At 44.1% G+C, this 118938-nt stretch overlaps 1 protein-coding gene across 15 annotated transcripts; it reads right to left on the bottom strand.

The window, feature by feature from the left end:
- Positions 1-7256: 7256 nt before the first annotated feature.
- MYOCD (myocardin) lies at positions 7257-108254 on the bottom strand. Of its 15 annotated transcripts, XM_025428350.3 has the most exons (16): positions 107871-108253; positions 105229-105382; positions 70624-70689; positions 66363-66389; positions 61327-61382; positions 59815-59890; positions 56745-56906; positions 42883-43058; positions 40105-40230; positions 34289-34536; positions 32576-32729; positions 22261-23205; positions 19289-19432; positions 18154-18285; positions 15576-15633; positions 7257-13096 (listed from the first exon to the last, which is right to left on the bottom strand). In XM_025428350.3, the coding sequence occupies exons 6-16, from the start codon at positions 59828-59830 to the stop codon at positions 12543-12545; spliced, it is 2715 nt and encodes a 904-aa protein (XP_025284135.1). In that variant the 5' UTR covers positions 59831-59890; positions 61327-61382; positions 66363-66389; positions 70624-70689; positions 105229-105382; positions 107871-108253; the 3' UTR covers positions 7257-12542. The 15 variants fall into 15 exon arrangements, with proteins under 15 accessions (XP_025284135.1, XP_025284132.1, XP_025284134.1 ...); XM_025428347.3 differs by lacking the exon at positions 66363-66389; XM_025428349.3 differs by lacking the exon at positions 105229-105382.
- Between the last annotated feature and the right edge of the window lie 10684 nt (positions 108255-118938).

Below are 118938 nucleotides of genomic sequence, written 5' to 3'. Positions count from 1 at the left end.
TCAAAATAAAGAGCAAGACAGAACGTTTTCTACATGACCTCGAAGGAGACAATGATTCTTGAATATTACCCTAAAAACTCGCACCTTAAAGGAAATATTGGTAAGTGGGACTATTTCACAAATAAGGACTTTGGTTTATCAGATGATACCATTAGGAGAATGAAAATTTAAAAATCATCCTCGGAGTGCGAGAAGTTATTTGTAACATACAAAACAGTCAAAGGACTCAACTCCAGAATTTATAAAGGATCTTACAGTCCAATAGGAAAAAGGCAGAAAACCTAAAAGAAAAAATGGAGAAGACTTGAACAGCCGCTTTACTGCAAAGACAAATCCCAAATGGCTAAAGAATATATGAAAAGTTGCTCGGTGTCATTAGTCATCCAGTATATGCCAACTAATATTACAATGAAACACCACAACATGAATAGCTATGATTGAAAAATACTTGTAGAATGACATATGGTTGAGGATGCAGAGCAATTGGAATTCATATATTTTGGGCAGAGGAAAATTAGTACAAGCACTTCCGAAACCATTTTGCATTATCCATTAAGACTTAGCAGTATGCACACCCCCCACATCCCAATAACTTCACATGCTCTACAGAAATGGGTACATATTGGCAACAAAAGGCATGCTCTAGAATATCTGTATCAGCAAAATTTCTAATAGTCAAAAATTGGAAACAATTAAAATGTCCATCACCAATAGAGCAGATGGGGCACCTGGCTGGCTCAGCAGTGTGTGGCTCTTGATCTTAGGGTGGTGAGGTCGAGCCCCACTTTGGGTACAGTGATTACTTAAATAAATAAACTTTAAAAAACAAAACAAAAAGGATGCCTGGATGGCTCAATCCGTTAAACACCTGTCTTTGGGCTCAGGTCATAATCCCAGGTCTCCCTCTCCCTTTGCCCCTCCCACCTGCTCATGCTCTCTAGTAGATAAATAAAATCTTTAAAAACTAATATATTAAACAGCAAAACAGAAAGAACCAGTAAAGCAGATAAATAAAAGGTGGGGGATCCCTGGGTGGCGCAGCGGTTTAGCGCCTGCCTTTGGCCCAGGGCGCGATCCTGGAGACCCAGGATCGAATCCCACGTCGGGCTCCCGGTGCATGGAGCCTGCTTCTCCCTCTGCCTGTGTCTCTGCCTCTCTCTCTCTCTTTCTGTGTGTGTGTGTGTGTGTGTGTATGTGACTATCATAAATAAATTTAAAAAATAATAAAAGGTGATACATTCATACATTCATACAGTGGAATACTTTATGACTATGACAAGGAAAAAGGATACATTCACCCAACAGTGTGCAAAAACAGGCATGAACCTCACCCAAAAGGCTGAGCAGAAAAAGGCAGCTTCAGAAGAGTACTTTTTATTTGATTCCACTTTCAAAAACAGGCAAAAACAAATTGATGGTAATAGAAGTCAGGATAGTAGGTACCTCTGCAGGGGGAAAAAGTTATGCTAGAAAGATGTGAGACTGGCAGCCTGGTCCCTGCATCCTGTCAGGTGAACAATTGGGGATAAGTGAAAGTGAATGGGGGTTCTAGGTCTTTCAGGTGGCTAGGTTTAAGGTGACCATAGTCTTGATTTGCCGGGGACAATCTTCGATATGCCTGTTGTCTTGGCCTTCATTTGGATAGAGCACTTGTCCTGAACAGAAGTGTTCTGATCTAGATGATAAATTCCATGGTCACCCCCATGGGACCCTGTCTGCATGAGCTCTCAGCAATTTGACATGGAACAGAAACACAGAGGATTCAAATCCTGCCCTGGGCTTGGAAGAATCACAAGAATGTGGGATTTCAGCATGCCAACCTAGAGGGTCTTGTTACTCAAAGAACACCAGTTCTCCACCCTGGTGAAGACCAAGCCGGCTGTGGCCTGGAGGGCCCTTGGCTGAGCATGATAGCAAGAAAGTGAGACCACACTTTCTGAAGAGTCCCTCAGGCTGATAGCAGTATTAAGTGGAAAGTCCCTAGACTTCCCTCTCAGCAGCTGTGGCTCCAGTTCCTTGACCTGGAGGCTGGGAAGTGCATAGGCCCATCTCAAAACAACCCATCTTAGTTGATATAGGATCCTCCGGTCTCATAGAATATAGGTTTGTATTCCATTTTACAACAAATTCAGGAACGGTAGGTGCTTCTTTCCGTTATTGCATCAAGGGCATTTCTTGACTTTTGGAGGTGATATGGGCTTTAGAATGATGAAGCCCTATAATCTATGCATGTGGGGAATCAAGATTTCCACTTTCAGCCAGAACGGAAGATGATTATTCATCTCCCCTTAATGATAAATGTGGATATTCATTTATGATGCTGGTGATGACGACAACAATGTGATTTTATTATTATTAGTAGTATTTGGGATGGTTACTCTAATGTGCCAGTTTGGCTGGATGAAGGGATGCCCACATAGCTGGTGAAACATTATTTCTGGGTGTGTCTATGAGAGCGTGTCTGGAAAAGATTGCCTTTGAATCAGTAGACTGAGTAAAGGAGAGCCATATTCACCAATATGGTTGGGTGTCATCCAATTTGTTGAGGGCACAAACAGAACAAAAACGGGAGGAAAGGAAGGACATATTCTCTCTCTCTTCTTGAGCTGGGACATCCATCTTCTCGAGCCTTGGACTCTGGGATTTATACCACTGGCTACCCGGGTTCTCAGGCTTTCAGACCTAGTCTGAATTACATTATTGGCTTTCCAGACAGCAAATCATGGTATATCTCAACCTTCAAAATTGTGTGATTCCCAAAATAAATCTAGATAGATGCCATACATTTGTGTATGAATATCTATATAGGTTTCTATATAGAATATTTATAGATGTGTCTTTATAGTTTTATCTGTATTTTTATGGAGATACACATATCTAAAGATCTTTTAAAAAGTATTTTTTTTATTTAAATTCAGTTTGCCAACATATAGTAATACCCGGTGCTCATCACCTCATGTACCCCCCCTTAATGCCCATCACCCAGTTACCCCATCCCATCACCCACCTTCCCTTCTGCAACCCTTTGTTTCCCAGAGTTAGGAATCTCTTATGGTTTGTCTTCCTCTCTAATTTTTCTCCACTCACTCAGTTCCCCCCACTTCCCTTACAGTCCCTTTATTCCTCTATCTCTATCTCTATCTATCTCTATCTGCACGTATCCTATCAGTTCTCTTTCTCTGGAAAATCATGACTAATGCAGTATTGAAGCAATATTGTATTAGTCAACATCAATGGCCTGGGTCCACTTGTAGTTTCTGACCCACCTCTTTCTGCCTCTAATCTGTCAACCATACAGCTCACCATTTTACCTCTGTTTTAATCATACCCTCAATTACTCAGTTCTGTTTTCTTTCTTCCACGTCTATTCCTGCAGCATCCTTAACTTGGCTCAAGGCACCTCTCTGCCTTCTCTGCTTCTGCTGCTGGGCTGCCGATGTTGTTAATGGAAAGTCCCACCATTGTGCAGAGAAGGATCTCTGGCCTCTGGCTAAGTTTTCCAATTGTGCCCTACCCATCCTTCTAGATATCCTGATCACTTCTTGCTCTTTCTGCTGCTCTTACATCAGCTTCCTCCATTTTTATTAAAACTTGTACCCCACTTTTCTTCTCCCCAATCAATGCACGCTGTCTCTTCCTCTTGTTTTAAGTATGAAATAGAAGCCACCATATGACAACTCCCTTGGTGTCTTACCACCACACCTGTCAACACACCCACATCTCCACCCACCCTCTTTTTTCTTTCCTGCCACGATAGACATTTCTCCCCTCTTCAAAAGGCAACTCAACCTCAATACCATTCTCTACCACCTTCTCTCTTGGGTATACTACATATTTCATAATAGCTTTTAAGTTAGCTCAAAATCTCTCCTCTTGAAAATCAGTCCTTTAGGGATGCCTGGGTGGCTTAGTTGGTTAGATAGCTGCCTTTGGCTCAGGTCATGATCTCAGGGTCCTAGGATCGAGCCCTCTGTTGGGCTCTCCACTCAGTGGGGAGTCTCCCTCCCCCTCTCCCTCTGCCATTCTTCCTGCCTGTACTCTCTTGCTTTCTCTCAAATAACTAAATAAAATCTTTTTAAAAAATCAGTCCTTTGACTGATTTTGACTCTGCTATGGCCATCTTCTTCCCCACATCACCATACTTCTTGAAAGGCATGCCTGGATTCCTTGTGTCTACTTTCTTACCTCTATTTAATTCTTCAGTCTATGCCACCTCTCTTCACCACAGCCCCCAAGATGCTCTCAACTTGATTAACAATCACCTCCTTATCACTTTATCATGCAACAGCCTTCTACCCTTATCTACAGAACATGGCAGCATTCGATATGATTAAAGATTCCTTCTTCCTTGAAATTTTCTCCCACCTCAGTGTCTGGGGTATTGTCAGCTCCTGGTTTTTCTCCTGGTTTTTTTTTTTTTTTTTTTTTTTTTTTTTTTTTCTCCTGGTTTTATAGCAACTCTCTTTCCTCTTTCCTTTGCCAATATCTTACACATTGGGCTTCCTTGGCACTGCTTTTTTCTTCTCACTGCACACATTGTGTAGGTCAGAGCCATTCCCATGACTTCCACCATCTCCTGAATATGGGCTACTCCCATATCTAAATTTCAATGGAATGGCACTCTGAGGTCCAGACCTCTCTAGTGAAGACTTTTGACATGCGCATGTGCCCCAGACACTAGAAACTCAGAAATCAAATGCACAATTTTTCCTATCAAGTAGCTATTCCTCGCGCTGGCCTTTTGTCTATGTGAATGGAATTAATATACACTCAACATCCAACTATCCCTCCCATTCCAAATCCTCTTCACTATCCACATCTGATGATCCATCCCATACTTCCATTTCATTAACAAGTTTCAAACAACCTTCATGTCTCTATTCTCACTACCATTTTCTGAGTAGAGTTACTATCTACCTGTTGGCTAGTTTATCACAACAGATTCTTAAGTTGCCACTTTCACTCATACCCCACCCTCACCCCATCATTATTCTAAATCCAATATATTGGGTTACTCATCATTTCACTTTAAGTTCTCAGGGCACCAATGATTTATCAGACTTAATTCACACGATGACTGGGCTGCCTTTCCCTTATCCTACCATTCCAATTCATTTCCATGCTGTAGAATTCTCTTTCTAAAGTGTGTAAGGATTATTATAGCAATTCCTTGCTTAAAACTATTCATTGAGGCCCTATGGGTTTAAAATTCATTCATTCATTCATTCATTTATTTATTTTAAATATTTTCATTGATTTATTTGAGAGAGAGAGTACGAGTGGGGGGAGGGGGAGGGACAGAGGGAGAGAGAGAAGCAGACTCGATCCCAGGACTTCATGACCTGAGGCAAAGGCAACCACTTCACAGACTGAGGCAACCAGACTTCCCTAAAGTTCATACTTTTAAAGCTTGTAAGTTCATGTTCTTCAACATTTGTTATCAGGCCCTTCATGGTTTGGCCCCTGTTGAATTGCACCAATCCCCTCTCCAAACTCATATGTTGAAGTCCTAATCCCTGCTACCTCAGAATGTGACCTTATCTGAAGAGAGGGTCTTTACAGAGGTGATCAAGTTAAAAATGAGGTCTTTAGGGTGGGGCCTAATCCAACATGACCAATGTCCTTATAAAAAGGGGAAATTTGCTTACAGAGACGCAGTATAACAGAAAGGAAAACAATGTGAAGATTCAGGGAGAATGCGATGTGAACACAAAGACAGCCATCTGTAAGCCAAGGTGGGAGGCATATAATGAATCCTTCCTTTGCAGCTCTCAGAAGAAACCAACCCTGCCAACACTTTGACTTTGGACTTCTAGTTTGAGATGATAAATTTTTGCCACTCAATTTGTGGCATTTTGTTTTGCAGTCCCAGCAAACGAATAGAGCTCCTCCCACATCTCCACCCTGAAACCTGCCTTCCCCACCTTCTTGCTTCAATAGCTAGCCAATCTGAACTTCTTATAGCCCCTGAATATGGTAAATTCTCATTTATTTTCAAGCCTTTGTATAGCCTGTTCCCTCTGCCTGGAATGCATGTAATGCTTTTGCTATGTCATTAGTGGTCTCCTCTGGAGAGTCCTCGACCATCCTGTCTACCTAAGATTTTACGAAATGCCTATAACACATTCTATATGGGAGTAGTATGCACTTACTCCCATGTAAGCACTTACCAAACTATGTTGTCATTCTTTATCACCTCCGCCAGATAACAAAATTCTTGAAGGTAGGGATTGTGTGTTGGAAATCTACAGTTTGTGCCTCTTCAGCACCTGTTCCTCCTTTTGCTAATAGCAACTCAATTTTCCCTTAGAAAAATCTCACTTTCTCTACTGCCAGCCCATGAGATTCAAATGATCCCACCCTACAGCTCAGGGATGAGTGGGAGATCCAGACCCTGTGAGTGAATGTGTACCTCATTCTCAGGGCCACAGAGATGGATTCCAGGATGGGCCCACTGAGAGAGAGCTGTGAGATTTCTGCTGTGACTCTTAGGAAAGAGAGAATCTTTTTACTAGAATTGCTAATCTGAAGGATGGACATCTAGGACTTCTGACAATCTGTGTGTCCTTCTTGCTTCTACATGGGGAGAACCCACCAGAAAGTAAGAGCAGAAAAAAAAGTAAGAGCGGAGCAGGGAAGCATGATCAAAGCATGGCATGAAGCAAGATCAAATACTCTAAATTAGGGCTTAGTATCCCCATTCCAGGGCTCTTTTCACAATATATCAGTTCCTGCACACAGTTTACATATTCACTGATGGGAAAAAAAAAAAAAAACAGGAATAAATTGAGGAAGGTAAATCAAATAAAAACTGAGCCTTACTTGGGGAGGGGGGTGGTCTATGTGTATCTTTGATGCCCCATTCATTATGCATTTGCTACACTGATGAAAACATCGAGTTGGCTAAGTTGTGTGTGCTCATGTATTTTTACAGCATGTTTGTGACAGGAGAGTCTCCTCCTTTCCACGAAAGTCTTCATCGTATTAGTGTCAGTAGTAAATACAAGTGAGACGTGTACTGTTTGAGATCAGGGGTTTTGGAGAGAAAAACATTTGGCTGCTGGCTCTATATTTCAAGTATAGAACCTTAAACAATTGGCTGAGCCACTCAGAGCCTCAGTTTCTTCATAGGTAAAATGGAAATAATAGTAGTTTCATGGTGCCATTGCACACACACACGATATAGGACCCGTGAAGGGTGTGGCATAGTGCCTGGTGTATCATACAGTCAGGGGGAGAAAAAAGAATCTCATGTCTTTTTTCAAAATAAACATTTTATTTAAAAATATATTTATATATTTTTTAAAAGAACACATGCCAACTTTGATATCTTAGCCGTTGCTTCTTTTCCTGGCAATCCACATTTCTTTCTGGTATTGTATAGTTCGGTAAAGGAGACCAATGTGAGCACAATACAGAGGTCCCCACAGAGAATAAATGCTGGCTTTTTTTTTTTTTTTCCTTTTCTTTGCAAAGCACCTCTTTGGGTTTCTCCAAGGGAGAGTTTCAAGCACCCTTTTTCCTCACTGCAGGACCACTGGAGGGGAACTCTAGGAGGCAGTGTGGGTTCCCTTCCTTTGGAAAACGCTAGAATAACATCCAGGATCCCCATCATTATACTTTCCTCTTCCGTAAACACTCTGGAGATGTTAAACCATTTATAAAGGAAACTCATGTGATCAGTGTCCATGATGGGAGGTGATGAAAGAAGCTCAAGAGATGTTCAGGAGTTTGTTGGTCCTAATCCATTGGGGGGAAATCACCAAATCCTAGAATCAGAAGGAAGCTTACTTGTATGTTATCAGCTCTAGTGATCTTATTCCAATTTCCCTGGTAAACAGAGGAGAGCGAAATTCCTCCCAGATCTCTCCCTATCTTGAAATCATCTTCTAGTGCCTAGTCTCAGCCTAGCCAGGGGTCCTCTGAAAATGTGGATTCTAGAATCAAAGCCAGCTCCTTAACACAACCGGAGCAGCTCTTGGAACCATAGGACCATCTTGTTCCAGAACCATCTAAGAAAGAACTAGAATTTCAGCAGCTGAACCACCCTGCTGGTTTAGACTGGATTTAAAGGAAAACAAAGACCCCAGACTCTTTTCACTTTGAGTTCTCTCATCCCTGACAGCAAACTGGGTGCCAGCCCTTGTGGGCTTCCCCAGTGGCAAATGAAGGCCTGGGTGGGGGGCAGGGCAGCAAGTGCTTTCCTCCTAATGGCTCATGTGGGAACTCTTTCCCCCCCAAATGTCCCTTTTGCATAGAGACCTAGTTATAAAAGTCAAAGACAGGGGCTGGGAGCAATAATAATAATAATATCAAAAAAAAAATAATAATAATAATAAAAGCTTCCTTCATCTTTCCCTGATTTTCAAGGTGTTCCTGTATCTGGCAATGAGAACAAACCCTAAAGCTCTCACAGATGGTTTAAGTGGTGGGGGAAATGGAGAGAACTCCCAAGTGCTATGCTGCTGTTTGACCCCAGAGACAAGCAAAAAAAAAAAAAAAAAAAAAAAGTTACTGTGGGTGATAACTTGTGGCAGAAAAAGGGCCTTCTACTCTCACTTCTGGAAAAATGAAGGATTTCACACACACACACACACACACACCCTTTTGTTTTGTTTTGTTTTGTTTTGTTTTAATTAGAGCTAAAGGTTTCTGGTTTGAGGACTGGGAGATTCCCAGTGTTCTTGCTTGTAGGAAGCACAGCTCCCCCATCACTGAATTTGAACCATGTGTATTTTGTCAGGTTAGTAGTGGATGTCTGGTGTGCCTGGCACAGGTCAGACATCAGGTTAGTTGTCCATTGGATGAGGAAACTGGATGCCGGAGCTTTCAGTGGGCCAGCATTTGTTTCTGGAAGAGCTAATGGAGTTTAAATATATTTTGAAAAGGACTGTCTTGAATGCTTGGGATAAGTTTTTTGAGTGTTTTTCCAGATTAGAAATAAATGTCTTTTAATCGTGAAAGCCACCAGTGCACAGACCCTTGACTATTCAGGTGGAAAGTCTCTTGGCTTCCCTCTCTTTCTTTCCTCCTTCCCTCCCTCTCTCCATCCCTTCCTTCTTTCCTTTCTCCCCTCCTTCCTTCCCTTCTTCCATCCTTCGCTTCCTTCCTTCCTCCTTCTCTCCCTCTCCTCATAACAGAATGAGTGTTGTCTTAATAATATTGTTAGAAGCAGGGCTACTGCTAATGAGCACCAGCTTAATGAGAGCATTTACACAAAGGCATTTTCTGACTCTGTTGGGTAAGTTTGAACCCATGGGGCTGCAGCCACATTGGGATTGGTACAAACTCTGTGTAGGTCTGCTTCACCACGGTGTGTGTGTGTGTGTGTGTGTGTGTGTGTGTGTGTGTGCATGCACACACGCATGTGCACTAGGAGCCTAGAGAAAACAATGTGTGGTTATCTCCAGGCTCTGAGAGCATTAAGAAACTTGAACGTGGCCATCTTCAGAAGTCTCTGTGCATCTCCCAGTCATGCCCAAATGATCTCCAGAAAAGAGGATGCACTTAAGAGTTTAAAAGTACTTAAAATAAAAACGCCCAATAGGAGACAGATGAATTAGCATGGTCTAGCTGGTCCACTGGGTGCAGCCAACTTCTTCAATTTTCTCCCAGGTATCCCTGGTTTGATACAGTAAATCTCCCATCTGATCTATGGAGAGACAGAGTGAATATCATACGTGGAGCCTGTGGGTGGGTGGGGGCTGAGACCAAGAATCCAGGGGTCCGCTCTGTGCTAAGTGTGTCAGATGGCAGTAGCAATATCCTTTGTTGGCTGTGATGTGTGTGTGTCGGTGCTGGTAATTCCTACAAAGGTCTTAATGAAAATGCACAGTCTTAAAGTACAGCATCCTCCCTACCAAGTCTAGTCCTTCTGCTAGAAATACCTCAGGTAGGGACACTACAAGTTTGTTTTCCGAAGGCAGCAAGGTGAGGGGCGGGGGGAAGAGCATAAAAATTGCACAATGTGGCACATGAAAAATGTACTGACCAGCAAGCTTCATCAAGATCCAAGTAAAGCTTCAACATCAGAGGGACAAATGTGAGGAAAGCGTTAATAAGATTTTCTTCCCCGTAGCCTCACCTCCATGGAAAAGACTGGTAATTCTTCCCTCTTGATTTTTGGTTCTGATGAATGACATAAAGGCAAAATGAAAAATGTACCATGTGAATGTCTGAAAGCACAACGCAGGTCAAGGAGTGTAAAACCGGGTTTCGTGTCTCTTTGATGCTTTTCTACGAGAGACTGTATTTACCATTCCCAGCAACTCATGGTGAAGCTGTTCAGTCATTCCACATCCATATCCCTTGTCAAGATGAGCGTGTTCATGGGAAGCAAGTGGCTGTGAGTCATCAGGCTAGAGTCGTTAGTCATACACAGAGAGGCAACATGCAGTCTGTTGATGAATCAGGAACTCATAGTGAGAAAGGCCGAGTATCATTTCACAGCAAATTGGGGCTTGAGGGCTTTTGGTATAGAACTCTCCATAACACTGCATTTCAAGACACGTACAAATATACACACGTGTGCAGACCTACACATATGCACATATATATGCACACATATATACACACATACATATGCATATGTATATCTCTATACACACACGCATACCTGCCCCCACAAAAGACTGGGCAGCTTTCAGAGCAGCAGTCCCCCCCCAAAACACTCTGTGTTCACACATGTTTACAAGCTAACAACGGAATGACTTCTGAATCTTTGGTTTATCAAAAAGAGAACTTCTAAAATCACAACATTTTTGGTTATCTTCTCCATAAGTGCACAGTGAATATTATTATTATTTTTTTTACAAAAGAAGAAAACAGTGCCTTAGTGATTTAAATTAAAAAAAACCAACAACAACAACAAACCAACCAACCAGCAATAGCTACTTTCTACAGCATGCAACACTATGAGACGGTGAGTTGGAGCCACAGTGAGCTTGAGAGAGACCGTCCTGCCATTTGAGTTTTTCAACTCCCAGCAAAAGCACGAGGTAATGAGGAATGCACACAAGACCATCGTCTTCCTTCTTTCCTTCGTGTTCCATGCGCAACCGTGTTTTCTTTTACTGACTCAGACCTGAAACACTCTCTCCTTGTAAATATAATTCAGATCTATCTTTACAATGTAATGGTTTCCAATTTCCCCAAAACCACCCAAATCAATGATTGCTATGAATCAAAATGGGAGCAGAATGAGCTTTGAGACTGATGGGCCACGTCACCAGTTTTTTTCCCCCAAGGACATTCTTTCGGCCTTTTTCTTTCTTTCTTTCTTTTTTTTTTTTCCAGCAAATGATGCATACGGAGAATGAGTTCTCTGGGAGAACCTGGTGTTTTAGCCTTTTAAAATATGGCTTTATTAGGGGTATGGCAGCTTGTTAGATCTGAGGAGTCCCTCTTGATATTGGGGCAGAAAGAGTTTCAAAAGAAGAGCAAGAAGAGATTGGTATCTTGAAAGAAAAGTGGGAGAAAGATAAACTGAAGTAGACCACCAACCCCCTCCCCCCCAAAAAAAAGTTGGATCTCCCTAAATAGTTATCCTGTTGTACTAATCAATGGTACTTATTCTCATGACACATGAAACAGTGATTTTTAGGCCTGTCTGAACGATTCCTGGTATGGCTTCCTGAAGCTAGAGATAGTCTTCTCTTCTGCTTATGGGGTCACTTCCAGTCTTTGAAACTAAAGGGGGTTGTGTTGGGGAACCTTCAATGGCAGGAGGCTTTGAGTTTTGTTGGAGTTTTGGTTCTTGACTGTTTCATGGTACTTATCACCACAGAGACAGTTGGAAGTGATCTAGCTACTGGCTGGCAAAGAAGGGAAATTCTGGGTAGGGTTCTTTGGACCAGATATAGGTTAGTTGTTATCTGGGATCACACAGAGTCCTGGGTTAAGGCCTGGAACCACCCCAAGGGGGCAGCTTTGCGGCCAGGGGACACTGAGTTGACTTCCTTTCCCTGGGAACGGACTGGTTCTGTCTCTCTACTTTACCTCAAAAACCTAACTGAAGTTGAGCCTGACTTCTGTTTTGAGAGACAAGGAGGGAAGTGATAGGAAGCAGCCTCCACCACGAGTATATCTTCCAGAAACAGTGATGGTCATGCTATAACCCCTAGACATCTTTCCATAGTATGTCTCATAAATTCACGAGAGAGGCTTACCATGTGAGATCTTGCCCGAACCATGCCCGCGAAAAATTATGGGCCACGAGAATATTGGTGTTTGAAAAGGCAGTGAAAGAATTTCTTTTTGGGGGTGGGGTGGGGGTGGGGGCATTCTTGATCTGAGAAAGCACATTCTGGAATGCATTGCTGAAATCATTAGCAGTCACTGACTGTTGGTGAATATTACATTATATATATAAAGACTCCTATTTGTTCTCGCTGATGGTCACAGAAGTCTCCACGGTTTCTTTGCAATTCCCTTGTCCTCTTCCTCTCCTCCTCCTGCTTTTGGATGGTATGAGTGTCTTTGGTTGTGTGCTGTCCCCCGCGGGACTCCCAGCGGTCTTCCTCAGCGCCCCGGCCTCGGGCGCCCTACCATTGCTGTAAGTGCAGGTCCATGGGGGAATTCAGGTTGAGATCCGTGACATCCAGGAAATCAATGTTAAAGATGCTGGGGCCGCCCGTGCCGAGGGAGCTAAAGCTCGGGGTGGAGCTGGGCGGAGTGAGGTCCAGCCACTCCATGGTCTCCCACGGGGATTCGGTAAAGCTGAGCTGCAGCCCGCTGCTGTCCACAGACGAGGGCGAGAATTGAGTCTGCATTGGGGACAGGGGGCCCGGCAAGATCTCGTGTGCGCTGAACAGCTCCTCTGCAGCCTTCCCGGACAATCCATCCACGATCCCATCGAAAGGAGGCTCCTCGCTCCCAATTTTGAGAAGGGCGACATCGCTCACCTTTCCTAAGGGGCTCTGGGAATTTAATAAGACTTCAAGGTGCTCGTCGCTGTCGGCGCCGTAGGGGTCGAAGGAGAGCTGGGCCCCCGAGGACGAGGGCTTGGCGAGGGCAGCAGTGGGGCTCCGGGAGGACCCGGCTATCTTGGGGACTTTCTGAAGACACGAATGATCCTCTCTAGCGTCGGCTGGCATTTCTGGTGGCAAAACACAACGGGAACTGTTAAATGGCTTCAAGTGGAACAGGCTACATAGGATGGATCTTGGTTGTGTGTGTGTGTGTTTTTTAAGATTGTATGTATTTATTCATGAGAGACCCAGAGAGAGAGGCAGAGACACAGGCAGAGGGAGAAGCAGGGTCCGTGCAGGGAGCCCAATGTGAGACTTGATCCCAGGACCCCAGGATCACACCCTGAGCCAAAGGCAGACGCTTAACCACTGAGCCACCCAGGCGTCCCTACATAGGATGGATCTTTGGAACAAAGGAGTCACATTTAGACATGAGAGATGGCCTTTCTGGTCACTGCTTCTTCACCCAGTCTCATCCTCGAAAGTGCTCCTTCTGTGCCCAGTTCTTCTCTCCCGTCCCTCCCCAAACACTTTCTATGTGGCAGTTCCGCTCTCATCAGCCACCTCTCCAAGAAGGTCCCTTGACCTGCTCCTTCACTGACACCTGGCTGTCCCCAAGGACTCTGCATCCTCCTTACAGTCTCAGTGGGGGAGCCAGAGGTGAGTCATCAGGCGCCACACCACTGCCACCTTCTGATTGTCACCCTCGGCATCCTCCTGCCAGCTCCTCGGTGGTTTCGGTGGTTTTGAGGGTTGCGCCGCCATCCCCGCTGGTCATCTCCGGGTCCCCCTCCCACAGGCACTGAAAACCCCATTCCCCAGTTCACTGCCCTTCCCACTTCAGCTCTTGTCCTTCTCTGTGACTTCGGCATCCTGGGAAGGGGCTGAGTGTCCAGTGGCCTCCCAGTGCCTTGACACCCTACCGCCTCCACTCCAGTGCTCCCTCCATTCCCACTCTGTTGGACACCCTAGAGCCCCAAATACTGCATCCCCTGGAAGCTCAATCTCAAGCAAAATCTCCCCTCTCCACCCATCCCCTCCCATTCCTCTAGTTCATTTATTAAGCACCCTGTGATGACAGTTTCTCAGCCACTTGGGGTCACTGCAGTCTAGACTCTAGTACTTTCTCCATCCAGCAACCCCCTTGGCTCTCGCTTCTTTTCCTGCCTAGCCAGAATGCTCTGCTCCACCATCATAGCTCCATCTTATAAATATTCTCAATCCCTTTGCTCCTTTCTCCTTGCATCATATTCCTGTGGCAAAACCCCACACCTAGGGGCACCCGGGTGGCTCAGTCGGTTAAGCGTCTGCCTTCAGCTCAGGTCATGATCTCCGGGTCCTGGAATCAAGCCCTGCATGGGGCTCCCCACTCCATGGGGAGTCTGCCTCTTCTTCTCCACCTCTCCACCGCGCTCATGCTTGCTCAAATAAATAAAATCTTTAAAAAAAAAAAAAAGCCACACCTGGATGAATCTTGGTTGCAAGAGAAAAATGACACAATGGAGCTGACTGGTCTCACTTTAGATTCATGATCACAATCCTATCAGTGGCACTTAATACAGCCTAGAACTCTACTGTGCTTCCCCAGAGAATTCATTCATGAGGGATTTATAACTGTCCTTGAATGGTTCTTCGGTCCTCCAATCTCCCATGCTCTCCTCCTGCACCCTTACCTTTGCTGATCTGGCCATAGATTTTATTAAAAATATAGGGTGTCTGACATCACCCTCTCCTCTGTCTGCTACAAAAACTTACAAAGATACACACACCCATGCCCATCTTTTTCTTCTTCCTCTTGTTACGATGTAGGAATTACCTGTTCACTTGCCTGTTGTCCATCTGCCTTCCCAGACTGCAAGCTCCACAAAGGTGGGGACTTGGTCTGGTGCGGCCCTGAACCTAGTACCATGTCTGGCCACTCCTTCCCCAAACCTTAAAGTTCTTATCGAAAGGCTTGGCCCTGCGGTGTGTTTGTTTGGTTTTTCCTATCTACATGTTCTCCTTATATGATTTTAATGCATCTGTGTGGTTTCAAATTCTGGGCATATGCCATGTAATTCTTTTAAAAATAAAGGAATGACCAAAAAGGAGGCAAAATGAACATGCTGATCTATCTATCTTTCTTTCTTTCTTTCTTTCTTTCTTTCTTTCTTTCTTTCTTTCTTTCTTTCAAGCCTGGAATGACATCTGAGCATGAATGGACCATCCAGCAGGAGATTACTAATTGAATTTCATTTTGGGTAGGTAGCACAAAACTTGCTTTGTCTGCTCTCTTCTTCTTCTTAACAGGTTAGGGAGATTGGGATTGGAAAGGCAGAGAGAAATGGGAAGAACAAGAGGAAGCGCTCAGGGAAATAGTGATTGGGTTGGGAATGCAAACTGGCACAATGATTGGTGAGCAAGCTCCTAGAACAGAGGGACAAAAGTCGCTGAGGGAGTCAGCCGCTGTGCCTGAACGGCGAGCTCATGTGAAGTGACACCGTACCTGTTCACGGCTTTTGGCTCTGACCTCCAGTGCGCACCTGACCTTGGTCCCAAGGGTTTATGTGCCCCCAGAGCACATGCAGGTGCAAAGGATCCCAGGGGGCAACACATAGGCAGTCTTACCTCCACTTTCAATGAGGACATCGAGGAGCTCATCCATCTGCTGACTCCGAGTCATTTGCTGTTGCAAAGTAAGCAGAGGAGAACAGAGAAGTGAGAAGGTGGCCTACCTCTTCCGTGGGAGATCTTGAAGCAGGGCTACAGAATTTCGAACTAGGTTTGGTTAAGGAGGGTTTTCTTCTTAATTGTGGTAAAATACACACAGCATTAACATTTATCATCACAATCATTTTTAAGCATCCAGACATTCACATTATCCTGTGACCATCCCCATCATCTGTCTTCCAGAACTTTATCATCTTCCCAAGCTGGAACTCTGTCCCCATCAAACATGAACTCCCCATCCTCCTCCCGCCAACCCCCGACGACTACCATTCTGCTTCCTGTTCCCACGAATCTGACAAATCTGATACCTCCTAGAAGTGGATTCATACAGTGTATTTCCTTTGATTACTGGTTTGCTTCACTCAGTATAATATCCTCCAGCTTCCTCCATGTTGAGACATGTGTTAGAATCTCTTTTCTTGTTAAGACTGACTAGCATTGGGACACCTCAGTGGCTCAGTTGTTGAGTGGTGGCTCAGTGGTTAAGCATCTACCTTTGGCTCAGGGTGTGACCCCGGGGTCCTGGGATCGAGTCCCACATCGGGCTCTCCGCAGGGATCCTGCTTCTCCCTCTGCCTGTGTCTCTGCCTCTCTCTCTCTGTGTCTCTCATGGATAAATAAATAAAATCTCAAAAAAAAAAAAAAAAGACTGACAGACTGACTAGTATTAATTCTGTATTTTTTTTAAAGAATTTATTTATTTATTTGACACACACACACAGAGCAAGCACAAGTAGAGGAAGCCGCAGGCAGAGGGAGAGGGAGAAGCAGATTCCCCACTGAGCAGGGTCCCCCCAATTCGGGGGTCCATCCCAGGACCTTGAGATCATGACCTGAGCCAAAGGCAGACGCTTAACCGACGGAGCCACCAGGCACCCCTTAAATCTATGTATTCACCCCATTTTGGTTAATCATTCATCCATCGATGGCCACTTGGGTTGCTTCTCCCCGTTTGTGAATGATGCTGCTGTGAACATGACGATAATTGGCTGATCACACGAATAAAGCTCAGTGTTCATTTCAGACAGGAAAGCTCCTGAAACAACCTATAGCAAGAGAAGGGGAGAAGGACGCAGAGTGCTCCCCACAAGAGTCCTTCAGAGTGAGTTCGGCTGAGAGGCTTCTATCCCAGGAGCAGGGCTTCTTAATACACAGAGAGTATAGACGTCTTTCTCACTTTGAAGTGACAGATCTGCTTCCTGTTGGGGGGCTGTGACTCATGCTTTCCTGGTTCCTCGCTGCAAGGGCCTATGGAACCTGTAGACACTTGTAAGGTATATGCTCCTTCCCTCTGGCTCATCTGAGTTGTATGGTAGAGTCTTATTTATGGAAGTCCACTTTGCTTGATCTTTTCCTTTTCTTTTGAAACCATAAAGGATCTGTGGATGCTTCACAGATACCAGAGGCAGAAAATGGGGAGAAGAGGGGCACATACCGATCTCTTGCCCCTGAGAGCCCACTCCCGGTACACAAAGGCAACAATAATCGATACCACGGGAGCGCTGCTCAGAGAATGAGTCACCTGCCAGTCCAGAAGGCATTAGATGTCTACAGGGTCTGGCAGGTAATGGAAATGAGCCAAATATAGAACAGGATAGAGGGATAGAATGCACAACCAGTGCTGTGGTTCAAGGAGGCAGTGGATACTTTGTCCTCCCATAGAAATGTGGCTCTGCTGTTGCTAGATCCTCTCATTTTTTTCAGAAATGAGAAAGCCTACTTTTCGCCTAAAATCTCCTGACATTTAAAAATACTCTTTAAGCCAAGTGAAACCTAACTGCAAGCTGAATTTGATCTGTGGGACACCAGCATGCAGCAGCTGACGTAATCCTTCCTTGCGAGGTCAGGCGCATACAAAGGGCCATCTGATTTTTTTTTTCCAAGCCCAGACCATTTGAAACAGAAGATCATTAACTGCTTTCCTTTTTTTTTTTTTTTTTTTACCTTTTATTTGGAAAATTTCCCAACATAAATGACAGTAGAGTCATGATGATGACGGTCATCAATACTTTGCCAGGATCACAGAATTCTGAAACTAAGAACGAACCTAACAAAAGTATCACACTGACACAACTGCTCCCCTCTACCTGAGTACCTACTTCCTGCCTGGACAATGGGGTAAAAGTGCTACACTCTCTAGAATCCTTACAAAGTAGATAGGGACCCTATTTTATATCACAGAAGTTGAGGACTTGTCCAACCTTATTGACAGTGGCAGCTGGTACAGCTGACGCCGAGTCCAGGGGCCTGGATGCCCAGCGGGACCTCTTCTCGGCCTGCCTTGCACACCTTCTGTGCACTGTGCACCCGCAACATCTTCCTGCAATTAGCCTTCCAGGCCCTTTGCCCATTTTCATCGAGGGATTCCTGACTCACTCAATGTCACCATCTACAAACTGCATGAAGCTCAATGATGAAAAACAATGTCTATTTAGGCCACCTGCTTCTCGACAGAGGACACATCTTGCAAAGTTACCTGCTTTACGGCATCTTCATAGGATGGAGGCTGGGTTATCTCTGGAACTGCTGAAGTTGACTTGGAAAAAGTTGGGGATGGAATTGAAAACTTTGGCCCTGTCTTATCGGAAGAAGAGTGTAAACCAGCCATCTGTGGGGGTACAAGGCAGAGAGAGAGTCAACTCATGTGTTGGAAATGGCACGGCTTCTGTTTTTATAAACTCCAGGCTCGATTTTTGGAAAAATTGATATGAGGGGAAAACAAAAGAGTTAGGGGTTAGAAAACAGCCCTGATATATTGACAGTAGTTCACATCATGGGCATATCATAGGTGGATCATAGTCCATATCTGAGGGCACGTTAGGATGGCAGATTCATTTCTCCCTCTAGGATGAACCCTCTTTGCCTAGGAGAAAAGGATATAAAGTAAGAGTCCAGTTCAACGCGAAGAAGCCCATAACCCCAGGAATTCCCAGAGTACTTTACTGCCTAGGGCATTTCATTCCTAACGGGGTGCATGCATCTGCAGAGAGGGGGAGGCATTGCTGGGGTATCTCTTTAGGAACCAGCCTTGTGTATTATGAGTGTTCTACGGTGTGCCTGGGGCATCTCAGGGTCTCTGTTCCCAAAGGACGCCTTGTGGCAGGTAGCGCTTCTGCATCATGGCCATCTTGCTTGTCTTCTTCTTATCACCTCCGCATTAGTCTGTGGAACTCCCATACCCTGGTTCTCTCCCATCCCTAATTTTCACCTGCTGGTATGTATCACCTTGTCTTTTTCCCCACTGAGACACAGCACTGTGACTCAAACTCTCTGCACTGTTCTAGACCTTTCCACAGATCCACATACCTTCTGCTTTCTCAGGCATTATTTTCCCATGTGCCGCTATCCCAATCTTCAACACCACAGAAACTGGTTGGTTTGCCGTGTTCTTTCACAAACAAACCACGCTAATTTTAGTGCTCGTGATTTCTAGGACAACCCCGGGAGATGGCTCCTTGGAACACCCTATCTGTACATCCATGTCAGCCTGTTCAAGTAGATTTGTTTTTTATCTAACATGTACTTGTTTCTGCTTTTGAACCTCCTCATTTGGAGGACAAAGCCGCAGAAGAGGGAAGAGGCAACATTTACATCTTTTCCCAGGTGCCTACCTTTGGCTGGACACCTGGGCTTTTGGGACGAGAGCTGCCACCAGCACCATGACTGCTGTCTGCCTGGGCTCCAGAGAAAGGCGGGTGGAGGCTGGAAGGCTGGGGAGAGAAGCTTGCAGGATGGCTCTCATGTGCCCCTGAGTTCTGAAAGGAAGAAACAACCAATGAAGTGGCCTCCAGCTGCATATTTGAGGGCTTTTGCTGAGAATCCTGTCCCTACCCTGGGTCTTATCTTTGCAAATCTCCCTAAATCTCATTATCAAAGTCTCAAATCTGGCTTTATACACACCCACCTATTGCTCAAAAACCTTCCATGGCTCTAGTCAGCCACAGCATTGGGTCTCCCCCTGTAACCACTGTTCAACATGCTTCAGGTCAGGTCCCACTCCCTTCAAAAGCTTATGTTCTACTAATTCCTCCCCAAACTTCCCTCAGCATGCCTTGCACATCATACTTCCCTGTCTTTCCCCACACAGAATGCTCTTTTACCAGGACACCTGGGTGGCTCAGTGCTTGAGTGTCTTTTTTCAACTTAGGGTATGATCCTGGGGTCCTGGGATCGAGTCCCACATCGGGCTCCCTGCATGGAGCCTGCTTCTCCCTCTGCCTGTGTCTCTGCCTCTCTCTGTGTGTCTCTCATGGATAAATAAATAAAGTTTAAAAAAAAGCTCTTTTCCCTACTCTTCCTTTCTTTCTTTTTTCTTTCTTTCTTTTTTTATTTTTTAGCTCTACCCTTCTCATTGAGTCCAACCCTTTTGTAAAACCTTCCTGAACAAACAAAAACCAAAAAACCAAAAAAAAAAAAAAAAAAAATCAAAACCCTCCTGGACCTTTCTAGTCCTTCATGACCAATCCACTTCCCCCACCCTCCCCAACACTTCATGCAGCGTTTGATGCCAGAAGCACACATCAGGCATGTTCTTCTGTATTGCTCTTTATCTTTTTACCATGTAACTTGTCCACGTTCTCAGAGAGTGCTTTGTAAACTATGAATCACTGCACAAATGTTAGTTCTTCTTGAGAGCATCCATAGCGTTAGAATGGTCTTAGGGTCCGGAGCTGTGTTTCCAGAACTATTTTTACCTTTGTTGCCTAGGACACTGTGCTCTCCGTAAACGTTGTCAACAGTGATGCTAATCCAGGCGAGGTCCCCACCCCTCCCAGAGTGCCCACTCAGGAGTGGACATAGTTTGCTTGAATGTGTTCCTCTGGCCAGTGCATAAAAGCATATTCCCATTATCTATGGCCACACCCCATATTACCAGAGTCCATAACATCCAGTGTGTGAAAGGCATGTCCTTTAGAATCAGCTAACCCTGGGTCCCTGTGATCCTGGACACCTGGTTTAACCTCCTTGAGCCTCATCTTCCTCAGTGGCAAATAAAGAATAAGGAATTGGAGCTCAGAAAGCTGTGACAATTAACGGGATCACTCAGAGGCATACCTCTTAACACTGGTCATGTGGCAGGATCCAGTGATGGGGGGTATGTTCCTATTTCCTTTCCCATAATGTAGATTTCAGAATTTCTGATGATATCACTTTTTAAAAAAGATTTATTTATTCATGAGAGACACAGAGAGAGAGACACAGGCAGAGGGAGAAGCAGGCTCCCTGCGGGGAGCCCAACACGGGACACGATCCCAGGACCCCAGGATCACGACCTGAGCTGAAGGTAGATGCTCAACCGCTGAGTCACCCAGGCGTCCCTGATGATGTCATTTTCTTTCTCAGAGAGGCTTAAGTAGACTTTCCTAATGACTCCTGAGCTACGTGGATAAGGAAAGTGTCTCATGATCGCCTTGGTTGAGTCTTTGAACTAGTTACTCCCGTAAGCCGTCTCTACAACTGCCTCCCATTCTGCTCCAGCCACATAGGCCTTCCTTCTTCTTCTTTTCTTCTTCTTCTTCTTCTTCTTCTTCTTCTTCTTCTTCTTCTTCTTCTTCTTCAAGATTTTATGTATTTATTCATGAGACAGAGACAGAGAGAGAGAGAGAGAGAGAGAGGCAGAGACACAGGCAGAGGGAGAAGCAGGCTCCATGCAAGGATCCCAATGCAGGACTCGATCCCGGGTCTCCAGGATCACGCCCTGGGCCAAAGGCAGTGCTAAACCGCTGAGCCACCTGGGCTGCCCGGACCTTCCTTCTGATCTCTGAATATTCCACACACAACTCCCACCCTGGGGCCCCTGTGCTTAGGATTCTTCCTTTACCCCAAATATTCACCAGGCTCTCTCCCTTACCTCCTCAAATGGCCCTGGATTTAAAGTTTTTGATTTAAAGTTGCAAATCTGAAAATGTCCTGCCACCAGCCCTCTCTGCTTTCTCTCCATAAGATCTATCATCTCCTAATACATCATATATTTCACCTGTTTATTTTATTTGCTGTCTGTCTTCCCATGAGAATAGGGATTTCTGTTTGGCTAGTACAGCACTCATCCCCAGAGACGAGAGCAGGGCCTGGCACACAGGAGGTGCTCAGTAACTCTCTGCACTGTGCAGACCAATAGATGGAGAGAACAGGAGGGGCTGGTAACTTCCCCTTTGGCTCTCTTGAGGAACTGGTTTGGCCTGTGGTAAGGCTTTATACCAACGAGTCCTGAAAAGGGGGGTTGGCAATCTGGTCCACCACCTGTTTGGATAAATGAAGTTTTACTGGAGCACAGCCATTTGCATTCCTTTACAAGTTGTGCACATCTCTGTTCATGACACAAGAGTCCTGCTGAGTGGTTGTGACACAGGCCCACACGGCCCACGAAGGCACAATAGTCATCATGAGCCCTTTACAAGACAGTCTTGCCAACCTCAACCTCAGAGAGGGGAGTCTGGTCTACCACCAAGACCGGAAGTTGCTTTTGGGCTTCTGGTAAACCCTTTCCGTTAAAACTTCCAGTGTGGGCTCTGGAGGCCTCAGCAAGCCACGCCCCACATCCAGAAAGCAGGGGTGCATGGGGGGCATGGGCAGGAGTTCCTACCTGTGCAGTACACACCTGGCCGCTGACAGGTGAGGAGATCCTGTGCCCTTCTCCTTGGGCGCCTGAAGAGGAGGGCAGGAAGTAATGGTTGTTGGGTGATGGGGGCAAACTGATGTGCTGCGGGCTTTTGACAGCCCCCAGGGGCGAGTGCTGAGGGGAGCACTGGGGGCTGAGAAACGTGGAAGGCAGCGCGTCGCTGGGCCCCGAGGAGGCCTCGGCGCAGGGAGCAGGCCCCAGGGGCCGGCGCCCAGCCGCTTCGCAGGCCTGCGCTTGGCCCTCTGAGCCGTGGCCTTGTCTCTTCCCAGATCTCTGCTGGGGCGCGAAGGGACAGCTGGAGACGGCGTCCTCCTGCTTGATGGGGACGGCCAGGAAGGGCGGCGGTGGCGGCTTCTCGGGGCAGTGGCTCCTTTTCTGCTTCTGCAGCTGCAACCTCAGCTCCTCCACGTGGCGCTGCTCCTGCTGCAGCTTCCAGGTGAGCTCGTTGATCACCTTCTGCTTCTCCACGAGCATCTTGTCCTTCTCCGAGTCCAGCCCGTCCAGCTCGGGGGCGAGGGGGCCCCCGTTCAGGCTGCTCAGGAGGCTTTCCTCGGTGCACGCGTGGACCGGGGACGGGTGCAGGCAGAGGGACGGGGACGCGTCGTTGAAGGTGTCGGGCAGGGACCCGGCCCCCGACAGGTCGGACGAGGCGGGCGAGATCGGGGGGCTGGAGCTGGTGCTGCCAAAGTGGTAGAAGCCGTTGGATAAGGCGCTGGTGGTCGGGGAGGACTGGTAGCCGGGCAGCGAGCTGCTGGGCGTCACGGGGAAAGTGACCGTGGTTATGTCACCGAAGTTGGCCACGGGGTTCCCAGAACAGTCCTGGAAAGGCCGCAGCCGGTCCATGAGGGCCGTCTTGGTGCCGGACACCGGCAGCCCCCGGATTCGAAGCTGCTGTCTTAACTCAGAGACCTGCAGAAACCGGGAGTGGTGAGTGCACCGTTTTTAAGGACTGTCTTTAAAAACACAAAAAGTATTACATCAGCTTTAAAACATCACAGTGGGCTTTTACAACATCCGCTTTCCTATTACTTGGTGACCCCCATCCCTGCCCTGCCCTTGATAGCAATAGGTTTTGCACCGTGCTTTTTTTTTTTTTTTTCCCCGACGATCCCAGAATCCTAGAAATGTATAGCCCACCTGAACCACAGAGGTCACCTACTCTACTACTTTCCCACCCCCATCCTGGTCCTCGCCCCATCTTATGGCTGGGGAGACTGATCTCTGCTTGGGTTTAGCCATCAGCAGGTCAGGCTGAGACTCCAGGTCTTCTGCTCCTAGGTCACCCCTTTCCCTGGCAGGTTCTTTCTGTCCTGAGTTCTCCAACTTGAACAGGTGAGGGAACCTCAAGCCCCCGAAATATAGCACAGACAACCCAGCCCAGCCCTGAATTTCTGCTTCAGTGAGGCTGGGGTGGAGACTGAGAGTGTACATTTTTAATGGGTTCCCAAGAGATCCTGATGCCACTGGTCCTAGGATCAGTTTTTGAGAACTATGGTTCTCCATTAACACCTATATCTTGTTTTTTTTTTTTCTTTTTTAAGATTTTACTTATTTATTCATGAGGGACAGAGAGAGAGAGAGAGAGAGAGAGAGAGAGGCAGAGACACAGGCAGAGGGAGAAGCAGGCTCCCTGCAGGGAGCCTTGCAGGACTCGGTCCCGGGACTCTGGGATCATGACCTGAGCCAAAGGGAGATGCTCAACCACGGAGCCACCCAGGAGGCCCTGTTTTTGTTTTTTAAGGATTTATTTATTTATCTTGAGCGAGAGAGCCTGATGCAGGGCTTGATCCCACCACCCGAGATCATGACCTGAGCTGAAATCAAGAGTTGGAGGTTCAACCAACTAAGTCATCCAGACACCCCACTTATGTCCTAATTTTTTCCCTTTTTAAAAATTTAAATTCAATTTGCCAACAGATAGTATGACACTCAGCTTACATCCATATTTTAATAACTGGTTAGATAATAGTCACATACTGAGAGAGAGCATGCCAAGATAAGACCATCGGTTCAAATCCTGACCTTGCCTCTTACTAGCTCAGTGATCACTGTGTGTCCATTTCCCTTCTGCAAAACAGAGACAATCATATTGACCTTATATGTTTTTGTGAGGATTAAAATGGCTTAACAATTGTAAAGTGCTCGGAATAGAGTCTCACAAATGGTTAGTGTGGTATAAGCGTTTGCCATGATTATGTTGATTCACATGGAATAATTTCATCCCTGCATTTTTTATAATTTTCATCAATGATAAGCTACAGATATCTAAAAGTATGGGAACTAAATTAATCATACCGTCTATGAATGATGGAATACTTAAATCCATTAAAACTGATGCTAAATACATTTATATATTTATTTATTTGTTGACATACCATAATGAATAACTGTTTATGGTATATTTTTAAGTGAAAAGTAGTTTGAATGGTTGATTCTATTTTTCTAAGAATTATATAAATTTGTGTGTATGTATATAGGTATTTAAACCTATGCTTGCAGATGAAAATATGTGGATAAACATAGGCTAAAGTGTTAACAATGCTTCTCTCTATCTCTGCATCCTAAACATTTCACATATTACTTTTGTAATTAAAACAGGAAACATTAAATATCTAAGAGTCAGTAATTCCATAAAACACCTAGAAGAGCATATAGGGAAATATTCTTCTGATATTCTGCAGGGAAAGTTCTTTTGAGCCTAAAAGCAAAGAAGGTGATCCTAAAAATACTGACGACAAAAATCAAAAACCCCTATAAGTCAAAAACACCAAAGGAAAATGCAAATGCTGATAGCAGCCTCAGACAAAAATAATTGCAGGACAAATAATAAAGTGTTAGTAAGCTCGATGTACCAAGTGTGCCTAACAAACCCCTGAAATAAATCAACACAAATGGGAAATGGGCGTGGTCACAGATGAAAGATACATTTTTTTTTAAAACGGCCAATAATGTACATGTACCAGCAGTAGTAATCCAAATAAATAAGTATAGACATATTTCTGCACTCATCAGATTGACAAAGGAATTAATTACACTTTGCATTATTGAAACAGCAGCAAAAATGAGCAAATAAAAATTTGTTTTTTAAAAAAGTTTCTTAATACCTTGTTATTCCAGTGTGGTCCTTAGACCACCAGCTCTGACGGCATCTGAAGACATGTTAGAAATGCAGACACTCAGGCCTCCTCCCCACATCTACTGAATCAGAACCTATATTTTACCCGGAGCCCCAGGTGGTTTAGTGTGTACATTCATGCTTGAAAAATGTTGCCTCAGCACTGTTTCTGGCGGTAGATTGGCACAAACATTCAGGACAGAAATTTTTACAATATGTAACTCTTTGGCAAGAATTTTAGTATTTTGGGGGGACATCTGGGTGGCTCAGCGATTGAGCGTCTGCCTTTGGGCTCAGGGCGTGATCCCCGGTCCTGGGACCGAGTCCCTCGTTGGGCTCCCTGCACAGAGCCTGCTTCTCCCTCTGCCTGTGTCTCTGCCTCTCTCTGTGTGTCTCTCATGAATAAATATATAAAATCTTTAAAAAAATTAAAAAATTAAGTTTACAAGGAAATATATTCTGCAATGCTATCTGTGGGTCAATTATCTTTTAAAATACTCTTTATTTCTCCCTATACTATCATGTTTCAATAGTAAATAATTACTTTATAATCACTTAGAGGTTATTTTAAAAGGATTATAACAACTCACTCTGCCGCAAGCGTAAGCATACCATCACCCCCTTCGTCTTTCTGGTATTGTTTTGTCATTTTCTCTCAGATTTGCTGGGTTGAAAAAGTGAAGAATGGCAACTCATTATTGTTTTAACTTTGAATTACTTAAAATTAATGAGTTCTATGTTTATTTTTAGAATATGTTCTGACACTGAATATTTTAAACTACATCATTAAATAATGAAGCTCATATTCCAAAATAACCTGAATAATTGTTGAATTTAGTTTACCTTACATTTCAGAGTATTATGCTGTGTGGGCTTGCTTGGGACAAAGGTTTGTGTACACTCACTGATGTTTTTTAATTGCCAATCACTCTTTCAACTGCATATTATGGAAAATGTCGAACATATATAAAAGTCGATAAAAAAGTATAACAAACCCATGTACCCATCAACCAGCTTCAACAACAATCCATCCATGCCCAGCCTTGATTCATTTAGACCTCAAACCACTTCCACTCCATTTCCTGAATTATTTTGAAGTACATCACACAATTTGATCTGTAAATATTTTGATATCTTTCCTTAAAAAATAAGTGCATTAAAAAAGCATGGATCAAAGGCCATTATCATAACTAAAAACCCACATGAACAATTATTTCTTAATATCCATCATATTTTTCCCAGTTTTTACATTTCCCATTATTTTCTTGTTTCTCCCTCATGCTATCATGCTCTCTGGCTCTCCAGTTTCTTAGATACATGAAAAAAAAAAAAAAAAAACAACCACATACTACATTAGTAAAAAAGTACATATACTATGATGTTACCACGTATACCTAAAAAAAAAAAAAAAAAAAAAGATTTATTTATTTATTTATTTGAGAGAGAGTGAGCAAGAGTTGGGGTCAGGGCAGAGGGAGAGGGAGAATCTTAAGCAGGCTCCCTGCTGAGTGCGGAGGCTCCATCTCATGATCCCAAGATCATGACCCTGAGCCAAAACCAAGAGTTGGATGCTAGGGACACCTGGGTGGCTCAGTGGTTGAGCGCCTGCCTTCAGCTCAGGGCATGACCCTGGGGTCCCGGGATCGAGTTCCACATTGGGCTCCCGACAGGGAGCCTGCTACTCCCTCTGCCTGTGTCTCTGCCTCTCTTTGTGTGTCTTTCATGAATAAATAAATAAAATCTTAAAAAAAAAAAAAAGAGTCAGACGCTTAACTGCTCCACCCAGGTGCCCCCCACGTATAACTTTTAATGAGAAATCAAACTCTTTTTCTCAGTGCTTTTCCCCTTTTACTCTTTTTAAGTAAAACATAAGCATCTGGGGAGAACAACCACCTTTGATACCTTATCTTTCCGATTGCCTGTTGTAAGGGTCACCTTCATTAATTCCTCCTATTTCTTCCTTTTCCAAGGAAGGAGGTGGTTATATCACCTGCTTCCTTTATTCCCCTTCTCTCCTTCCACCCTTTCCACTCTTTCCAATTGCTCTCCTTCCATCTCTTTCAGTCTTGTGGCTTCAACGAACCACCCTACTTTCCAGACGATTCCAAAATTTCTGTGCCTAGCCTGACAACACAGTTGAGCTGACCTAGGTTGGTATGTTTCTAACTGCTTGGAAACTGGATAGACTTTCCCTCTTGGTTGTCCTGATGGTACTTATGACTCAATTTCCCCAAACTGAATGCACTTGCCAATACCCCTTCAGATCACTTCCCCATTCTATCCTCCTGTTTCCTGCCCCTGGTATCCCAATCCTGAGTGATACCTCTCCTCATTCACCCAGTGGCCAAGTCCAATTAAGGTTTCTCCATCTGTCCATCCCCTTTTCCATCCTCATCTTGAGTGACAAAAGAAAACCTTTGAGATCACTCAATTAAAAATGGAACTTGTCTCCAATCCAGTAATCATACGACCGGATATTTACTAAAAAAAAAACAAAAACAAAAACAGGAATTTAAAGGCATACTTGGATCTCTATATTTAGAGCAACATTATTTAAAATAGCCAAATTATGGAAGAAGCCCAGTGTCCATTGATAGATGAATGGATACAGAAGATGTGGTATATGTATACCGTGGAATATTACTCAGTCATAAAAAATAAAAAATCTTGCCATTTGCTATAACATGGATGGAGTGAGAGAGTATAATGCTAAGTGAAATAGTTCAGTCAGAGAAAGACAAAATACCATGTGATTTCGCTCATATGTGAAATTTAAGAAACAGAGCAAAGGAAAAAAGAGAGAGAGAGAAAGAAATCAAGAACACGCTCTTAATTATAGAGAACTAATGGTCACCAGAGGGGAAGTTGGTGGCAGGATGGGTGAAATACGTGATGAGGATCAAGGAACACACTTGTTGTGATGAGCTTTGGGTGTTGTACAGAATTGTCAAATCGCTATATTGTGTACCTGAAACTAATACAACCCTGTATTAGTTAACTCTACTGGAATTTAAAATTAAATAAAATAATTAAATTAAATTAAATTAAAACAAAACAAAACAAAATCACTCACTTAAGTTTAAACCCCAGCTTTGTCATCTATAACCTGGTTAATTTGCATAACCTCTTTCTGGCGGGGCGGGGGTGGGGGTAGGGGTAAGCAAGACATTTATACAGTTACCATATGACCTCAGTGAAACTTGTGCCTACAGTATAAATGGTAAACTCACAACTGATCACTAAAACTTTACAACATGCAACACATGTAGGGATGTTAAGTTGATATGATAAATGTCATATGTCTCCCAAATATAACTCCAGACTTCCTACTTTAATTTCTTAAAATACACAAATCAGTGTTACCAGAGAAACTAAAACTAAATCCTATGAATTTACCAAACTTATTCATAATTTAAAGGTTCTTAGGCTTCTACAGGATGAGATCTAAGTCTATTTTCAGATGTTAGCATCCTGGATTGACTTGTGGGTTCTGGAAACAAGACAAAGTTGTCAAATGATCAGATCAAGGTGAGATGGCTTCTACAGGTCTGAAGAGAAAATGTAGAGATAAAAGAATCTCTTTTACATGTTAACCTGTGTCCTCATAGAACTAACATATTTCCCTCACTTCTCTTACCTGTGCCATTAGGGTTGATGTTAGATTTATTAACAATATTTTTCTCCTAGGGGTACCTGGGCGGCTCAGTTGGTGAAGTGTCTGACTTTGGCTCAGGTTGTGATCTCAGGGTCCTGGGATCAAGCCCCGCATCGGGCTCTGTGCTCAGCCGGGAATTTCCGTCTCCCTCTGCTCCTCCCTCCACACATGCTTGCTCTCTCTCTCTCTCAAATAAATAAATCTTTAAAAACAATAAAACCTTTAAAAACAATTAAAAAATCTTTAAAAAAACAGTATCTTTGTTCTATATAGAAAATCATTTTATAGCATTCATGATAAAAGTAAGTATCAAAAATATTTGATATGGTTTATGCCTTACTCATTTGATAATGAGTTAGACCTTATTCATTTAGCCTCTTCGAGGTCCTGATTTTTATGTTCATATTTAAAACCTATTCTGCAGGGTGAAAATGGAAGCAAATCTATACAGCATGGTCAACTGATAGTTTACACTAAAAAAATGTCAGTTGCTGCTATCATCATTTCCCAGAACCTATGCTAATTCTAACTCTAGCCAGCCAATTGTTCTGAGCATGTGCCATCAAGGAAATCATCTTTGGTGGCTCTGCCAGATGGCACATCACCCATGACTATGGGTGGGACTATGTTGTCTGGGGTCAAGGAAGCTTCAGATGGACATGAACTGGGCTCCCATCCTAAGGTAGGCTGATTTTTTCAAAATCTTAAAAAAAACAAAAACTTTTTGAAAAAGATTTCTCACAATCCTGAGATCAAGACCTGAGCTAAAATCAAGAGTCAGATGCTTAATCAACTGAGCCACCCAGGAGCATCTAAAAAATCTTTTTTATTGTGGTTAAAGATGTACGGGCATCAAATACACTATTAGCACTTCTAAGTATGCAGTTCAGTGGAATTACTACACTCACACTGTTGTGCAAACATCACTATTATCTATCCCCAGAACATTTCCCACATTACAGAAACTGTGTACCCATTACACACCCACTCCTCTTTCCTCCTCTCCCCAACCCTGGCAGTCACCATTCTACTTTTTGTCTCTTTGAATTTCTCTAGGTATCTTATAGAAGTAGACTCATATGATAGTTGTCCTGTTGTGTCTGGCTTACTTCATTTAGCATATTGTTTTCTAGATGAGAGGACCTAATTTAATACCTCCATGGATTTATGACCTGGGGAGTGAAGGTGGGTGACTTGCTCTGGAGGGCATTATCACAGGCCTATGAGATCCTCTTCAGGTCTGTGGATGCTAAATTGGAACGAGCTCAATGAAAACCTAAGCATTTTTATTCCAAGTGGAAGGAACAGAGGAGCTTTTGATATCATAACCCAAGATACATTTTATTGACTGCAGTTGGCCATTGGCAGCCATAGAATTAATCTTCTTTCATTTGAAATAATCCCAATCTCACCATTCCCCCAAGGCAGACAATGACCAAAGACGGGGAATGGGAATAGAGGGTGACCAATAAAGGCTTGAGAAAGCCTGGCACGGTGAAGACCATGGGGATCTGTAGGAATTTGGCTTTTCAGGGACAAATGATAAGGTCCTTTGGGGAGGAGAGTAATAGGTGGGTGGAAACCAGATAAACAGTTGGAGTCAAAGACAATGGGGAGGCATTCAGGGGAGCAGGTGTGCTCACACATTAGAGAAGTCAAAGGCATGGCCAACATGCATATGAGAAAATGCTCTGCATCACTTGCCATCAGGGAAATACAAATCAAAACTACAATGAGATACCACCTCACACCAGTGAGAATGGGGAAAATTAACAAGGCAGGAAACAACAAATGTTGGAGAGGATGCGGAGAAAAGGGAACCCTCATACACTGTTGGTGGGAATGTGAACTGGTGCAGCCACTCTGGAAAACTGTGTGGAAGTTCCTCAAACAGTTAAAAATATACCTGCCCTACGACCCAGCAATTGCACTGTTGGGGATTTACCCCAAAGATACAGATGCAATGAAACGCCGGGACACCTGCACCCCGATGTTTATAGCAGCAATGGCCACGATAGCCAAACTGTGGAAGGAGCCTCGGTGTCCAACGAAAGATGAATGGATAAAGAAGATGTGGTTTATGTATACAATGGAATATTACTCAGCTATTAGAAATGACAAATACCCACCATTTGCTTCAACGTGGATGGAACTGGAGGGTATTATGCTGAGTGAAGTAAGTCAGTCGGAGAAGGACAAACATTATATGTTCTCATTCATTTGGGGAATATAAATAATAGTGAAAGGGAATATAAGGGAAGGGAGAAGAAATGTGTGGGAAATACCAGAAAGGGAGACAGAACGTAAAGACTGCTAACTCTGGGAAACGAACTAGGGGTGGTAGAAGGGGAGGAGGGCGGGGGGTGGGAGTGAATGGGTGACGGGCACTGGGTGTTATTCTCTATGTTAGTAAATTGAACACCAATAAAAAATAAATTAAAAAAACAAAAAAACAAAAAAAACAAAGGCACCGCCACTGCCTCCTTCAGTTCTTTTGTAAATAGCGGATGGATGAACATGCCAATCGTGAGCCCCGCTCTGGAATGTGTGAGGCTCAGCTCAAAGCCCAGGGTCATTTCAATGAACGGAAGTCCCTGAAGTCCGTGATTCATCCTAACTGCTCCCAGACGCAGGTAGCACTCGACACATTGTTGTCACATGTCAAGGCCGAAGTTCTCAGACTTGGGGATTTCACAGGACAGTATGTTGTTTCAAATTATGCAGCGGTCACAGGGTTACCAACATTTCATCTTGTTACACAAGACTAACATCCTTATTTAATGATAGCCCTACTTAATACGAAGAAAAAACTTAACTCTACCAGAAACATTCAACTTCCACCCACGACTATCATTGTTTCTACAGGATCTTTCTTTAGATTCAAAACATCGGGAGGAAATAAATACTTTAAATGAAGTGCAGTCAGGTATGCTGAACACACTTAGATTTATGAAAAGCCCTTTACGTGGTTCTTGTTTTTCACCAGAGATTGGTAAAAAGTTCATCACGGAACTGACTGCTGGTTTAGAGCATTCTGGAAGTCCACATCAATCTTATAGCACCCTCTATGCTAAGCTCTACCATGTATATGCCATTCCACTGGGTTCTCACAAAATATCACGTATGCAAATAAGCAATCTAAGATGCAGAAAAATTAAGAAACTAACCCAAGGTGGCACAACCAGTGAAAGAGCTGAGCTAGAAGCCCAGGGTCTTCTGCTGTATGGGAAGGGGCGGGGGCTAAAAATGTTAAAAATCTACTTACGTATTTGTTGGGGCACCTGGCTGGTTTAGTCAGTGGAGCATGCAACTTTTGATCATGCAATTGTGAGTTCGAGCCCCATGTTGGGTGTAGAGATTACTTAAAAGTAAAACCTTAAAACAAAACTACTGATGTATTTGTTGAAAGATGGGAAGGAAGGAAGGAAGGAAGGAAGGAAGGAAGGAAGGAAGGAAGGAAGGAAGGGAGGAAGGAAGGAAAGGGAAGAGAATCACACCAAATCCTATACCTTCAGGTCATCTAGGTTTGATGGCAGTGGGCCTGGTTTGAGAGAAGAGACACCAGTTTGTCCAGAAAAGTTGTTTTTGACAGGAGACAAAGGGGTATTGCTCAGTGGTGTTGAAGCAGAGTTTGGATTTCTGACCATCTGTTCATTCGGCTCCCTGAAAAACAAACAAAAAGGAGGCACTTAAAATATGGGCCATATATATATATGGGGGTGTAGTACTGTGATCTATGAGGAACTACATATTGGGTCCTTGTCCCTCTTGTTGGCACAGAGCTCCTAAAATCCTTAGAATCTCCTTCAGTGATGAGAGCCACCGAGGTGTCACCTGTTATGTCAGTGAGGCGACTTTGTGAAAGCCCCTAGGTCACCTAAGGATGGGGGCTGATTGCCTGAGAACCAACCCTGTGGTTTGAGATTGGGATTGTCAGCCCCACCCTCTGACCTCTGGGGAACCAGGCTGGAGGCTGAGTCATTCCTCAATGGCCAATGATTTAATCACTCTTGCCTGTAATGCAGCCTCCACAGCACCTAAAAGAATGGCGTTCAGTGAGCTTCCAGGTGGGTGAACACGTGGAGAACGAGGGGAGTGACCTGCTTGGAAGGGGCGTGGAAGCTCCTCACTTTCCCCCCTTACCTTGCCCCGTGCATCTCTTCCATCTGGCTGTTTCTGAGTTATATCCTTTTATAATAAACCAGTGATCTAGTAAGCAAAGTGTTTCTCTGATTTCTGCGAGCCACTCTAGCAAATTAATCAAACCCAAGGTGGAAATCGTGGGAACCTCTACTCTATAGCTGGGCTCAACCGAAAGCCCAGGTTACAACTTCTATGTAGGGCACCCAGCACCAGAGAATTGCTTGGTGCTGTGGGGAAAGGCCCCTACCCCCCACACATTAGATTTGGGTGGCCAGAACCCTTCATGGGTAGCTTGTGTTTAGATCAGGTCACAAGCTAATGGCCTGCAGGGATCAGGCAAGAAATAAATCAGCAGAAGAGGCAGGGTGAAGAAAACAACGGTGCGTGCTCAGTGGTAAGTGACAAGTGACACTCCAGCTGAGACCTGGGAGGACAGAGGGGAGCCATAGAGCCTTTGGCATAGGGGAGAGGGCATGGCCAGCTATGGCTGAGCAGATGCGCTGTCCTGTGGGCACACGAGCTCGCCTGGTTAAGCCCGTCTACACTCTGCACTCAGCATCATTGCCAACCCGACCTGAGGCTGAACGGGGACAGGTAGCAGAACCCACATCCCAACATTAGAGTTGAAGCGGATACCTAGTTAAAAGGTGACCCACAGTGAGGTCACATGCCTGGGTCCCGGAGTCAATTTTCGGGGCTGGTACCCAGTCACCCAGCTTTGTTGCTTCCTAAAGCATAGGGGCTGAGCAGATCCAAGAAATGGAATCATTCTTAGATGGGTTTTCTTTTCTGCTTCTACAATTCAATCTGAGAGGGCTAATCCTTTCTCTTTTCCCAAAGATACCTCTTACGAGGACATCGATTTATTTGCTACCCCCCAACCCTGGGCTTTCTGTTCCTGGAAAGGTGGGCATGGTTTCTAAATCCAGTCCCATTTGAAACCTATCAGATGAGGATGTGGTGCAATCGGGGACTCACTGGGCACCCAGGCGCTGGCCCCCTGAGCCTCAGACACAGAGGAGGCCTCCCCAACTGGTCTCTGCTCACCACTACCGCTGCCCTGGGCTCTCCCGACTTACTTGAGCTGAGCTTGGTGAATCCCGGGGTAGCTGAGCCGGTGCTGCTGTTGCTGCTGGCTGAGGATCTGGAGCTGCAGGAAGAGCTGCTGCTGCTGGAGCAGCCGGGCATAGGCCGAGTCCATGGGCGGAGGGGACTTCTCTGCCTTCTGGTCCGGGGGGATGTACTGGTGATATTTGAGCTTCTTCACCTTGGGCTTGGGGTCCTTGGGCTTTTTGTGGCGGTTCTTACTGTCGCTCAAAGATTTGGACTGCAAAGGGGATGAAGAAACAGCAGGTGCTTTAGGGGTGGGTAGGCATGGATGGATGTCATGGCTACATCACGAGGAGGTTCTGTTTAATGAGCTTTCTTGAATCCCAGAAATACAATTCAGCAAAGGCACAATGCACAAAGAGGTCCTGGGGCACTGAGGTATCTGTTGAACAGATCTATTGCAAGTGCCTCACCCTAGAAAGGGGGTTCATGAATCTTAGAAGTGGCTCCAGGAGCATTTCCTTCCCAGTGCAGAGTAAGATGTAAGCCTGCATTTCGCCTAGAATTCTTTCCTAAGCTAAAACCAACAGATGGCCTGATAAAGGACATGATCTGGTCTTGATATGGAGTCATAAGAAAGTTCCTTTCTATGGATACATGAAATCACCTTTGGTGATGCACTTAGAACAATGACTTATTAATGACATCATCTTGGATGAAATTAAGCTTGTCTTTAATGTGGCTTTTTGCTGCTTTGAGTGGAAAAGTAAGATAGCCCCCCCTCCCACCAATACCGCCAATACTGGTATAACCCCAGGAACTGACACCCTCTGAGATAATGATATTTGACTCACTATGAGAAGGGTCAGCCACCCACTGAGGTCCTTCTAGAAGCTTCCCATTGCAGAGCGTGACTTGGACACATTGAAAAAAGTCAAAGCTATAGGCCAGGAAGTTAAGACAAATTTCTGAACACGGTACAAATACTTTGCTACATCTCATCTGAAAATTGAGGAAAATATTCTTACTTTTTATCTCAGTGACCAATACAACGATGCTGAAAGATACCAGACAGATCTCACAGGACACTGTGGTTATACCTATGACCTGCTCCTGAAATCAAAAGGCCTCCATATTTTAGGAAACAGTAGTACGTACTGTCATCAGTTGAAAAAAATTAATTTTCAAGCCCTGACTTTAATTAGAGAAGCCTGAAATGAAGAACATGGATGTCATGACAAGTGTGTTGAGGATTTGCGGCAACCCTGCAAGGGGGGACGTGTGGTACCAGCAGTGTCCAGAAGAGGGGGCCCCTGAATAGCTGGTTGGCAGGGTCCCACTGGGCAGCTTCCCCATTTTAACCACAAAACACATCTGAAAGTGACCCATCCAAGCATACAACTTCCATTTCTCTGCCTCTGCACATCCCACCACTGGAGCCTCTTTTGTGTTTTCTCAAGGAGGCTTCTTCTCAGAAAGTAATAAATGATGAACACAAGAATTCCCTGTGTGCTTGGTGGATGGATTTCTCCTTGTTCCTTCATCGATTAGTGTTTGAGTTAATTAATCAGTCTTCTGCACTCATAAGAGCATTTCTGCAGGGCTCCTGCCATCAGCCTGGCCCTGCTTTGCTCCACCTCAGCTTCTGTTCCTGCCTCATCCTAGGACTTGCCTCCTCATCTGGGGGAGCTGCAGGCCCGGATTTAGCAGGTCAGTCGGGGTTGGGGAACTTTGCCTTCATGTTGCCTTGGTGCAGGGACTCTGAGCATTCCAGAAGTTACTCAAATTGGACTGTTTTCTCTGGAGAGTGGAAGGCAAAGGCTATTGAACCTGTGGAATTCTGATTCCACAGGACTGTAAAGTTTCAGACTCATTTTGAAACCAGGGGATACAAGGTTGTAAGTTTGTTTTTTTGCTTTTGTTTCTATTTCTGCCTAGAACTGCATGGCCCATGGGAGGGGAACACATTCGGCTCTCTAAAGCAGAGGTGGATACAACATCCAGTGGTTTAAGACCCAGGCGTGAATGTGTAAAGCAGGTTAGTATAATGCAAGAGGGCACGGCGCGGTCTGTGGGTCCATGATTGTTTTGCAAGAAGACATTCTATTCAAACCTGCTCACACCGTGGGCCTGCCCTGCAATGCACCACCCCAGCAGCCTACAATCAGTTTGCCTGTCCTGCCCTGCAAGACAAAATCCAAACCCCCTCTGCCAAACAAGACAGTTCACCCACCTGCATGACTCCCCCACCCCCACCCCCACCCAACAGCTTACCCCTCCAACCTCTTTTCTTTGTAATTTCCTGCTGTCTGCAACTCCTTCTGCACCTGTTACCCAACTTGGGCTCATCCTCTGAGTCCAGCTCACACTCCAGATCCCCTGGGAAGCCTTTCTCCACTCACAGCAAGAGGCCTCTCATCTGCAGGTCTCATATGGCATTTTGAGGCTGTCTGACAATGGTCACACCACTGCATACCCCGCTCAGGGGGTCGGGGAGACTGAAGTCCAGCCCCTGTTCTGCTTCCTACGCTACTGGCCTTGATGAAGGTGGTGCCCATCCCCTTCAGAAAGGGGACCCTCTTTCTTATTGTGGTAAAACACAAATAACAGAAAAATCACCCTGGTAACTATTTTATTTTATTTTAATTTTTTTTTAATTTTTTTAATTTTTTATTTATTTATGATAGTCAGAGAGAGAGAGAGAGAGAGAGAGAGAGAGGCAGAGACACAGGCAGAGGGAAAAGCAGGCTCCATGCACCGGGAGCCCGATGTGGGATTCGATCCCGGGTCTCCAGGATTGCGCCCTGGGCCAAAGGCAGGCGCTAAACTGCTGCGCCACCCAGGGTTCCCTGGTAACTATTTTAAAGTATACAATTCACAATGTTGTGCAAGCGTTATCACTATGTAGTTCCAGAATATTTTCACCAACCCAAAAGGAAACCCCATACCCATGAAGTAGTCCCTTCCCCTTCTCCATCTTGTGATTCCAAGAAAATACTCATCTGCTCTTCATCTCCATGGACTTACCTATTCAGGATATTTCATACAAATGGAGTCATACACTATGTGGCCTTTTGTGTCTGGCTTCCTTCAAGGCTCATTTCTGTGTCAGGCCTTCATTCCTCTTTATAACTGAATCATATTCCATTGTGTGGATATACCACATGCTTGCCCATCCCTCAGCTGATAGACATCTGAGTTAGTTCCAACTTTTGACTATTGTGAATAGTATTGTCATGAATATTCATGTCCAAGATCTTGTTAGAACACCTCATATGTACCTTACAAAGTCAATCGGGCAGAGATGTTTCCCTCGAGCTAGATTGCTTCCGTCTTTGAGAAGCCCTGTAGTATCCTCTTAATTTAGAGATGATGAATATCAAACAACTGAGAATTCATAGACATTGATCAGCAAGTATTTTCAATTCTTTGGTGGCATATACCTCAGGGGAGGAATTTCTGGGTCATATGGTAATTCTGTGTTTAATATTTTGAGGAACCACCAACCTGGTGTCTGTAGCAGATGTACCATGTGTGAGAGCTCTGAGCTCCAATCTCCACACCAATACTTGTGATTTTTCCATTATAGCCATTCTAGTAGGTGTGAAGTGGTATTTTGTTGTGATTTTTGAGTTTAATTTCTCTGAGGGCTAATGACACGGAATGCCTTTTCATGTGCTCATTGGCAATTTCTTTGGCAAAATGTCTATTCAGGTCCTTTGTCGCACATTTTTCTTACCTGGTCACAGCACTGTGTGGGTTAGTGGTAGCTGTGATACTTAATTAGACTATAGGCTCATTAGTGCAGGAGTCATATTTAAATTTTTTTTTCTTTATTTTGAGAGAGAGAGAGAACACAAGTGAGGGGGAATGGTAAAGGGAGAAGAAGAAGTAGGCTCTCCACTGAGCAAGGAGCCCAACGGACGCGTGGCTCAATCCCAGGACCCCAGGATCATGCCTGAGTCAAAGGCAGATGCTCAACCGACTGAGCCTCCCAGATGCCCCAGGAATCATGTTTTATTCAGATATGATAATATATCTTCTAGGAGCCTTCACTGAGAACAATTTTCCCTTCGTAGGATTTTATAGTTTTCAGGGTATTTATTCTTGTGCATTCTCTCAGTGGCCTCATATGTACCTTACAAAACCAATAGTGCAAAGATGTTTTCCCCAAGCTAGGTTGCTCCCTTCTTTGAGAAGCCCTATCATATCCTCTTAGCATAGAGATGATGAATATCAAACAACTGAGAATTCATAGACATTGACCGATCAACAGGGATGCTGGCTCTTCCACAAACAACCAGTCCTTCTGGATCAGCTGTGTGTCAACCTGCTCTTCATTGAAATTGACCTTCCCTTCCTCTGAGCAACTATCACATTTCCTTAGTGCAGTGAGGCTGAAGGCAGTGCTAATTTGACTTAAGCAAAATTTAAACACATTGGTAGAAATATTAACAAAATAAAATTTCTCTTGGTATACAATAGAAATAATATGAGCCATCTCCTTCCTCCACCTGCAGTGAACAAAGTTCATCAACAGTCATGTAATTCCAAAGCTGTTGAGCTGAGTAAATTGTAAAGCAAGGTTTAAGCTACTTAGGGAGTGAATTTTAAATGAGGTTTAGGGAGATTTACAGGGAGACTGAAATTTCTGCCATCCACTTAGAACTGCTTTTGTGTATATGCATGCAGTGGAAGGGACTCTGGGGCTGTTGCTTTAATACTGATGCTTAACTTATGATCTTTTGTTTCATTCATTCATTCATTCATTCATTCATTCATTCATGACAGACACACAGAGAGAGAGAGAGAGAGGCAGAGACACAGGCAGAGGGAGAAGCAGGCTCCATGCAGGGAGTCCAACGTGGGACTCGATCCCAGGTCTCCAGGATCACACCCCAGGCTGAAGATGGTGCTAAGCTGCTGGGCCACTGGCGCTGCCTCATTAACTTACGATCTTTTGAAAGATGTTTTATAAGAGATATCTCAGCTTTCATTAAGTGGTTGACCCTAGAGCTGAGATAACTTGCTCCCAAACTGATGAAAAGTTATTTGGGATAGGGGAACCTGGGTGGCTCAGTTGTTAAGTGTCCTACCCTTGATTTTGGCTCAGGTCAAGACCTCAGGGTTGTGAGATTGAGCCCCTCTTTGGGCTCCATGCTGAGTGTGGAGCCTGGTTAAGATTCTCTCTCTCCCTGTCCCTCTGCTCCTCCCCCGCCAAACAAAACAAAACAAGTCATTTGGGATAAAATAGTATGAAGAAGACCAAATGATTATTAGTAAGAGGCAGTTAATTGGTAAGAGGAGAGAGCCCTCTGTGAACTATTAAGTATAATGCAGAGAAAAGTTAACCAAGAATCTGCTATAATGCTTGTACTCAACTGGGAAGGCAACCCGTCCCTTTATCTCCAAAGGGAGACAGGCTTGAATGTTTGAGGTTTTATATTATGCAAGGCCTCGATCTGCTTCCTCTGCATAAAACCCAACTCCTCTCTACCTGTTTGTTGGTATTACCATCAGCTGTGCCTGTCTCTAGGCTGACCTTATGAAGTCTTTTAAGTCAGGAACATGCTGGCTGAGTTGTGATTGCAAAGAAATGCAAGCACATGGGTTTCTCCTCCATGGGGAAGATCCCTGCTGTGCCTACACAGATAACAGACTTGATCCGCACACACGGATGGCACCTTAATCCCCTCCTGACTTGCAATGCTCCCGGTGGATTGAGCCTACACATGGATCCATGTGACTCTCCTCATGTTGCCACACCTAACTCAGAGAGCTCTGCTCCCAGCTGGCTCTATGAGAAAGCACGCAGGCAGGTACTGGGAGGCTGGCCCGTCCCTACCTTTACGGCGGTGTGTACAGCGATCGGGTTGCCAAGAGGACCGAGCCCCTGCTTCCCTGTGTCTGACTGGTTGCTGGGCTGTGAGGCTGAGTCTTTTCTGTCATTTTCTGAGCCAGAAGAATGATCCTGAAAGCCAAATTTCAGCAGATTAGGATGCAGGAGGAAAAACTGTATGACAGAACCAAAGTAGAGGCCCTCCTCCTCTACCACATACATGGCTCTGCTTTTTCAATCTTAACTTCACATCCAAGTTCATATCACATTACCTCCCCAGGGAAAGGAGTCACATATGTAAGTTGTCAACCAACTGAGGTTACATTTGAGAGATAAAGGGGTCATCATTAATAATTATTCCAGAAGATAGGAATAGAAATGGCCTGTTGTAGGCCAACCCAGACAGCTGGTTACTCTGTATGAGGGTTCCACCTGTGACAATGTCTACTTGTTGGACTTGATAATGAGATTGATGAAAAAAGGAAGAGGGAGGAGTAGGTGTAGGAATTTAGTGGAACATAGGATCAAAAGACCTGATAAAAATGGTGTTAGCAGATAGAGGGAAAGTGCATGTATGTGTGTGTTTCTGGATATATATGTTTGTATGTATGCATATGTGTATATGTGCATGTACACATTTGCATGTGTGTGAGTCTGCACATATGTGAATGTGTCTGTACATATGTGTATGTGCATACATGTATAGGTATGTACATGTGTGTATGTCCAGATATATGTGTGAATGTATATATGTGATGTTTGTGTGTATATGCATGTGTTTATGTATATTCATATGTGTATATGTGTACATATGTGGTGTGTGTCTGTGTACATATGTATATGTATGTGTGGTATGTGTATTTATGTATATTTACGTGTGTGTATATGTGTGCATATGTGGTGTGTGTCTGTTTATGTATATTTATGTGTACATGTGTATATATGTATGTGTCTGTGGTGTGTTTATGTACATTTACTTGTGTGTGTATATATGTAGGTGTATACGTGTGTATATGTAGGGGTGTGCATGGAGTGTCACAAACAACCTTTATGAGATACATGTTTCTTCTGTGAAAGAAGTGGAAAAACAAGTAATTATCTTGTCCCTCTCCTGCAATCTGATGCTGTGACAAAAAGGGACAAGGTCTCCTCCTGGAGCATCTCAGCCCTTTCCTGAGCCTTGGCATCTGTAAAGGTCTGTAGAGCCCTTTCCTCTTGAGATTCAGTGTCCTTATCTCACTGGAGCTGCTAGGTGCAGGGACAAAATGATGCACTCAGCCTGGCATCATCCTGTGCTCGTTCCCTTCCACCCCTTCTTCTGGGTTAAGCAGACGAGAATTTGTCTTCTCCTGAAACCATTCTTAAATCAGAAGCCAAGGAACTTGCCATCAGAATCACAGATACAAAGGATCCAAAATTTCGTTTGCTGTTATCAGAGAAGCTCGGCTGTGAAGACAGCTGCGGCACACAGGGGAAGTGAACACGCTTTGATTCTAAAACCATGCACGATACACGTTTGGATGTTTCAGCTCTGCTTTAACAAGAGCTCTCATTTTCCTCCCATTCTACATTTTCTCCTTGCCAGTCCCAGCTTTGCTCACCTCGTGGTGTGAAGAAGGGCACGACAACGACAGGTAAGTAGCGGGGTTTCCGGAACAGGGCTCTGGATGATAATTAGCAAAGCTGTCCCTGATACCCATATGGCAATTTCCAGTGTAAACATGGTTTCAAATATAACATAATACCAAATTTCAACCCATCACATAATTCCCCTGAGGCCAGCAGGACCAAACTCTTCCTAAAAGGGAGGTTCTCTGCAAAGTCTGTGGGTGGAAGGCCCACGTCTTGCTTTCCTTGTGTATGAATGTGTGCGTGTGCCCACACGCATCTTGGCCTAGGGGCTGCATGAATACCCTCGTGCTAGGCTGAAGGAAGCCCCCAGCAAGCCTCTGTGTGGTTTCTAGAGGTGGAAGCTCCAGGGGGTGGGGAACCTGCAGCGTCTGGAGACCATGCAGCTGCTCAGCCTCACAGAGCCTGGGTTCCTCCTCCATCAGAAGGGACACAAATGCTGCCTGCCTGGAGGGCACTGTGGCACCTCAAAGAAAAATGCTTGGAAAGTGCCTCGCACGGTTTCTGGGAGGGACTGAGCACTTAATGCATGCAGCAGCTATTGCTAATTATTTTTCTTACCAATGTGCTTTTGACAGTATTTGCAATGTATGTTCCTTACATTTCAGGAATTTGAGGATTTGTCCAGAAAGGGGTGAGTGCTGTTCTTGGGTTGGGCTGGATATGGACCTTGCAGGGGTTTGGCAGGGAGAAATCTGTAAGGATAGAACCATCTTGGGGCTCCCTGCTGTGTAGCCAATCAGCACCTCTGCTCTGCACTCCCCCAGGGCCCTGTAGAGATTCCTCAGGGAGTGGGAAGTCTGTGGGCTTTGAAATTGGTCCTGTTCTGGCCCATTCTATCTGGGAGATCATTGGTGAGTCATCTGGTCTCAGGGAGTCTCTTTTCTATCTTGTCCATAAATTTGGCAGATAAAAGATACCCACTTGGAAGAGTAGATGCTTAAAGAGTAAGTCAAAGGGTATAGTCCTGAGGATTCTCTTTCAGTTTTTTTCTGGAGGTTTTGGCCACCACACACTGATCCCTGAACTGGATAGGGGGTGAAGAGACACGAGGTTGAAGTGCCATCAAGAGATATTTCCAGGGTCTCTAAGCAAAGGTGGCAATGTGCTTTTGAGCCCATGAAGACACGACAGACTGAGGTGTGATTTGTTTACCTGGACTGCCCCCAGAGGACCTGCCAAAGGGGTCTCTGAAGCTTTAGCATCTGCAGGGGATCCCGCTGAGCCCTGGGGGTCTTCGCTTCGAGTCTGGTCTGGAGAAAGCCCATCACTGCTGCTGTCCTCTTCAAAGGCAAATGCATCTGCAGATTTGGAGAAACTCACCTGGTTACCTGATGGGGTAAAATCCAAGAACTGGATCAGTGGCTTGGGCACACCAAAGCACTTTCTGGAAATGCTTCACCGTGTTATCCCTATCAGGAGCACACATCTATCTCCTTCAATCTGTTTCTGGTGCCAGGTACAAGTGAAGACAGGTTTTAACTTACGGGGCGCCTCTTCTATTTACTCTAAATGGGAACTCATCTTTATAAAAATGGTACATCTGGCAGGGAAGAATGCAGGACCTAGTAATGGTCTCTCTTGGCTTGTAAAAGTCTACCTTCAGGTTTGTCTATTCCTGCACATTTTCTTTTTTTTTAATATTATTTATTTATTCATTTATTCATGAGAGACACACAGAGAGAGGCAGAGACACAGGCAGAGGGAGAAGCAGGCTCCATGCAGGTAGCCTGATGTGGGACTCAATCCTGGAACCCCAGGATCACGCCCTGAGCAGAAGGCAGATGTTCAACCACTGAACCACGCAGGCATCCCTCCTGCACATTTTCTATGTGAGACTTGCATCTTTTTGAAACAAATCAGGGAAGATGAAGAAAAGAAAGAGGCCACTGGATACAGAATTAGGCCAAAGGAGAGCACAGATGGAGAATGCCCGTCTCCCTCAGGTTTTATGACGCGACACAGAACCGAGATGACAATTGCCCTTTGCATCGTACTCAAATAAAAAGCAGGGCACACAGCACAAAATGTTTAGGAAACTTTGCAAATCGGGCGAAGCCAGAGTGCTACTGAGTCTAAATTCCTAAAGGTCAGAATTAGCTAATGTCACCAGTATCACAAAAAGCCCCTTTCAACTAATGCACAGCTGTTTATAAAAGCCATAAATATGTTCCAAAAACTGCAGCGTGATCTTTTTTTTTTTAAATTATTATTACTTGGATTTTCTTTGTATTCCTCGTATCTCTGTGTCTATTTTGGAAACCTTCAACAGCTGGAAAAGCAAAAATTCTTCCTCGGCAGCCTGCATGGCCTTTGGAAGGGACCAGTTCATCAGCTTGGCGGGGAGGGACTAGCAAATAGGTGGCATGACAATGATATCCTTCCATGTCCTTTATGGATTTTGTTGTTGTTGTTGTTGTTGTTTTTCTTTTACAGTGCTGAATTGTATCTGGCTTATTATCCGGCTGCACGGTATAAAATGTGCTCAGGCCACATAGGCCCTCCTGACCCGATCCCAGGCTCGGCTCTTCTAAAGGCATTTAGGTATTATCAGGAAGTTTCCCAGCCCGGTATTCTGCAATCACACAGACAAGAACTTTTGACTCCTGCTTCGTGCAGATAAGAGAGGGGGAGCTTTCACGGTGGAGATTGGAAAAGCAGCAAGGAGCTGCAAGAAATGGAACGAGTATGGTTTGGGGCTTGTCATCACCACCACTGCTGGCATCTGTCACGGACCCTCACTCAGACATCCAAGTGTCAAATCAGGAAAGAGCCGGACAAAGACAGGGCAGGTGGAAATTCCAGCTGCCGCCGCCCTCCTCCTCCCGGGGCACCCCACTAACCTAGAAGGACTTAGGGACCAGCATGGCTGCTCCAGCGCTTCGAGGACTGTTTATAAACCTTTATAATATTAATCTATAATTTATCCCTAGGATTTTCTATCCTTAGGTCTAATTATTTCTTTAGAGGCAACCTCATGATGCCTTTTCTGACTGTAAATGTAAGAGTTACTTGCCAGAAACATTCATATCATGTGAAGAGGCCTAACCTATACATTCATCCCATTTTCTGTTCACGATTTTGTGTCTCTTCTAATTTTTTTTGTTTTTTGGTGCCTCTTCTAGATTTAGTTCTGTGCATATGACAAAACACACACACAGGCACAAAGTATTTCATTTGGATGGGACTGGTGAAATACATCTTCTGATCTTCTGAAACTTGCTTTATTCACCCTACAATGTTACTTAGAGTCCTTTCCTTGGGAGCACGCAGAGATAGTATTCAATTAAAAACATTTTTTTTTTTTTTTTTTTTTGGCAATAGCTACACAGTACTCCATTGTATTACTGGAAACTTTTATTTTTCAACTTCTATTTGCAGAGGTGTCCTTTTTTTTTTTTTTTAAACCAGAAAGAATTTGAAATAAAAAACACCTGTTTGGTTTTTTTAATGTAAAATAACACCTGTTTACCTATCACCGGAAATAAATAAGTTCTAGCCTTTTGGGATATTTATGTCAGCAACCCATTTGTTTTCTAAGAGAGAGGTTTTACTGGGGATTTGACAACTGCTGACTTATTTCTTTGCAATCTGGGGTGGCTCTTCCCCCTTCGGTGCTCTATTGTAAGAGTCCAGGGTTACACCCTTCCTTTCTCTTACAGGGAACCCTGAACTCTTCGAATAGACCTTTATTTGTCATTGAAATTTCAAGTCCTGCTTCTGTTGGTGGAATTGAAGGCACTGTCCCTATTCGAAGGCTTACCTTCTGTGTTATTAAGGGCCAGGCAGATGTGGGAGGGTTGTGGGGAATGACAAGCCTTCCCCACCCAGGAAATCACAGCATTTTGTTGGATTTGCTCGACACATGCCCTGAGCCAACACCACTTCCATCCTCAGAGAGTCCTGCATGTGAGTGCATTAGGTCCTTGGGGTTCCCAGTCTTGTCTGCCGGACAGGACCGTCCACCTGAAAGCTTTATGATATCCCCTCCCGACTGCCCTCAGTCTAACTGGGTATAGAGCTTTTCCACAAGATCTGATTCTCTACAGGGCAGAGACACCTGCACCCCACGGGCCCCCCACCATCTCACCCACACCCACACCCATGCTGAGTTTCACACCCCAAGTGCGCACACATCAGAGGAAGTTCATCACATCACAACGGTGTCTGAATAGTCTAACATGTGAGTAGAAATGTTACAAGAGGCAGACAGAGAAAAAGAGAGAGGATGGTTCCTTTTCTCATCTGCAACATCCCACTTGCTTTCAAATGGAGTGACAGCAAACGATAAAAAGTTTGTATCAGGAGTTTATGTAGTAGTAGCAGCAGTAAGAAAAAGCATCCACCTTTGTTGGGTCTCATAATGGTCCAGTAAGTCAGAGCAGGGGCACATTTTCTGGTTGCTGTTTTGTGTCTGAGGACATGCAAGCTCCGACACCCCGTCGCATAGGGACTGAGCCAAGACGGCAGTGTGACTTCAGGGCCACCAGCAGACGGGTGGGCAATGAACATCCATTACTCTCCCTGGAAGCCACCAGCTGGCGGCATGTCCTTTAGGGAACACCCACTGGGTAATGGAAGAGGACATAGTAGAGCAAGCACCTCTCCTTTTTCTACACATGTGCTTTAAGGCTCTCTCCATATTCCACAGCACCTTGTACTTGAGTTTTTGAGGTTTAGGGGACTGGTGATGACACTGCGATCATGAGGACGGAGAAGGCGGGACATTATGGGGAGGGCGGTTGTGATGAATTGCATGGGGGACTCATCTCAGAAAAGGGGATGGAAGGATTCCAGAAGCCTCGCTGTTGTCACCAGTTATTCAGCATGCCTTTCCTGCATTGACACCTGGCATTTGGTGACCTAGGAGCAGGGCAGGAGATGATGGGGAAAAGCCTCAAAGTAGAGTGTCTGGAATAAAGGAGTCAGAATCAGGCCCACTTTCCCCAGAGCTGGATAGGGTACTCTCTGGTTATGGTGTCCCCAGCCAGCCTGCACCCTTCAGGAGAAGTTAGAGACGCAGAAGGAAAATCAGATACAACTCGAGGAAGAGCTCATTTCCCTGGGACACAGTTGGAGACATTGGGCAAGGACTAGACTGCCTGGCGAGTGTGGAGATGGGCCAGGATACCGGGAGGAGGCAAGACTGGGTTGAGCCTGAAATGACCGCCAGCTGTGGACAAGACAGACAGACAGACAGGGCGCACCTGACATTCCCGGGGAGGGGGGTAGCAAAAGGGAAGCTAACGGAGTGGCCAACAGCAGAATGGCTGCGGGAAGGGGAGGAAGAGCTTTCCCCCGGCCGGGGGACGGGACTATTTTGGAGCCAGTCCCTGGAGAGACACAGCTGCCAGGAGTCTACTGGATCAAGGGACGAGCAATCATTTAAAGAGGTTTGTCGGTCTAAGTCAATGAAGAAGCCATGTGCGTTCGCGCAGCCAGGTTCGGAGTGGTCTTTTACACCTGGAGGAGCCAACGGGGTGAGGGCGAAGGCCCCAAATAGGACTCCTATTTGTCTGATCTCTAAAAGGCACCATGTGCCAGGTCAGAACGTGCTATTGAGGCCACACAGTTACATAGAGACCCTGCTCTGGGTCGGGGAGGAGGGCTGCCCATCGCCACCGCCTCAGGGCTGCAGGTGGCTTGGCTCGGTGACCAAGTGGCCCCCACATGGCTGCACACTCAGTTCAGCCCCTGTCGGCAGGAGAAGCTAAACAGAGAGGCACTGGGAGCAAAAGGCAGTGGCTTCCTTTTGGGGATGATGGATGATGTGTTTGTTTAGCGCGGCCAGTAAGGGCTTAAAGTCTGGACTCGGGCGGTTTTGGTTTTGCTTCTTGGTCCTTTTACCACTTCAGCGCTAGTTCTTGTCGGCAAGTTACTGAACCACCCAGAGCCTCAGTGTCCCCGTCCCGAAAATGAAAGTAACAGTCCTCATCACCTCTCCAGGCTTTGAGGATTAAGACAGCGTCACCCGTGCCCAGCGCCCAGCCCAGTCCCTGAAGGGCAAGCGCTCAATCATTTCTAGCCCTGAGGATTGTCGTTGCTTTCGTTAGGAGTATCTGCTTGTGGCAAGTCTGCCTTTCTCAAAAAAAAAAAAAGAAAAAAAAAAAAGACCACCCAAGAGGCAGTGGGTCCTGCAGTCAGTTTTGCAAAGATCAGCACAATTCCAGAGTCTTTTGCTTTGTTTTGTTTTGTTTTTTAAAAATGGTTTGTCCTGAGGGGGTCGTCCTAGGAAAGCCAGACAGACAGACCTTCCCCCAGGGCCAGTGAGTCACGGGAAAGGCTGCTTGTCACTGCCTCTCCCTCCTGGCTCAAGCCAGGCTCATGTGGAAAGGCACAAAGGTCATCTTATCGGCCTGCCTCTGGAACAACCAAGTCTGTGGGCTTTGTGCTGTGACCCTGGGCCTCCTCTCCAATCTCCCCCCATCCCCCGCACGGGGCGCCCTGGATGCTGCTGGAGTGCGGTGCGCTGGCTATTGTCCCTGTACACACGTCAGGTGGTGCGGTGACAAGGACCCGCTTTGGGAAGCCCTGACATCATCCCCCCCCAACCCCGCTATGCCCACGGGGCTGGCTCTGGGCACCGGCCCCTGGGGGATGTGGGCCTGGCGGCTCTGAGCTTTCCCTGTCCCTCTTGGAAGCAATTAGATGAATGAGTCAGTTGTACTTTCTTTGCATAAACATTTAAAAATCCAAGATTAAGTGAGATAGCTGGAGCCCTAGGTACCTTTCCGCTAGGACCCGCCCCAGGGGCAGGAGACCATGAAGTGGGACCGTAGGAGAGCTATTTTAATTCACAGACAGACCATCTCTTCTTAATGCCCTCTTGGAAGAGACTGAAGTAAAATCCATTTCCAAAGGGATGTGATCCCTGGGGAAGTAACTCTGGTTTAAATGTGGCTCTCGCCTAAAGATATTTTAATACACGGAAGATGCCACCGTCTGTAGAGGATGGACGGCATCTTCCAACAAAGGCAGAACCTGCTGCTCTTGAAAGGGATTAGATAGATGCCTTTTTTATGGAATTGGATGTCAGTGGATGTTTAGAGGAGCGACCACTCCTTTTCTTCAGATTCCTGGCAGTTTAGAAATTTGCCTTAAGTCTAAGGCATAACGCTGGTGCTAGGACCACATGAGTGGAGAACGACAGTTCACAGGACTCAACCTGTGTCAGAGCTTGAGGTTAATTCTCAAGGGACGAAGGAGACCAGAAAGTGTGTGAAGATACTTGAGCCTCGTTTCTTGCTTCCCTTCTACCGGCTGCCCCATCAGAGCTCTCTCAGGGGAGCAGCACCTGTCTCCAGCTACAGGCACTTCGTGATGCCAGTGACCGCTTCATGGGGCAGCAAAGGCCCCCAGCACAGAAAACTATTTTTCACATATGCCTCAAGCCCCCCTGCCCCCTTTCCTCAGGATCGGGTGCATTTTTGAAATTATTTCTCATTATGGAATGATAAATTCTGTCCACGAGAAAGTTTTGCCAAAACAAACCTATTCTTTCCTCCTCCTCCTCCTCCTCCTCCTCCTCCTCCTCCTCCTCCTCCTCCTCCTCCTTCTTCTTCTTCTTCTTCTTCTTCTTTCTCCTTCTCCTTCTCCTTCTTTCTTCTCCTTCTCCTTCTTCTTCTTCTTCCAAAGCAAACGACTCTACCATCTGGCTCAGGGCCATGATTATTGTCTATTTGCCTTGAAATAAATGATCAGAGCGTCAGGACTTCCAGACACTGAAGAATGACCGGATTGTTAGTAAATAGGAATTGTTTTCTTTGGTTATGAAGTCTGCAGCTTGGGGATGTGAGTGAGCAAAGACTAGCATCAGATCTTTTAGAAATGGAAGTGACAGCTGTAAATGGATGTCTTCCAGACCAGCCCTGGTGGACTAGAAATACTGCTCCTTATGTTAAAGGGTTATAGTGATGCAAAGAGCTAATTTATCTTTGACAACGGAGTCGCAGGTTCAAGTCTTTTTTTTTTTTTTTAAAGTAGCTGAGTAGCTGACTTGGGCATTCAGGTGGCCACCTGGGCCAGACCAAGGGAAAGGTGAGGACACTTTAGGAGGAGGAGTTCGTCTGTTAGAACTGAAAACCAGCATCCTCCCACTGTTTGAAAAAAACCAGGAAAGGCAGCAGGGGTTCTGTTTCACTTAAGCAGAAGCCAGGCCTCTGGACAAGAAGCAGCTTCCTTGGAAGCTGAGGGATGTTTCTCCTGTCAAGTAAAGACTCAGATGGCCAGATAGAGAATTAACAATCTAGGAGTAGGCTCCCAGGGGTCTCAAAATGAAGGATCTTTAAGTAATAATGACCCACTAATCAGCTCAAGGAGGCCATGCTAAACTCCAGTATATAATTTCTGTTCTCATAAATCCTCACTCCCCTGTAACATCATATTTGGTGTTTTGTTTCAGGGTTCTGTCCTGAGAGACTCTGGCTGTTTGCATTTGTGATATGGTGATTTATAGTAAGAAATGTATACTTGGACTTCGACCCCCTTTCTGGCACAGAGCTCTGAAAAATCCTTGGAATCTTCTAAGTGATGAGAGCCACAAAAGTGTCATTTGTTATGTTAATGAGGTGGTTTCTGGACCTCACCTAAGGATGGGGGCTGGTGGCTAGGAGAACCAACCATGTGATCAGAAGGCCTGGAAATTTCAGTTCCAACCCCTGATACCCAGGGAGAGGAGAGGGGCTGGAGATTGAGTTCAGTCACCAGTAGTCGATGATCTAATCAATTGTGACTGTAATGAAACCTCCATTAAAAGCCCAAAGGGATAGGGTTTGGAGAGATTCTGGATTGATGACCATGTGGAGATTTGGGAAGAGTGGTATACCTGAAGAGCATGGAAGGCCCTCACCCTTTCCCTATACCTGACTCAGACTTTGCATCTCTTCTATTACTGGGCTATACCCTTTCATAGTAAACTGGTAATCCAGTAAGTAAATGGGTTTCCTGAGTTCTGTGAACTGCTTTAGCAAACTAACTGAACTCAAGGGGGGCAGTGTGGGAAACTCAGAGCTGTAGTTAGTTGATCAGAAGCATAGGTGACAGTGTTTGTGACTGGTGTCTGAAGAGGAGGGTGACCTTGCAGGACTGAACTCTTTACCTGTGAGATCTGATGCTATACCAGGTAGGTAGTGTCAGAATTGAGTTGAATTATAGGATGCCCAGATGGTGTTCTGCACATTGCTTGTTGGTATGGAGAATCCCTTCCCCCCATATGTTGGAAGTGGGTGCTCAGACCCCTTTAGTGACTTTCTAGGAAGAGGAAACAGGGAATCAGGTGCATACTCCTCTGAAATGTGGCCATGAGGAGGCCTAAGCTTCCTCCTGTGGAAGTCAAATCAGAAAGTCAAAGCAATCTTGAAAAAGAAGACAAAACTAGAGGTATCACAATCTCCAATTTCAAGATATACTACAAAGATGAGGTAATCAAAATGGTACTGATACAGTATGGTACTGATACAAAATAGACACATAGATCAATGGAGCTGAATAGAAATCGCAGAAATAAACCCACACTTATATGGTTCATTGATCTTCAACAAAGGAGGCAAGAATATGCAATGGGAAACAGATGGTCTCTACAACAAATGGAATTGGGACAATTGGACAGCTACATGCAAAGGAATGAAACTGGACCACTTTCTAACACCATACACAAAAATGAACTCAAAATGGATTAAAGGACCTAAATGAGAAATCTGAAATCAAAAGTCCCAGAAGAGAGCTCAACCAGTAATTTCTCTGACATTGGCCATTACAACATTTTTCTAGTTATGTCTCTCCTGAGACATAACTAGACAAAAATAAACTATTGGGATTTTATCAAAATAAAATGTAAGAAACAATCAACAAAAGTAAAAGATAACCTATTGAATGAGAGGAGACATTTGCAAATGACATATCTGATAAAGGTTAGTATCCAAAATATATAAATAACTTATATAACTCAACAACCAACCAAATAATCTAATAAAAAATGGCAGAAGACATGATAAACATTTCTCCAAAGAAGACATCTAGATAGCCAAGAGACACATGAAAAGATGCTCAATGTTACTCATCATCAGGGAAATACAAATCAAAACCGCAGTAAGATACCACCTCACACCTGTCAGAATGGCTAAAATCAACAACACAAGAAACAACAGGTGTTGGTAAGGATGCAGAGAAAGGGGAATCCTCATGCGCTATTGGTGGGAATGCGAACTGGTGCAGCCACTGTGGAAAACAGTATGGAGGGTCCTCAAAAACTTAAAACAGAATTACCATATGATCCAGTAATTCCGCTACTGAGTATTTACCCAAAGAATGTGAAAACATTAACTCACGAAGATATATGCACCCCTATGTTCATAGCAGTAGTATTTACAATAGGCAAATTTCGGAAGCAATCCAAGTGTCCATCAATAGATGAATGCATAAAGATGTAGTGTATAAACAATGGAATATTACTTAGCCATAGAAAGAATGGAATCTTGCCACTTGCAACAACATGGATGGATCCAGAGGGTATAATACTAAGTGAAATAAGTCAGAACAAGATAAATACCATATGGCTTCACTCATATGTAGAATTTAAGAAATAAATAAATTAAGGGGAAAAAAAGAGACAAACCAAGAAACAGACTTTTACTATTGAGAATAAACTGATGGTTACCAGAGGGGAGGTGGGTGGGAAATGAGTGAAATAGATGAAGAAGATTAGGGGTACACTTATGATGAGCACTGAGTCATGTACAAATTGTTAAATCGCTATATTGCACACTTGAAACTAACATAATACTGTATATTAACTCTGCTAGACTCAAAATTAAAAAGTAAAAATTTTTTAAAAATTAAAAAAAAATATTTTTCTGTGTTGGGAGAAGTTCTAGATTAGTCGGGGGTTAGAGAGTACTTGGTCTTTACTAAAACCGGGAGGAAGACAATGACCAAGTGTTCCACCCAGAGCTTGGTGGAAACATAGAAACCCAGCTGTAGACAGTGCTGGAGAATCTAAGTACATCTGGAAAACCACTGGAGACTGGGAGAAATACACAGACACCAGAAAACAACCCACAATGAACCATCGCCAAGTCACCATTTCACCATGGGGAGATGATCTGATCACAAGAAGTGATGGGCAGAAGAGGGGGCTGGGTGATCACCACCACTAGATGGGCCACTCCAAGTGCTAGATCTACAGCTGGTCTTTGAGTAACTCTTAGGTCTTTATGACATTTCGTATGATGCCATCAAAACTCTTAAGCACATCGAAAGATTATTGCTACAAGGCTAATGCTGGGATCAGTCTCCATTACTGGTGCTGGATTTTCCTTGGTTTGGTCAACCATATGCTCCATCTCTTTCTGTGGCCATTTGTCCCCTTCATTTTCATAGCCTCCCTACCTCTGTCTTAAAGATCACTGCCTGGGAGCCTCCTAGACCTCTTCCCCTTTTATACATTCTCCATTCCTCCCAACTACCCTCTAGCGGGCACCCTTGATTCCTTCAACCCTATACTACCTTCACTTTTACATCATTTATACCCTTTAATTATGATATATAATTATTCATTACCTGTTTGTATACTACCCACCTCTCCCGACTGCACTAGAAGCTCTGTTGAAGCAGAAATGTTCTATTCACTAACATACCTCAAGCATTTAGAATCATGTCTGACATAGAACATACTCCATAGATAGAAAGTGAAGAAATAGATGCATGAAAAGCCAACCTTATCTAGTCCATTAATTTATATACTCAAGTCTCCCAAATCTGTAATTCTAGGTCAATATTCTCCTGCATTCTAGTTCAATAGAGCACATTACTTAGTCCCTTGCCCTTGGATTTTCTGTGGGCCCCTCAAATTCCACAGGTGAAACAAGAATCCATCATCTCACCCCAAATCTGCTCTTCTACTCATGGGCTCCATCTTGATAAATGGCTGCCATTTACCCAGTTACCTTAAAGAGAAACCTAAGTGTTATCTCTTGCCTTCCCTTTGTCTCAATTGATATATATATATTTTTTGCTAGCCCTCATGTTTATCCATTTCTGCTGACCATACTCCTGCTCATGCTCTCTGACTCCTCACCTAAATAGAGGCATGTTGTTTAACATTCCCTCTGCCTCCACCTGTCCCTACTGCACCCAAAACTGATGAATAGTCTTGACCCTCAGCTCTCCTCATGGAGGTTCTCCTTCTTGATGACCTTGATGCAAAGCAAAATTAAATGAATCCAAGTAAGAGACCAGAAACCAAAATCCACAAAACAAATTCACAAACTGCTTCCTTGTGATAATAACCGACTAAATAGAAAGACTTTTAGCAAGTGTGATGAAGGAGGGAAGAAGGGAGTAAATAAACGATTTAACAACACTGCATTGAAAAATACAACAGAACCCCTGGTTGAGAGCAGCTTAGAACAATTCTAAGCCAAGACTTTATACAACTTTAGGCTGATAACTTTGTAAGTCAGTGGAATAATGAGAATTTTTTGAAAAATGCAAATTTTAAGGGCACCTGGGTGGTTCAGTCGACTGAGAATCTGACTCTTTGATTTCGGCTTAGGTCATGGTCCTGGGATGATGAGATTGAGCCCCTCATTGGGCTCCTCATTGGGTATGAAGCCCACTTAGGATTCTCTCTCTCCCTCTCCCTCTGCCCCTTCCCCTTCTGTTTCTCCCCCTTCTGCAGTTGTACAAGTCTTCTTAAGGAGAAAATTTGAATACATGAGTAACTATGGACAAAACTAAAGGACAGCTATCACAGGACTACTGCTAAGGGAAGTACCAGAGCCTCCGCAAATTTAATAGGCAATCTTTTCAAACAGCTGATCATTGGGGTCATATTTAAACATTTTCCAAACATGGAAAAATATGGAAAGATAATTATAACTTATTTGTGAAGCATGTATAATCTTGACACTTTAAACCTGACAAGCATAAAACAACAACAAAGACGGTTATTTTTTGTGAACACTGTAGCAGAGAAGACTAGCTATCCATCAAAATTTATGTTCCACCTTTCATGGTAGAGAGACATTGCCAGAAAATCACTGTTCAGCCAGAAAACAAAAGGTTCCCCAGCCCTACCCACTATTTTCACAGTGGAATAGGAGCAGAAGTGATGTGCTTATTTCTAGGTAGAGGCCTTTAAAATAGGTGAGTGGGTGTTTCCATTCCTTTTTTCCTCTCACTGGCTAGGTACAGAGGATGTGAGGGCTGTCGGGTACAGGTTGACAAATTATGGCCCGTGGGCCTGCTTTTGTAAATAAAGTTTTATTGGAACACACCCATGCCAACTTGTTGACTTATTGCTTAGGACTCTTTGCACTGCAGCAGCAGAGCTGAGTAGTTGTGACAGCTTAAATCGCTTCCTTACTGTCCAGCCCTTTAAGAAAAAGTTTGCTGTCCTGCTCTAGGGTACAGTGGAACAGCCAGGCTGAAGGGGCCTGGGTGCCTGAAAGATCTGCCATTATGGAAAATCCTCCCTGGACTGTTTATGAACAAGATATAAACTTCTATTGTTAAACTGCTGAAATGTTGTGGTTTGTTTAGCAGCAACTCTTACCCTAATAAAATAGATGCAAATCTCAAATAAAATATCAGATATTTCTAGAAAAAACATTCTACATAGGATTTTTCCAGAAATGCAAGGTGATTAGGAAAGAGGGCAATGCATATTCCTAGGTCAAAAAGAAAAGCCATGTGATCATCTTTCTGTGCATGTTGAAATTATTTAAGAATTCAGCATCTGTCTTATACCCTAGTCTTAATAGGATAGGATAGAGAAATGCTTCCTGGGATCCCTGGGTGGCTCAGCGGTTTGGCGCCTGCCTTTGGCCCAGGGCGCGATCCTGGAGACCCAGGATCGAATCCCACGTCAGGCTCCCGGTGCATGGAGCCTGCTTCTCCCTCTGCCTGTGTCTCTGCCTCTCTCTCTCTCTCTCTGTGACTATCATAAATAAATGAAAAAAAAAATTAAAAAAAAAAAAAGAAATGCTTCCTTAGCATACCTAAAAGCTAACATCATATACAGAGGTACGTGAATAAAGAAATCACCATTTATGATAGAAACAAAAAAATTGTTATCAACAAAACAAAACATAACATATATAAAATAATATAATACTGATTGAAGCACTGGCAATGTACAAATAATGATGATTTTCTACTATGTAATATATTTATAATTATTAAATTGCATTTTTCATTATAGAATATGAAATAACATAATGTGCTTTATATAATTCATATCTATAATTTTATATGATACATAACAACATATAGATATCTTATATGTAATAAAATATATATTAAGTTGATCTAATATAGTATATTGTACACTTTATATAAAATTCATATAATTCACAAATATGTAATGTAAACAAAACATGAAAATTCTATATAATTTATACTATGAATATACTATAATTTTTTAGATGATGCTAATTATATCATATACTAATAAAACCTTGATGTTGCTTTTCAAGTATCAGCCAGTGCACCAAGGCAGAAAAAAAATGAGGTGGGAGACAAATTTTCATTATTTGTAGGAGATACGATTATGTACCCAGGCAGTCTAAGATAAATTGAGAAACTCTTGGCCCTATTAAGAAATTCTTCAAAGTTACAAATCAATGTGCAAAATTAATAGATTTCCTATGTCAACCATAATTAACATGACTTTAAAAAAGCATGAAAGATCATTTGAATACGTGGAAAGAGAAACTCTATTCCTGTCTCCAAAGAATTAAAATATTTTAAACATATAAATTACCCATCAACTAATCTATAAATTCACTGCAACCCCAAACAAACAGGTGAAAGGATGAAGAGTGTCGCCCTCACTCCCAGGACCTCTGGGGATGGAGACTCTGGGACAGCGACACCCCACCACCAGGACTCCTGTGCAGTTAGAGGCCCCACCCCCAGGACCCCTAGAGGCCCCGCCCCCAGGGCCCTCAGCCTGTCAGAGCCTTGGCTGCCCTCAGATCCCAGAGCACAGAGGGAAGCCTACCATGGCTTCTAACTACCTTTTATGGCCTCCTTCACAGCAGAATCCACAGGGAGTATATTCTTCTCCACCAGCTCCAGGGGCCCTGGCCGGAGAGCGATCTTTTCATTAAGATCATCTGCGAGTCGGGCTCTTTTCAGCTTCATCTGAGCAGTTGGGATGGACCTCTCTGCAGTGGAGGCTAAGAGGTCGAAACAAGAAGAATCGGTTCTAGAGTTCTGACATCATTTTTGGCTTCGGTGCTGTTTTTTGCTTTTGTAAGCGAACCATTGTGTCGCACCCTAATGATTTTTCAGTGCGATCATGGTCATTTCACATGGATTAGCAGCAAAGACTAGACACTTCCAAATAAAGGCAAATCAAGACGCACGGAAGAGTTAGAGAAACGTGCTTTGCGCCGATTCCTGGGGAAAAAAAATGTGCATTTTGGCAATTCTGTGAGCAGGAAGTCCATGGGGCCTACATTGCTTGTTGACCCTAAACTACAGCATTTGGATGCACATCCTGCCTGTAGGTTGCTTGGCAAGGGCTGGGACTGCCGCAAATCCATCTATTATTATAATTATTTGCAGTATCACTTTCTTAAGGGGTTTAGGTTTGGTGACGTTGTGACACTAAATTATGCCAAAGTCAAGATCCGTTGTAAAAGAAAAAAAAAAAATCCCTTTGAGACAATTACGTATTCAACAGGGGAAATTTAAAATTCAATTCATCCAAAGGGCAGTTTCTCATCATTTGGAGGGTGATAAAGGTTGCTAACAAGCCCCGAATCACCCGTGTATTCCTCTTTCTATTACTCCCAGAATCTGTGTAAGAAATTGGAGGAGAGTCTAGTCAACCAGTTGTTGCTCTAATCAGAGCCGTTAGGATTTCGTAAAACTTTGTAGCTTTAGGCTCAACGCTGTAGGTTTAAAAGGGGAGATATTCACACACCAGCCTCCCAGCCCTGTCATTCTATTATTAGCAACCCACTAACCCAGACCTGGTGTCTGGTGGCTGATCTAGAAATCTCCATACAGGAGCAGTCCAGCGATGTCGTATGGTTGCAACAGGTCAGATCTTATTGAGACAAAACATGCGTACTCTGAACCAAAGAACAGGTTCGAATCTCAGTTCTCCCTTGAACTTTCCCTAACGTCCCCTCAGGTCATGCCAAGGGCTTTCTGCTGGGTCCCCTGCCTCAGGGATCTTTTGGATTCATCCTGCACACCAACACAGAATTAATCTTCAAAAAATACTCCTCCCTCAAAACCCCCTGTATGATGCCACTCTGGCTGCACCATGAACGGAGATTCCATCCCCAAACAATCACTCCAGGGGCCCTGGTCCTTCCTTTTCTGTCTCTCATGTCCTACCAAGTTCACCTTTGTAGCTTTGCTTAGTTTCCCCACCCTCGTGTGCTTCCTATCTTCTCCCCACTACCAGCCCAGCAGCCTATTCTTCAGGTCCCAGCACGAAGTCTATCTTAACGTGCCCCTTTTGCTTGTCTGCCTCTAGTACAGAGAGCCATGTTCTCCCATCTTATACTGCTGCTTCCAAAACTAGACCATGAACCTTTGCAAAGAGGGGTCATTTAGTATCTGACAGATCTGTGGTGTCCTACGGTGCTAATTCCCAATATCTGTTGGGGAGAAGAGAGGATCCCACGGGAACCACCAGAGACATGCAACTGAACTGGGGGTTGTGGCAGTTCACAGCCTATTTCAATACAAGACTGTGATGATGTAACAAATAACATTTCTCATGCTTTTTTTTTTTTTTTTTTTTTTTTTTTTTTAAGTAGGCGCCATGCTTAGTGTAGAACCCACATGGGGCTCGAACTCATGACCCTGAGATCAAGACCTGAGCGGAGATCAAGAGTCAGATGCTTAAGTGACTAAGCCACCCAGGCGCCCCTTTCATGCATTTTTAATTGTGGTATTACTACATATTTGTCCATCCTAAGCATGGAAAATGCTAAAAAAGTATACAAAAGATGAAAGAGTCAAGAAACTCCTCACTTTGAGTCAACTGTTTTTAATAGGTGGATGTCTTTCTTAACTATTTATATTTATTGTTAGGGTTAGGTTTTTGCTTGATTGATTGATGCATTTATTTGTTTCAAGATTTGTTTTTAAGTAATCTCTATACCCAACATGGGGCCCGAACCCACAACCTGAGATCAAGAGTCGCACTCTCCAACTGGGCTGCTGAGGCACCCCTGGACTATGTTTATTTTTTTCTTTTCTTTTCTTTTTTTTTTTTAAATCACAGAATTGGACTACAAATACTATTTATGTATATGTTTGTCCATCCCCGAATCAGACCATGAATATAGCTTTGTTTTCTGTTTTTTTTTTTCACTCAACGTCATCTTGCAAGCCTTTTCTCATTATATCTTTTTTGTTTTAAAGTCTCATTTGGAGACGCCTGGGTGGCTCAGTGGTTGAGTGTCTGCCTTTGGCTCAGGGTGTGATCTTGGAGTCCTGGGATCGAGTCCCACATCGGGCTCCCTGCATGGAGCCTGCTTCTCCCTCTGCCTGTGTTTCTGCCTCTCTCTGTGTCTCTAATGAATAAATAAAATCTTAAAATAAAATAAAGCAAAAATAAAGTCTCATTTGTAGTGGCTGCAAGGTATTCAATCATCCAGATGATGGATAATTAATTCAGCCAATCCTCTAGTGTTGAACATTTCACTGTTTTCAATGTTTCAACATCAAAAATAACTCCTCAATCAACACCGCTGTATATACATTTTTTGTATGTATGTATATACACTTTTGTATATACGTATATATATTTTTTGTATAAAAAATAAAATATTTTCTTCAGTTAACATACTAGAGGTTCATTACTGGCTAAAGGGTGGACACACTTCAGAGGCATCTGATACATGGCAGGGAGAGAGGCATGCTCAGGGAGGTTCAGGAAGTAGCACAGCTGAGACTGGAGCCCAGCTCATATCTTCCTGATTTGACTGTCTCTAAGGCCCTAGAACAACTCAAATGACCACTCTGGAATGGCAGGGGACACTTTTTAACAGGACACACAGAGGGAAGAACTCTGGCATGTGGCCCACTCTTCTGGCTTATGCCTGGGTGCAGACTCACCTTGGAGTATGTGCATATTAACCACGTCGGCGCGGTCGGGCCTGTTTCTGACCTTGTGCTTCAGACCGTCTTCAGCCTGCAAGCACAAACACAGGACATATTCCGCTGGTGACCTCACACAGTTGACCTGCCTCATTTTACCTTTTTAAAAGAGCCTCGGTTTCTCTCAAAGGGGAAAACAGTCCTTCTTTTGGCAAATAGGACCTGCGCGTTATCCCCGGCCTCCTACATTTTGATGCAGGAACACTTAACCAAAGCTTCTCTGGTAATTTTGGGATGGAAACATTCAGTAAAGAGGTAAGAACCCCTGCACCCTAAAAGGCCAGGCAGGTGCATGTTAGTAAAATATTAATAAACCTCCAATGATGCCACACTGTTTGTGTTGTAGTCTGTTCTAGTTCACGGACTCTTAAAACAGCCACGAAACTGACTATGGTTAGAGACAAAATGTACCCCAAGTCCATCTGGTAAAACATGACAATGTACGCTCCCTTCCAAATATTCACCTGCCTTCTCTCTTAGGACCTATGAAGATGTAAATTCAGGAGTATTGTGAACAAAAAGGGCACAGGGAGATTGTTGACCGAATCCCACTGTCCTCTCAACGGTGGAGCTGTCTGTGGGGACGATGTGGGCTCCAGCAGAGCCACATCTAGACCTTGGGCCCCAATTTCCAGGTCTGGGTTTTTAATCCCACTATACTGGATCTCCTATTTGACCCCTGAGAGGGGTCTGGAGATCCCTCCCATTCACTTGAAAGACAATTATTATCCAGGCAGCAGGGACCACAGCCTCACAGGGGCAACTTTGAAGAGGTACCGAGCTCTGCTCCTTTCTCCACCTGCTAAGTAGTTGCAAGGCCATATCTCATAGGCAGAGAGATCCCAGGAGAAAGGCATCCCCTTTGCATTTCCTTCTCATAGTTTTTATGAGTTTTTATTTATCCTCTAAATAGTTTTTATGATATTATTGGTCAGTCAGTTTGTGGAGATCTGCTAAGAAGGTAGAGAGTATATGCCAATCCCCCCTCTAACCTAAAATGCTAAACAAACAAACAGAGAGAGAGAGAGAGAGAAATAAACCCGCCTTTTGCCTTTAAGTAACTTCCAATCAGCTCTGCTTTCACAGACTCCTACCTTACTATTAAATTGGGTTTTTAAAAACCTGATTATAAGAAAGGGCTGTAAGGCTTTTCAAAGTCTCTCTGACTTCTGCGGCACCCTTGCAATGATCTTCCCAACATCACAAAGATTGGGGATGTGTTTTTCTTAAAAGCTAAAAAGTAGATTTAAAGCTAAATGTGTTCAAATGCATTTTCTAAAGTTTTTGGTTCATAGGAGAAAGATTCCCTATGGTGTGGGTGGGGTTGGCGGGTCGGGGGGTGGTGGTGAAGGGGGCATGTATCAAGTTTGTGGTAGAAATTTCACCTGCTTTAGCCAAAGCTGAGCACTCAGAGATCTATACCCTGGGGTCCAAGGTAAGAAAGGGGGCAGTTTGAAAAACAAAAATTACCTTGTCACTATCCAAATGTTTTCTTTGCTCATGGAATTCAGTTGGACTTTTCAGTGCTGCAAGGAAAAGACAGGGAGGTGAGCAGAGGCAGGCTCAGGGCATCGAGCAGCGAGATGGGATTTGCTGGTGCGCTTGCTGAGCGGTGCGCAGACAGGATGGACGTGAGCGCCTTTATTAGGCCACAAGCAATTGAAGACGAGAGGCCTGGAGGACACCAGCTTCCCTGAAGCCAGAGGGTCCAGAGGAAGGTGGAATCAAGGGTGAGCACAGGAGGAGAAGCAGAGGCAGACGTGCGACAGGGGGAGAGGTGGTGGAGACAGGGCATTCCGAGATCCTGAGAAGGCACGGGGACCCGTGGCAGACCGGATGCTGACCCAGAGTGAGGGACAGGGGCGGATGGGGTAGCTAACGCCCTCTTCCACTTTGCTCTGCCCCTGGGTGCAGAAATCCGGGAGGACGCTGCAGACCATGGGGGATGCGTCCCACCTGCAGGGAAGGGACTCGAGCTTTGGATGAGGTCCGTGACTGCTTGGACAGGAAGGCGCAAACTGAGGGTGCTGGGGTGAGAAGACAGAACCAGACTTCGAGGGCCAGAAGGGGCCCTGGAGATGGTGAAATGAGCTCCCGCCCTGGGGAAACTGAGTCCACAGCAATTGGCTGAACTTGCCCAGGGTCACAGTTTGGGCTCAGGGCCTAGGTCCTTTGACAACTTTGCTTCTTCCGGTGTGATGTTCAAAACATCAACACCCGGGAGACACAGGCATTGGTCAGCCAAAGCACACGCAGCCTGAACCGCCAGGACCTAGGGCCTCCTCCATCCTTCTCTCTTCCTCCTACTCTCCAGTGGGGAAACCTTTGACTCAGCAAAGCAGCAGAACGGTGCTGGGCAACATTCTGCATCTCTTATGAGCTTTCCTGAGCCCCCCTGAAACCATCAGTCAGGAGCTACAATCACTTCGCATCCTAAGCGATGAGGTCGGTCAGAGGGCACAGACCTGCACTGAATGCCTTTCTAAGCCTGGGCAAGCCCATGACCAACATGATCTGGGGTCCAAGTGTCACTCCAGGAGTTGTCCACTCTTAAGTGGCAGGCAATGAGATATTCTTCCAAGGTTTGGCCAGCTTAAAAATTGGGTTTCTGACCAGATGGGCTCTTGGAGGTGTGTGTATATGTGTATGTGAATGTGTGAGTCTCGTTCCGTCTTTATGGTAAATTCTAAATTCGAGCACAGATTTTCAGGAGGGCTTGTTAGACATCCAACAAATGGCATTGTAGTCCTGGCAGTTGGTCGACCACCTTATCATCCTCTAAGGCACGCTCCTTCCTCCTCAGCCTCCTTGCCCCCCTGGGATGGTCCCAGCGGGCTGCCTTGTGCCAAGTATGCTGGGCGAGTACCTGCCTCCTCACCCTGAGCAGACATTAAGGGGCTTCCTTTCTTATGGGAAGAATAATGGAATGTGTAGCTTGAATATTACATTTCCCATCAATCCAACATGTCTCTCTTTGTTGATTTCGCTCCTAAAAGGGGCTTCTGGGGAGCCTGGGTGGCTCTGTGGTTGAGCATCTGCCTTCCGCTCAGGGTGTGATCCTGGGGTCGTGGGATCGAGTCCTGCATCGGGCCTGCTTCTCTCTGCCTGTGTCTCTGTATCTCTCTGTGTGTCCCCCATAAATAAATAAAGTCTTTAAAAATGGGGGGTTCTTCGCAAAATCTTCCATTTCCAATGTTCCCCCTATACAACATCCCCCTAAACACACACACACACACACACACACACACACACACACACACACTTGTCCCCACTCAGTAGCTCTGGGAAATCATATGGAGAAATGTGCCATGCTTCTGCATTGCTTGTGCATTTTCTCTGATTTGGATCTGGTCGCCATTCCTTGTAAGGAGGCTTGTGTTTTCCTGTATTTGATCACAGCTGCAGTCTATACTGATGGAGCTCTGAAAGCAACTCCTGATCCCAAGGCAACCAGATCCTACAAGTCTGCTTGAAGTCCAGGGGAGCCCTGGTCAATCTGTACAATCTGACCCAATAGGTCTTCCCCTCCATCCCTTAGTCTGGTGGCCATCTAGTTCGGGATTACATATTGGTGTTGGCCAAATCACTTACATACTCTGGAAATGATCTTTGTGTGGCTGTCTTAAGTGGTTAAAAAGAATTAACACATCCTTTTCCTTAAGCAGCAGCCCTAAGGGAGCAGTATGAATCTCTCCTGATGTATCACTTAGATTCCAAACTCAATTGTTTTTTTTTTTAATTGTGCTTAGGAATTAGGAGGAATTTATCTAGTTCTCTTGCCCCTGAGACTCTTCAATTCCTATTAGCAGAGTTTATTAATTGTTCTAAGAAACAATGCATTCCCTGTATCTTAGCTTTGGAGAGCCATAATTCATCACTTCTTGGTGTTAATAACTTGTGAAATGATTTGTGCAGTCCAGGTCTCTGATGCCAGGAGCACAAAGGTTCTGGAACCTTCTATCACAGAGACAGAGTGGGAGACACTATGTCCATTTGGCAAGGACTTGGGAAGAAAGCCAAAGAGGTCCACACACTGTGTTTTACCACACGCTGTTCTCCTCAGGGCTTTAGGGATGTTATAAGGGGTATTGGCTTGGGGTCACACCACGGAAAACTATCCTGCCATGGCCCTGTGATTGACATTTGCTTTTTCCATGACTCCAGAGAATGTGGGGTTTTAGCCAGCTCCCCTGAGGGCCAGCGAAAGCCATTAATGCACCCCCCCAAGTTGACTTTTTGGAAAATACACAAAGGGCCTCTTGCCACCAGCCCTGGGAGTATCAGATGACAAAATTTTGTGTTTTTGGGGACGCTGACATTTAAGATTGAAAAGGAATTTGGATTTCTAATTTAAAAAAATAATAAGTCAACGGGATTTCAAATTAAAACATGGTTGTAAATTCAGTCAGCCACACATCTGACTTGCTCCCCCTGGAGGAAGATTAATCACTTCTCACAAGGGAATTCATGTTTTCACCTCAGAGTTTAGCTACGGCCTATTCCTATTTCGGTCCCGCAGCTCCAGCTAATTTGGGTCAGCTGTGTGTATAAACATTTGCTTACTAAAGCTCAGGAAAGAGCCCCAGGAAAGAACAGGCCTCCTGCGGTCTCCAGCTCTGGACTCTAACCTCATGTCTCCAATGGGAGCCCAGGGAAAAAAAGAATATAGGCCCTAGGGCCACTGAGACATCAGTGAAGGGGACAGGCTGACTCCTCAGTGCAGGGTGGAGGGAGCCTGTTGTTGGCAGCAGCTCTCACGGGGTCGCTCCCTCCAAGGCTTGTTGGACAGAACCCAGTTCCCTCGACATCACAGATAAGGAGGGTGATGCAGAATCATAGGGCTGGTGTCCCAGGGCGGCAACCAGGACAGTGGTTCTCAACCTCCTGGACTGGCATCTTCGGGATGCTAGCTTGTCAGAAATGCCAATTCACAGGCTCTACCACGGGACCCTTGGGGGGTGGGCCCTGGGGATCTGTGGTGGAAACACAGCCGTCCTTGCTGATCCTGATGCCCCAGTTTGCGACTCGCTGCTCTGGAGTTCACTAGGCCACTAGGTCCCACTCTAGGGTCCTCAGGAACCCAGGAGTTCCAAATAAGAGAAGTGAATTTCTAGGATTTTCAGCATTTCAAAGAACAAATGAAAAAGGGAATGTGTGCCTGGAGAAAGGCTGATTAGCCTAAGGGAATGGTCACTTTTCATTGTTGCTGCCTAGGATCCTAACGGAGTGCTTGGGGATGGCTGTTCTCACCAAAAAGCACAGGCTGGTCAGTTTTCAATGCCAATTAATTAATCAAAAACAGATATATGGATCCTTAATTCATCAATGTGGGCTTCTTTGGGTGGGTGGGGGGAGGACAAAACAATTTCAAACATAGTGTGGAGTATAATTAAAATCGTCTTCAGGCGCCTGGGCGGCTCAATGGTTGAGTGTCTGACTTTGGTCCTGGGATCGAGTCCCGCATCGAGATCCCTGCAGGGAACCTGCTTCTCCCTCTGCCTGTGTCTCTGCCTCTCTGTGTCACTCATAAATGAAAAAAAAAAAAATATATATATATATTTTTAAATCTTTAAAAAGAAATCTTGGGTGACTGAAAATTTGGGAACCACCCGTCTTGGCTCTTTGTCTCCTCAAACACATGTGAGTCTCCCACCTATAAAATGCTGGTCTATCTGTTCGCCTCACTTTTAAAGACCAACCAGATTGTGAATGGCTCTCTTCTGAGCAGGTGAGGTACATGCTCTGTGTAACTGTGAACGCTTTGGAAATCACATTCCTTCTTAGGTTGGCAATGAACTGTTTATTTGGCACCCAAAGAAGAATCCCAGGTATCCAAAAAGGTAGCTTTGTTATACTTAAGACCTGGCTGCATACTTGGGAGAGTTTAATGCAACATACGTGATACGTTGGCAGTTCTCGGAAGAAGAGTTCAAAGCATGCATGTCATCACTGGCTTACTAGTTTCTAAGGAAGAAGGAACCAGAAGGTAGAAGGAGGGAGAAGACAACATTTAGGATTCTAGACCCCCATATTGGCTCGGCATGGAAATTCAGAGTGCCTTTGCCTGTCCTGGAACTTGATATGTTAGAAAGGAAGGGGGTGCCTGGGTGGCTCAGTTGGGTAAGCCTCTGCCTTTGGTTTGAGTGATCTCAGGGTCCTGGGATCGAGCCCCACATCAGGCTCCCTGCTCAGCGGGGAGCCCTCTCCCTTTCCCTCTATGCTCTCTCTCTAATAATAAAATCTTTTTTAAGAAAAGAAAAGAAAGGGAGGAGGCAGACAGATTAAAACCCTCGTGCCGTGTGCTGCTCAAACAGCCAACAGTGTGTGTGCTAGGGTGCTGGAGGGAGAAGCCAAGTCAGATGGGTGCATGGAGAAGAGGAGGAAAGACTTTGCAGAGTCGACTTCTCAAAACTATCATGAAGCTGCATGTGGTGTGGGAACAGGAGTGTGCCCAGTCATTCTTGCTGCTATTCAGGAGAGGGACCACAGAGAATTCGGGGATTTACCAAGGCTTTGCTGTGGCTGGGATTAGTCTGCAAAACAAATAAGGTGGCACCGTTCATAGACAGCTCATCGTATTTTTCAATTCATTTACTCTGATCAGATCAAGGACCCAAGCTGCCCGGCACTACGTTCTGGCCAGAGGCAGCTTTCTGGAAGTTTCTGTGGAGATGCCGCAGGCTCTCTGGGGCTCCAGTCTACTGCAGTTGTCTTGTTCTCCGTATTTGAGGACAATAAGCTACCTGTTCCCTCCTCTCTCCCCTGGGTTCCAACATCACTATTTGGAACAACAGAGCAGGGGTGATCTGGGGCCCCTTCCAGACCATCTGTTTCAGATGAAACAGAACCCATGCCTGACCACTCTGTGTTCCCCAGGGTCCTCCTCACAGCAGTTGGTCAAAACACTACTGAATTGCTGTGATCATTCGTTGCACCTGCTCCATAGAGCTGATCATCCTTTCCAAGTGGTTGCAATAAAGTGGTGGTGTTTTAGTTTCCACCCAGGAGAATGATGCCCGAGGAAAAGAATTGTAGTGGAGAAAATCCGCATGAGAAATGGTGAACAGATCCAAGCCCCACAGGTCAACAGGGGAGGCTGGCTCTGTCCTCAAGCCATGAGAAAACAGAGAATGGAGATGTCTTTTGTGGCCTTGACCCCAATAGGGAGGGGCAGTGATATGCTCCCTTTGAATACTGGCTGGTGGTGGCAAAGGAGGCAACTTGAAATCTTCATTTAGAGATTCAGAGGTGGGATTTTTGGAGACAAGTCCAAGTAATACATTCTTAAAGTAATATTTCTGAGCTAATTTCGAGAGGGTATTTCACTGAGATTTCATGGCTATTTTGACAATGTGAATTCTACAAATTCTACAACGGTATTATAAATGTGAAAGCAATCTTAGAATCTGGTTAGGCCCCAAGCTCCTGGTCTGAGAACCTCTCCCCACTATTGAAAGTTGTTCTAGGGGTTCCCTGCTGGCCTCAGCACTCTGCCCTTCTTGACTAAATTCAAGGAACAATGACTTTACATTCATTCAAAGCACCTGGTGGGGGAGAACCCCAGATCCATAATGGACAAAAGTGAGAAATGAGTAAATTCTTAAGAGAAGTGATTGAGGGGGATTATGAAAGAGAATTTGTGCCTGGTTGCTGTGGCCTTTTTGTTACTCATCAGGAACTTCAAAACCTGCAGGATACATGCCCAAGAAGAAGGAAGGAGTTAAATTCAATCCACTTGGACTAGTTTCATTAGTCAACTGAAATTACACATGGCTCGGTTCATTGGAGTCAGTAGGGAGAGAAACTTTCATGATCAATTTGATGTGCAAGTGAAGTAAGATCTGCATGGCTAATGCAGTGGAACTTTTTCTTCACTCTTGGTCATGGTGAGGTATAGATGATGGTGGAAAACCTGACACCATCTTGTTAAAGCCATTGGGTTCTCCTTGGCATTTCCACATACGTATATTTTTGACTTCCCTAAATTCCAACTGAATTTTTTGGCCACAAAAGGCTTGAGAGGAACTCAAGGAAGTGCTTTCAAAGTCCAAGCGATTCCTTTGGAAATTTTGAGGGAAGAACTCTACACAGGGACCAATCCCAACATAGGTTCTAGCCTCAGCTCTGCCACAAGAGGGGTGGCAATGCCTTTGAGGTTTAATCTGATGTAAAACCCACGAGGAATTCTGCCAAAGGATAGCAGGTGTTTTTGTGGACCTGTTAGGAATAGTGATGCTATGCAGTAATATCGGGACAATTAATAGTTCGCTTGGCGATTAGCTTTCAAAATAGCCATTTTATGACAGGCTTTAAAACCTGGTGGGGTGGGGGGAGGATTGCAGTTATTTCAAACTTTATGGGTAAAGTGAGATTGTATTAATAATTATGTAACAAATTCCACCTTGAATTTTACTACTGTGGGTTTCCTACCACCTCTTCCTCTAAAATCCTGAATCTGCTCAAGGAACATTCCTGCTCATTGTCCCTACAGGGCTGAGCACACACCCTGCATACAGTCTGGCTCATAACAAAATTTGGAATTTGACTGAATCGATAGGACCCCTGAGACTGCCTGTTCTCATTTCCTTCTCCTGATGGGTTGCCTTTACACACATCCCTAGCGGTACCCAAGCAAACACATGCTGCTCGGCACTGCATTGAGATGGCATGTTTAATCTCTAGTTGGGCTGATGAGGCTCATCATCTTCACCTCTCTTTCCCCCCCCCCCCACCCCAATCTCTCAGCAGGTGAAAGATTTGTCCTGGATCTAACTTTCTGAGAAGAACTAAGTAGTCGAGGTCTGTCCAGGCTGGGCTTGCTGTGTGCACCTGCTGTGGCTTTGACATTTTTCCACATTGAATCTATACCCTCTGGAAGCCTAGCTAAGAGGTGCTGGCTGAAGACTAGGGAAAATGGATGACACTTAATTAATCTTTATCATTTTGCTGAATTAGAAAGGAAAAAAAAATCATTTCGCTCTCATAGGACTTTTTTTCCCCCCGGTAATTAATATTCGACGGACTAAGGATGCAAAATTTCTGTCAAGCAGGACTTCATTAATAGGTATGCTATTTGATTCTGGAAATCCTGGAGAACAAAATGTCGTAGCCCCACTGGACCCCACTCTACAAATGGACATTGAATTGACAAAACGTACATAGAGGCGTTATTTTCAAGTGTTTTATAGGGTTCATTCCTATCTTCCCTAGGTGTTCTTATGGATTCTCAGAGATTTAACCTCATAAGCCTCAGAAAAGAAAGGGAAAAAAAGTTTATTTTCAACCAAATGCTGGCTGCAAGACCCCAGTTTAGCGTACTTAAGCACACAAGTCGAGTTTTAGATCAGCTGTAAACAGCTTGAGTGAATTGAGAGGGCCTGGGTCTCTACTCCATGTGCCCTTCCAGAATCAAAGAAAAGAAACATCAGTGGGGCAATAGATTATTTTAATACTACCCAACTAGATGTGCTCCTCATATATTTGAGGGCATGGGCACAGATTGTGGCCCACAGGAAGGATCCTGGTGGAACTACACACTTCCACTTAGTGAATAATTCTTCTAGATGATGCTTAACCAGGTCAGCTTCTACACATGTGTAACAGGATTCTGAAAAAGGCTGGTCTGGTCAGCTGTGAGTGAAAATGTACCTATCTGACCAGAAGTCTGTAGACCTTTCTTCTCACCTGTGTTTTTAGCACCTCCACTAGTGGGCTGAGATGAAACAGGCCATTCAGATGTGATCCTATGGTTTCTCATCACCTCTGTACAAATTGTGCAAGCAGCTTGTAAATTATGGGGTGAGCTGTTTCTTTTGTGCTTATTAGCAAACCTCTAAAAATGTTGCTCTACTATAAGGTCACCTGCTGTTTACTGTATGGAGGGCTTAGCCATTAACAAAGAGCTATTTTTGAATTATAATGGAAAAGGCTTTGAAACATTCTCAGTCCTGTTCTGGCTCTGGAGCATGGACTATATACTTAAAATTTTAGACCTTGGGTCATGGGGCTCTAATATTACTAACCGCAGGACATTATATCCAGGCCAAACTGCTTATTGCATGCTAAACTCCAAAGTAATAGGACAGATCTGGATTTCTGCAAGAATCATGAATTTTGACTTTTACATTTTATTGGGGAAGAAAATTTAAAAATATGACCTAAAGGAGCTTGAACTGTGACTTCATTCATTCGGGGCACCCCTTCTGTGTGTTTCTATAGGCAATCAAGAGTTAGCTTTAATTACTAACTTGGTAGGAAATTTGAAATCTCTCTACTAAAAGATACAATCCTTCTTCTTTGACCCAAATTATGGCCAGTAACTCAACATTATACCATTTATACTAGAAAGCCATTGCTTCTCTGTTCCAGGAAGGAAGCACTTGGCAACATTAAATTAATTGTGGACTCAAGTACCCCAAACAGAATTGAAACCGAGGTGGTAAGAGGATGCATACGTGATTGATGCTTCTGGAAAGAACAGTGACAACATCCTAAAAGTAACAGAAGGGTGAGGGGTGCCCACAGTGAATTACGTTTACTCTAAAAACAAACCCACCAATTGGAATTTTAGCTACCACCTCTATCATTAAAGGGAAGCCCCTGCAGCTGAGTAGCATCTGGGGCAAAGCATTCATATGTGGAGTTTCTGTCAACATGGAGTCTATGAGGCTCTTGGGAGACCCATCCCCAGGCTTAGGCTCAATGACCCCTGAGGTACTTTTCATCTCCCACATCACATGGTCCCGAACAAGAGATACGGCTACTCACGTGGTGTTATGCCTTGGTTAGCCAGCTGTTCTTGGGTCCTTCTCTGTTGAAGTCGTAACTGCAAAACTTCGAAAAGAAAGTGTTAGTTTGTAAGTTGGGCTGCATGTGATTATAGTCATTTACATTTACATCAGAATTTTCACCCAGCTCTTCTCATTTTAATCTTATTTTTTAAAAGATCTTATTTATTTATTCAGAGAGACTGAGTGCTTGTGCAAGGGGAGGAGGGGCAGAATGAGAAGGAGAAAAAAATCTCAGGTAGGCTCCACACTCAACGTGGAGCCCGACATGGGGCTTGATCTCAAGACCCACGAGATCATGACCTGAACCCAAATCAAGAGTTGGACGCTTAAAGGATGGAGTCACCCAGAAGCTCCTCATTTTATTTTTAGAACAGTCTTGAACATTTGTGTGAGGTACATTTGTATTTCTGTTGCAGATGTGGAGAAAGAAAAGAGACCCTGAGGGGGTTGCAGGGATTTTCAGGAAATCTGTGACAAGTTGTAACTGTAACACTCCTCTCCTCTTTTAGAGTGAATGTTGTCCTCACAGCACTATGCTCCCTGTCTCACTATCATCCACTTTGGAGATAAACACCAGCCGATTCTGCTGGGAATTTGCCTGCATTTTCAAAAGGGCAAATGAAGAAAGCAATAAATAGACTTTGGAGTGGGTGGGTTAAAATCTTATCTCTAGCCTCTTCAAAAGATGGGAGTTGCTTAACCTTAACCTTTCTGATTCCTGATTCCCTCACCTGTAAATGGGAACAATGCCTACCTTGAGGTGTTGCTATGAAGTTTGATAAACAATATATGCAAGTTGCTTAGCAGAGTGGCACAAAATAATTCATCAATAAGCAGGGGCATTCTGAGCATTTGGGATTCCTTTGGAATTTCAAAGATGGACTACTCCAGTCATGCTTTGCTTAGAAAAGTTTGAACTTTATAAAACTTTGTTGCTATCCATAGCACAAATATATTATATGTATCATATACATATATACATATAAATAGTTCTAAAAACTATATTTAAAATTATGAGTGTAGCATTTGTGATTTTCTCCTACTCCCTCTCTACTTTCCCCCTAAAAATTCTATCTTTGGGCATTTAGCCTCTCCCTTATGGATATTCCATTTTCTCAGGGAGATTCTTCTTCTCCTTCTCCTTCTAAAGATTTACTTATTTATTTGAGAGAGAGAGAGAGAGAGCACACATGCACCCATGTGAACTAGGGGAGGGGCAGGGGGAGAAGGAAAGAATCTCAGGCAGATACCCCACAGAGCATGGAGCCTTACATGGGGCTCTATCTCACAACCCTGAGACCATAACCTGGGCCAAAATCAAGAGTTGGATGCTTAACTGACTGAGCCACCCAGGAGCCCCGCTTAGTAAGATTCTAAGTTTACCCTCTTGGCCCTGGCATTTAAATTGCTCAGAATAAGGATAGAAAGAGCAGAAGTTTGCAAAAAGAGGGATTGGTCTAATCAACTTATAATGAAAAGAGAGAACAAGAGAACTGTTTTTAGGAAGAGAAAATTAGAATGGAGAGAAGAAGGGCAAAAATAGGAAGGTATGTGGGCTGACTTTCAAGTTTATTTAGTATCTTGGAGTAAAGCATCAGAGCAAATGCAGTCACGATACTGAAAGAGTAACAGGGAAAGATAATTTTTTAAAGTTCTGCTATGGTTTTGAAATGGATCCCCATCCATCTTCTTTGAGAGAGATCAATGCTGCTGAATTGCTTTTAATGACTTTTGGTTGCTAGACTGTGCTTCGCCATAGCCTCATTTCACTCTAAGGTAGGATTAGACAATAAAGACCAAAAAAGAGAAAATGATAGGAGAGTTTGTTTTTTAAGACCTCCTTCAGAAAAAACCTCCCACTAAATAAAATCTGTAAACTCTGAACAAAATATGAGAAATAACAACCCAAGGATTCTGAACAGGAAACAAAGTCAGGTAGATTGCAGAGAGGAGTTGAAGCTTGGAGAAGTAACTTGCATGGGGTGAGTTTCCCATTTGGGGGAAAACTGAGGGTGACCTGCAGTCATGAAGTGGCAGGTCACAGGCAACTAAGTCTCTAATAGAAAATGTGCTCATCTTTCTGGCCAGAGGAATCAGAGAAAGGTACCTGGACAACCATGGCTGATGACCATACACTAATGAGGAGGACATCACATAGGGGAGAGAATTAGAGAGGGAAGGGATCCCCTAACTATGTGTAGAACCCTTGCAAGTTTCAGGTTGATCCCTTAATGATGTTTCCATGGGGCAGACTCAAAGCAGCAGGGCAAAGGTTTAAAATTAAACTGAAATGTGAACCTCTGTGCACATAGGCAAAAAAGGACCTACTGTTTGAATCTACCTGGGTTAATTGTGTGCTGAAACAAAACGAAACAAAACAAAGCAAAACAAAACCAGCATTCTCCAGAGGATTACAAAAGAACTAAAAATTTATGTAACACAAGGCAGAATGTCCAGGACACAATCCAAAATTACTCTACACACAAAGAACCAGGAAGAACCAGGAAAATATGATCCATTTTAAACAGAAAAGACAATTAACTGATGCTAGCCTTGAGATGATCTAGATGTTGGAATTATCACACTAAAGCCTTAAAGTAGTCCTCCTCCTCCTCCTCTTCCTTCTTCTTCTTCCTTCTTCTTCTTCTTCTTCTTCTTCTTCTTCTTCTTCTTCTTCTTCTTCTTCTTCTTCTTCTTCTTCTTCTTCTTCTTCTTCTTTTCTTCTTTCTTCTTCTTCTTCTTCTTCTTCTTCTTCTTCTTCTTCTTCTTCTTCTTCTTCTTCTTCTTCTTCTTCTTCTTCTTCTTCTTCTTCTTCATCTTTTTCTTCTTCTTCAAGATTGAGAGAGAGAGAGAGAGAAGGGATGGGCAGAGGGAGAGGGAGAATCCTACTATGCTAGGCACGGAGCCTGACTTGGGGCTTGATCTCACAACCCGGAAATCATGACTTGAGCTGAAATCAAGAGTCTCAGCTATCCAGGTGCCCCTAAAGTAGTTATTTTCAACTATGTTCAATGAAGTAAAAGAAAACAGGCTTGAAATAAGTGATAGGAAATCTCAGCAGCAAAATAGACACATAAGAAGAAACCATAAAAAATCAAAACTTAATGTTAGAGTATCTGTAATAATCCATGAATGAGCTGAATAAAAGAATAAACATCAAGGGCACTTGGGCAGCTCAGTTCGTTGAGGGTCTGACTCTTGATGTTAGTTCAGGTCTTGATCTAACAGTTGTGAGTCTGAGCACCATGTTGGGCTCCACACTGGGCATGGAGCTTGCTTTTAAAAAATAGAATAAATATCAGAGGGAATGAATCAGTAAACTTGAAGATAGATCAAAATAGAGAGGAAATTAATGGGAAAAAATGGACACACGAATAGCCTCATGGACCTGTACCACAATATCAAAAACTCTAAAATCAGCTAATTAGAGTCCCAGAAAGAGGGCAGAGAGAAAAATAATAGCCCCAAACTCCCCAAATTCCATCAAAGACATGAATTCACAGATTCCAAAAGGTCGATAAAACCCAAACCAGACATATTCACAGACAACCACACTTAGGTACATCATAATCGAATGGCTGCACCAAAGACAAAGAGTAAATCCTAAAAGTATCCAGGGAAAAACAACACATTATATAAAGGGAAACACTGATTCTTATCCAGAAAGCATGGAAGCCAGATGGTAAAACAAAAACAAAATGCAAAACACAAAACACGAAACAAATGTCAACACCGAATAGGAAATGTCCTCTAGAAACGAAGATAAAGATGCGAAAAGGGAAAGTAAGATAATTTGTTGCCAGCAAATTTTACTACAAGAAATGCTTAAGGAAATCTTCAGGCTGAATTGAAATTAAAGCAGAAAGAAATCTGGATATTGAGGAATAACTAAAGAGTATCAGAAATAATAACTCTTTTGGTAAATATTAAATTTTTTCTTTTTCTTCTTAAGTTTTAACAGAATGTATGTAACTGTTTAAAGAAAAGTTATAATATTGTCTCGTGATGTTCCTAAGGCATGTAGACATACTACAGATTACAACAATAACATAGAAGGTCCTTTTTGACTGCAAGATTTCTACATTTTACATATTATGGTATAATATTAACCATAGGTAGCCTGCAAAAGATTAAGGAAGAACAACTAATGCAAATACAAAGAGGAGGTGAGCCTGGGTGGCTCAGTCAGTTAAGCACCTGACTCTTGATCTCAGGGTCATGAGTTCAAGCCCTGTGTTGGACATGGAGACTACTTAAAAAAAAATACAAAGAATAGCTTAAGAAAAACCCAATAAATTAAATGAAATGCTAAAAAAATATTCAAACAATCCAAAAGAATGCAAAAAGTAGGGAATATAGAAACAAAAAACAGTGGATGAACAGAAGATAAATATGAAAATGGCAGAGATCCAAAAACATTAATAATTACACTAAATTTCAATGATCTAAACCCTCAAATTGAAAGGCAAAGGTGAGCAGAATGAATAAAAATTCAATATGCAATAGTGTGCTGTCTACAAGAAACACACTTTGTATATAACAATTCAGATTGGTTGCAAGTAAATAGATGGGGGAAATATACCTATAAACAAGAAGCATAAGTAAGCTAGACTAGTTATCCAATATAAGATAAAAGAGATTTCAAGCCAAAGGGTATTATTGGAGAGAAAGAAGGTCCATAGCACTTGCCAGATTCCCAAAGAGGTCCAAAGCCTCCAAAATTTAAATCCCACTAATCCAGAAATTTGAAATCCAGGGTTTTGAGAGCATGCACTAGAGTCAAGTTATAATGAGGTTGACAAAGAAGTCTCAGGAAAAAAGGATTAGTTTAATTTTAAACAATCTGAATTTTAGAAGTCCCAGTAAATTATAATGTTTCTGATATGCAATTTGAGAAATAGGGCTGGAGAAAGGCTTAGGGGTCAGAGCTGGTTTGGGATATTGTCTCCAAATAAGTGGCCACGAAAACTTTTAATCAGAATTCCTAAAAAAGACAGGTATGCGATCAGAGGAAAGATAAAATGAAAATAGGAATAAAAATTATCTGACAAATCAAGAAAGTATAACATTAAAAGGAGCTGGTAAAGGGCATAATTAGTGTTGGGTGTGTAATGTGGAGAAATTATTGCACTATTTGACATCAGTCATTCCATACTCATCACTTTTTAGCTAAGCATTTGCAGATTTTCATGTTCAAAAGATCAAAAGCATGATTCGTTATATTCCTTCAACCTTTCAGTAAGTATCTGATCGTTGGCTCTGTGAGAGACATGCTTGTTACCAGCCTAACTGCTGAATAGGATGGGCAGTTACCATTCTCAGTGTTTACTTCCCGGCTGGTGAGATCAACACAATTTTTCCTGAACACATAGTTTTTTTATTCCTTTTTGGTTTTTTTCCTATTTTATTTTGCCTTTTCTGGAATAATTTCTTTCCCCAAAGAAAGAAGAAGCTGGTCTTCAGGAGCTTTTTTTCATTCCCTGAACCTGTATACAATGTACATGCACATGCATATTTTTGTGGATTGGCCTGTGACTTCTGTCAGATTTTAAGAAGTCTCTGGGACCTCCAGAAGTTAAGTGCCCTCAATTCTGACCTAGACTAGATCATCTCATATCTATTCCAGGAGGCCCTCTCCTTATAGTGCACCTTACACGTGTAACCAAACTAATTTCCCTGAAACTCTATTTTCGGATGATTCCTTTGTGTAGTATCCTCGAGTGGCTCCTGATTCTGGGGTTTGAGGTCTTCTCCACAAGCACAATTCCCACACAAACTCTCTCCTCCAGTTTAGTTTGTTTCTACCTGAGTCCAACATCTACCAAATGTTTACACACCTTGCCTTGGATTATGATATACCCACCAGTGGAATCTGGTGTATGGTTTGAGGCTAGGCCATAATTTTAATTTATTCCAAAGACTTTGTGAACTATATATACCTGCCATTTATTTAAAAATTTCCCTTTGTCTACTGATTGGTAATGTCACCTCTGTCATTTACTAACGTGCTGATGTGAACTGCGAGCTAATTTATACTAACTTATACTTTTGGTCCTTCCCTCTTTTTGAGCAGCAAAAGTAGGAAATGGTTCCTGAGTCCTATAAATAACAGAAATGAGAGCTGTAAAAATCTATACTTGCCCTGAAAAGACAAAGGGGATTCTTCAGTGGATCGAAACTGCAAGTGATCTTTGGGAGATAAACAGAATATGGCATTGGATTGGAAAAGTACATCATAAGACATAGGCAAGTGAGTAATAGAAAGCCTTGCCAAGTGTCCACCTTGCCAAGAAGCACAAGTGAGTGTAAAGCTCCCTCTAACAGGGCTGTTAGATAGGGTCCCCAAGGAAAAGATCAGTCTCCACCATGTCCTGAATCCCTCTCCACATTGGACCAGGCATTGGTAATGGGAAGGGGTTGTCAGTGTCTAGGAATGAGCAGCAAATATGGTATCTGGGAGGCACAGGAGTGGACTCCAGATTGTTGGCAATACCCAAGAGGTTCAATAACCCTTTGTTGCCTGAAACTAGCTACTGAGCATCCTGTGCCTCTCTCCTAGTCCCTGAAATCAAATCAAAGCACACGTGTCAGCAATGTATCTTTTTCCCCCAGGCTGTGCTCACCTGTGCATCAGGTAATCTAACAGGTTTCCAAAAAGACACAGTATGAGGGTGCAATTAGAATCACTTACCCTGGAAGGAATGTTGGTACCACAAAGGGAAGACCCTAAACATACAAAAAAAGAACATATACTCAAGGTGACAGTGTGAACAAATGAAAACATACTTTTCTCAGAGATAGACAAGAGAATGTTCATTAGTTAATAATAAACTGGGGAAGAGGCAGAAAAATAGAATAATCATCTCCTCACACCCATTAGGATAGCTACAATAAGAAGAAAGAAAGGAAGAAAGAAAGAAGAAGAAAAGAAAAGAAAAGAAAAAAGAAAAGAAAAGAACAATAGTTGACAAGGCTGTAGAGAACCTGGAACCCTTGTCTGCTGCTGGTAGGAATGTAAAATGATGCAACCATATGGAAAACAATATGGCGGCTCCTCAAAAACTCAAAGCTAGAATGACCATATGATCCAGCAATCCTGCTTCTGAGTACATATCCAAAAGAAGTAAAAGCAGAAACCTGAAGAGATACTTGTACCCTCATGTTCATAACAGCATGATTCATTATAACCAAAAGATGGAAGTAACCCAAGGGTCCATCAACAAATGAATGGACAAGCAACATGTTGTATACACTAGAGTCTTAGCCTTCAACAGGGAGGAACTTCTGGCACATGCTACAGCATGGATGAAACTTTGGGACATTACTCAGAATGAAATAAGCCAGTCACCCAAGGACAAATATGAGGTATGAGGTTCCTCAGGGTTGTCAAATCCACAAAGGCAGAAAACAGAATGGTGATTTCCAGGTGATGGGTTGGGGGAGGAAGACATTGGAAATTACTGTTTAATAGGTATGGAGTTTTAGTGTTGCAAGGTAAAAAGAGTTCTGGAGACAGATGGTGGTGATGGTTGTGTGATGATGTTAATGTGCCTAACGCCACTGAACTGCACACTTAAAAATGTTTGAGATGGTAAATTTTATGAGCGTTTTATAAGTAAAAATTAAATTATGGAAATAAAGCAAACATTGAGTAACGATTAAGATAAACTCAACGAAAAAAAAAAAAAAAAGATAAACTCAACGAGTGGCTGAGTATTGGAACGAATATTGGAACGAATGTATTTAAACATGAATTGCTAAGCAAGGAGATGAACTGAATGGTTCTCTTAGAACATAAGACAAAGGGCTAAAAGACTGGAAAGCATAATTTGTATGTACTCAATGTAGACACATTGCTAAATAGAGAGAAGCTTCCAGAAAAAAAAAAATCTTATTCCTGAACTAGAGCTAACTATTATTCATGTCTGATTCCTGTCCTTGAAGTCCCTTTTTCCTAGATATTTATGTGGGGTCACATTATACATTTTTCCTTCCTTAGCTGATTTTTATTAGTAACACATCACAGATATATTTCCAGATCATTTCATACCCTTCAAAAGACATTTTGGCAGCTGCATATTTAATTTTTTGGTTATTCTGTAGGTCATTGAACCGAATGCCTACTGTTAATTCTTTACTTTGTTTCTAGTATTTTTACTACAGTGGGCACTCTTTGTGGTTGATTTAGGGCCACACCCTCAATATGGTTTTAGGATATACTCCTAGAGGTGCAACTGTTTGGGTACAGAATGTGTCAAATTGAAAGCCAGAGGGCCAAGGCCAGGAGGATCCTGGGACTGCAACTCATCCCTGGGTGGCTTTTTGTCCGGGTCTGGCAGATTTCTGATGCTGGAGGTGGGAGCTGAGTGACCACCTCTATTTTTGTGGCTGTTTTCCTGCTGCATGTGGGGGAGTCCTGATGGGTTGGGCAGAAACCTTGCGATTTGGTGAAGCAGGCTTTCCCTGTGGGCACAGCTGCCCTTGGCCAGCACTGGCCTCTTTCCTGAACTGCCTCTGCGTGCTTCCCTGGGCAGTCCCTCCCTTCCTCCCCCTGCTTTCAGCTGGCTGGGGCCTTTCGTGTCCCCAGAGCTCTTGGCAAACATCCATTGATCCACCGTAGCTAAAAATACTCTAAGCAGAGGGTTGCTTTTTGGCCCAAGCCTCCCCCCACCCCCAACGCCTACTTTGAACCACCTACAAGTTACAGGTATTCATAAAGTGCTCTCTCTTCACCTCCTTTGAGGCCACATGGTCATCTTTGACGGGTGAAGGAAGGGATGTTCTTAGTCTCTGTCACCTCAGTATGTTCTCTTACGGTTCTGGCATTTGGGTGTCAATCTTCCGTAGCTTTCACAACCAAAGCATTTATTTTATTTTATTTTTTGCATTCTTTTGGCCCTTGTCAGAATTGGGAGTCATTTGTTTGCACTCAAATTGCTTCTTTCCTCAGAGGTCCTGAGCTCTCAAGTCTGATTTCCTCATCTGTCTGGCTATTCTTGTCCACAGTACCACACTATTTAAGTTATTGTAGACTTTCCATAGACTTTCATCTAATACAAAGAATCTTCTATTGTCCTTTTGAAACAAGTATTTTGTGACCATCCTAACCTGTCTTTTCCCCCTAAATAAACTTCAGGACCAGGGCAGCAAGTTCCACTCCCCCCACCCACCACATCCTCCCACCAAAGACTACCTCCCTCCAAAAAGAATATGTTCCTTTATTATTTTATAAAGTGTGAACACCATCCAGTCAGAGAAACAGCCCCCTGTTTAATGACGATTAAGGAATACATAGAAACTTCTGGATGAAGTATAGGTCAGGACTGGGAATAGTTGCCTTTATGCAGCTGGGACTGGATACTCGATTCAAGAATGGGAGCTAGAATATCTTTACACACCATGAAGCTGCAACCAGACCACGTCACTTGCCTGGGCCCAGGAGAGGAAGCAGTGCCACCCAAGAGACAAAGGACTAGATACAACTGCGAGGGTCTCTTGAGAGTTTCAGGTTGAAGAGGCAGGAGATACCAGAATGGATGGACATTATGACATTTTTCTTATCACCCAGGCAGCCACCTCTGCCACATGCCTAGCGCAGGAGGGCAGGCCCTTCTGGATGCAGAGGGAGGCAGCATGATGGAGTGAGGGGGTTGGGAATGGAAAATAGAAGACTCAACTTTGACTCCACCATGCTGTGTGACCTTAGATAAGACTGTGTCCATGAGTCCTAGCCTTCTCACCTGTATACACAGCAATAGTCCTATGACTAATAAATCATAATAACTGGGGATCCCTGGGTGGCGCAGCGGTTTGGCGCCTGCCTTTGGCCCAGGGCACAATCCTGGAGACCCGGGATCGAATCCCACATCGGGCTCCCAGTGCATGGAGCCTGCTTCTCCCTCTGCCTATGTCTCTGCCTCTCTCTCTCTCTCTCTCTCTCTCTCTCTGTGACTATCATAAATAAATAAATAAATAAATAAATAAATAAATAAATAAATAAATAAATATCATAATAACCAATTGCACAGCATTGTCGGGATGGAGGTAATGAGTTAACTACTTCCTAAACTAGACAAGGCTGTCAAATGTCTTTCTGTGTTAAATTGATAAGGGCAGCTTCAGGAGGAAGCCCACCTGTTTGGTTCTCGTTACAGACTCTGGATGAGAAAAGGGAATCATTTGCAGTGGGAATAATAATGTAGAACTTTAAAAAGTCATGCTGCCTTAAACACTGGCCAGGCCAAGGCTCCAGGCCCTGCAGTGAGAGGCAGTGCAAATCGGGAAGGAGGAATCTGAAGGAATCTTCTACAGAATCTACCGAAGAGACAAGGATTCCACCATTTGTTGAGTGAGGTGGGGGTGGCAGGAGTAGGACAGAAGAAACTGAGTTATTAACTCATCACAGAAGCTTTTATAGACATCATCTCATCAGAACCACCTCCTAAGCCTGTGGGACTAGAAATTATCATCCCATGTTGTAGCTCGTAAGACTCAGAGGGCACAAATAACTCCTCCAAAGCCATGAAGTTATGAAATGAGGGAAGCACATTTCAAACTGATGGTTTCAGACTCATGGGTACAAATTCCAACTGGATCCATGTTCTACCTTATGTTTTAATGAATTTCAAATGAAGGAGCAGGAACCACTCATAACATGAGGAATACATCTCACACTACCTGCCACCTATGTAACTCAACATAAGGACCCTCGGCTCAACAGCACTGCCTACAGTGTCTCCATAGCAACAGTCATGTAGGGTACCATTATCTTTCTGGAGCCAATAGGCAGTGGGGTGGCTCTTCTAACCAACACAGGTGATGGGCCCAGTTAAGTCTCTGATTAGGATGAGGCTCCTGAATGAGCCCGTGCTCTGACGGCATCACACAGAGTTGTTGCCATGGTTTTGGTGAGAAGTATTGCTTTTCTGAGGATTGCAAAACACTTCATGTTCCAACCCCATGCTCGTTCATTCCTGACAGAGTGGAAAATGTGTCTCCTTGGCTGAAATGTTCCTCTTGAGTCCAGCCCAAAGATGACATTTTTAGGAAAGTTTGAGAAGAATCCTGTGGCTGTTACTGAGTCACGATAGAGTGGAAATGGATCTTTTCTATTTAAAGAGTTTTGTGCTACTGTTTGAAAATGTCATATTGCTAGGGAACGGTGGAAATAGAAAACTTTCCACTTGCCATCAACAAAGAAATATCGTTACTGAATGAGAAACAATGGAGTGAGTTGAGGAGATGTTTTCTTACCTGTCTGACTGAAGTAATAGGTTGCTGGGAGTTTAATTTAAGAACATGAGTCTAAATAAGCTTGGTGTTCTAGAAAGGGATCATTCATCTGAAATCCAACACATGTGATTCTAGACCACATTCTGCTACTACACAGTCATTACTTCAAACAGGTCTCAGAAGCTTTCTGGATCTCAAGGTCAATATAAATCAAAAGAAAAGATCAGATTAGATTCCAATTTCCCCAATTTACCTGATCTTAAGAGTCATCTAGGGACTGAAAAAAACAACAACAACCACTTCTTTGGTCCCTTTCCTAAAGTTCAGCCGGTTCTGGGATCTATTGGAAATATATTTTAACAAACCTGCCTGGAAATTCTGAGGAAAAAGTAGGTTTGAGAAATAGAACTATGCAAATACAAAGTGCAAAACTATGTTTTTATGGGCCTTTGTACCTTGCTTTTTCACTGGAAATAGTAGGGTTACTTTTCATGTGGGTGTGTATGTATAGACTCTCATTTTTTAATGGCTATATAGTATATCGCCATGTTTCAATATCTGTTTACTCCCTTTTTATTGTCCATTTGTTGTTCTTTTCTTCAGAAATGATATACTACTTTGGATTCTTACTAGGACTATTGGAGGGCCCCCATCTCACTACCCCTTGTGAAAGAAAACTCCAAAGTGCAGCAAGCACTGCTAAGAGAGTCTTTTAGAACAGGATGAGGAAGACATTGAAGAAGGTGGCTTGTGTGCATCTTCTGTCTCAATTTTTGGAACACCCTGGACTTTTGACTCCTGTCAATTGCGACTTGTCACTCGCACCTCCACCATGTCCCGGAACACATCCTTCTACTTTAGACTGGAACAGAGATAATGTAGCATCTGGTCGCTGAATAGCCAATCATGCAGGAGATAGTTTAACTCTGTCAGCACCAATCATAATTCCTTCAAAACAAGTTATGTAACCTCGTGGTTTCTGCCTTTATAAGCTTACTCTCTGCTTACAATTCGGAGTACACTTTTGAGTTTGGTTCCTTGCAATCCCTAAGATCCCAAATAAGCACTTCCGGTTGCTTTATGGCCTCTTCTCCTTGGTCAACACCATTTATTAACAATGGATGCTATTATTTAGGAGGAAAGAAGCTTTGCTAATTTGATAAGTAATAATGGTATCCCATTACATTTCTTAATTAGTCGAACATGCATTCATAGATTTGTTGACTATTCATATCTTTTCTTATGTGAATTGCCTGGTAACATTCTTTGCACATGTTTTCTTTTTCTTTTTTTCTCTTATAGATTTGGGAGAGCTATTTATACCCCCTAAAGCACATTAAATATAGTCGTCTATGTTGTAAACCTCCCCTGGCTTTCGTTTGCCATTCAATCTTGTTTGTGATGATTTTGGCATTTAACATTTCTATATGCAATCTTTCTAAAAAACTCTTAAGAATTCTATCTTTGGTATACACTTAGAAAGATCTCCATATCCAGATTATATATTTGCTTAAATGTTCTTAACATTTTTATGGTTTTAGTTTTGCATTTGACTTTGCAATGCATCACATTTTAGTATACGGTATTAGAAAAGTCTCTAGTTATTTTTTTCAAACTGTTAACTAGTTTTTCTAACATAATTTCTTAATCAAAGAGATTTTAGATACTGTGATTGTCATACTATAGACTTGCATAACCTTGAATCTGTTTCTACTCGTTGTTTTCTGACCTCAATACTTTGTTTTGTTTGGTGGCAGGCTGGGTTTATCTGACTTATTAAATATCCACTTCATAGGGTATAGGAGTCTAATTTGGGGTAATTTGAATCCCCCAGTTATACAATCCTAATTTAGATCTTTCAAAACAAGACTTCAGAATGCAAACTTTTAAGGGACCAAGAAGTGGAAAGTAGTTTCTACCCACATCAGCAGCAGAGGCAACTTAACACAATAAGATAGTAGAGCTAGGTATTTATTTATTTATTTATTTATTTATTTATTTATTTATTTATTGCTAGGTATTCATGTAAGTGTTTAACATGCAACAGGTAGGAGTTTAATCCAATGAAATTGGCATAGGAATCAATTCTGAATGCCCTGAGGTTTTTCGGGACAAAGAGAAGCAGACAAAAGGAGAGAAAACAAGAATGGAAGAATGGTATAGAAAGAGGTAGTAAAAAAGAAATGATGGTAGAAAACAGGTTTAATTTTTTTTTTTTACTTTGAGAGTATTTGTGTATAAATATCTATTCCAGTGAAGACTATTAATTCATGTGTATTTAATAGAAAATGAGAGAGGTGTTAAATCATCACACCAGGTTCTGCCCCAAGTGCGAAGTAAGAGGCCAACTATGCTGGCAGGACCCTGGGTATATAAAGCTATGCTTTTGGCCTTTTCATGGGATGTCTCCCTAGCTAGGCTCAACACAGAGGTGATTCTAAGGAAGGGAGAAAGAGGAAAGTAAAGGATAAAAAGCAAAGAAACAAAACCAATTTTCACATGAAAGATATGCTGTAAGAATTTCAAAATGATTCTATTTGCTCAACTGTTTAGATAATTTGGAAGCAGGAAACTAGGGGCCGGAGTGATGGAGCTATGCATCTTCCTCTAATAAACAGAGTTACCACCCATCCATGCTTCAGTTTGGCCTGCCCTGGCAAAGCTGGCAGGTCCACTGAAACCCAGAAATCTCTCTTGCTTTCATGCAATGTGCAAAACGGCTGTTCTTTCAACTCCATTGGGTAGAGGAGACTTTCCAGTGCTTCACTAGGTATATCTTGGTGTTTCTCAACTCTTTGGCAATTGTTACATCTTGTTTATATTACCTTCCATCTAGAAAACTCCGTGGGCCTAAGAAATTGTATCATCCAAAGAATCACAAAGGAGTTCCTGGGACCTGTGTGTTAACCTTGTATTTGGTCCATGTCAAGAAGCCATCATTGCTAAGAGCATCATCCTTACCCATTACTTGCCATAGATATGCTGCCTCCTTAAGACCATCATATTATTCATATTTGATTGAGTTTCTGTCCTACATGCCCTCCACTTAACTGTTCATTTCTCCCTACAAAACCCTCATTTTTTAAAGCCAATTCCCCATGGTCTCACTTGGCCCGTGGTCTCTGTGCACTCTACTCTCTAACCCCTTTGCAAGCCTCTGAGCACGGTCGTATTTTGTAAAGGAACAGAATGTGTAGTCTAACAAGATTCTTTTTCTGAATCATAAATTAATTTGTACTTAAATTTTACCAAAGTCATAAAATAACTTACGTTTACTCTATAGTTAGTAAGTCAAGTACTTTGGAGGGGCGAAATAATTCTAAAATTACCCCCAAAATGGCGCATGATAAATGAAAGATGTGTACTTACTGTACCAACCACATATTCATCATTCACAGAATCATCATCCTCTGTTTCTTCCAATGTGCCACGATCTTTAGTCCCTCTAGGAATGGCTCTGCCTTGACTATGCAGGAAGGTGAGAATAATGTTCCAAATTCTGAGTGAACCTAAGGACTACTTCCAACACTACTACAAAGTAATAACACAAAGGAACCCCTTTGGATTCCAGCCTCCTTACCCTGAAGAAAAGGATGGACTAGGGCCTCTCAAACTTAAAAACAACAACAACAACAACAAAACACTGGAAACATTTTTAAAACGGAATCTTACATGGAAGGAAAAAAATAGCCCAGGGGCAAATGATAAAAGCAGAACCTCACAAAATGTCACGGCTCCATGGAGCAGAGTTTGAAAAATCATTGGATTGGCTCATCCCTAAGTCCTTTCTAAATTAAATGTTATTTTTTTGTGATTTCTATCTAAAAAAGTCTCAAATCACCTAAGAGATGCTGCTTAGGAATAGATGGGAGTGATTCTATTTAGGAGGAAGAAGTGAGGGGTGGGTTATGGTGCCAACGCACGGAGGGAACCCTGTTCCCCCAAAACATCTTGGTCCTTTGAGCCTTCCCTGCAGGATGGTGAAGGCTCGCAGCACAGGAAGGCTCCCGATTCCAGACGAGGATCAATCCCAGATCCCTTAGCAACAGCACCAGAGCAAAGCTTTCTTTTACACCAGCAGGTGGTGGTGGGCCCTCGCGGCTTGGCAGCACCTTCTTACAACGGACTCCTGGTGACTATTAGAATCTTTTTTGACCCTGCCTGGCAACCAGCACCCCTTGGTAACATAGGAGCCTTCATTCCATCAGACTCTACGATTGCTTCTTGTCTCATCGTTCTATACCTTTTCCACATCCTGTATATATAATATGCTCTGCATCTAAATTCAAATCCTTTAAATATTTTGTATATTGGAGGACAGATGCCAAAGTCCAGAAATTTACAGAAAAGCAAAATGGATTATATTTCAAAAATAACCTGCCTCTGTATTTGACTTCTGCTGTGCATACAAGATACCTGTGGGTAGTGATTAGAAGGTCATCCAAAGCTCTGTCTGCTGCAATAAATCAATGTGATGTCCCCTGTAAGTCACACAAGAGTTCAGGAGACCAGGTCTTATTCTTCCCACTATATAACTATGTGACCTTGGTCTAGACACTTCACCCTCAAGCCGTAGTTTCTCTTCCTTCATAAAGCAAGAAAGATGAGCTGATGATCACAGAGGCTCCTCGGGGTGCTAACATTTCATGACCCTTGGCTTCATTTTTGACCAGGGACTTTGCATGTCTCCAAGGTCAAACCTCTGGGATTTTTACTTAATCCCTAGAGTTTCCCCTATGAGATCACAATATTCCTTGTGATAGTTCTTAGCATTGTGTTCAGAGTGCAGGGAAGGGCTGACAAAGACCACAAGGCAGTACGGGTTCTAAGAAGTCAGAAACACAGGGTCCCCACGTGACCCTTGTGGTCGGAAATGGGAACAAGAACAGCTAGAGAAATCTTCAGGATCACCAGGCCAGTCTGGTGATCATGCATCCATGCATCTAGCTGCCAATTTGGTCTCTCAAAAAGTATTTAACAGTTCCTTGCTATTTGCTGAAGCATTTGTAGAAGCGGGGGGGGGGGGTGTAGGATACAAAGTAATAATAGGAATAATCTAGCGGGGGGAAGACAAGACACACACACTTACTTGAGTTAGATAAATAAAGCGTTAGCCACAGGTGACTGGAGAATAAATCTTCACAGGAGGCTACCAAGGGTAGAAGGGGACCTTTCCATTTGCAAGGGAGAATCCTGTGGGGATGATGGTTGACACAGGGCATTCTTGACCAAGGGAAGAACACATGTACAAACTTGAACATGGGATAAACATGGTGTGTCTTGACTGGGGCTTGCTCTGGGAGCATATGACCTGTGCAGCCAGAGTCCCAGGTTCAGCAGGACCCCGTGCTTGGCTCAACACAACGCTGTTGCCAGCTGACATTCTCACCATTTTTGAGTGAAGGGCGCCGTGCTATTTTGCATGGAGCTCCACAATTTATGTAGTGTCCCCTTGAATACTGGCTTGCTCCATCCTATCATGGACTGGTAGGAGATGAAACTGGAAGAGGAGGTGGGGATTCACACACTGAGGGCCTTACATGCTGTGATCAAGTGTTTGGATTCCATCCTGTTCAAGGAGGCAGTATGGGCATATGGGCATGCTTTGAGCAGTGGAGCAACACGGTAACATTGAGATTTCGGGATGACTAATTTCATGCTAACACAGAGAGGGGAGACAGGACTGGTTTGAAGACCCTTCCAGACCCATGGGTAAGGCAAGAAATTCCACTTCCATGTAGGGGGGATGGGGAAGAGAGGGAAGATTTGAGAAACAAGTGAATCACAAGGAAGAATTACTCTGTCTTGTTAATGAAATTAGGGAAAGATGGAGAGAGAGAAAGGAAGGAATCGGGGTATTAGTGCTACTAGGATTATTGGGACCAGATTGGTAGAGTCACCGGGAGCCTTTGGGGTCACACTTGCATCTGGGAACTTGGCAGTCAGGTGAACACTTTAACATCATTCATTCATGCACTTCATTTGTTCAACATTTATCGATCACCTACTACTATGTCCAGGCACTGTTCAGACACTAAAGATCCAGCTGGAAATAAAGCTGTCACGAGCTCTGCCTAGATAAACTTTGCAGTCTAGGGGAGGAGAAAGACAAAGAGGCTAAGCAAATGTTACAACTATGGGCATGCCATGAAAGGGAAGCTCTATGTTGTCTGGGAATCAGAGGAGGCTTTTCTGGTTCTTTCTCCCGAGAAATTTAAACAAACAAATAAATGAAACTGTTAAGCACAAAACCCTTAATTTGTTTCATGTGTGTGTTGGGGTTGTGGCGGTCATTCTCATTTCCTGAAGACTAGGCGTGCCTCCTGAGAGAGGGAGATATGGATAGCCAAGTTACGGGCTGTGTGAGGAATAAGAGAACAATCCAGAAGCCTCGCGATACCTTCCCTTTTGAATGGCTCTTCTGAATGGCTTTCCACGGGATTCTTACAAAGAAATGCCTTTTTGAAATCTGCTATGGAAGTGGCTTTTAATGCAGCTAAGATGTTCCCACTGAGCTGCCTCGCCCCCAGATCACAGCTTTTGTTTAAAGAACAGGTATCGACCCAGTCACACTGCACTTGTCCCTGGGAATTCTGGATATCGGACTGAGAGGGAGCAAACTCAGGAGCTTTTGGGGGGTGGCTGTTGTCAACCATGTGAACTGAGAAAATGGTGCAGGTGGCTGATGGAGAGGGCAAGATGCCGTATGGGCAGGAGCCAGGGTCAGTGGCCTGCAGGTGCCCCAGTCCCCAATTCTAGCTCTTTTTCCTCCAAGTATCAAACATATCCCTGTGGCTGAATTTCATGAGACACCCAGGCATCTTTCTAGTAAGTGCTTCTTTTTGCTCAAGCTTGTTCAAGATACTATTATCTGATTCTCTATTGTTTGCAAACAAGGAGGTTTCCCACTGATGACTGTTGGGGAAGAGCATCCAGGGGTGGGGATGCTATGAGCCCAACCAAAGAAAATGTTGAGATCTGTTTTTAAATCATGTTTTACCAGCCCAGACTCCTAGGTGTATGGACTCAGAGCTTGGAAGGTAGACTCAGAGCTTGGAAGGTGGCCAAAATATGCCAAGGTCATGCCCAGGAACCTGGGTGACACAGGTTACTCAAAGCATCTTGGGTGGCTATAATGCTGCAGTGTCCCCTCTGTACAGTGCCAGGTAAAGACCACAAGCCCTGGACACAGGAGAGCAGCAGCCAGCTGAAGGTCCTTCCCTCAGAAAGGGCAACAGTCTACGCCCATAACTTAACCCTTGAGTTTAGCCAGATTGATCTTCATATATGACCCATGCCTTTGACATTTTTGTCTTTAGGGCCACTGTCAGGCAAAGGACATTGGGAGGCTGTTGGCCACTGTTGGCCACTGCTGGCCAAGCAAGACTACTCCAGGAAGTTCTGGATTGCGACCAAAGCAGGAAGTCGATACTGTGGGACACATTGTAGATACAACCTCTCCTTTTGCCCAGTGGGTGGCCCACCCACAAAATTCTTTCTTCCACCTGGCATTACCCAACTCTGGGACAAAGCTACCCTTCACATGCGCAGGTGAGTCACTTGCGGGTCTGACATGTTCTTCCTTGGGGGTACGTGCAGGCAATCGACCTGCCTGGGTCAAGAGGAGACTGTGGATCCACTGTGGATGGACAGCTGGGAGAACATGGCCTGATGTGCAGGTTGCCTATGCTGTTCCTGTCCGGGTCCTGGCCATGTTTCCCAAATAAGGCGCAGAGCCAGGACTTATTTTTGTGTGTAGTTCTGATGCCTGAGCACACTCTGCTCCTTGCCTTCTGACTCCAGGTACCAATAATAACTATTCCCTGGCCAAACACTGCCCTGCGTCCTGATGCATGGCCAAGTGACCCCAGTGACCAAGAATGACAAAGGCCCCATAGTCTACCCATTCACTGCTGGGAGCATCCAGAGAAGAGAAGGTATAAATGATGACCTGGTTTGTGGTCTGGGGCAGGGGGACAAGGCGAGCCTGGGGAGGGGGGTATTGGACTGGCCTCAGTGGCCCTCACAGACAAGCAGGCATGCATGCAAGAGTCTGGGACCAGGCACACACTGTTCTTTCTTAATCCTACGAGATATTCTGACTCCAGGTTCCTTTAAGGAGACCGAGAGACATTAATTCAGACCGGTTTCAAGCACAGGGCATTTGGAGGGTAAAAACCAAGAGGCTATTCAAACCCAGAGAGCCAAACTCGGCCTTGCCATACTGTTGTTTCAATGATCAAGCCTCATGGCTGGGTGTAAAGTGGTTTTAGAAAGAGGTCTGTTCACACAAACACCGTGAAGCTATTCTTTCCCAAGCACCACACTCAGTTTGTCAAAACATTTGAAGAAGACTAATTCATGCCTCAAAAGGAATTCTCGCTCACTCACCAAACTGCCAGGTCCATGAGCTGAAGGCTTTTTGTGTGTGTTACAACAGCTCAAGACACCACAAGGACTGGACCCTGGACCTAATGCCTTGGGTTTTTACCATGTCACTAAGAGGCAGAATCACGGTCTGCGCGGTCTCTGGGAGGATGGGTGAGAAGTCAGGTGGCTGAAGCCAGTCCTGGCCAGTGCTGTGTGGATGAGACGCAGAACAGGGGAGGAGTGAGCACATGGGCTCTGAAGCCTGGGGTGCAAGTGTTCAAGTCCCACCTGGTCTGTTTGGACCAGGAAACTTAAGAAATGGAAACTTATGAAATGGAAACTTAAATTTCCTTCAAGATGCTTGCATCTCTTCATGTGTGAGTTTGGAAGTAGGGAGGGGTGACACCTCCCAACTGGTTGTTGCGAGGATGAAAATTAGCATGTGTTCCATGCCTAGAGGAGCATCCAGCACCCAGTGAGCACCAGGCAATCCTGGGGGCACATGGAGTCTCCCCAAAGCCCACCTGTGTCAGGAGGACAGGTGAACAGCTCCCCACACCGTCCCCAGAGTCGTCCCTCAAGGGTCCCTGCTCAACGGCAGGGAATACTCTCCACCCCCCCATCACAAACAGGTCCCAGAAGCACAGAACAGAAACGCGGCGATTGACATAAACAATTTCAAACAATAATTTCAGAAGACAGATTGTTCCATTTGGGCATCCAGATTCCTCTCGGAGGCTTTCCCCACTTGTTTATGTATTCCGTGGCACAGAGCCATGAGTGAATTAAGCAGACAGCCTGCACGCTCCCGGGCCCAGGAGCGGTCTGCGGGGGGAAGCAGCTTGCGGTTTGACCTGCTTTCCTTGAAAGCGATTGCTGAGGGAGCTCCTGGTGTCCACCCACTGGCCGGAGCGGTCACCAGGTCCCAGGCCCGGGGTGGGGGTGGGGTTCCCGGTTTGAGCTCTGCTATTTCTACCTGCATGAATTAGAACAGGTGATCAACCCTTGATCTAACCCCTACAAGGAAGATACTATTATTCCCGCTTTATGTACCCAGAAGGAAGGCATCCTTGTACCCAAAGTATAGGGAATTGCAAGGATCCAACCCCGACTCCATGAGCAGTGGTAAATTACCACAGGGATATGAACAAGGTCAAGGGAGCTGTCCAGTGGCTTCCTGGAGGAGAACTGGTTAACCAGGGGGAAGTAGAGCCTGGAACAAAGGGGGTGTTTTAGGAGGCCGAGGTAAAGGACTGCTTCCCAGATTAAGAGAAAAAATTTCATTCCACGTTTGCTAGATTCTCTGAAGGTCTATTTTAGTTCTTTTGAGATCCCGAGTGATGCCAGTGGTGTACTATACTTAGAGCATGAACGACCTTTCTGGTCATAAAACAAAGGCATATTCATTAGGGAAAACTTGGAAAATGTACAAAAGTTCCAGGATGGAACACAAAATTAATGGTCATTCACGTCTTTAACACTTGCTGTGATACACCTGTCGATGTTTGGCCTTCTTTCTTCCAATTCATATGTATACGCATAGATACATTATTTCTATTCTACAGTTCTACCCATATTCTAAAATACCTATTCATATTCTAAAATATCTATATTCTAAAATATCTATTCATTTTCTAAAATATCTATTTTCTAAAATATCTATTCTACAGTTTCTCAGGAATTGGGATCACAGGATGTGTAGGACACTGAAACCTCTTTCTTGCCTTGTAGACAGCTTTCCTCCTCATTAGGTATACTTTGAAAACACCATATTTAATGGGCATGCTACAATCCCATTTTCAGTGTATTCAAACATTCTCCTTTGGTTGAACATTTCAGGCTTTTCTTTCAATTTTTCTGCAGCAGATAGAAGACTACAAATACAAAATCTCTGTCTTTCATATGATATGTATAGTGTACACATACATATGCAATAGACAGTATAAGACTATTCCTTACACATGCATGCTATTATGTTTATAAAGTGCTACATATTAAGATATATATGTAGGTATATATATGACTCTACATGAGTATATACATGTTATATATACCTTAGGCCTTTCATTAATATACTTGTACTGGTACCTATCAAGTTTGGAAAAATAGTAAATGTAGATATATTAACATTTAAAAAAATGTTAGAAAGTAATCTCAGCCCTGCCATTAGGCACAAGATTTTGAAGCAACCAGACATAACATTTAGAACATTTTCTGTGTCTGGGACATTCCATGGTGTCAGGCTCTAATCTATGTGTTAAGACCAGAACCCGTTGCAGAGGCTGGCATTCCACTGAGTCAGAGGTTCCTCTGCAAACCCTAAGACTCATCCTGTTCTCGACTCCCAGCCAATAGAGCATTTGGCGTGCTGAATCTTCCCGTCTCCTGATCTCCAGCCCTTCCATTCTGAGGCCAGTACAGATGGCTACTATATGTGAAGAAAGCTTTAAACAGGGGGATCATTTTGTTGAAAGAGCCACTGGTTTCCACACCAGGTACCTGCCTATCTGAACACTGTTTGTACTTCCCCTGCCAGCACATTCCTCTGTGGGATCACATGGTGAACTTGATGCTGGAGGCCCAGAGATGAAAGTTCTGGTTCTAAATCTACTGGGTGACCTTGGACACATTTCTTAAGGTCTTAATGTCTCCTCATCTGTACAACCAGCTTTGTGATCTCACAGAGTTGGTATGAAAATAAAAGCATATGGACTAATAGGATTTTTTTGGGGGGGTAGTTAATGGACCATAAAATACTATATGTATATAATACTGCATATATATATGAATATACATAATACTGCATATATATCATATATGTGAGTAATATATACAGTGTTCCACATACATAACATTGCATATATATGTAATATATAATACATATATTATATACACATATACATTATATATTATATAATTTTACATTATATGTAAATATATGTATTATGACATATAATGTATATTAATATATTATATGTAATACATATATAAATACATATAAATGTATGTATAAATCATATACATATGCATATATATACATATATAACATATACATATATTATAATATATAATGTAATATACACTATATATGGTATATAAAGCTGACTGTTCCACTAGCTCTGTGAGCCTCAAATTTTGCTCCCTGTGGAGAGTGCTTTTCTTCTTGGTTTTATTTTTAGACAGAACAGTATTTTTGATTCTAAGAGCATAGGATTTGGGTTCTCAGTACTGCCTGAAAAACAGCCATGAGCCTTTGCTAATCCTCATAGCCAGTGGTAACATTGTGGTCCCAGACAAGGCCTCGGGCTCTCTTGAGATAACACCGAAGGACCTAAGCTGGATACCAGCCACCCCTCTCTGGGAAGTGAATGTGACAAGAAAGCCTTCTATAAGAATTTTCTTGCAAGGGAGACGATAGGTGACACCGCGTATACAGAGCACTTTATAGAATACAGTGTACATTCTATAGTAATGATAATTATTGTCATCATTCTTAAACACAGCTTGGGGTATAAAAAAAAGAAATGAGAGAAGCTAGTGGCACACCTTAAGAGATGTTCACAAGCAGCTGGTGGTTGCGAATTTAGAAACAACATGTTTTATAATGCCATTTAAGGGGTTTTAAAGTATTGTAAATTAATACACCATATCTAATATATACATGTTAATCTAACAATAATATAGAATTGATACCCATCTGTGAATAAAACTGCTACAATTTATTGAATATGTGAGCACATCCCTGAACTATGTCAAACACTTCTTATATGGCTTTTCACTGAAGCCTCACAGAATCTCCAGGGGGAAGGCCTCTCTATTTGTAGATATGGCAACAAAGATAAGTGGAGATCTGAGAACTTAAAAGTACAGGCTTAACTTCCTATAACCATGAAGAGTGGAGCTAGGATTTGAACCCACACCAGCCAGGCCGTGGAGCCCATGCCTCAATACATCCATTTACAATTTCTGATGGGGTCAGGGGGTTTTTGGTCTTCACAGACGAGCAAAATTTTTAGGTTACTTTTTTTTTTTTTGTTTTGATTTTATTTCTTTGAGAGTGAGAGAGAGAACATGAGTAGAGGGAGCGGGAGAAGCAGACTCCCCACTGAGCAGGGAGCCCAACACCAGGCTCCATCCCAGAGATCATGACCTGAGCTGAAATCAAGAGTCAGACACTTAATAGAGCCACCCAGGCACCCCTAGGTTATAGTTTCAACATGAGCATGCTTTAGGACAGGTGGAGAATTTATTAAGAACTTGCCCCTGCTGGGTGCTCAGCCACTTCCAGATTTAGTTCCTCAGATAAGATCTCTGTAATCCCTGCTACTCCATAAACAAACAATGCTCACTGCTAGTTGATTTATTACCAAACTCATTCCTGATTATTGTAGAAGCTCAAGGAGATACTGAATAATCAAAATAAAGAATATGGGAGTATAAGAAAGAATATAGGGAAAATTAATCATTACTCCCAATCTTACCACCCAGAGGTAATCACTTCCTAGGCTTTTTTCTATGCATATGCTTCAACGCTTTTGGTAGGTTTGTGGTCTGTTTTGATTCCTAACTCATGGAGCTTAAAATATTTCAGCTTTTAAAAGTATTTTCTTTTAGGGACGCCTGGGTGGCTCAGCGGTTGAACATCTGCCTATGGCTCAAGTCGTGACCCCGGGGTCCTGGGATCCAGTCCCACATTGGCCTCCCTGCAGGGAGCCTGCTTCTCCCTCTGCCTCTCTCTGTGTCTCTCATGAATAAATAAATAAAATCTTTTAAAAAAGTAAATAAAAGTATTTTCTTTCAAAATTGCCTATGGTCAAGAAATGAGCTTGATATTTTAAATTTATTGACATTTCAGCATGTGTTGTGTTGGGGGTGGGCACTGAATTTAAAATAGTCTTCTAATATTCTAGGTCATGTCAGAGGTTTAAAATATATAGTCAACTTACCTTCAGTGCTCATATCCTACAAATGCCGATTTGAATTTTTGTCTATTCAATTAGGCTTACAGAAATGTGTTGTTTTCCACTTCTATCATGATGTTGCCAATTTCTCTTTATACATTGTCACATTTAAAATTTTCATAGAAAAAAAAAATAAATAAAATTTTCATAGATACCATTCTTGTTCTAAAAGATTCTAATGATATATATATGTATATCATTAGAATATATATCATATATATATATATATATGTATCTCTATCCCATTTTTATATATACACATATATATGATAACATTTGTCCTCCTCTTACCCCTGGGTATCACCGTGAACAGTTTGAACTTCTATTCTTAAGACTTTTTTCTATGTATTTATACCAATTTTTAAAAAACAAAACTGCAAATATACTGCCTGGTTGTTTCATAATGTGCTTTAAAAAAAATCTAAGTGTATGTCTTGGAGATCTTTCCATGTCAGTTCATACAGAATTTTATCTCCTTTTCCTTTGCATTTTATTGTCTTTCGTGAGTGTAGCGTAACTTAATTAACCTTGCCCTCTCTAATGGATGTTTACGTTCTTTCCACTCTTTTTGGCATTGTAGTTTATAATGTCCCATTATAAATTATAATGCCCTGAAAATCCCTGTACATACAAGTGTTTCTTTCAATTAAGATGCCTTAATGTATCTTGGTTGATGGTGAGCTCATTTAAAATGCAATAGAAATTGTCCAACTGTATCCCTTAAGCCTTTCAGATGTGCTCACTAAAGAGATTAGATGCCTATTTCTCCATGCTTGCTAATATTGATGTTATCAATATTTTACATTTTTGCAAATCTGATGTTTGAAAAAATAATGCTGTCTTTCAATCTGCATGTTCTTGAATGTTAGTGGGTTGAATACATTTCATCCCGGCTTATTGAAATTCCCTTGAATTATCTTGCTCTTTAGGTTGTGGGCTTTTAATCCCATTGTTTACACAAGTCCTTTTAATAACTTTGTCTGAATACACATTTCAAGTGTTTTCTTTCAATCTACTATTTGATTTTTAAATTTCTTTTTGCTGATTCCCACCCCCCCCTCCATGTAGCCTTTTAAACTTTTTAAGTGGCCAAATACATCAATTTTTATTTCTTCTCTGGCTTCGGTATTATGCATGGGAAGACAGTTCTTACTCCAAGATTATAAAACTGTTCTTCTTTCTTCTAATATTTTATAGATTTTCTTAGCTCTTTAATCCATATGAAATTTTTATTTTTAAAAAATTATTTATTTATTTATTCATGAGAAACACAGACGCAGAGACACAGGCAGAGGGAGAAGCAGACTCCCTGCGGGGAGCCTGATGTTGGACTCGATCCTAGGACCCCAGGATCACAATCTGAGCCAAAGGCAGGCGCTCAACCACTGAGCCACCCGGGTGCCCACATAAGGAGTTTTTAAGATGTTTTATAAAATAGCTGAATTAATTTACTTCCAAAAGGATGTCAATTTTCCCAACACTCTTTCATCACATATTTTATTGCTAATTTGAGTAGACACCGTTATTATTGGAATTTAATAGAGAGTAAATTCATACATACATGTATACGTTACACACACACACAACTGTGATCCACTGATAGTATGTTTTACTCCTAATACTAATTACTACATGGGTATGCGTTGCTTTTTTCTCCTTCATTTTATTGAGGTATAATCGATAAAATTATAAGAGTGCACAACATGATGGTTTGCTATTAGACGTTGTGGAAGGAAACCCACCACTGAATTAATTAACAGGGCTTTTATCTCAGATATTTACATTTGTTTGTTTCTTTGGTGACAACACTTAAGTTCTAGGCTCTTAGCAAATTTCAGTTATACATACAATGTTATCAACTGCAGTCACCATATTATACATTAGATCCATAGACTTTATTCATCTTATAACTGAAAGTTATAAGCCTCCCTATGTCTCCCACCCTCCAGCCCCTGGCAACCAACATACTCTCTGGTACTGGATATTTCTTTTTTAAGCTATATTTAGTGTCTTAGGGCAAGCCTATTCTTGTTACTATTGGTTTTCAAAAATTTCTTGAACTTTTATTCTCAAACTGAGATTTAAATAGCTTTCATCGAAAGTCCTAAAATTCCAGGAGAATGATGTGTATAATTTATAGATTAATTCATACTAGAAACAGGTCTCTTGATAAATCACTGTTTAGGAAATCAAGGATAAGAATGGTAATTGGGTATATGTCTGGTGTTGTCATCCAGAATGAAGTATTTTTTTTTAATTTTTATTTATTTATGATAGTCACACAGAGAGAGAGAGAGAGAGGCAGAGACACAGGCAGAGGGAGAAGCAGGCTCCATGCACCGGGAGCCCGACGTGGGACTCGATCCCGGGTCTCCAGGATCGCGCCCTGGGCCAAAGGCAGGCGATAAACCGCTGCACCACCCAGGGATCCCCAGAATGAAGTATTTTAAATCCACTTGGCCAGTGGACATATATGTTGGAGTCGGGGGTGGGGGGTTGGAGTAGAAGGAGGGAGCTTTTAGGTTGTAATAGCTATGGTCATCCTGGCACCAACCTGATCAGATGTAGCCTCAACAGCTTATTGGTTACAGTACTCTGAACCAGTTGCTTAACATCTTTGAGCCTCCACTTCTCCATCTATAGGTGTCTGACAACATTCCCTAAGGATTAAATGAGATCATAAAAGTGCTCCATTAACCCCTAGCCCTCTGTGCTTCTCCCTGATGAAACATCAGTCCTATCTGGTAACAGGTGATCCCCAAAGAGCAGGTCACACAGACATTTCCAAAGGTATCAGGTAACTGTGGCTCCTTATCCTTTTTATTCTTGACTGAAAAGGTATGAAAAGCTTCCAGAACATCAGTCGCCAAGCTGACTCTGAGCCAGTTCTATTACAGGGGCAAGCATTCACTGGCATATGGCAATTAGACTAGGGTTAAGCTTGGTACATCGTGGGTGCTCCAGAAATATTAGCTACCAAAGTGGATCTTAGAGATTCATAACCATTATTCCCACACTTGGATATTTACTCTAAACAATGAGTATCCTAGAAAACAATCCTGGGGAATAAAAGACTATGTGCATTAAGATTTTTATAATGTTGTTTGTAATATAAAAATAATGAGGCTTCATTTTCCAACCGAAAAGGAAAAGGTTTAGCAGATTACTATGTACTCACTTGATAGACTTTGATACAGTCTTCTAAATAAGAATGTGCTACGAGCACAGCAGCTCAGAAAACGATTTAGGATAATAGGCTCATGGGCAAAAACACTATCAACCTATGTATACACCCTGTAACTTTATAAAAATCTTTACACATCTGGACAAGGACAGGAAGGAAACCCAAAATAGTAAAAACTTTTAAAGTATTGACATGATCGTTCAATTAATGTTGAGTAACATTTTCTGGATCTGGCCTGGTTTGGAGCCTTCCTGCCCCTTCTGGAGCTTGAGTACCAATAAAGTCCCATGTGGAACCTCGGACAGAGGAACCAGCCCAGCCAGTCCTGAGGAGAACAAACCCGAATGACTTCCAGAAGGAAGAGTGTTCCCAGACACAGGGAGGGCAGAAAGCTATGGGAGATATTCCAGTCATTTCTCTGCATCTGGGACTATTTGACTTTGTTTCTCAAGAAAGAATTGATGACTTTGTACCACTTAAGGGGCTGAGAAGAAAGAGATGTAGACTGAGGACAGAAATCTCACTTAGATGGTAGATCAATTGGGCAACCAGACCAGGGGCGCTAGGCAAGATGTCCTAAGTATCTGAAAGGTTGTAGATCTCCTCTTTATTGCTACACATATGGAGTGATGGCTAAGTTTCCACACAGGAGGGAAGCCATTATATACATTTTACAATGTCACAGTAGCGCAAATCAGTATTTCTACTGCTAGCATTCTACTGCTTCTTTAATCTCAGGGGGCTCATCTAAGATGGCTGAATACAACAATTGTCAATTAGGGTGACTGACATGATTAAACTACATGCTTCAATAGCATCTATGGGGAAATGAAAAAATTTATCTTCCCTTGACTAAGAGGAGAAAAGAAAGAAATTATTCTGTTTTCAGTGGCTCCAGAGGGCATTGACCTAGGCCCAGTAAAATAGATAAATAAAGCCAGGCACCTGGGTGGCTCAGTGGTTGAGCATCTGCCTTCAGGTCAGGTCATGATCCTGGGGTCCTGGGATCGAGTCCTGCATCGGGCTTCCTGCAGGGATCCTGCTTCTCTCTCTGCCTGTGTCTCTGCCTCTCTCTCTCTCTGTGTCTCTCATGAGTAAATGAATAAAATTTAAAATAAATACAGTCAGGAATTGCCTTATCTATTCTAGATTTCTGGGAATAAAGGGCACATTTTAAAAAGATTTTTAAAAAGGATTTTATGTATTTATTCATGAGAGAGAGAGAGAGAGAGAGATCGAGAGGCAGAGACACAGGCAGAGGGAAAAGCAGGCTTCATGCAGGGAGCCCAACGTGGGACTCGATCCCGGGACTCCAGGATCATGCCCTGGGCTGAATGCAGGTGCTCAACTGCTGAGCCACCCAGGCATCCCCCTAAAAGGCACATTTTAACAGCACTTGGAGATCCTCAGTTTATCTAGGAATAAAATCTAAAACTGGGTAAGTTTGACTTACTACTTATTCTAGGTGACATCAGAATATAAATTAGTGCACATTACTCATTAAAAACAAATGCTACCTAATGATAAAGTTGAAAATCTAAGTCCTAGAACAGCACTGCTGTAAAACTATTACTTGGCTAATTGCTTTTGTTGTTTTTTAAGTCCTATTTATGTCCATCAAAGGCTTTGAACTACTCCATGTTTCTCTCTTGTGCAATTCGCACGCCACTGCGTCAAGCTGTCCCTTCCCATATGGGGATGGGGACTTCTTTCCATAAAAAGAAACCGTCAATGATTCTACAAAGGTCTTTCCCTTACAAATGGCATGAATCATTTTATCAGGATGGAAACAAAAGCCAAGTGAGCAGGGCTGACTTTCCCAAGGTCATCGGCGGGAATGTGACGGGCTCCGCCCATGGCCCTGCCCATGGGAGAGCATGAGTGAGCCCAGGAAGGCAGACCCCTGTGAAATGCACCTGCTGGCTCCTCCTTCCGGATCTGGGCAGAGATGCATGATAGTGGGTCACCATCTGCTAGATGGCCAGTGAGTTCTTGCTAATAACATGGAAAAAAGGCGATGAGAGACCACTTTGTGCTCTAGCATCTTCTATTCATGTCTGGCTTTTCTGAAGTATATAAAAGTCGAACCCTGAAGCTGAGCACCTCTAGGTCTGGCCTGTCCATCTGTTACTCTCCGACTGGATTCAACTAGATTAGAATCCATTCAATCTGGTTCAATCCAACCTGACAAAGTCTTCCTGATTGTGCCTGACACATACTATAGCAGAGAAAAGATGAACGCTACTCTTTCTGGTCTTGAAAAACTTAATTTCTTTAAAGCCCTCCAGGCACACGAAACTGGACTCATTATAATCCTCGATTCATGTTGCATTGCCACATATCATTGAGCCCTGAGTGAACACTGTTCAATTAATTTGCTTAATAAACACGCAGACACCCACTGCCTAACCTGATTAAAAACACCAGCAATGGTTTCCCTAGCCTAGGCTACACCCTTACCTACCTCCTTACCTACCTCCTTCCCTAGCCTAGGCTACATCCTACCTCCTGACCTCCTTAACTACTGTTTCCTTGCTCCAGAGGAACTACTTTTCTGAATTTTGTATTTATAGTCTTTTCTACCCTTGCTGTTCTAGTTTTAATACACAACATCTATGCCTAAAAATACATAAAACCAGATTATTGGGGCACCTAGGCGGCTCAGTCAGATAAGCATCTGCCTTTGACTCAGGTCATGATCCTGGGGTCTTGGGACTGAGGCCCAGATTGGGCTCCCTGCTCATCAGCGAGGAGTCTGCTTCTCCCTCTGCCCTTCCCCTTGATTGTGCTCTCCCTTTCTCTCTTAAATAAATAAAATCTTCTTAAAAAACCCACACAGATTGTTTACTTTTATTGCTTCTGAGTAGTCTTCAGGGAAAGAATAAAATATGTTTGCAACACATATTTAATGGTGTCTTTTTTATGCCAATTATGATTTGACATGCTAGGGAATAAAGCAGGGAAAACAAACTAATCAACAAAAATCCTGGCCTGCGTGAAGGACAAAAAACAAACAAGTAACTAAGTCAAATGTTTAATATAACTGATCACTGATAAGAGCTATGGATAAAAAGAAGGCAGGTGGGTGGTAGGGGGCTCTTGCCCCAGTAATGAAGATGGTAAGGGAAGGGCATCTGGGACAGGAGTAAACCCCACACACCTAGACAGGAGGGAACAATGATGGTCTCAAGCAGGTGGCCTGAGCCAGACCCTGAATGTTCCTTTTGCTTTGAAAAAAAAAGAAAAAAGAAAAAAGATTTTAAATTCCCATTTAGGAATGAAAATGCATTCGCCCTTTAAGGTCCAGCTAATTGTGTTCTCATGTGGACTTCAGAAGGCACAGTTTTGCTGGAACCATGCACAGAACATTAGCAGGTCTGCTCTAAGGTTCCATGTGAGGATGGGGAAGGTTTCTTTCTTACTCCCCAACTGTATACTCAGCCCCCTAGCTTCTCGTAACATCTACTGCAAGGGAAACCTGTTTGGACATAGCTGTCGAATGAATGAATGAATGAATGAATGAATGAATATGTAACTCACATACAGTATTTTCCAGGTCAGCTTCTTGAGGACAGGGTTCCAATCCTACAGAGATTATCCCTGGGGTGGGGAGCACTCATGCCTGATACCAATTAACAACACGGACGCCTGGGTGGCTCAGCAGTTAAGCGTCTGCCTTCCGCTCAGGGCGTGATCCCCGGGTCCTGGGATTGAGTCCTGCATCGGGCTCCTTGCAGGGAGCCTGCTTCTCCCTCTGCCGGTGTCTCTGCCCCTCTCTCTGTGTCTCTCATGAGTAAATAAATAAAATATGAAAACAAAAACAAAACAGATTGAAAGAGTGAAAGGGTGAGCTGGCACCTAAGCAAGCAGCCAGGAAGGAGAACCATCAAAGTAAGTGCTTACCTGGGGTGGGGAAGGGTCTGCCAGGAACCTACATACAGAAATTCACCCCATTAAAGCATTCACAGTTGGAAACTGTGAGCTTCTCTGTCCAGAGCAGAATTTTCCATAACACATTTATCCAGCTAAACCTTCCCCATGAGATGCTGTGTGAATAAAGGTGAAACATATTGGAGAATCACTACTTTTTAAAAGTCCACAACCTACATCAGAACTAGTAAAGTGTTCCAGAAATCCTGAGGCTAAAGATCTGGTGTGGCTTTTCAGCATCCTCCGCCTCACTGTTAAAAATGTCCTGCCATGTAAACGTCGATGTCGTGTAGCATCAGTCTTCTGTGGACCATCGTGGTGGTGGTGGTTGGGGGGCATTAGGATTATGGCCATGTAATCCAGATTAAGGGAAAAATTCTGCAGAACAAAGTCTGCACAACAGAGGGATTGTGGGGTTAAGGAGGTGGGAATAACATATTAGAACGCCCCCGCCCCCCAAGATGTCCATGTCCTCATCTCTGGGAACTATGAGAAGGTTACCTCCCATGGTCTTATAGACTGAATTGTGTCCTGCTCCTCCCTTTCCAAATCCATATGTTGAAGCCCTAAACCCCAATGCCATGGTATTTCCTTTGGGAAATATTAGGTTTATATGAGGTCATGAGGGTGGGCCTCCCCTAAAGGGATGAGCACCCTTGTGAACAAGAGAACCAGAGAGTTCACCCTCCCTATGTCTCCCCTCTTTCTTTTCCTCTCTGTGCCATGTGAGGACACAGAGAGGAGGTGGTCATCTGCAAGCTGGGAGGAGAGCAACTCGGACTTCCAGCTTCCAGAACTGTGAGGAAATAAATTCCTGTTGCCTCGGCCCCCTAGTCTAGGATATGTTGTAGCAGGCCATTCGGACTAGTAAGACACATGACACTGGGGATATAATTCGGGTTGCTAATCAGCTGACCTTAAAATAAGGAGGTTATCCTAAATGAGCCTAATGGAATCACAAGATTCCTTACATGTGCAAGTTAGAGATTTGAAGATGCTCCACCGTTGTCTCTTGAAGGGATCATGAACCAAGGAATGCCAGTGCCTCTAGCATCTAAAAACCAAGATAACTGATTCTTTTGTAGGGTCTGCAAAAGGAACACAGGCCTGATACCACCAGGATTTTAGCCCAGGGAGACCCTTCTCAGACTTCTGACCTCCATAACCACAAGACAATAAAGGTGCATCGCTTCAGGCCGCTAACTTTGTGGTAATTTGCTACAGCAGCCACAGGAGGTGGATGCCACTGCTGCTGAGTAAGGAATTAGTGGCAAAGAAAGAATTAGTTCAGCTAGGAGAAGTTTTCACAGACACCCAGAGTGAGAATTAGCCCTTAGCTTCCTTTCATTCTGCTTCAACCAGTAGAAATTCCTGAAAGTTCCCGATAGGATAAGTTTTCCCCAAATTTTAAAAATAAACCAACTGGTCATTTCAATAGCAAGGTGGAATCGAGGAATGGGTAAGATATTTGTGCTCCAGTAGGCTTCATCTGGAAAAGTGGCCTTGAGTGAAATACTGAGGCAGCATGTGAGCACATGAACAATTATCTTAGAACATCGTGTTAATTATGAAGATGACAGGTGCGGATTATTCATTTATCCATTCGAGAAATACGTATTGAACACCTACTGTATGCCCAGATCCCTGAGAATGCAACAGTCTGAAAATATCGTGGTAATGGTTTTACGAAGCTAACAGTCTTCAACTTTTCGGCCATTCATTTTGGGGGAAAAACCAACACCTCAAGTCTTAGAGATGGAAACGATTGCAGATTCAACCAAACAGAGTCAGCCACTACTTCTCTAGCACCTGCTTTGCATGTGCCTTGGCTTCTTTCAGCTGCAGCCCCCAGTCTGGGAGCCCCTGCACCTGAGCACCAGCCAGCTGGTCTGCTGAGCTTCTCGCCCTCTGCCTCCCCAGAAAGCCCGAAGAGATGCTCCCATGTTTTTCCTCAACCTACATGCTGGCTCTACCCCAGGTGACGCAGCATTCATACTCTTGACACCTCTCATTTCATTTCAAGTCTCCTCTTTCATGCCTAAAATGCAAGTTTTGCATTTTGAGGAGCCTTTGGGCACCCAGAGTCTCGAGAGCTTGATGGGATATTGGAGGGGGTGGCAGAGAGTGCTGGTCAAGGCGGCTTGGATTGAAGGCAGGGTTTGCCGGAAAAAACACAGAAGGACTAGTTCGGTTTGGATTTCAGGTAACAGTATGCCCCTAATTTTGCAATAGGTTAAAAAATTAATCCTTGTTTACCTGAAATTCAAATTTAACTGGGCATCCTGTGTTTTTTTTTTTTTTTTTTTTTTACTTATTAAATCTGATGGCCCTAAATTTGTGCAGGGGAAGGAGGCAGGATCACGGTGGATACCAGAGTCTGCCTTTGCGTGGAGTGTTTGAATCAGAAGAGGAGACAAAAAGCAAAAGAAATAAGCAGTTCTTTTGAAGGGAAATCTATGAATGGCCCTCGCCCTCTCCTTTTGATCCTTGGTGCATGGTGTGTGTTTGCATGTGTGTCTATATCCATATATTAGAGTCGGAGTTTTGTTGCCACGAGGATTATGGTATTGAGGGAAACCACTGACAGTGATACTGGTTAGAGATCTTGACAAAACAAGCGAGAATTTTTTAAGAAGGTAAAAATATGATCAGTCTCAAAGGAATATTACTTATTGCACTTGTATGAAAAGTCTACCACCATTTATGTCCAACAGCTACATAGCCCCTATCACAATTTTGTTTGTTCCCAGTCTTTGTGTGCTTTCATAAAACCACAAAATGTTATGAAAGGGTCTGCGAGATCACCTAGTCCAAACCTGACACAATGTTAAGGAACCAAGACTCAGAGGGAGGAAGTGACCCCCCTAGGGTCACACTGTCAGAACAATATTTTTCGAGGGCTTACCAAGTACCAGGCATTTTTAAAATGCCCTGCTTGTGGTATCACAGTCAACCGTCACAACAACCCTATCACCGTTATTTGGGTGAAGTAAACCACGGCAGAGGGAATTATGAAATCTATCCAAGGTCAAGTTTATACAGCTCGAAAGTAGAGGCACCTGCAAAAAAAAAAAAAAAAAAAAAAAAAAATCCAATCCTGAGCTTGGCTCAGGATTCACACACTCAACCATGTAACCCCACAACAGCCTCTCAAATAAGAGGAGTTTATAACGTTAAATATATTAACACATGTAAAATTTCCCACTTTGCTGCTCCTGTAGCAGGATTTTATCCTTAATACCAAGGTCACTCGAGCACGGTTTACAGAAAGCCGGTTGGACGTCGCTGCCATACACACCAATTTCAGAATCAAAATGGTCATCTGCTCACTTTTAAAAAGGCCCTACAGTATGGGGTGCCTTGCTGAGATCAGAGAACAACTTACTTGCATTTATTTTTGAAATAATTTGCCTTGCTGTGGCTTAGTCCCATTTATTTTTTGAAATAATTTTAATTAAATAAGTAACACCAGGGTTTATCATCAAAGCAAACACTGGCAGGAGAGTTTAGTGAATTTACATTATGAGTAGCTCACGAAAGAAAAGAAAAAAGCCAGGAACACAAATCAAAACAGAAGAGGCTTCCCTGCCCACGGTTAGCCACAAAATAAATGGAGTTTGCTTGGGAAGAGGCAGGCCCTCTTGCTAGCAAGCAGGCCGTCTAGCCAAGGTCTGAGGTGGTGCAGCTAGACTTGCAATTATATCCAGGAAGAATCATCGAGGTCTGCAACACTGCATTACTTAGCCGCACATGCTGCTCGCTTTTCTGCTTGTGCAGATTATCAACCCCTTGCATCTCCAATGACCAAAGCACTTTGTCCACCTCCAGACCCCAGTTTGGCCGATTATCAAAAGGTGGAGGGTTAAGCATGTTCCTATCTGCATGGATATCTCATGTTTTCCTGAAGCTACTCTTCCTGTGACACAAAAGCCTGTCCAAGCTCAGGAAAAAAAAAAAAAGAAAAAGAAAAAAGAGAAAGCAAGTTGGCAACTGGACTTCTCTGAAGCTCCAGGGTGTCTACCTAGGAGACACCAGGACTCCACTGACCCACAGACAGGAATTAGGAACAGGGAAAACACGGTCTTCCTTTTCCTCTGCACTTTCCCCCCCAAGGCAGGATGCCTTGATTAGTTCCATAAGTCGGTTTTGCGATTTTACTATCAAGTACTTCAAATCCTTTTAGAGGCAAACCAGCCCCTCCCCTACCCAAAAAAACTGCCAAGGGTGCAACTGAAATGAGCAGTGGCTTTCCGCAAAACAAATCCGTATCCTCTCTTCCTCAGAAAGGTGGCAGTGTTGCCTTGCGGTTTTGACCAAATTACAAAGCGGCAGAGTCTCTAGCTCATTAAGAGATGACCAACCAGCCACAGAAGCTCCAGAAGGGTCATCTCCCTGCAACAGCGTAGAGCCTTAGGAAACCTCCAGTGGACCCCACGGACATCTAAAAGCCAGAAGCGCCCAAGGAGGTCGCAGACCACCCTCACTCTCCACACCCATGCTTCTCATTTTTGAAACATGAATCTCAGGTGAAAGTAACACCGAGTGGTCCCATTTACAAGAGCTTTGAGAACATCCTAAACGAGGCCCGCATCCTGCTAACACCTGTTACAGGGAGTGTTCGGGTAGGAATGTAATCCACCTTCTGGGTAGAAATTTTGCCATTTATTGAGTGGTTTGCCACCACTTTTATAAAACCAGTATTACACACTGTGCTACTGAGATCAAGAGCTTAAGGCGGCGAGTGTCTCCCTGTCTAAATGGGGAGACCCACACGCTGGTACCTTCTGTGGGCGCCTAAACCAACCCTTGGTGGGGAGCCGCTGCACTTCCCGGCTGTCCCTTCCACTCACCTTCACCCGGCGACCTCTCTGAGAAGTTTCTCTGTGCGCCACTAACACAGAAATTTGGGGGGAAATTCTCCATTTATAAATATCAGATGGTTTGGGAAAAAATATTTGTGGCACTGGACTTTTTTTTTTTCTACAGTGATGTCATCCTAAATACTTGGTGTGCTCCAAATTTGCTATTTTTACTTCCCCCAAGTGACTTTTTTGGGAAATACATTTGTTTGGATTAGCTACATTTTAAGTGACCCTGTATCTATTAATACACAGCATCAGGTTCATCTTCTCAGCGGTTACAACTGATATTATGTAGCTCTCAAACTCGAAATCCCTTATTTGTTCATTTTCAAAGTTGGCCCTTTCAGAGGTACCCTTCCAAAATTTCTATTCACAGATATGGGGTGCGGGTGGGGGATGAAATAAAAGAATTTGCCTTTTCACAAATCAACCAAACAACAACAACAACAACAAATCGCATCCGGCAACTCAAAGCATCGACCACGGAAGACATCAAAGTCCCCCACCCCCTCCTCCTCCCAACCCCAAAGTCAAATAAAAGTCTTCACTTTCGAAAATGTGCTCTGGGAGGACCAAGTGGCAGGAGCCAAGCGCCGGCTCCGAGACGCTGGTTGGAAAGCAGTCCAGGGTGGCGAGGTGCGGAGGAGGAAAGTCAGCAAGGATTTGCTAAGTGCCTTAGCCCTACCTGATCTGAATTTGCTCCTAATCAGCAAAGAGTGCTGAGACCCCAGGAGTGTCATGTTGAGGCTCAGCGAGCCGCTGGTCCCTTGGCCAGACGCCCCCTGTCTTCCACCGGGATCGGGCTCCCGGGAGCCCCGCTGAGCGCAGCTAACGACCCAGAACTCATCCAGCTCTCCGGGAGCGCCCGGGGCAGGAGGACCGAGGACCCCGCGTCCCCGCAGAGCCGGCGGCTCCCCCCTCGCTGCGCGGGGCTAACTGACTCCCAGCGGGCGGGACCCTCCTCCTGCTCCGAGGCCGCCCGGCCGCGGCGGCATCCCAGGCGTGCCCGGCTGATGTCATAGGCTGCCAGCGAGCGCCGAGGATCGCCACCGCGCCTTTATGAAGGGCCCAAGTTTGCCATCTGATACTTTTTTACTACTGACAGCAGCTCAGCCAATCAGGGGCGGCGAGCGGGGCCCGGGCCGCCGGGGGAGCGGCGGGAGCGGGGTCCCCGCGGGTGGGCGGCGCGGGGGGGGGGCGCGGGGTGGGTGCGAGGCCCCCCACCGCATCCCGGCGGGCAGGACGGGAGCGCGCGGGGGAGCGCGAGGGGCGCGGGGGGCGCGCGGGGTGGGTGAGAGCCCCGCATCCCGGCGGGCAGGACGGACGCGAGCGCGGGGAGCGAGGGGTGCGCGGGGAGGGAGGCGGGTGGATGCCAGGCCCCCCACCCTATGCCGGCGGGCAGGAAGGGAGGGCGCGGGGGAAGCGCGGGGGGCGCAGGGGGCGCCGGGGGCGCGCGGGATGGGTGAGAGCCCCCCACCCCATCCCGGCGGGCAGGACGGGCGCGCGCGGGGAGCGTGGGGGGCGCGGGGGGTGGGTGCGAGGCCCCCCCATCCCGGCGGGCAGGACGGGCGCGCGCGCGCCTCGGGGCGCGTGGAAGCGAGCGGGGCTCCGGGCGCGGCGCGCTCCCAACTTCTCCCCGCGTTCCCGGGCCTCGGGGCGCAGGCAGAGGCCAGCGGGCCGCGGAGCCGCTGAGAAGCCAGCCTTGCGTTTTCCCGGGATGCGCACTTTCCGGGATGAACCCGACTCTGTGGACGCGCAGATCCAGCCCGCGACGCGAGGCCCTCCCTCTTGGGTGGTGGGAAAGACACATTAGGGAACGGACGCCCTGTGCCCCCCACCATCCCGTAGGGTCTTGGGAGCAGGGGATGTCAGGGCTGGGGTCGGGCTGTGCTTGCAAAGGCTCTAGGCTTTTCCTACGCATGAATCCCTCCTTGGAGGGGGTGGGATGGGGTGAGGTGGGGGTAATCGGAACCCCAACTGAATTATTGGACATCTAGGATGTGCCAGCGGTTATAAGCTTTGCCTGCTCTGAAGGGGCTCCAAATTAGCAAAGAAGGCTCCTGGGGAGTTAAAATGAAGACTCTAGTTTCAAGAAGCTTGCTCAGTAGGTGGTAGCAGCAAAAACAAAACCCAAACTGTGTACCTACGTGATGTTGGGTTGAATTTACTTGCAACCTTCTATGCGCCTGGGCCCCAGGTCTCCTGGATCACATACATGACTGCTTAGGTCTCAGGAGAACGCAACCCTTGAAAGGTCAGTGGGTGACAGGTGAAGACCCGATAGGACAATAGCTCCTAGGACAGATTCCAGCACCCTGAGTTCAGACCTCTGCCAGAATTCTCTGAGCCTCGCCCTCACGCTTTGGATCTGACCAGTGATTTGTGTACAGAAGGCTTTCTGAGTTAGGCCATTCAGTTCCTGCCTCAGAAGGGAGGCAGAGCTGGCCGCCTGGGGGGCTCAGTGGTTGAGCATCTGCCTTTGGCTCAGGGCATGACCCCGGGGTCCTGGGATCGAGTCTCACATCAGGCTCCCTGCAGGGAGTCTGCTTCTCCCTCTGTCTGTGTCTCTGCCTCTCTGAGTCTCTCATGAGTAAATAAAATCTTAAAAAAAAAAAAAAAGAGGGGGGAAGCAGAGCAATCCCACTCATGCTCCCATTGAGAACTGGGTCCTGGAGGCAGAGGCGGTGGCTTACAGGATGGGGGGAGACACAGGAGCACCTGGGTGACTGGTACTTCCATACACACAGTGTGTTATTTTCCTAGTCCTGCAGTAACAAGTGACAGCTTTAGTGGATTAAAAGGACACCAATTTATTACCTTGCCGCTCTGGAGGTCAGAAGTCTGAAATGGGTTCTCGTGGGCTAAGATCAAGGTGCTGTCGGGGCTATGTTTCCTTCTGGAGGCTCTAGGGGAGAACGGTTCCCTACCCCGTTCCAACTTCTAGAGGCCATGCATGTTCTTTCGTTGGCAGTCTCCTTCTCCCATCTTCAGAGCCAGCAGTGGTGGGGACAGGCTCTCGTCCTGTCGGAGTAGCTCCGATCCCCACTTTAAGGATGCTTGTGATGAAATTGGGCCCACCTAGGGAAACCGTGGTGCAAGGTCAGCTGATTGCCAACCTTAATTCCACCTGTTACCTTAATTCCTCTTTGCTGAGGAGTGTAACAGACTCCTGGGACTGAGACGTGAACAGTGGGGAGGGGAGATGTTATTTGGCATGACATAGAGTGAGCCCTCCTTCTGCCAGCAGGTTCTTATCCCCAGTTGAGCCCTGGGGCTCCTGGTCTTCAATGGACAGAAGTCAAGGGGGTGGGGTGGGGACCCCAGGAGCCTGGAAAGATTCCAGTGCCTTGGAGCTGCCCATGGCACAGAGGTGCTCCGTAGGGAAGGGACCAGTGCCACGGCGAATATTGCAAGATGAACTGAGTAGAGAGAGAGAGAGAGAGAGAGAGAGAAAAAAACTGTTCTGGGCAACATTTAAAAACAAAACAAAACAAAACAAAAACCCCAAAACAAAACAGATTTTTATCCTGAGCGCCGCAGGGCCGAGAAGAGGTCCACGCAACCTGGCAGAGAATTCTTTTTCAGCGAAAGTTGTGAGGGAAAGAGCTGAAGCCAGCATTGAAAGTAAGGGTCTGTGTGACCTAGGGAGTTGGACAGGAATACATTGTTTTTCCCTCCGCGGGTCTGAGTGTGTGTGTGTGTGTGCGTGTGTGTGTAGGGGAGCTTGGTTTCTTTTTTGAGTGAGTTTGGGAAATGCTGGTAACCCAAACGTCAATTTTCCCATCACAGCGCAGAGCTGCTGACGTCTGCCCTCTGAGACTTATGCGCCACCCCCCCTCCCCCCGTGTGGAATATCTCTGGATATAAATATGCTCATATAGAAGCTCATCCTTCCCTGTCTCTATGCAAGCTTTCTTTTGGGAAAAAAAAGGGACAATTTGGAGAGGATGTTCCCAAGGGGAAAAGATCTCCGAAGCAGCTAGGAGAGCAGCAGGCCAAAGCTGCGATGGCATGCCACCAAGCTCTGTCCTGCAACTTAACCACCATGGTGGCACTTGTCCCACATTGTGCGACCCTGTGACTTCTCTCCCGAGCCTGTGCTGTAAGGTGGTTGAGCTGCCTGCATCAGGGAGGCCTTCATCTGACTCGTAGCTCCCTCTGTGACCTGGAGTGAGTTTTCAATGTCTTTCTGTAACATGGTGTTGCACATATTTACTTCCAGAAGGGCTGGGAAGTTTAACTGAGATAGGACACGGGGAGCACCCAGAACAATTCTCCTTGGTGTGTTTTAGGTCCCTCTCTTTACCATCCCCTGACCTCCAATCATTCTTGATGATTCCAGGCAACCCTGGAAGCTTTTGATACAGCTTTCCTTTACTTCACCCTGAGTTATCTATGAGTGTGTAACAAGTCACCGCAAGTGGAGCAGCTTAAAACAGCACACACGTGCTTATTCTCTCATGGTTCCTGTGGGTTGGGATTCTGGGTGTGCCTTGGCTCAGGATTTCCCAGGGCTGCAGTCAGGGTAGCTGGCTGGGGTCGCGACCCCGTCAAACGCCAAGCATCCTCTTCCAAGCTCACTGGCTGAGTAGAATCCAGCTCCTTGCAGCTCTAGAACCCATCACAGCTTGCTCTGCCAAGGCCAGCAGGAGAATCTCTCTTTCACAAGAGACCCTTAAGAAGGACTTCCCTGATTAGGCCAGACCCACCCAGGATCACCTCCCTTTTGGTGAACTCAAAGTCACACCATTAAGGAACCTTCATGGTATCTGCAAAACCCCTTTACATTTGCCCAATCACATAACCTAACCATGGCCATGTCATTTGTCCCATTTCACCGGCCCCTCCCAGGCTGAAGGGAGATGGCTCTACAAGAGTAAAACTCACTGAGTCTTATGCTCTTCACAACTGTGGTCCCAGGCCTTCAGCCAGGTGGGAGTGGTTGTGTCTGGAGACGTGAGTCCACTGCACAGCTCAGGGTGGTCAGCTTGAACCTGGCCTTGTGTGGACCTCCTCGTGATGCAGGGAGGGAGCAAAGGAACAGCTCTCTTACGTGACCTCAGGACCTCCAGTTCTCTTCTTAGCACAATCCGCTCGCTCACCAAAGGGCATCACTGTCTTTTTGGATCTCATCATGTCCTTGTCCCCAATGCCTTTTCCCAGTATCATCTGGTATCTGTTTTCTCTTTTTTTTCTTCCACGTGTCTGATGAGCATTTGTTCCTCTTTTATCCAGTCATTGAAAGTGCAAGTAGGGATCTGTGCAAGCCATTTTGGCGAGTGCCCTCCTGGTAGACATCCAGCATGCACACGGGTTTGCAAACTCACATGATTCGAGCAAGGATAGGAGAGCGTGTGGGGGGCGGGGGTGTCTGTGGCCGACCGGACACACAGGCCCTGTCCAGATGGGGCAGCTATGACCTAAAGCTCTGGTTGATTCTGCCCAAACAGAAACTGATTGCTGTCCCCTCCAGATCAAACAAACAGAGAACCCAGGGTAAAATGTGACATGTATTGGTTTCTGAAAATGTGAATGAGTATTAGTAACTTCAAAAAACAAAGACAAACAAACAACAAAACCAACTCTTAAAACACCGTATGAGTCAACCACGGGCAGATTCAGGATGTGGGACCTGAGCCTTATACAATATGAGGTGGGGGTGGGGCTTTAAAAAAATGAGTGCAAAATCAGAAATGTGATGGTTTGCGAAAGTGTGACTTTTGGCCAAAGTTGAGAAGTTGAACGGCAACTAAGGAAGGCATGGAAGATTCGGATCCTTCGATCAACTGACCAGAAATGGCAACGCGGAAATGCTTCCTAACTGCATCCTGGCTTCCCTTCCAATCTAGAACTCTTTAGAATTTCCAGCCACTCCCAGCACCCACAGGGCCCATGTAAGTGGGTGGAGGGAGACCTGAAGCTGAGGCATCATTAACTTCATGGCAAATCTGTCTCTGGAGCCAATCAAACACATGTGCAAGCCAAATGAGGCTCACATACCTCTGGTCCCTAAAAGGCTCCATGGCCCCAGGAAGTAAACTCTGTGCTGCCAGTTTGAGGAATTACCTGTGTGAGGACCACAGCCTCAGCCTACTGCTTTGTTTCAATTCCAGAAGTATTTATTAAGTACAGACTGTGTTCTAGCACTGCAGGGGTCATAATGCAGCGGTGATCCTGGGCCTCTAGAGGCTAAGGTCACAGCGGCAAGGCAGCCCCAAGCTCCCCATCCAATGACATTATTAGGCTATAGTGGGATGAAATCTCAGATGGAACTCATGTGAGCCACCCTATTAATGTGACCTGTTTTCCTTCATCAAAGTGAATGTAGAAGGACTGTTGCCTCAGTTGAACATTCTTTAAAATGTAAAGGAAGTGGATTCGGTTGCAAGTAGGTGTCACAGCTCGTGTGTGTGTGTGTGCGTGTGTGCGTGTGTGTGTGTGTGGGGGGGTTGGGGGCACTGCCTACCAGCAATGCTTCCCACCCTGTCCCCCTCTCTTTGCACGTCTCCATCCTAGCTTGTGGCCAGGGAAAGGCAATGTGATTTGATCATTCTGGGTTAAAGCCACTGGGTCGGGCCGCATTCACTAGAGGGCAGGGTCACTGCGCTAAAAAGTCATGCATCCATGTGCTGCCTCTTCTTGGGCCTCCTTGTTGCTATGACTGTTGAGAGGGCGGGGAGGAGCATAGACCAGAAATAAAGAATGTGCATTCCGACACTGTGAGTATTCCTTCAGCTAGTTGGCCTTGAATGTGTGCAGTGACTGTTTCCTTGGGGTCCCGGGTACCTCCAAGGGGCCTGTTGCACGGCTGGGACTCGCTTGCCCTCAAGAATACGGGAGCTGGAAGTGCGTGTTGCAGAGTGGCACCCATGGTTGTCCTTCACTGTTGGATACATGGAATTTGCTTGATGCCAATTCTTGGGGCCACTTCCATTTGTTTTCTCTATATGTGGAGGGCACAGGATGTGAATAATCTTTGTCCAATAGCACCTTTTTAAAAAAGATTTTATTTATTTATTCATGAAAGACACACACAGAGAGAGGCAGAGAAACAGGCAGAGGGAGGAGCAGGCTCGCTGTGGGGAGTCCAATGCGGGACTCGATCCCAGGACCCCAGGATCAAACCCTGGACCGAAGGCAGATGCTCAGCTGCTGAGCCACCCAGGGCCCCTGTCCCAACGGCACTTATTAGTGTTTGTGCTTCTAGATTCTCTTGAGGGCCAGGCATTGTCAATCCTTTCCTTTCTCTCAAAACTCCTTCCACCTCTGTATTTTTTTCTGAAATTGCTCCCTAACACTCTAGACCCATAGAACCAAATGCTTTCTCTGCTGTACTTTCCCAAAAGAGCCCTGATGTCCATTGCAAGTTGAATGGATAAAAAAGATGTGGTGCATACACACAATGCAAGATTCCTCCGCCACCAAAAAAAAAAAAAAAAAAAAAAAAAAAATTGAGATCTTAACATTTGCAACGACGTGTATGGAGCTGATTTATGATGCTAAGCAAAGTAAGTTTTGTCACCGAAGTGATGTTTCTGAATCACAAGCAGGATCACTTTGCTTCCTACCTAAATCCTGCCGTGGCTCCCAACTGCCACACTCCTGAGGGTGCCATAGAAAGCTCCATATTGTTCGACCCCAACAAAGTCTACCTTAGTTCCTGCCCCTCCCATTTTATTGTCTGTCTACTAGCAATGATAAATAGTGTTATGAACACAGAGGCTTTTCTCTGTTTTTCTTTTCCTAAGATGTTTCATTTTTTCCCCGAGAATGCCTTCTTTTCTCCTATGTTGAAGCATCCTTCTTATATTTCACAGCCCAACTCAGATGACCTTATTCAGGAAATCTTCCTTGACAGCTCAGGCCGGGAGGCTCCGGCCCTCCTCGCTTTGCTACTTTCCTATCTCCTATGCACTCCTGTTATTGTATTTGTCAGGGAGGATTATCGATACTTTTTAACACAAAAATCCTTCCAGGGCTTTATGGGCCCCTGGGGGACAGAGACGTTGTTTTCATTCATGTCCATAACCCACTATCTATTTTCCCTTTTGATTTTATGTTGCTAGTTCCCTGCATGACTCATCTTGTAATAAACTGTCCTTCGGCCTAATTTCTGATTGAATTATTATATATAGACGGGTGTTTCTCGTCTTTCTCTTTATCTTCTCTTCTACAAAGAGCTTCTAAACTTCTTGAAGGCTGTGGCTACATCGTATTATTCTTTATATTCACCAAGGTGTCTTATAACAGGGCTCTCAAAGAGTAGTTGGAACAGGGGGTGGTGAGATGATGCCTGGGGTGTGGGGACTGTTTTGTTCTGATTCACTCCATTCACGCTTTCCAGAGATGACGAAACTGCTTTTGGTTCATGTGGTCTGATCTGGGAGTTTGCTTTTCCAAACCAATTTTTTTTTTTTTTTTTTTTTTTTTGCTTGGCAACTGGTCACATTCTGTTTTCCTGACTCCTTACTTTGCTCAGCATCCCTGCTGTCTCCTCCGCTCCCCAGAAAACAGAATGGAAACCCATAAATCCCCGACCTGCTTCAGATGCCCTCACAAATCCTGCATGCCTGGCCTCCTTAACCTGGGCCGCCTATTATGGCTAAGGAATAGTGAAGCACTACCCAGTGTGGGGTGGGAGTATGAGGGTTTGCAGGCAGCCGTACGACTCAGTGAGCCGCAATCACTCGAGAGCATTCCAAACTGCTTCTTTACTTCATCCCACGTCTCCAGAGCTGTGAATGAGGCAGGAGAGTTCTGGGGGACACCATGTGTGGGAAGTATTTCCCTCCCTCTGAAAACAACAGGGCCCACTCAGGGAGTTAGAACATGCTAAATAAAGCTGACATCTCACTATTGAAGTCAGTCCATTCCAAGTAAGAATGCCTGAAAAGGGCAAAATCCAAGTGCGATTAAAACCAGTTAATGATAGCAGGAAAGAAAATTCAGGGTGGGGCCGTGTTAGCCAACAACACCCTCACTCATCTCAGGAACCTGGTGTCCAGTAAAAAGAAACTTAAAAAAAATTCATTCATGGGGCACCTGGGTGGCTCTGTTGGTAAAGCACCTGCCTTCACGTCAGTCACGATCCCAGGACATGATCCCTGCATCAGGCTCCCTGCTCAGTGGAGAGCCTGCTTCTCCCTTTCCCTCTGCTGCTCCTCCTGCTTGTGATCTCTCTCTCCCTCTCAAATAAATAAAATCTTTTAAAAAAATCATTTATTTCAGCCAAAGGCCAAGGGATATTTGAATCCACTGGATGTTTCTGTAGCAAAATTCCTTTTTATGAACATACGTTGAATGGATGTGTCAGTTTTATAGAAATTGACCCGGGCATCTCTCAGACTTAAATGCACAGGGTGTTAAGACGGGGGTTACAACCCTTAGCATGACTCTTCTTGTAAGTTTTTTCTTTTTTCTAAATCAAGACTATCTTTTTTAGCACAGTTCTGGATGCGCAGCGAAACTGAAAGGAAGGCACAGGGATTTCCCATACACCATCTGCCACCGCATGCCCAAGCCTCCCCTAGCCAAATGGTCTGTTATAACTGATGGACCTATGGTGATATATCAGAATCACCCATATTCCAGAGTCTCCATTATTGCTCACTTCTGGTGGTGTATGCTCTACGGGTTTGGATGAAGGGCTAATGACATGGATCCACCTTATAAAATAGTTTCACTGCCCTAAAAATCTTCTGTGTTCCATCTCATTCACCACCCTCCCAGAAGACTTTTCCGTTTTACAATTGTACTATTTTCCCCAAGCTTCAATTCAAATGCACCTTTACCTTGTCGAAGCCCTTCTGAGTATTTCCCTTTGTGATCCTCATAGCCATCCTGTGAGGTATTGAAGACACTTAAAAAATATTTTATTTATTTATTCATGAGAGACACAGAGAGGGAGGCAGAGACACAGGCAGAGGGAGAAGCAGGCTCCCTGAGGGGAGCCCAGGATTACGCCCTGAGCCGAAGGCAGACACCCAAGTGCCCCTGAGGATACTTTTTGATGGCTGGAGTAGCTGCCTTAGAAAAGAGGGGCACTGAGCCACCAGAGGTTGTCCCTCCAGGTAGAGGTGGAGCTAAGACCAGGTCTTGGGGCTCCCCGCTTCTGTGGGACTGCTCTTTGTAGGAGCTTTTGCAGCCTCTGCTTTAACAGTTGACTCAGAAGCCTGCTTGTTTCCCTCTCTGGGTATCCACATGCCCTGCATTTGACAGGTGGGTTTTTTTTTTTTTTAATTCCTCTGGGTGGTCAGTATTGAAGTCAGGGAAACTTTAAACATCTCAATGCAACTTCCTGGCTCATGCAGTATTTTCTTACAGTATGTTGCCAATTCCTGTTTTTCTTCTGGAAAATCCTTTATTGTGAACTGACCTTGGTGCTGACCCATTCCATTAAAACACACACACACACACACACACACACACAATGAAAAACCTCACACACACTCCCAGGCACACACAAACCAGGATTTTGTTACATTATCATGCAAAGCTGAAGAATAGTAACTGTGTGTCCAAGGCTTTCCAGTATCTTCCAGTCTTGACAGAAAATGTGTTAAAAGTGACCAAAGGAGGATCCTGGAAGATTCAATAAAATTTATGTGTCTGCTGATGGGTTGAGTTTGGAATGAAGTTTATTGAAACCTGGAACTGTTAGCAGTATAATTCTTCCCCTTGTGTACAGGGGCAGTAGTAACACAGGGACTACTTATGGCGAAGGATGTGGGTTCCAGAGCCAGATGCCCAAGAGTAATTTCAAGGCTCTACCTTTTATTACCTGTGTGACCTCAGGCAAATTAGTTCTCTGTTCCTTGTGTCTCAGTTTCCTTGTCTGCAAGATGAAGATGTCTAGGTCATAAAGTCATGGAGAGGATTCAACAGATAAATATGTATAAAGCTCTTAAGACAAAGCTGGGCATGTGGGAAACTCCCCCCAAAAAGGAGAGCCATGATGATGACCATAATGGTGGTGGTGATTTATGCATCAACCAACCCATTTGCAGGCAAAGCGATATATATATATAAAGCTACATATTAGGATCTGTGAATAGTGACCCCTTGGGAAAGAATTATTTTCTGTGGTAGAAAGAGTCAGAGCAATTCCACATGGGTGGCAAGGTCAGCATTCTTGAAACAGCTTTCAGTAACATGAAACCAGACTGTCCTTGCAAGAAATCAGTGCCTCCCCCTGGCCAGGTGGTGGTATTGCAGGTAGAGGAGCATTGGCTGGCATCTGAGTTTTTTCTAAAGATTCCACAGGAGAAATACAAATGTGGAATGATCCTTGCTTAAGTTAATTATAATAATGGAAACAGTGATATTCGGTTTTAAGTTTTATTTTTGTACTACGTTTTCTTTTTTAAAGATTCATTTATTTATTTGAGAGAGAGAGAGAAAGAAGGAGCAGAGGAAGAGAATCCCAAGCAGACTCTCTGCTGAGTGTGGAGCCCAATGTGAGGCTCGATCCAGGACCCTGAGGTCATGACCTGAGCAGAAACCAGGAGTTGGATACTTAACTGACTAAGCCATCCAGGCGCCCCTGGTTTTTGCCCTACTTGAAAAGGAAAACCAAAACCCTTAAGACTAATACCTACTTGGTAGAAGTTTGAGAACTTAGAACTAATGTGTCTAAAAAGTTTTGTGTCCTTTTTTTCTTTGCTGTTGTTACTGTATTTGGGTTTGCTGATTGGCAGTTTTGTAGGCCAACACACTATTGTACCTGCCAGAAAATAAAGCCATATGTTAAATGC

This window comes from Canis lupus, chromosome 5 (assembly GCF_003254725.2).
Source record: "Canis lupus dingo isolate Sandy chromosome 5, ASM325472v2, whole genome shotgun sequence".
NCBI lineage: Eukaryota > Metazoa > Chordata > Mammalia > Carnivora > Canidae > Canis > Canis lupus.
The sequence above is the reverse complement of the archived record's forward strand: the minus strand, read 5'-3'. Positions and strand labels throughout refer to the sequence as shown.

What these genes read in the sequence shown, in the direction of transcription:
- MYOCD (XM_025428340.3), bottom strand. Translation starts at nt 107,925, where the DNA reads ATGACACTCCTGGGGTCTCAGCACTCTTTGCTGATTAGGAGCAAATTC. An exon ending in CTGTACACACCGCCGTAAAG is followed by an intron (nt 34,537 to 40,104) that starts GTAGGGACGGGC and finishes TCCCCTTTGCAG; the next exon opens with TCCAAATCTTTGAGCGACAG. An exon ending in TGTCCTCATTGAAAGTGGAG is followed by an intron (nt 13,097 to 15,575) that starts GTAAGACTGCCT and finishes TTTTGCCACCAG; the next exon opens with AAATGCCAGCCGACGCTAGA.